Source organism: Phalacrocorax carbo, chromosome 9 (assembly GCF_963921805.1).
Source record: "Phalacrocorax carbo chromosome 9, bPhaCar2.1, whole genome shotgun sequence".
Taxonomy (NCBI): domain Eukaryota; kingdom Metazoa; phylum Chordata; class Aves; order Suliformes; family Phalacrocoracidae; genus Phalacrocorax; species Phalacrocorax carbo.
The window spans coordinates 13955424-14075502 of record NC_087521.1 but is presented as its reverse complement, the minus strand read 5'-3'; the positions used below and the strand labels follow the sequence as shown (position 1 = coordinate 14075502).

The following is a 120079-nucleotide window of genomic DNA, read 5'->3' as shown; positions in this document are numbered from 1 at the left end:
TCCCAAGCTACCACTGTCACATCAGGTTCCCTCAGCTCTTCCAGAAGGTGCTGCTGTGATTAGAGCTTGGGCAGTGTTCCTAGGGTGGGCACAGATCTGCCCTTGGCCAGGCCAGGTAGCAAGCAGAAACTCCTCAGCCACATGTACATGACAGCTCCAGCTTACGGGGCCCATGGGAGCTGCCAGGCATAGACTTGGTGGAGCCTCAAGTTCCCATATTGCATGGTGCAAGTGTCCTTCTCTGCCTTGTGCTGTGGTGAGATTTAACAAGCTCATTGCAAAGGCAGACGGTCAGGGATGGCCCATACTGTGAGGCTGGCAGTCACCTGAGTTTGATGGGGTTGCTAACAGCCAAGGCCCACTTGTTACTGCTATACAGCTTTCGTGCCTTACACATATGGCCTACAAAATGCTCTGAGAAGTGTTTCAGGCAAAACACCTCTTTTAGAGAGCTGGCAGGGGTGCCTGCCCATATCCTTTTGGACCCACCCTCCTCTTGGTAAACTTCTTGAGCTCTCTTTCTCTTGAGGTCCCCTACCCCCCCCTAAAAGCACCTCAACATCACCATCCTCAAGCCTGAATGCCCAAATCCGAGTATGATCCAGCTAATGCAACCAGTGATCTGATGCACATGTGTGAGGATACAACTGAAATGAGATTTCCCTACCTGGCTGCCCAGCATCTCTGGATCTCTGGACAAGGCAGCCCGGTTCTCCCAGGGCCGGTCAGGTCGCACATCTCCCCGTCTCCAGCAAGCGAGAGGCACCTGCACGCGGCAGTCCACGCTCCCAGCCCGCCCGCCTCTCCCCCATCCCCACCACGGCCACCTGCGCGCCCGGCCGCGGCTGAGCTCAGGCGCCTCCGGAGGCCCAGGCCCCGCTGCAGCCCCGCACAGGCGGTGGGGCCCGGGCAGAGCCCGCAACCAGCCCAGCTGGGCCTGTCCCAGCCGGAGAAAGAAACCTGATGCCTGAGCACACACTTCCCTCTTCCGGGCGTGCCCGGTACAGCAGCCGCTCGGGCCTGCGGCATCTTCACTGGAGCTGTGATTTTCCCGTGAGCGCTGACATTTCCCGCAGTTGCCTGTCACACGCGTCAGGCACGGAGGTCTCTCCCCTGCGCTCGGGGGCAAGCACAGAGCCAGCCTTGCCGCCCGCTTTGGCTGATGCTGATCAACACGCACACTGTGAGCAGCCTGAGTGGGAAAGGCAACTCGAGCGCTCAGTACGCGTCCTGCCTGCGGCATCACGCTGTCTGTCTGCGGGAAGCCGGCGTATCCATCCCTGGTCCTGGGGCAGACTTCCCCTATGGCAGGGCACAGCCTCTAACACCTTTCCTTTCCTCAAGTTAAACATGGTTTTTACTTACCTTGATTTTCAAGGGAAAGTTTTTAACTACCTAGTTATGGGTACTTTCTGTTCAATTTCTCCCTCACCCCACTGCACTGTATGGCAAAGACTATCTGTGCTCTATCCAAATAATAATATCATTGCCAAAAGGAGAGGTGGCAGCCTTCTGTTTTCCTGTACTGACTTTTCTCCCTGGACTGAACTTCAGATAGCTGGTTCTTCCTGTGCTCTCATCACCCTTAATACCAGATTTGTCATTCAAGAGCAATTTACTGCACAGAAGGGGTAGTTTCCCCTTACATCTAATCTATGGGCACCTTCCCCCAGCCACCAAGTCACTTCAGTTCACCGACCTGAAGGAAAACTAGTCAATTTTCCATGGGATAATTTTCTGTTGGATCAGAGAGTTGAAGTGACCCATTCTGCAGGTAGAAAGCTGAGCATCAAAAAAAAAAAAGCTCCTTTAGCCACGTGTGCTGGTTTCGGCTGGGATACAGCTAATTTTCTTCATTGTAGCTAGTATGGGGCTGTGTTTTGGATTTGTGCTAAAAAAACTGTTGATAATACAGGGATATTTAGTTACTGCTGAGCAGGGCTTACGCAGAGTCAAGGACTTTTCTGCCTCTCACCCCACCCCACCAGGGAGGAGGCTGGGGGTGCACAAGAGGCCAGGAGGCGACACAGCCGGGACAGCTGACCCCAACCAACCAAAGGGATATCCCAGACCATATGGCATCATGCTCACTATATAAAGCTGGGGGAGGAAGGGGGAATGTGGGGGGATGTTCAGGGTGATGGTGTTTGGTCTTCCCAAGTAACTGTTATGCTTGATGGAGCCCTGCTTTCCTGGAGATGGCTGAACACCTGCCTGCCCATGGGAAGTAGTGACTGAATTCCTTGTTTTGCTTTGCTTGTGCACGTGGCTTTCGCTGTACCTGTTAAATCATCTTTGCCTCAACCCATGAGTTTTCTCACTTTTACCCTTCCGATTCTCTCCTGATCCCATTGTGGTGGGAGTCAGCAAGCGGCTGCGTGGTGCTTGGTTGCCATGTCTTTTGCCAATTTGTCTATCTCCCTTCATCTAGTTTTTCTAAAAATGAGAGGCAGGAGAATGAGAACCTGAAAAACTGTGCTTGGTACCTAAAAGGGGACAAACTGCTCCTTCCTTCCTTCTCCAAGCTAAGGTTTGGTCACTGCTCGGGTGCTAGAATACTGTCCTCACCTTCTCTCTTCTCTATGGTATGCTGCCTTCTCATGTGCCACCTTTGTAATAGCATCAGTAAGGGATGAAACAAAAACTATCAACAAAGACAGATATTCAAGGGAACACTGGTTTTAGTTCTCTTCTTCACACAGGACCAGGTGAACAAGGAGGAATCTGTCCAGCCTCTTGCAGTACCAACAACGTTGTCAGAAGCAGCAGCAGCACAAGCAGTTTTGGTCCTCCTTGAAGTTAGCCCTAGCAGCCTGATTGCACTCTGCCAGGCTCAGTACCCTTTCCCAGAGTTTCTCTGCAGCTGTTGATAAAGTGTGACCACATCTGCTCTGAGCCTGTTTGCCAGGAGGAAGGAAGGTTTTGGGTCACTTCCACAGTGCCAAAGTCATAGGCCCAGATCCTCAAAAGTATTTAAGCACCTAAAAACAAGTAAGGAATTAAAATATCATGGGGCTCTGGGTCCTAATGAGGATGCAGTTATATTGGTATTCAGTGTTTTTGCTGATAGAGCTGATAGTGCTTGGAAAAGTTCTGCTCAAAAAAGAGTCCTGTTCTGCTGACATAAGCTGCCTGCACACAAGGAGGGCTTCACTGGTACAACTCTGCTGCTACAGCGATATCACACGCATTTACATGTAAATTAGAGCTTTGTTTGTACCGCACAGATGCAGCCTTTCACTTCATCCTGGATGGGGAGGGGAGAGGGAGGGTAATGGTCTCACTACTCTCATTTTATGAACTAAGAAAGCAAGGCACAAGCAAAATGAACTCATTGGCTCAATATCATCCAACATGGGTGGCAGAAAAGGCAGAGACCCTGGTCATAAGTTACAGTAACAGGACTTTCTTCACTGCTAGAGACAGGAAGACAAATGAGTGAGTCATTAAATAGAAGCCCTATCATGTCAACTATGCAAAGTAAAATCCCTGATGTGTTTGAGATGGAAGGGCTAGTAATGAATGCACTAGGGGACCCTGAACCTAGGGCTTTCAGGCCTGGTTAGATGCAGGAAGGACTGTCAGAAAGTAACTGAACCTCAGACCTAAAGGAAGTTTCTACTACGCTGCTTCACCACTCACCAACCTGAGTGGCAATAGGCATAACTGACAACGTATGTCCATGGAGGGCATACATGAAAGCTGAGGCAGTATGGGTGATTAACAACCTATCACAGGAACCAAATCCGAGATCAGAAGCTACTGAGATTGCATGGCTTCCAACCACTGTTGCCTGAGTAAATATGCACTGAATGCACTTCCGTTCTGCCAATACTCCTGTATCTTGACCACATACTCTGCCAGGCCATATTTCCATTTACAAAAGGCAACATAAGCCGAGAATGACAAAATAACTGATCCCATCTCAGCCATTGATCCCAAACCTGCCTCTCCTGCTCTACTAAACCACATATCCGACACAAATACAAGGTGAATTGCATGGTAGGACCAAACACATGGGTTTTGCTAAGAAAGTTTTAACCCTTATCAGCTTCTCTCAGTGGCAAGTACAAGGATTCCTGAAGCTACAGCCTTTGTTGGTCCCACAGTGCCAGTAAGTGACATGAGAAGACACGTCACCACACAGTTCCACTGTGAAGGCATAAAGAAAGATTCAAAACTACAGCTCCTGAAAAAGCAGGTGTTGCCATGGGTTGGGTGAAAGTAGGTGGGTGCTACTGCTGGCCTTAAGTTAGCTGTAAGATACAGTCTAGCTCCATTGCAGAGAAACAGCTATCTCCATTCCAAAACACTACCCAAGTTGTTGCCCAAAGGAGAGGCAAACATCCAGAAATTTGAACTGGGGGGAGGAATGGGGATGGACAGGGACAAGACTTTCTGAGTACTGTTTTGCACAGGAGTCCTGGGGACAGGGGACATGAGGAAAGCAGATAAAGCATAGAGAAGAAGGCTCCAAACAAAGCTCGGATAATCTTGGTAGTCAGCCCTGACTGAAATCTAGAGAAAAATAGCCCTTTGTTACTGGCTGGAAGAAGGCTGGAGCCATGAGCAAGGAAATAGTGTCCTGATGCTTGATTCTCTCACTTAAACACACTTTAAAAAAAAATTGTAAATACAGTCATCTACTTCCCTCCTAACTGAAGGATTAAACTTTTGGTTAGGTGTATATACCAAAAGGCATAACAACTGCAGGGGCTTAAGTCAGTCTGTCACAAAACCCATCTGTCACACTGCATTCCCTCCCGTGCCCTGTTCTGCTGGCCAACACCACAATCCTACACACATCATCCCACCCCCTCTTACATCTCTGTTTCCTTGTGGCTCACCAAGACCCATATTAATACACATCTTTCAGACCCTGGTATATACTCTCAGGCCTTTTGCACCTCCGATCACAAACCTCCTGTCCTGACTCCCTTCCTATTTCACCACAGAAACATTATGCAAGCCTGGCTGGTTTCTCCAGGCAAATATACTGAACAGCAAACAGTTCAGCATGTTTATAAATTCTGGTCCAAATCAGTGCCCAGAGGTAGTTTCAGTCAAGGCTTCATTGGAAAAAAGAGGGGGAAATAGTCTGAACAGAGTCTTTTTAGCATTGTATAGTTTTAGAGTTTAAGTTATTTCCAGAATAATATTATTCTCTGAGCCAGTGAAACAGCAGCTCTGGTGAGCCTAGAACTGCAGGGTTCACAGCAGAAAGCGTTACAGACAGGGAGGGTCTCTCTGGGGCAGAAACACAATTCCGAAGAAGGGAAATGAAGTTGGTGAAGGGTCTAGAGAACAAGTCTTATGAGGAGCAGCTGAGGGCGCTGGGGTTGTTTAGTCTGGAGAAGAGGAGGCTGAGGGGAGACCTTATCGCTCTCTACAGCTATCTGAAAGGAGGTTGTAGCAAGGCGGGGGTTCGTCTCTTCTCCCTAGTAACAACTGATAAGACGAGAGGAAATGGCCTCAAGCTGCGCCAGGGGAAGTTTAGGTTGGATATTGGAAAAAACTTATTCCCCAAAAGGGTTGTCAAGCCTTGGAACAGGCTGCCCAGGGAAGTGGTTGAGTCTCCATCCCTGGAGGTATTTAAAAGAAGGGTAGACGTGGTGCTTGAGGATATGGTTTAGTGGTGGACTTGGCAGTGATAGGTTAGTGATTGGACACGATGATCTTAAGGGTGTTTTCCAACCTTAACGATTCTATGATTCTAAAATTCTCAGCTCAGCTAAATTTAAACCATCCAACTCCATTGTTTAGAAAGACATGCCTGCCTCCTCCTCTTGCATCCACCAGAAGGAAGCAAGCTGTGGGCATTCGTGGTTTACCTACTTATCAAGATATGCTGAGGACAAATGATGATCGTTCCTACACCAGGCTAGCCAACCTTCCAAGCATCTCTCCCTCCTATGAGCTATGCCAAGGTCTCTCCAGCTTTCCATGAAGTTTAGCTAGGGGCTTGACAAATTCTCCTGGGGCACCCTCTTAGCTACCTGCTCTTTTCAAGGGCTATGTGGTCCCCAAAGATCTTCTGCTAATTCTTCTCCTGTGCCTCAGGCAGGCATTCTGCCATTCAGACCCAAGCTAAAAAAACAGGTTCTCTGCTCCCCTGGAGTCATTTCCTAGCACAGTTCCTGCAGTTTCAGTGCTAAGTTGCTGTAACTGTGAGAGAAAAACAGGAAGCAGAAACAATACCCACCTCACAGCACTGCATTGCTCTGCCCAAACTGCAGCCTTTTCAATTACACCTTTGGCACTCATTTTGAGCTTACTTTGCCTGGAGACTGAAGATGAAGAAGAGGAAAAGCACCTGAAGAATGTAGACTGTGCCCTCTCAGAGCAGCCTGCCTGCTATTAACTGCCTTGAATGCAATGGCTGGGCCGCTACTTATTCTGTCTCTGCATTGCAAGTACAAAAGTCAAAGGCTTAGGTTTATTTCTGACTACAGCCGCCTTGAGACTTTCCATCAAGACTCCCTGCATAGCTGGCATCATTCACACACCCACTTTTTTCTCAGTTATCAGCTATCTCCTTTCTCAATGGAAATTCTTCCCCTCAGTCACATCTCAGTGATGAGTTCTGATTCTCTCTTATAAGTGCAGAAAGCCCTTGTTCTCTGTTTAGGATGCTGGAGTGGAAAATTTCTTCTCCACGCTTCTCCGTCCCAGTGGTTATCCAATTGTTCCTTCCTGAGTTTGCCCTTCTGCTGTCTCCAAACTTCACAACTCTACTCTGTGATCCCCAAACCTACAGATAGTTAGAAACAGTACCCACTGACTCCTGCCGGTGATGTCAGCGCTCTGGTGATACGAGCCTGCTGCACAGCAACCCCTGCCCATCTGACTTGTTATTTATTGTCCACTCTTCCTTTGACTCATTAAATTTTTTGATACAGACCTTTGCTTCATTCAGTTGGCTGAGTAAGGCTGTTTGCTCTGCCAGCTCACAGGAATAGTATCCCTGAGACGTAAAAGGAAACTTAAAACTGGAATTTGCTGTTCTGAGTTTATTTGGCTCCTCTGTTTTGCAACTGCATAGTTGAGAGGCACAAGCTGCAGCCACCTGTGTGCACAGGTGTCTCGTGTGTCACAGAGCTATATCAGCGCTGCCCGCAGGCGTGACTCCAGGAGCTCTGCCCTGGGATTGCACCCCCGTGCTGGGACTTGTCTCCATTGATATTGTGGACTTTTGTCACTGCAGCTCCAGCGTGAGCGTGGCCTTCCCTGCACTGTGCCAGAAGGGGCCAGATGCCTCTTAAGCCCCACGCTAAGGGCAGGGTGGGTCCTGGCAACACGATGAGGTCGCACGTGCAGGGGAGCACTGCAGCTGCTGTGTGGGGCTGCCCAGTCCTGTACAACTTAACTGGTGGGTCCCTCAGTGTTTTTTCTTCCTGTGTTTCCTAAGCCAAAACTGGAAGTACTGCATTGTAATGGTTCGTGCTAGCTGGGTTTAAGGACAGCTGAAGTAACCAGTCTGCAGGTACCTACATGTGGAAGGGGTTTGGGCTCTAATTGAACAGATAACATGGCAGTGAGGTCCAGTGCCTGGCAGGTGAAGCAGTTTATCCTCTCTAGAAGTAAGGCATCAGGAGATGAAACTCCTCCATATGCAGGTGGGCAGGGAGTGGAGGGTGCTGCCCCACACATACCCTGTGAGTGTGGGCTGGTGGACCATCTGCACCCCATGGCACAAAACAGTCAGAATAATTCAATGTGTTCTGTTCAAAGGGAGAGAAGAGGGGAAGAAAATGCCAACAGCGAAAAATTCTACAAAAAAAGTTGTACAGCATGTGGTCCCCTAGTACACTTCTCTCTCACTTGCTCACTCCTTCTCTGTTTTCAGTATACCTGTTAATTTCCTCATAGATCACTTAAACTCTGCAAAAGCCCTCCCCTCATTATCCAGAAAAAGCTCAGCAGCAAGAGGGGTTGCTGTACCTCTCCCCCACCAGCACCCCTAACTACACCTACACTGGAACAAGTCCGCTCACACAAGCACCCAAATGCTGAACAGGGGTGTTTGCTGCTTCAATCACTAGGTCCTTCCTAGCAGCACCTGTCTCCCCCGTGCTCCCGTCCCACAACACGAGAGAGGGGACACGGCCCATCCCATCTTAGCTGATGGCTCTGTCTCACCACATACCGAAACCAGGTGAAGAAAGGATGTTTCTCAGGCAAGTCCATACCTGCTTTAGTGCCAGTCAGGATATGGGAGCGGCCACAGACAATAAGAAAAGGAACAAGGTCTCACGCCCAGCCCATGCTTGTTACCCTGAGCCTGTGTTTGTACCCCTATGTTATAAAAAGCCTTCTTGTCCAAAGGTGACCAAGAGACATGAAGCATACTGGACGCATGCTGCTGCCTACAGACAGGCTGAAACAGGGCTTGAAGCTCTCCCAGATCTTCTCAAGGGAAGAAAAATGACTCTTTCACAGCTTTGTTAGGAAATACATGTTCATATAAAATTTGCTATGACATCCATGACTCCAAGATGTGACTATAATACAGCAAAGTAACTATGAACAGTAGCAACTCAGGAAGAAAAGGATGAGACCATTACCTCAAATCAATCTGCTTAAACCTGTTAACTGAGATTTGTCTGATGGTTTTTTAAGTTACATTCTAAGAAACACCCCAGCCCTTCCCTCTCAATCACACTGGAGAAATCAAAGGTCATATTCTCTCACCTCTTCAGTATGTGATTAAACATGTTAGGCTGTTTCCTTTCTACCAATTTAGCCCTCCTGCAGCTCTGAAACCTCTGGATGCCTTCCCCTTCCCTCACCAAGATGTATACAAGTTGTATAATAGCACACAAATAGAGATGCTTCATGGTTTGCAGAGCACCTTTCCTCTGGTGTCTGTGTGACATTAGGTAACTCAAACTTTACTAAGGTTGGCAACACCCACCCCTGAACTAAACACAGCATTTTGTTTACCTGGTTTTTGAATGAAGTACATATTTCCAAACCCTGTCAGAAAACACCCATGTTCATTGCCAAATATATCATTGTTTTTAAACACAGCCGCAGGCAGAGTTAATTGACCGGCAACCTAAGCCATTGGGGATTCTAGCTCAGCAAGGCAGCCAAGCACACACCTATCTTTAAACACAAATTTAAATCCTATTGGCTTAAGAGGTGCCTAGAGCTTGTCTGCAGGGTTTCCTATCAGGTCCTTTGTTACCCAGGTGGACTTGAGCCAAGGCACACCTCTCCCAGGCCGATCCTAGTCAGGAAAGGGCATCATAGTAATTAAGTCTGACCTCCTAAAGAGCAGTTCAGAGACTGTCACCCAGGAGTTCTGCAGTCAGACCGGCGATGGGTTATGTTATCTGTCACACAGCCCCTCACGCCCCCGCCCGAGGCCTGCACGTCCCGGGCAACCCCCGGGGCTTGGAGGAACCGCTCCGCTCCTCAACCCTCTCCGTTCGGAGCGACGAGGGCAGGCGAGGGGCCTCCGGCTGCCTGCCTCACCCCTCCCCTCTCCCCGCTCCAGCGGTCGGGGCGCCCCGAGGAAGCGGCCGGTGACAGGAGCAGCCACAGCCCTCGGGGCGGTTCCCCCTTCGCCTCAGGGAGCGCGGCTGCCGGTGCATCCCGGCCCTCCCGAAGAGCTAGGAGGGGACGGGCGGGGCGGGACTGGGGCGGGGCCGCCCCACCCTCCGCGACCTCACACCGTCCCCCACGAGCCCGCCCTGGTGCCCGCCCATTGGCTGCAGCCTCTGCCACCGCCCTACCTTCCCCTCCTGTCATTGGGCTTCTCTCATGCCCCTCTCTCCATCTCGCGCTGTGATTGGCTAGCTCAAGCATCTTTGCTCCCGGTTCCATCTCTGCCGAGTGATTCGACAAGTTCGCCTTCCGGCTCCACCTCCTTCCGAACCTTCTGCTTTGCGATTGGGCAAGACCCCTCCCTCCCCTCCCTCCCCTCCCGTCCGATTGGCGTGCGGGGCTCTCATTGGGCCCCGCCCCCTGGGCCCCTGCTCCGCTAGCCTCGCACGCGCGCTGATGCGTCATTGCGGAGCCCGTCCCCGGTCGTGACGCCTCTGCCGGCGATTGGAGGAAGCGGCCGGTGGCGCTTCCGGTGCGGCGCGGCCGGGCGGGGGCGGTGGAGCGGAGCGGCGCGGAGCGGGGCTGGCGGGATGGAGCGGCCCGAGCGGGCTGCGGCGGCGCTGGGTGCGCAGCCCCGCGCCAACGGCTGCAGCGGCGCCGCTCACGGCGCCCTCCGCAACGGCTACGTGCGCGGCCTGCCCGCGCCCGACACCCAGGTGTGCGCCCGCACGGGCGGGGCGGGGTGGGGCCGAGCGGGACCGAGCGGGGCCGGGGTGGTGGTGGTCGCCCCTTCCGCCTCGGGGACTCCGCTGGTGGGCAGGGCTTGTGGGGCCTCTCCCGACGCTCCGCTCTGGGTGAGCGGCACTTCGGGGCGCTGCCGCCTTCCTCCGGGGGAGCCGGATACGAGGCTCGAGGGAGCCTGACGTGCGGTTGTTGGGGACCGCGGCAAAACTTGTCCGACGGCGGGGCTCGGGGGGGTGGTGGTGTGTGTGTCCGTGTCCCCCGGCCCTCGCCTGGGGAGCGCAGCGCCCCGACGGCCTGCGCCCGTGGGTCTTCCTTGGCCAGGCCGGTAACTTTACGTGTAACTGGCGTCATTGCTATACCTTGACTGCGAGGCTTTTGGTAGCAGCAGAGCCTTAAACTTAAACCTCCCGGTAACGTAATAGGTCTGTGCTTTTGAAAAAAAAAGATTTTAGCAGTTCTTGACTGCTGTCTTGTTGTTGCAGATGCGATGCACGGGGCTATGGGTGCAGGTGGCCTTGACGAGGGGCGTCCCTCTACCGAAGAGTAAAAGGTCGATACAGCGCTTCCCATCTAGCTGTATCAACGCCCTGCAATGCGAGCGTGTATTTGTACTTTCAGACTTCCAGTTGTTTCTCTGCAAAACACTAAACTGTGTTATAGTGTAAGGTACTTAATTGTTCTCATGAAGACAATCCCAGCGGCGTGGAATAGGTCATGTTTCTTTGGATGCCTAAAGCTGCTTGAGAAGAGCCTTCCTCCGCTGTCATCCCTCCTGTTGCTTCTTGTTTTCACACCTGTGCTGCCCCTTCTGTTTTTCCATTGTAGGCTTGGGCAGTCATTCTGTGAACCAGATTTAGAACTGATGCAGGATAAAATTAAACTTTATTTTATTTCTCCAAGGTAACTCTAACCCAGGACACTTAATGTATTTCTTTCACTGGATGGACAGTCATAGATTTGCCCTGGCTCTTGGGAGGTGATAACATAGTACTGGGAGTGAACAAATGGAAGAGGAGGGTACAGTATTGCTTAGTTTAGCAGCAGTGTCAGCTTGTACTTGTTTCGGGAGCTATGGCACTGGTGGTCCTGTCTTGCAAACACCAAGCGCTGCCAACTGTAAAACTGTAGGTGTAAATCTTTGTGCTAAGACCAAGCGTGGTGGTGGTGAGTGCTCTTCAGTGAGTGGTTTTTTTTCCGCCGTCTGTGCTTTTTAAAGAAGGTCTGAATACAGTTTTGTTCTTCTGCTTCAGATGAACAGAAAAGTGGGGTAAGGAAGCTTTTTCCTCAAGGATTTTGTTCAGCTGTGTCTGGGAAACATGGGAGATGCATGGGAATGTAAAAGCCATCAATGTCAAACTGAGGAAGCTAAAAAAACTTGCCGTTTTATGTGACATTCTGTTCAGTTAGTAGCTTGTGTGTGATACTATGCTCAAATACATCTTGGAAGCCTGAGGTGTTTGAGATAATTATTTGTAAAGGGGGGGAAGGCTTATTGGAGAAGTAGTCATGAGAAATCTTTGCGAAAAGCCAAAGTGTAGAGGCATTGTCAGAGGATGTACGAAGAGTATGAGAAAGTTTTTATCTTTTTGGCAGCTGCTTGCCATAATTCATAATTAGGAGTCTTGAATTTTTTTCTCCATAATTTTATGTGGTCCAGAGTGCTAACTTTCAAAATGAGGGTCTAAATGTTAGAAGCTGACTGGAATAAGTGACTGTTTAGAGGTACTAGCCATGTACAGCTTTCTCAAATAGCATCAGTGATGGAGTGTAGAGCTGCCAAAGATAGAGTCACTAATGTCTCACAGATTTGGCTACTTGGTTGGCCTTTTGGCTTTTGTATTTTGATTGTAGGGCCTTTACACAGAAGGGAAACATGTTAATGCTTACTGTGTGTTGAATATATTTCTGTGTAGGTATATACCTATAGTAAGTACATGACCACATACAACACTTGCAAATCTGAAGTGATCTGTGGAAACAGAGTAACCAGGTACCAAAAAGGAGGCAGCCTACATGTGACAGTGCAATTCCTACTTAGCAGAAAAAAAAAAAAAGAAAAATAAGGATGAGGGAGAAAAAGGATGCTTTTGCAAGAAAGCCTATGACAGGTTCCTTGAGAGAAGTAAGAGGCAAGAAGAGATTTAGATAAAATCAATACATTGATGAGATGAGGGGGGTGAAGGAAAGCCATTGGTATAAAAAAGTGTTGCAGTCATTGGCAATTTATCTGGAAAGCCTGGAGACTGTGAGAGGAGAGCTTAGAGACAGGGTAGTACATCACTGTGCCCTCCTGGAGCACGTGATAGTGCCAGAAAGGTTTACTCATTTTTAACGATGTGAAAAAAGGACTGCCCCTACCAAGGACATCTCTGCTGTGGTTACCTGAGTAAGTTTTGGGGTTTTTTTGTTTGGTTGGTTTTGTTGGGTTTTCTTTTTTTACCCTAAAAAAAAAAAAAGGTTTAGATTCAAGGGTATTATCCTGATGACACAGATTTCAGGCTTTCCTTACAACTCCCTCTACAGAGAGAGACTGGTATTAAACATCGTGTAGGCTCTTTACTGTTATTCCAGCATGAGCAGAAGAGTGTGAAATTGTTCACCTTAATTTTTAAATAGGTTGTATTACTTTGTCTCCTGCTGGGATCTGAACTGCTAATCCTTTCCCTTGGTAAGAGGAGAGGGAAACTTGCTAAGACTATGCAGTAACTGACTTTGGCTACCTTGGAGGTTAATAAAATATTATCAGTGGCTAGGAAAGTAATCATTTGAAGTTAGGGTTTCAGCATATTAAAAAAACATTCTGTTGAAGTACTAAGATAAATAACAGCTCTTTTGCTTTCCTGGGAAGTCCTGTGTTCAAATTACTTTGATTCTGCTACCAGTTAATCTGTTTAGAGATTCAAGTTCAGTGAATGCAACGATCTCGCTATAAGCACCTTAATTAAAAGAGGTTGAAGAACCATCTAGCACTTAAAAACTGTGGGATATGGCAGAAAAGTAACTAACTTATTTCTGATTGTGTACAGTTAAGGGAGTGCATGGTTAGGAAGAATAGTAATCTATGGATGGGTTCAAAACTGATTTAATGCTTCAGTGTAATATTGCACTGTGTAAGATGAAAGCCTGACATCTCAAAGGGTATTGTCATGACGTGAGGAGGAAATGAACACAGCCAGGGGAAAGAAAGCAAATATAAATAAAGGATCAGTGAAGTTACCTCTTCAAGTTGTGCATGATTCTGCTTTTCATGTCCTTCTGGTCTGTTGGAGAGAGTGTTAAGTAAGTTCAGTAGAAAAATGGTATTCAGGATCTGTCAAGACACTTGTGGGAGTAATAAAGAGTGCAAGGAAAATTGCTTTTTCTTTCTGCAATGCAATTTTAAAACTGGAATGTATTTCTCCATTGGATTGTTTTGCTCTGAAGCAAATGGCTAATGGTTTTCTAATACTGCATATGAAAAAAATTTCCTTGCTTAAATATGTCCCAATCTCCCTATTTTAATGGGACACAGTGCTCTCATTTTCCATGATAACTTATTGGAATCTACCTACTATTGTGAACAGATTTTTAGTAACGTGTTTTTTGGGCTCCTTAATCATGCTTCTTACTTTAAGAATGGTTCTGTTATGCTTGTAGAAGTTGAAGAAGAAATAATCTCAAACTAGAAAAATAATTGGAATATAAGTTTTAGATACAAAGTTCTTAATTTCTGTTGTGCAGGGTATTGCCAAGTCAGTTGGATAGGAGCTGGAATGATATAAACAAATTTAATTTCCTTGATGTTTCTAGAAGGTCTTCAAATGCCGTATTATAGCAATCTCCAGATAGCTTATCGCATACCTGCTTTCGTAAACAAGGTCTCATACTACTTCCGCAGAAAGACGAGGAATAATTTGGTTGAAGAGAGTGGAAAGACTGGGGTATTGGCATTCCTTTAAAACTGTCACAAGTCCTGAATTCTTACAGCTGTTAAAATTAGCAGCGTAGGTATTTTTTTGTCTGAAAGCTTTGGTGGTGTACATGCTAAAAACAGCTTGTGCAGTCCTGTGATTTGTGTGGGTTTTTTTTTAGAGAGAGCAGTCGTACTTCTTGTAGGCTCATCTCCTGAGATGCTTCAGGATGCAGGGGAGCAATAGATTAATCTTGATTTTTATAGATGCTTGTGCTGCAATTCAGGTTAGTGTAACCTCTTTGGGAGAGCACACTTACAAAGATGAGTGAAATGAATATGGAAAGATTTTCTTGTTACAGTGAGTTAGTGGTAGCAGCAATGTGAATAAGCCCTTGTTTCAGATGAAGTTTAGGATAAGATGAAGACATTAAAAAACTGCCCTGTCCACTGGTATAAAAAGGAATATGGGTACAGAACTGTGGGGGTTTTTCACATCTGTGTGCAAATTTAAAATGCAAATACTTCTGATAAAATGAAAATAAAAAATTGATCCTATAGAACTAAATCGCATTAACTTATTCACAAAGAATTGACTATTCCCTCTTACTCAGCGTTTGTGAGACTGTATCTTGTGTACTGTGTCTGGTTTTGAGCTCCCCAGGAAGATGGTGACATAGCCATGTGAATCTGTGAACCCAGTGGAGGGCCCCAAGAAGCAGAAGAGGCTGGAGCACATGGGGTATGAGGAAAGGCTGAGCGCGCTGGATTTGCTCAACCTTAGGAGGAGAAGGCTTAACTGGCTGGCTGGAGAATAGAGAGAAGATAGAGCCAGACTCTTGGAAGTTTGTGGCAGTAGGATGAGATGCAACAGATGTAATTTGGAAGACTGGGAAATTTTGGTTACATATAAGGAAAATATTTTTTCCGTGAGAGTGGTAAAATACTGAAAGAGGTTGTGAAACCTCCATCCTTGGAGGTGTTCAAGACTAGATTGGACGTGGCCCTTGGCAACCTGCTGTAATTAGCCCTGCTTTGAGCCAGGAGTTGGACAGGATGACCACTGAAGGTTCCTTCCAACCTTGGTTATTCCATGGTTACAGAGATAAACTAATGGATTGCAGGAGGGTTTGCCCAGGTTTAGATGTTAGCGTTTAATCCTTGAACCCCTGTAAAGATGTTCGCCTTAGGGCTTGTAGCATGTACTCCGAGGCTTACACCAGACCTGAGGAAAAAAATTACTTTCTGCCTCTTGCTTGGCTTTTTGATTCACTGCATTTATTGTGTCAGTTAACATAAAATTGAAGTGAGTAGAAAATTGGCTGATCTAGGAAGGACTCTAGTCTCCTTCAGATATTTTAATTGACAAAACTCTATTTCTGAAAAAGTGTACCTGTGCATGAGGATACTTTCCTAATACCACATTCAATTATAAAAGACCATAAGCCTTTGTGGAAGGAATAGCTACACAACATTTTACTTGGCTAAATGAATATTTGAGGCCATCATATTAGATTAGTAGAGGTAGTGCCAGTGTTGTACTTCTTGAGAACTTGTGTGTCTGTACTGGTATGAAAACAAACACCCACGGTAGCTGTTGATGTGACTGGCTTCTCTTAGATTTGACTATGTGCTACTGAGAACTCAGTTGGGCTGACGAGTTAAAATCTTTGAACTATATTGGGACTGCCACTTCAAATTTAGCTGGTGATAAGCTTTAAATGCTATAATAAATTGTTATAAATGTATGCAAGTTCAGTTTTTGTTATTGTAACTACTTAAGTGATATGTCATGTTGTATTTTCCTGTCTTAATCATACAGCAGAAACGTTGTTCTCCTAAATGTCATCCTTTCAATTTTTTGGAAAAAAAAGCTTTATCGTAATTATCTACTGAATTTGGTTTCTCTAGGAGGAACATAAAAAATTGGCTCAGGATCAGTAAGGTTTCAATTTTTTTTTTTTGCCTTCATTAAGAAATCACACCTAGAAAAAGAATGCTTTTTAACTGAAAAGCATAGTCTGGAAGCATACTTACTGTTGAGAAAGGAGTTGAAAAGTTTAGGAAATAGTGGGATTTAATGTTTGTAAAAATAAGTGAGAGCGAATTCTAAAGTATGTTAGGAACGCTTTCAGAGGTATCTGAGAGCCCAGAGATTGACTTGTTAGTGAACCACTGCAGACTTGTGCTGTCTTTGGAAATCTCTACTGTAAGACACAGTTAGTGATTAAGCTTGCAGTTAAGGAATTCTCTGTCAAAATGCTGTATACTTAAACTCTACTGAACATACTAGATAAAGGAACATATTAGGTTTAATTTAAGGTAAACTGTCAGAAAAAAGTATATTCTTGTAGGAATCAAATTGTCAGCCATACGTAGCGAGCAAAAAATTTCAAACTTAATCATTCATTTGCTAAAGGGGGAAAAAAACCCAACCCAAACAACACTTAAACTTTATGAAGATTTATACTGTTTTTGTGGATGTGGCGAGTGCATCTTAACAAAGGAATGCCAAATTTTTTGGGAGTAACTTCTTGCAAATCAAAATGTTTGATAATACCTGCCAACAGGAACAAATATTTAATTAGCAATACACTCGAGTGTTAGTCTGTTTTGTAAAACAAGTTTCTGTCCTCTGTTTTTCTGTTGTTTTTTTTGGGTATGGTTTTGGTTAGTTGGGTTTTTTTTTTGAAAGCTTAAAATGTGATTCAAATCAGTTCATTCTAATTTTAATAGTAAATACTTAGTCTTTTTACCCATGCAACAGTCTGAGATTTGAAGTTCAAGAACAAGCAGTGCAATGAAAAGGCTGAAGGTGACAATAAAATTACCACAGAATACCCTAACGGCTTAGAGCAGCTGCCACTGTGGAGTTCACACTTATTGCTGTAGTTTCTGTACTGCTGATTCCCTTGATCCTTTATGATAAATGTGACCGCCTTTGAGAGCGGAGGCACATCCTAGAGCATTTTATTCCCTATAGTTGGCAGGAATCTTTGACAAAAAAAGCAAGCAACTAATGGAAGCTTCCTTCCATGTTATTTTTATTAATTATTATTTATAGGTTTATTATTATTTATATGTCAATATATAACTATTATTAGCTGCAAAGCTGCTAGTAAAATTTCTGCAGTATGTGCGGTGTGTGGCAACAGGAAGCTACTAAATTTTAATTAGAATTTAGTGAAGTTGTGTTCCAGCATAAATAATTCTTTTAAGGGGCCTACGTAAAGTCTGCCAGGTTCATCTGACTTTGTTCTTCCTGGCCGTGTGAAATGAAACAGCCTCTGTTAAAGAGTGTTAGGGGTTTCCTGGGGTAGCAGCATAACCAGTTATCACATAACTTCTCTCTTATTTTGTGCTCTGTGTGTTGCACTTGTAGCATCTTCTCTCCTTAAAGTGTATGCCTGTGTGCTGGTTTTGGCTGGGAGAGGGTTAGTTTTCTTTCTAGTGTCTGGTATAGTGCTGTGTTTTGGATTTAGGATGAGAATAATGTCAATAACACAGGGTTGTTTTAGTTACTGCTGAGCAGGGCTTACGCAGAGTCAAGGCCTTTTCTGCCTCTCACCCCACCCCACCAGCGAGGAGGCTGGGGGTGCACAAGAAGCTGGGAGGGGACACAGCGGGGACAGCTGACCCCAACCGACCAGAGGGATATTCTATACCGTGTGACACCATCCATGCTCAGTATATAAACTAGGGGAAAAGCTGGCTGGGCATCAGTCAGTGGGTGGTGAGCAATTGCACTGTCAGTCACTTGTTTTGTATATTCCCTTATCATTATAATTTTCCCTTTCTTTTCTGTCCTATTAAATTGTCTCTATCTCAACCCACAAGTTTTCCCTTTTTTTTTTTCAATTCTTTCCCCCTTCCCACTGTGGGGCAGTGAGTGAACGGCTGTGTGGTGTTCAGATGCCTGCTGGGTTAAACCACAACAGCCTGCCATGCAAGGTATGTACCCAGATCCCTGCGATAAATCCTGTGCGTTGTCCGCAAATGTTCCCATGTTTAAGCATGGCTTTTGTCTTGTCACAAAACTTCTCCTTCTCTAATGCTTTTGATAGTTGTGCGTTACCCTTCAGTCTGAGAGCGCTTGGCTTCTTGCGCGCTCCTTTGCATCTACTAATTTCTACCATGCTGGTTTTGTTTAGGATGAGTTCTTATCCAAGTTGTCTGCTGACACAGGTATAGCAAATATACTGAAAATCCTTTTTCCTATTGGTTTTGAGAAATAAGTTTTTAATGAAAGTCAGGTTCAGAATAATGCCAGTCTCATATGTGACCTTTTGGATGGTGGCAGTGAAAGCATAATTAACGCTAAAATCTGCATCTGTTTGCTGGTTTCATTTTGGCTTCATTGTAGATCCATGGCAGGGTGAGGTACGATGGTCCTTCTCTGAAGATCCTACTGTCCAAATTTAGAAAATGGAAAATGGTTAAAGGAACTAGTAAAAGCAAGTCTACTGCTAACTGCTGTTTATGAATTGTAGTTTTTCTAATGCTCTGATAAAGGAGTTGTGATCACATCTAGTAGGACAGTGGAGGTTGTAATCAACAAAGCATGCAATTGGATACATTCTACTGTGAATTTATGCGCAGTGGGGTGCTACTTTTATGTAGATGACACTAGCGGGATGACCTGTAATCATGCTAAGGTAACTGCAAAAGTGGTATTATGTGAGATGTTTTCCATATATGTCATTAAAGAATTTTAATAACTTGGGCTAGGCAGAAATATCTTTTCTGTCTGTGGGCCTGAAGTCTTGTTCTCATGGTACCTGACCTTAAGGCACTGCAAGATCTTGATGCTATCTATAGGCCAACATAGTGTTTAAAGCATAACTTTGTGCAATGGTTGGGTAGGAGCATCAGGGTAGCTGTGCTTGTGCTGCACGTGCGTACATCCACAATTCCGTCCTCTGCCTGTACTAGGCATGCTATCACGCTAGTTACAATGCTTCTAATTTGCAGGATGAACTAAATCTGAAGTCAGTTTTGTAACGTAACATGTTGTGAATTGGAACCATTTGTTACCAGGTTGGGGAGATGATCATAATCAGACTCTGTGATGTTTTCTTCTTAGACCAATACTGTCCTTTCTAGCTGTAGCTGTATGGTGTTGCTGCTCAGTAACCATTAATAGTACTGTTTGATGTCATTTGTTTCCCCAAGAGCTTGGCCCAACAAAGGCATTACCTGTGGCTGATTCAGGATGCCATCTCTTTGCTGCCTTCTGTAACCAGCTGGGTGGTGCTCTCTGATTTTTCTCCTGCAGTTGAGTTTCTTAATGTGATGGTGCTCTTCTGTGTACGTGCGGTCTAGGCAGTACAGGAAAGAGGGATGTGGGCAAGTATACACCTGCTTTTTTGAACCACATACTTAGGTGAACCCTGACTTTTCTTTGTAGTCTCCATTTAGATATGCAGCATGTTCTAATTCAAAGGTCATGGCTCACTTTCATAGAATCATAGAATAGTTTGGGTTGAAAGGGACCTTTAAAGGTCCTACCCCCCTGCAGTGAGTAGGGACATCTTCAACTACATGAGGCTGCTCAGAGCCCTGTCCAGCCTAACCTTGAATGGGGTGTCTACCACGGCTCTGGCCAACCTGTGCCAGTGTTTCACCACCCTCACAGTAAAAATTTCTTCCTTATATCTGGTCTAAATCTACCTTCATTTAGTTTAAAACCATTACCCCTTGTCCTATCGCTACAGGCCCTACTAGAAATTCAGTCCCCATCTTTCTTACAAGCCCCCTTTAATTACTGAAAGGCTGCAATAAGATCTCCCTGGAGCCTTCTCTTCTCCAGGCTGAACTGCTCCAACTCTCTCAGCCTGTCCTCATAGGAGAGGTGCTCCAGCCCTCGGATCATTTTTGTGGCCCTGCTCTGGACCTGCTCCAACAGGTCCATGTCTTTCCTGTACTGAGGACCCCAGAGCTGGATGCAGCACTGCAGGTGGGGTCTCATGAGAGTGGAGGGGCAGAATCACCTCCCTTGACTTGCTGCCCACGCTTCTTTTGATGCAGCCCAGGATACGGTTGGCCTCCTGGGCTGCGAGCACACATTGTTGTCTCATGTCCAGCTTTCAATCCACCAGTACCCCCAAGTCCTTCTCCACAGGGCTGCTCTCAACCCCTTCATCCCCCAGCCTGTATTGATACTGGGGGTTGCCCTGACCCAGGTGCAGGACCTTGCGCTTGGCCTTGTTGAACCTTACGAGGTTCACACAGGTCCCCTTCTCAAGCCTGTCCAGGTCCTTCTGGATGGCATCTTTGTTATCGTAAGACTTGTTGAAACTATAAAAGTCTTAATCTTGCATGCTTGCGTGCCCCCCTCCGCCCCCCCCCCCCCCCCAAAAAAAAAAAAAAAAGAGGAAATTAATCACTAAACTGTAGCCACCTTCTGTCTTGGTCTCTGGAACTGAATGTGCTGCTCTTTGGCAGCAGTGCTCTTTTGCAGCAGGCTTGGAGGTCGCAGCATGTAAGCCTTCATTTGAAGGCTAATGTGCAGAGTCATAAGGCATTCTTGGAAAAATGAATAGCCTTGTATCCAAAATGTGGCTACGAATGTCTCCTTTGTAGGCAATTCTAGACTGTATTTATAGTCATTGTATGCTTCCTGAAAAGTCTGTAATTGCATTCGGAGTACTTCTTTAATGTTTAATTCAGATAGGATAACATGGAAGCTTCTCAGTTTACATGGTAGCTGACATGAGAGTGTAAGGATGTATAAGCATATTGGTAGAAGAACACTGGGAGGTGAAATTGATTGGAATATATGTTGAATCAATACAGGTATTCCCAAAAGGGCATTTCTCACTGAAATGTTGGTTTTGACCTTGTGGAATAACTTGTTTAGTTTTAGCATTTGTCACAAGCAGAGGCATGTCTAAAGAGCTGGAAAAAATTGTTATGCTTTTATTCTGATTAAAATTTTGTATAGCTTTGGGTTTGTTGGTGTGGTTTGGTTTGGGTTTGGGGTTTTTTTTAGTAGCTATTTTTTCGGATTAGGTAACTTCAAATCCATGACCTTAGGATATAGCCTTTCATCTCTGCCAGATGACCTTCTAGTTACCTAGGAAGGGCATTAAAATCTTTGATGTGATCTGTGTTTATTAGATGCTAGGTAATTTGCAAAGTAGCCTTTACCAGTTTTCTGTCGCTTATCCAGAAATCAGCTACTAGTAGGCAGCCACAGGTAGCAGGTCTGTCATGTGCCTGCTCCTGAATACCTGCTATTCACAGCCTGGTCTGTCAGCATGAGGACTCCCGAGGGAAGTGGTTGATTCAGCCACGTTGGATACCTTTGAGTTGTCTGGATGGGGTGCTGGGCCATCTTGTCTAGACCGTGCTCTTCCTAGAAAGGTTGGACTAGATGATCCCTGAGGTCCCTTCCAACCTGCGATTCTGTGAAAATTCAACTTTAATTCATCAAGCTTTGAAATTGTAGTAATTGGAGCTTTGGTGCATGATCTTTCTCAGATCTGAATGCAATAAAATTCTATGGTTTTATTAACTGGAGCTATAGTGATACAGTTAAGCAATCTTGAGAGTAATAAAGAAGAGAAAGCTTTCATGGTTTTTGCTCTGCAGCGTTGGCTCACCAAGTCTGTTGATTGTCATGGTGCTGCTGCCCCTCCTCTCTCCTCAACAGCTGCTGGTTCTTGTTTGCTGAGATCTATTGAATGAGTTTGTGGAGCGGTGCTATAGAGACTATTAAGGTCTAATAAAACCTTCTGCAGACCATTGTATTTCCAACCTGGATCAGTTAAGTGTTGGAGGGACGCTGTGCTGAAAATCAGATTAGCCTTAGTTGTGCAAGTCAGAGGGTGATGGAGATGGCTCAAAGTGGGATTGAGTGGGGCAGGGTCAGCTTCTTTGACTGGCACCGTTCTGAAGAAAACAGTGTATGAACCTGTGGCCTGCATTAAAGCTTTAAATTGCTGAGCTTTAAATCTGAGCTGCAATGTGGTAAGCAAATGTTCCTGCACCTGTTCCAAAGCATGCTAATTTTCTATCTTAAACCACCACTGCATGCAGTATGTTTTTAAAACTACTTCAGTGCTGCTGCTGAACGAGAAGTTCCTGTGTCTTTGCTGGTTTGTTTCTGCACTTGCACCTGTCCTAAAGTCCCCACAACTATGGTGACCAAATCAAGGATGTGCTCTGGTTAAAACTTTGTTCTGGATGTCTGTGTTGGCAAAAGGGAAGAGGTAGAATTGATTATCAGGAGGAAGGTGCTGGTGCGGTTTATATAAACTCAGTGGCTGCATAGCTATAGCATAATTTTATCCTAAGAGCAGACCCTTGCTTCTGAAAAATTATTTTCAAGATATTAATGCCAGGCTTGAAATACAGACTTGCTCCAGCACCTGCAATGGTCAGGTGTTACTTTCCAAATAATGCGGTGTCTGGTGAGGCCAGCAAGTATGTGTCTTTAGTGGTTCATCAGCTGTTACAAAGGTTAGTACAACTAACTAATCGGCTTCCTTTCCCATATGATAGTATGAGTGCCAGAGGGGAATAGCTGGTTTTATCCTGTCTGCTGGTTCCCACCCCCATCAATTGTTTTCTGTTGTCCTTTTTTGATGTATTTAGGATTGAACTCTTTCCTAGGTGTTGATGTTTCTTTGATTAGAATATTTTTTAAAATAAATTTCTTATTATATCTGGCTAGAAGTTGCAATTTGAGTACAGTCCAGGGAAATTTGAGCAACACCCTAGATACATCATTGTCCTAGCCCTCTTTTCAGTGTGGTGTTGCTATTAATACAGGCATTTATGGAAACATGTTATCTTAGTTTCCTTCTTGTCTTCTAGTTGCTCCTGTACACATCTGGCAACATCCTTCATAATATATTTGGATACCAGAGAGCTGCAGAATTGTATGCCAATCTTAGTCTGTTTAGATTACTTTATAGGTTGTAGCTTCCCTAAGCCTAGAAGTACTGGCAAAAATAAATCTGTTCTGCAAGGAGTAAGACTTGTCATCTTTGATGCTACAGATGGGGATTTATGTCTTGGAGGGTGTTCTTTCACATGAAGCTATTCTATTATAGGGTAGCTATTCTGTAACTTTTCGCAATACAGATAGCGATTTGCATCTAATGGCTGGTTTTCTTGTTTTGATACATTGACTTTTGAGATCTGATCTTTAACTTAATTCTTTGAACAAGTAGTCTAGTTAAAACCATGATGTTTTTCTCCCCAGTGTTATGTTGAGTGAGCACTTGATTTGCAGCTGTGAAGTTTTTCTGTAATGGTCACAAATATGTATTCCAGTAATTGTACTTGAGATGGACATGCACATGTATTATCCAACTAGTCAAGCTGTTATCTTCAGGAGATGGTATGTAAGCAGTAAAATGACTTTTAGTACGGATTTTATGCAGAAGGCCTTGCTTTGTTCCATGTGCTGACATATATGCAATGTTGAGACTGTGTATACAATGGCTTTTTTGTCTGTGGTGTCATGTCCACCTCATGGATGAGTACAGTGTTTACGTCAGCATCTTTAGGCTAATGGCTATGGAGACACATAAATTATGCTTGTTTTGTTACAGTAATGTAGGCTTCCAAAGTTGAGTCTATTTTGATATTTTCCAGTTACTTCTTCGGTTCTCATAATCCTGAGAATACATTGTTGAGGTTAATAAAACTCTTTGTTTCTGTTTTTTTTTATTTTCCCCCTGTAGTGAGCCTGGAAAGCCTCAGTGCTCTGTTATTTGTGCCTGACTAGTTCTTGGTGAAGGAGGAAGGCCGTTTTTTCATTTTGGTTGGCCTGGACATAAGCAATGCTCTCTATGCAGCTTTGCAAGCTGACGCACTTCAATGAGAAGTTAGATTAAACTGTGCTACATTGGTAACTGTGACTTTGGTTATATCAACAGCTTAGCAGCATTGAATGTGGAGACTGACAGTATGTATCAGTAATGGTTGACCATAGTTGGAAGTATTTTGAGCTGGGCAGGGGGGATGTAGATCTTATAGCTGATAGGAGGGCCAGGGACTACTCTAAAATGCCTGTCTGTCATTTCTTGGATGAATATCTCACAACTGCCTCTCTTTAAATTTTTACTGTAGATAAATCATATTGTGCACAATGGAGGATTATACAAAAGGCCTTTCAATGAAGCTTTTGAAGAAACACCAATGCTGGTTGCTGTGCTGACCTACGTAGGCTATGGTGTTCTCACTCTCTTCGGATATCTGCGAGATTTCATGCGGCAGTGGAAGATTGAGAAGTGTCAAAATGCAACAGAAAGAGAAGAACAAAAGGTAACCACTGGGAAGTAATGGTCAGTGAGAAATGATGTGGCTGAGGCTATAGCTTGAGTATTTCTTTAGGGAGTGTGTTGTTCAAAGTTTTCTGCTGTATTCCTTGTCTTCTGAATGCCCCATATATTATGCTAGTACTGCTGTGATGTTAAACAAAAAAATGTTTCTTAGTTGGCTTTTTTTGGTGGAGCAGTTCCCTCATTTGGTTCACTGCAAAGCTGCATCAACAGTTATATCAATGTGATGATAGATGCCCCAGCTGCAGAAACAAGGGTCTGGGGGAGACAGACTGCATATGCTAGCATCAGCAGCTACAGAAATGCTTATCAAAGGATCTGGTTTGAGTTTGACAGCAGTGGGAGGCTTTCTGATGCTGCTCTGGTGGCTGTGTTTTGATTTGGAAGCATACTATTAATTCTCTTTAGCCTAAATAGTTGCAAAGAAAAGCTTGTGGATGAGAAGAAGAGTACAAGCTGGATGACACTAAATTCATCTGGAGTCCAGAAGAGTAGCAGGTTAGCTGGTGGGTAATCTGAGGTACTGACTCCTGACTCACTGGTAGCGATTAAAAGAATTAATTCATAATAAGACCTATTCACAAAAGCTTCTGTTACCAGGTGAAAACTCTTGCCTGCTTCAGCAATTAGTCTGGAATAGATAATCCTAATTTTAAGTAGTTGTAAAATATTTTCAGGCCTGTGTTCTCCATAGGAATTACTGTTAAGAAGGCTACTGTTAAAACTTCCAGTTCGCAAGCTATTTCCTGCTAACTCTTAGTGTGAGCCCTCTTAGCAGTGTGAATACCAGTGAGCTTTGCTCCAGAGGTGGAGTGAATTGGCTTATTCTTGCTGATCAGGGTTCTGTTTTTTCTCAACTGCTTTGGCGAACCAGTCTGGCTTGTAAAACTTTAAGGGAGTTTGTTTTCCAGTTCCTGGTTTCTGGTTCTCTGTGCAGCCACACAAGCAGTTGGCTAGCAGAAAACAGAGGGGGAGGGAAGGACATCTCACTAATGCAAACAAATCATTAAAAGGGTGGAAGGGGGAAGAAAAAAAAAAAGGAAGGCTTCTTCAGAAGCTTTTTTTGGAGGCAGTACTGGAGTAGAATAAAGTGCGTGTCATCTTACGGTAAGTTAGCGAAGATGCAGTAAACTAACCAATGCCTAAAATTACTTCAGCGGTAGAATTAAGCTGATTCATAGCAAGGCACTTAATTCCAAAATAGAAACATTTTCATAGGAATTTAATGAGTAATAGATATTTCATGTTGGTTAAACGTGCAGAAGTTTGAATTTATGCTATTTCCAAAACTGTCTTCTGCAATCTGGAAGTAAAAATCTTGGATCCCTTTTAACAGTTATAATATCCAAATAAGGGTTGCTGGCTAAATCTCAACTTGAAACTTGATATGTTCATGAATGTTACTTGAGCTGCTCTGGTTTATGTCACCTGAGAAGATGACACCCTTGTATTTTTCTGTGTATAAACTAGAAGTTGATACAGAAGAGAACAGTCAAACAGTTGCAGAGATCTACCAAGACATTAGAATAAAGGTTTAAATATTGGTCTGTACCCATGGTACTTGAGGGTTAGGAAAGGGTAACTGAAGTGTTGATGCAGTTATTCTATACTGTAGTTGTTATATTTCTGTTGCACAGTTTTTGTGAACTGCTTGTTCTGTTACCACTATGTAAGATGCAAGACTGCTTACAGTAGTCCTTTCCTGTGACAGCAGTCATGATTGTTACATGAGAGTGTGCCAAAGGAGGACCTCAGGCACTAGGTCTAATTTCACAGAATCACAGGTTGGAAGGGACCTCAGGGATCATCTAGTCCAACTTTTCCAGGAAGAGCAGAGTCTAGACAAGATGGCCCAGCACCCTGTCCAGACGACTCTTAAAGGTGTCCAGCGTGGCTGAGTCAACCACTTCCCTGGAGAGATTATTCCAGTGATGATTGTCCTCACTGTGAAAAAATTCCCTCTCATGTCCAATCAGAATGTCCCCAAGAGCAACTCGTGTCCATTCCCCCTTGTCCTCTCCATGTGACTCCTTGTAAAAAGGGAGTCTCAATACATTATTGATATTAGGCTCTTGGTAAAGATTGTCACAGAAGATGCTGAAGCCCAGAGTTTGCTAGCAACTGATTATTGTAGTTCTGAAAGAAATTTAGCCTTGACGTTTTTTATTAATTAACTTAGCATTGCGTCTTAACGTGAAAGACATTTGCTTAACAAGTATACCTCCCAGACAGACGAATTGAAAACCTTTGAGTTTTGTGTTGGTCATGGCTTGCAGGGAAGAGATGCACATATTCTGTTTTTGGTTTGGACATGGGATGTCTGTGGATGGAGCTAGTAAGAAGTGCCAGTGAATATTGCATAAGAATGAAAAATAGGAAATCCTGTTTAAAACAGTTTTGGTATTGAAGACATCTCAGCCTAGTGTACTTCCCCAAATCACATCTCTAGTGCTTAGGCTGGAATAGCTGTTTCCAATATCAGGCAAATAGAAGAGTGATCATGTGAGGTCTAGAACATACAGTACTTACCCTCACACTTTGCTGCTTTAAGCTTTGTTTGCCTGCAGATGAATTGATGAGAACATGTTGCAACATATCTAGTGTGGGAGCCAGGTTTTATTTTGGTGTGGTGGTGGGGGTTACTTGATGACTTGTTTTGAAACAGCTTCTCATGATTTTCAGGTATTTGAATCTTTCAAGCTGCTGGCTGACAAAGCCCAATCACCTTTTGGTAAGGAAATGCAGATACTAGTGCACAGAAAAGGCTCAAAACTCATGGTTTTGTGTTTGGTTTTTTTTTTTTTTAGTTAATACATACAAACGAGAGGAGCTCTGTGGTTACCTTGTGGTAGTCTCTGGCAGATTTGTGACCTCTCTGTGGAAAGTAACACTTCTATTATTTAAATTCTAAAGAGCCAACTAGACAAATATGATTTTCTTAAGTATCATGTGAAAGGCGTAGCTTTAGCTTTTTGAAAGAGTTCATAATTGCTTAGGTGAAAAGCTCAAAGCAAAGGCAGTGGGAGTAGCTGTGTAGTTGAACAGTGTGTGATGACCCACTTTGTGAGCAAACCAAAATTACATGGTGCAAGGAAGTATTTCATAAAGGGCTGAATGAACTTGTCCTGAAAGTCGTGGAGTTGAAGTACGTGGATTTTCTGTCACGTGTTTCTGAAGGTGATCACAGTTAAAGTAAACTAAGTCCAAAATGTAGTGTTAAAAACAAACACACAAAAAAAGCTGTCTTCAGGTTTTATGCATTTATTTCGGTAGAGCAAATCCTTCCCTAAATCGTTACTTAATGCCGTAATCCTAGTCTGTGCAGCAGAACTAGAAACTGAAAGCGATCAAACTAATTTAAAGAGCAGGCTGTCTCTGATGGTGGGTAGATTTCTTGGAATTTATTAGAGCCTTGCATTGAAATTAATGGTTCCAGGAAAACTTTTCACTCATTATTGGAACACAAAAGGGTGAAGAGGGACAGGCTTTGATAGTACTGATTTCCAGGAAGTAGTCTGATGGGTTTTGGCTTTGTTTAAAATATATCCAGCTGGGTTTTTCCTGGAAACCAGTGTTGTGTAGCACATCCTCTCTGAAGCATTATCAGTCTTGGATGTGGGTAAGCGGCACGATTAACAAGTCTCAATTACCCTGGAATCCGTTTATGCATACCCAATTTAATGTAACATGTGGTCATACAATATAGTTAAATCTGCAAAATGCTTGTAGGATTTTATAGGCAGGATGAAAATCACTTTTACGCTTCCCCCAGTCTGATTTGCCTGTTGATTTGTATGCGGGAGCAACCGTGCAAATGGGGCCGGTAAATCTCTACCATACCTCTTCATGCTCAGGAGCTTGCCCCTGGTATCTGGGGTTTTCAAACATTGTTCACAAGAATCCAGCTGTAGGTGTATCTCAGGGTCAGTAAACTGGAGTCTTTTGCTCAATGTTGTCTTAGCATCTGTGTAGCTCATCAGAGGCCTCCTGATGGTGTAAAGGCTACCCACAGTTATTGCTCCACTTTTTCTTGACTCATGTAGCTGTGAGATGGAACTAGTCTTTCTGCTTCCTTTTAGAAGCCTGAAATTAGTTGCAATTGTCTACTTGATTTCCATTCAGAGTCAGTGTTATATTATCAGGGAACACATTATGTGAATTGCAGATAAGCCTGCTGCTGGTGCTCATGGCACCATTTGTTAGCTTAGGTGAACACTGTGAAAACTTAGCTCTAAAAGCAGCATAATCACTGCATTTGCATGTCACTGTGCCCCAAGCTAATGGTTACAAAGGTCTCATTATGACCTTCACTTGTTGTAGTATTAATTTACAGTATGATGAAATCTTGGATTCCCAAATCACCTATGCTAAGGTGCAGCACCCTAAGGGAGAATTTTATTCTTTCCTTGTTTCACTCTTCCTTGAAATTGCTGTGCCTTTCAGGCTTCTGGGAGATCACTGATACTTAGTTTTCTTCATCAGGCATCACCTTACTAATAGCGGATGTGTTCTAGGCTTAAATCAACAGGAATGGAGCTGTTTAGGATTTCTTATCTCCATGTTCCTATGAATTCAAATGAAAGAATATGCTGCTTTTGCTCCCTCCTTTGGAAGCAGTATGACCTTTGCAGTTGTTTGACTGTGCTTACTCTAGAATATTTTCTAGAACTCACACCTAGAATACTTTTCCTCCAAATGAAGCTGTTCCATCTCAGGCTGATACGGCTAGAAAGAGCATTGGATCTGAAATAGGGTGAGAACTTGATGGAAAATAACAATAAGCTTTGAAGGCCATTTAAAGGTGACAGTGATTGCTTCCAGCAGTAGGACACTGTTGCAGCACACCACTGTGGCTCCATGTGCCAAAAATTTGAAATAGTATGTATTGATAGATTTTTGGTCCCCCTCCCTCCCCAAATGTTTTTCCTTGGTTCAGAGATCAAAAATTATTAATTTCCATGAGGAATTCAAGTGGTATTTTTGGTGTACTGTCCTCTCTACTCTTCATCTCAAATGTCACACTGTAGGAAGATGGGGGCAGGAAGGAGCAAACAAGCAAAAAAGAAAACAACCAACCCACCCCTAAACCAACCTGGCAAACATCTGGTCCTGTACGCCAGCTCCAACAGAGAGCTCTCAAACTCCAAAAGTCAGTATCGGTTTATAAAGGTACGATATCCCTACCTTTCCTCTTTTTTGTGTTCAGAACCATAGGTCATGAGAACCTTTTGGTAGCATTAAGATTAGTGAGGAAATAGACAATCCAGTTTTGATTTATGCCAAAATAACACTTCCTGTCTGTCCTATTCCAAGTAACTTTCTCATAAGAGCTAGCTGAGGGTGATTTATTGTGGCAAGGGAGGACGTATAACAAAGGGGCTGGCATTAAGCTGATGCCTCACTTAGAGCCCTTTGCTCTAATCTTACAGCTTGGTACCCCCAAAACTTTAGGCTAGTGTGCCATGTTAGACCTTAATTCCCTTACCCATAATTTGTTCCTTGAATTCGTGTTGCCTTCTAAGACGCCTTTGTTTCCTTATCATAATCCATTAGGTTCAGAGAACTTCTCTACTTCACAGTTAAATCACTTTAAACGTAGTTACACTGTTGGCTTGTAAGATCATATTTGCATTATCTATCTTGGTGGTGTCAACCTGCTGTGCGTGATTGTCTCTATCTGACCAGTTGAGCTTGTTACTCTTCCTGCTTTGTCAGCTTGGGTTTCAAAATAAAACATGCTCTATCTGATCAGTCATCTGAGGTGAGATTGGACTGTATCAGCCCATGCATACCTGCTTCAGTTGGTTATAATGACTCATTTCCAGCTTCCGCTCCTAGCCAAGAACCTTGGCTAAAATCCCAATTGTTTCCTGGGTCACATAGTTATTGTGCTTGAATAACTATGGCAAAGCTGAATTCTCCTGCAAAGATGGTTAAAGGGAGTTGAAAATGCTTAAAAGGATCTCAGTAGATTATAATTAGCCATAGCAAGTACAAATGCCTCAAGTATTGATCTTCTAACGTGCCAGAGTTTCTTTTTGATCGTCTTGCTTCCCCCACCCTTCTCTAAATGGTGTAGCAGAGGGTTTCAGACACTTGTAATTATTTTGATTTTGTCATGAATCAGAATGATCTTAGTGTTTTGCTACAAGTACTCTCATGCATATCACCACTTGTAACAGACTATAGTATCTATGTAACTTTTCATATATGAAGTTCTTGAATGCATTTGTCAATATCAAGATTTTTTTTCCATTGCAAAAAAAGAAAAAGTGACCAGTTAGTGATTCAGCCTTGAAACCCACTTTCTGCCTCGAACAACATGAGACACTGAAGTCAAGGAAGAATAGAGCTGTGTAGTTACCACAGAAAAGTAATGCTTTTCTAGGGGATTACAGCTTGTAATAGCTGACTTACTATCCCTGTTAATCTTTCTTGGCAAACCCTTCAGAGAAGACCTGGTACATGTGAAATAATATAAAACCATACTTAAGTAGGGAAACATAGAAGAAATAATTGCCCTTCCATGCATTTTAGGTCATAGAAATCTTGTTCTAGCTGTCTGTCTTTGCTGAGAAAGGACACCCTTGTGATTCTCTGGAGAAGTGATCACTGGCTAAATTGGGTTTATTTTTCTGTAGTTGGAATGATGAAAATTAACATCTTTGGGCCTTTTTGATATGTCATTATGCACAGGCAGATCAGAAGGGGGCTTAGGTGCAACTGTGTCTGCTTAGAAGTTGGCACTTTTGGGCTCCACCTCTTCTGTGCAGCTGCTGGTAGGAGGATGCAAAGGGATGGACCTACATGGTTGCTTTATTCCAAACTGAAAGGACAAAGTTGTTGCATCATTAAAATAGGAAGGTAAAGAATGAAGTACTCTTCCTGCAGTTGAACATTGTTAAATAAAAGCTTGCCAGTGCCCATTTGTTTGAGTGTTTATTAAAAAGCTGGTATAAATGCTTCCAGTTTTGCTTCAGTGGTACAAATGTCAGGCACTGTAATATTTGGTCAGACAGATACTCTGTCTTGCTTATCCTGTCACCAAAAATAGAAGACCCCTCACCATGTTTGCATTTCTCCTGTGAAAAACAGGAAGAATGCTGTGCTGGCTCCTACGTTTGTCATAAGATCTACTTCTTCCTTTTGTAGATTATTAAAAAGACACTTTTTTCTTTTTTTTCCCCCAACAGTAGCAAATTAATTGGTCATTCTTATCACTACTGAATGTCAAACTTCCTTTTAATTGCATAGTAATAAGGAAATCTCATGACTTTGGAGCATTTTACGTAAGCCAGAAAAAAATGTTTTTGAGTGCTCAGATATCCTTGCTGTCACAGGTAGTTTGACGTTCTGTGTGTTATCCATTCAAGACAGTCACTTTTCCTGAAAAACGTTGGAAGGGAAGCTAGAACTCAGGAAATGCTTCTGCAAAGAAATCCTATGGGACTTAAGTGCCAATAAGCCATGCAGAAGAGAAGTGCCATAATGTAGCTTACTAGCTTGGATTCAGAACAAAAAATTGTGGAAGGTTCTAACAGTAACCTCTATAATAATGCTAGTGCAACTATATTAAATGTATTTCTTACCTACAGAAATATGGCAGAGTACCTCAGTTTTTGAATTCTTTGTGTATTCAGTAGAGCAATGCATGCTGTTTGATGCCAAAAAGCGATTGCATGTTCCCTTGCTCTGCTTAACACTGAAGGTTGAATGCAAATCTCTTGCAAAGATTATATGCCCATGCATTTCACAGAGGGTTGCAGCATGTTTTCAGAGAGGTGCTCTTCTCAACTACCCAGCAAGAGCTCAAAAGAGAGCCAAGGCATTTCAAATTCTGTTTGAGCTCAGAGAACAAGACCTCATTGTGTCATTAAGAGCTCCCAATTCAGTTTCTGTGTTGGTTTCAGCACTCCTAATCTTATACATTAGAATTTTTTGAGGCTTTAACTTGAAGCATGACCTAATGTTGTGATTGGTTTTTTCCTAGTTGTGGTTGATGACTTTTAATTTCTATGAGCTACTTAAATTATATTAAAATAAGCACCTACTGTTGAGGAAATCTTGGGGGTATGGTAGATTTGCAGGTTGAAAAAGTTTGGAAATCACATCTAGCAGATGGATTTTGCGCTAGCAGATTAATCTCTTTAGTTTTGTTGTTGTCTTGCCTTCAAATAATTTTGCATGGGCACAGATTTCCAGGATTAAAAACACTTTGGCTGGATTTGGTTTCAGGGCTTGTGATGAAGAACGAACCTTTTCTTGAGTTTTCTTCATTTATAAATTACATTCCAATGACAGAAACAACTTATTCCTAGTTTGCAGTAATACATATTTTCCTTTTACTTTGAGTGGTTTTGATGTGTTTCAGGACTTTGTCCCATTGTACCAGGACTTCGAAAATTTCTACAACAGAAACCTCTACATGCGCATTCGGGACAGCTGGAACCGTCCAATCTGCAGTGTGCCAGGGGCCAAAGTGGACATGATGGAGAGAGTTTCCCATGACTATAACTGGACGTTCACGTGAGTCAGTGTTGGAAAAAAGGCTTCCAACAACTATCTTTAAGTAGAGGGTCTATAAAAGCAAGTTGCAGACTCTGAGGTTAAAGGATCAGTGAATCATGTTTGTTTTGATATTTCCAGCAGCTTGAATCAATGAATTTTACTCTTTTGAAACACATCTGACCACTACGTGATTATTTGTGTATAATCTTTTGGCTACTTACTAAGGCTCCTGACTGTGTTAAGATTTGGTGAGCATATGCCTATAATAAAATTAATACTTCTGTGTGTGACCAGAACCTGGAGTAGACACTTTAGATTGCACTGCTACTTGTGACTTTGTGTTGATGTAGAATCAGTCCTGACACTTGAAGTAAACGTTGCTGCCTGAAACTGAATTTAACGCAATTGTTTTGAGTCAGAACTGAAGTAGTCCGTAGAAACAAAATCAGAAATGCAAGGACAAGGATTTTTACAAGTTGGAAACAACATATCACAAGTTTGATATGAAGAGGTTTGCAGCGCAGTACTTGGTAAAACTAGTCATGTCTCTCCTTGGCTCTCAAGGGCAAAATAATTAAAGCTTTTTTTCCTCTAAACTTCTTCCTTAATGTCCTTGTCACGTATTGTTAGCACTGCAGTGCCAGATGTGTTTCCTTTCTGTGGTTAGAGGATATCCTGCTGGATATCCTGCCAAGTTAATTGATTTAGAGATCTTATTTTGTAACTGAAAAGAAAGTTGTATGTTTCGGGGACGGAGGGCGGACATGTCAGAGAAACAAATGGCTTGAGAAGCCTCAAGCAATTTTAGATACAATAGCAAATTAATCTTTTAATGTAAACTCTTCTGGGAACTAGTTTGAGACTGTAAGATAGGGAAAGCATCTTTTTCACTGATTGTTTCAGTTTGAGGGGCAGTACTGAAATAATTTAATGGTTGGTTCTATTGATTTTTAACATTTCAGCGTATATTCTGGGAAACTGAAATAAGAATCTTCTGGTGTAGTTAATTTTATTAGTTGTGGGTGTCCTAACTTGTGGGGTCTTTAAAACACAGGTACACGGGGAGAGTGATAAAGGACATTATTAATATGGGTTCCTACAACTACCTTGGATTTGCACAGAAGGCTGGAACTTGCCAAGAAGCAGCAGCTAAAGTTCTGTCCCAGTATGGAGCTGGGGTGTGCAGCACTCGACAGGAGATGGGTAAGTTAGAGCTTAAGACAGGACGTTCCCTGAACGTATGTTTCAAAGTCTGTAATCTGATCTCAGGTCTTTGAAACATTACTTGTTCCAGCTTTTGAACTTTAGACTAGTCAATAAAGAAGTTCTTACTTTAATGAAGAAAAATTGACTTGCTGGGTTTAGTTTACATGGCACAGCAGTTGGCTTGTCTATATTTTCATATATATGTTCTTTTTTTCAGTGTGCCCTTATGGGCCTTTAAATAAAGAGCAGCCTGGCTGGTGGAAATTCTTCTCACAGAATATAGCAAGAGTGAAAGCTTCTCCCCGCTCTGAATTTCTGATTTGTTTTATGTGCAGGAAACTTGGACAAGCATGAGGAGCTGGAAAAGCTAGTTGCCAGGTTCCTAGGTGTGGAATCTGCAATGGCATATGGAATGGGGTTTGCAACCAACTCTATGAACATTCCTGCTTTAGTTGGCAAGGTATGGCTTAAGTCACTGGCAAAAGCTCATCTAACAAAGATTCTTCTGGTTGGGTTTTCTAAAAGCTACTTGTTTGGTTTTGTTTTTCTTCAGTGGCAACTCCTGCAGATACTCTCTATGGAAACTATAGGTCACAATAGGCATCTCTAACCTATACAAAAGTCTTTTTGGGAAACAGCATCCATGGGACCAGTAGCAGGCCAGAAATTGCCCTCTTTCTGAGAGAGCCTAGCATGTTAAGGCTTGCTTCCTCAAGCTAAGTGAAGTATGAAGTGGTGGCTGATTAACAGGCTGATTGGCTGAAGGTATTTGGATGCTCTTGAGACACTAAGAAGTGACTGTGTCAGTGAGACACACTGATAAGCTGAATTGCATTTTATGTTGGTACATACAAAATTTATTATCTTTGAGCAACAGCTGACAAATCCTTCCTTTGAAGGAGCAAAATCCAAGCAGAAAAGTAATTTGAGAGAAACATGATCAAATGTAAAGACTGATGATATCTACCTTCTGTCCCATAAAACAGTATACAGTGCAGCCTGAGTGTCCTGCATCTCAAATGATGCTTTTTAGTTATTGGAAGATGAAATGGAAGAGAGCTCTTTGTTTGCATCTTCTGATGCAAAATATATGTTCTTTTAGCTCCTGTTTAAAGTGCAAGGTCTGGAACTGTTTCCTTTTTTTTTTTTTAAATGATTCACCTAATAATACTAGCCTATTGGAACTCTTAGTTGCTGTGTAGTGAACTATTTTCCCTTTATTCCATATATTTATTTTTCCACTTCCTGAGATCACTTTGTAAGTTCTTCAGCTTGTGATATCTACAGATTATAAAACTGCTGCTTTGTTCTTCCTGGTAACTTTTCCTCCTGGTGAATCTCCTCTTGACCAGCCATAGTGTCTTCCTGCATGCTGTTTTATTTGGAACAATGAAGCAGCACTGTCTACATGATGCTGCTGTTCTTTTGGTCTGTTAAGTTTTAAATATCGGATGCTTTCCATACTGAAAGGCATTTTTGAGTCCGATGCCAGAGAGCAATTCAGTGCTTCAAATCTAGTTTTTCTGGAGACAAATACCTCTGCAGTGCTATGATTTTGAACAACATGTTACTACTGACATATCTTTTGCTTGCATTTTTCTGCTCTTTGTCTTCCCACATCTCCCTGATTTTTGTCTTCAACAGAAAATGATTCATTTCTGTGAGACCTCTTAGGTTTAGAACACACATGGTCAGATACATTTAAGTAGACTTCTGTCGAAGTCAGTACAAACTGCCCATTACTGCAAAGTTACTCAATCTTTTTTTCCTGTGTATGTGGATCCCACTGTGTATCTTTCATACCTTATGAGAATACCATTGAGACACCTTACTCAGTTCCTTAGTTTTCACATTTGAACTTTAACAGTTTTTACAACCATTTAGAGAATCTGAATAGTAAATTCCAAGGCATGTAATGTACCTGTTTTCGTGCACATAACTTGCCCATTTACTAAACCAACTCTTTTCGTAAATCGATATGGTAGTCTGTACTGTATTAGTAATGAGCGTAGCTTTTGTGCACTTTAAATGAAGTCGTAAGAAGCTTCTGCCTCGTAACACTAGAAGTGACCTTATACTCAGGTGAACACTCCAAACAGAAAATGCTATCTTCTGAAGAAAAGAGTTCCTGTCAAAAGAACCATTTTGCAGTTCAGAATGTTCACTAAATGCTTTTTTTGGCTGCTTGAAGCTGCTTCTCACTGCACTTTTGATTTCTTCATTCGAATTAAGAACTCACATAAATCCTGAATCCTGGCACCACCCAGTACACAACTGGCTGCGTGTGCACAGCCCGTTTGGCAATGCCTTGATAGAGTCCTCAGTAAATCCCAGAGACTCCCATGCCTGATTGGGCGCTCTCTTTTTTTTTTTTTAACTACTGTTTGTGTCCCTGCATGTCCTACGTACATTTTCAGGTGCAAAGGTGCTTGGAACATGACTTTTTGGAGGTTTGGCGAATATAATCAGTAATGGCATCTGCATTTGGCCAGAAGGAGTTTCTTTGACAGTCACTGATATGATTTGGAGCTAATCACTATTTACATCATATCTGGGCCCCTATATTGCAACTTAGCTTAAAACACAAACCACTGCAATAAATTTACTCACATGTATGTAATACTGGACCACCTGTTCTGTTTCTGCTCTGTGGACCCTTAAGCACTTGGTTTATATTGCTACTGAATCCTCTTTTAATTGCAACAAATATGACTTGACTATCCTAGGATCCAGCTCTACCCCATAATATCATCAGCATTGGTCAGTAAAAGGAGTTCAAAAGCTTCATCAACATTACCAGGTTGGTCTTTTTTCACTATGCCTTGTTAACAGCAGCTTCCACTAAGCAGATGCTGAAAACAGGTGTAGTTGGTTTACACTGGAAATTGTGTTTTAGCACTGGTGAAGCACCACTAAAAACAGGTCTTTCTGCACCTGGCAGTCTTCAGCAGGAGAGTCCCACTGACAGCCAAGTTGTTGGCTCTCTAGTACAGTCACTGGCAAATATGCTGTGTCTAGACCACAGATAATGTGACATTTGAGGATTACATAGTCAGAAGTTGGTAGACTATTTGAGGCTAAGCGAGTCTCAAACTTGCCTGCTTTGGACTAAGCGTCATTAATGCATTTACTGTAACTAGCTAATAACAGCATTCTGTACTGCCTTTAGCAAAGAGCTTTTCATCATAGCTCTGGACTGACAGAGGGTAGATAATGGGCTTAGAGCAATAGTGCTTGAAGGATCTTTTTTTGGTTTTTAAGAAAACAATTTCCGTGTACAGTTATTTTGTGAAATTAAGTGCTCAGGGCTAAATGATGCAATTCATGTATACAGCACTTTGTGGTAAAATATGGCATTCGCTCCAGTTTCCGTGTCTGCCTTGTAGGACACATTGATAAGTCTGATTGTCACTGGCATATGTTTTTCTTGATACTAGTAGTGTGATCTTCGCTTAATGTTAGTCTTCGGGATGCTCTCCCAAATGTAAGTTTGCTGATAAATTCGACTGAAGTCTTATCATCGTAGTAGCAGCACTCAGTTTTACGTATGATTGTCAGTGATTGCTGTATTATACCAGCAACTTCTTTGATCGGTTGCCTTCTCTAGTGTTATCTGCCATTTCCTCTTCAGTGTTAAAGTATTTTGTCCAATTGAATGTCCTCTTCTGTTACAGGGAGTGAAAAGTGGCTGCTTATCAATTTGTTAAATCTTCTTTCTGTACCAAAAGCTCGTACTTGTTTTTATGGAGAAGCTTCTTCTAGACTATTAATCTCTTCTTCCTCTTTTTTGGTCTGTTACTTTTCTGACTTCTTATCATCAAAGAATTGTATTAGTAGTGGATTATTATATTCAATTTTTGATAACAGTAGTGTTTAACAGCAGTGCCCTCTGACATAGCATTCATATTCCTTGTCTGGTATAGTAGTTCCAAAGAGCAAACACTAGTTGGACATTTCTGTGGTTTTTTTTAATGCCAAAATATCTGAAATATGCAGTATGAATCCTTGTAAGAGCAGTTAGAACACTTGAGATATAGTGCAGTTTCTGGGGAAAACCAGTCTTGAGCTTCCCCAGGATGTAGAATATTTCTAGGTACTTTGCAAGTCTAGTGCAGAATTTCCTTTATTGCAGAGAAAATACTCCTATTGTCCATGACACCTCCTTGTGTAACTGTAGGCAATGCTTTTCCCAGTCCCTTCTAGTAACTCTCATTGCAGAAATGTTCTTGACTCTTCCCTCTGCCACTTGTTAATAGAGAAATATAGAATGAGCTTGTGTTTAGTGCCAGATCTTCAGCATCTTGGCAGGCTTTCTGGATTTTTAACTTAATAAAGTCAATTCTAGAGTTGCAGCAGATTTGCATGGTAATTGGAGTGGGCCAAGGTTATTCAGAAATATTATTGCTTTCCTACAAACTAATCTCCCAGTATGCATTCCTGTAGTCCACAGCGGTAACTCTGTGACTGAATGTTCAGCATAGCAGCTATTGACCTGTAATCATTGCTACTCTTAAAACAGGTGTCTATCCTCTTTTGATATTTGTCCAAGGGTCTATCTTCCCTTTTTTAAAAAAGCAAACAAATTCTATGTAATGTTTAATGCTTCAGGAAACTTCTCAATTTCACTCGGCCATTTTTGTTTTCCACTTCCTGTCTCTCGTATGTTACCTCTGTCTACAAAGTACTTAATAGATCTATTCATTAAAGAAAATTAGTCCCTTTGGTACCACTGAGCACACATCAGTTTAGTCAGTGGTTGCTTCCTAATGTAAGAAATAGTGGAACTTTGATAAGGTCTTTAATCTAGGACTTTGGCCTGTTTCTTAGCACCACTGTAGACTTGCTAAGCAAACTGCAGCAAGCTGCTCTGCTCTCTTTTACCTGGCTGCATAGGAGAATGAGAGCTAATCATTAACATGAGATATTCAGGCACATTCAGCTGCAGGACTTCTGGGAGAAGTGAAGCTTAAGTAATTCTTTCAGTTAACAGCGGTTGCGTATTTTTTTTATTTGCCATACTAAAGCTGCAGATCGTTTCTTAGCAAGTCTTGCCTGGACTGGCTGCTTTTATGTTGGAAATACTTTTTTTGGTTTTTTTTCCCTTAAATGACCTCTAAGGGGTTCAGAGCTGAAAGGTATAATACGTTTGGCTGTGAAACATAACCTTTTAAATATCTTCCTCTTTCCCCTTCTAATTCAGGGGTGCCTGATTTTGAGCGATGAACTGAATCATGCATCACTAGTGCTTGGAGCAAGACTGTCAGGAGCAACTATTCGAATCTTTAAGCACAACAGTAAGTATCAGATGGTGGACTCTGCCTTTCTGCAGATGCTATAGATAAGATGCAATCTCTTCTGTCTTCTAATAGTTGGAAATCTAATTTCATGCAAGGAAATCAACTGCTGGTTACCTGAAAGGTCAGAAGACTACTGAGAATTTAATCATCCTGAACTGGATGGTTTTTTTGATACGCTCAGTCTCAATTAATAACATTTTTATCCTGAAGCTGTTCTGGCTTACATTTTCTGCATGTGAAGAGGAACATTCTGCCCTTTAGCAAGTCGAGGGGCACCAGTGTTTTAACATGGCTTCCTGTTACGTGGATAGCTCAGCAAGATTAGACTACTCTAACAGCCCCTGTGACATAGTAATGCAATCTTGTAGTGGTCTAGGTTACAATTTGGGTGGTAAGAAAGTTTAATTTTAGGACCAGATGCCAACATGATCCTACAGTAACAAAATCTTACAAATGCAGATGTCCTAGCTAAGCTAGACAGATATGCATTGGTACAATGTAGTACAAAAGGAATTTTTGGGATGTGAAGCATAGATTAATTTCACTAAGTTACATGCTTTAAGTATTTGTTCCAAAATATACAGAATTTTCACTTTGCTACTTTCAGCTTCCTCCAAAAGAGGTATTTAGAATAACTTTCAGATTAAAAATACTTAGGGTTTCCTTTTCTCTTATTCTCAGTGAAAGAGGTACCTGGTTGTCCTTGATGGGTAAAGCCACTACCTTCATTCTTCAGCTGCTTCTAATACTCTTTATAGTATCGATCTCCGAGATCATGATGACTCTTGAGCTCTTTGAAGTGTGTGGTGGTGACAACAAAGCTGGGGTGGCTGCAACTATTTTAATTTCTGTGTCCTACTTGATAGTGGATCCTTTGCTGTGATTATTGCTTCTTTTGTGTCCCAGTTCCTCCCTTAATTCTTCATAAATCTTGATTGCTGGGCAAGCTCAGAAAAGCTTTGCATTCAACTTCTGCATTTGTATAGACATACTTCTAAACATTGCATCCAGTTCCAGACAGACATTGTTCTGTGTATGAGGAGAAGGACTTAGAAGCTCTGGTGTGATGAGGAAGAATAGGTGATCTGTGGGAATGGGGTACTCAACTAGCAATGGTGAGATTGGGGGGATATTCTAGAAACCTCATAGTTGATGGGGATCTGTGAAAGAGAATGGAGTGGCAGATTAGAATCAGAAGGCAGAATACAAGCAATGATCTTGGCCTGCCAAGATGATGTTCAATTCATAGTTATGTATGTGGTCTCAGCCCTACTCTTGTTATACTCTGTGCTGCCTTAGTTAACGTCATTTTCCTGAGATGTTAATGGCTTTATTCATATTCCGAAATGATGGGGGGGGGGGGGGGGGGGGAAGAAAAATCCCCCTTAATATCCTTGTTCAGTGTTTTCCCTTTTTTTTTCCCTACCTCATTCTGCAGTTTGTCCTTTTTGTCACGGTCAGACCTAGTTCCTGGTCTTCCCCTCTTTCTTGAGAGAATTGAGCAGAGGTTGATATTTCATTGTTCTCCCTAACTGCACTAAAGTAGTCGTCTTTTCCTTGAGAGATTTGTTGGAGGCAGGGACTCCACTGCTGACTTCATCTTTGTACTTTTCTGAACATTAGCTGTCTTTTAACAATCTAACTGACCTATTTTGCTTTATGATTTCTAATCTAGTTCTAGTTCACAAGCTCCTTTCACTGCTACAACTGCCCTAGTCTACCAATCCTTTTCTCATGATTGTTTGCGCTTTTTCATGCCCTTGTCTTTATAATTGTCTCTTGCGCAGCACGTTACCTTTTATGGTTTTATTCTCATCTCCACTCCTTTCCTTGGTTGGGGTTTTTTTTTGTGGTGGTTTGGTGGTTTGTTTTGGTTTTTTAAATTTTTTTTTTCAGGACTGATTTCATATGTATTTGCTTGCATTAGTCAGGTCTTCTAGGATCATGGCAAGTGTTCGTAGCCAAAGCTAGTAAGGCTTCAGTATACATTGCTGCTAAGAACTTCATCTGTCTAGTTTCTGGTATGCTGAGCACTGTCCTCTTTCCTACACTGATGGTTCTTTTTTCTTCCTTTTCTATTTTCTGGTTTAGTAGCTTCCTGTTCCACACCTCCAGTCCCTTCAATTATAAACAAAGTAATAAAAAAGTACGCTTGCTCTGCTTCTGGTCCTGCATTTTGGTCTGTCTTCTACTTACCTTTAGTTGATGATCCTTGAGCATGCCTGCTCTTTTTTGAGTTATTTCTATCCACAAGGATGTGCTTACAACCTAACTTGCTTGCTCTTTTCTGCACAATGACATACCTTCCCTTTTTTTCCCCTTTTTTGTTTTTCCTTCCTTCCTTGTTTGCTGTTTGTGCCTAATGCTCTAACTTGTGTTTTTTAGCTTGGGATGATGAAATTCTTCCTAGAAGTTCACACAGTCACCCATTCCCTTTAATTTCATCTGTGGGGCCCACAGCTAGATGAAGCCCATGCTTATAGACTTATGTATGGTCTGTCCTCCACACTGGAGCAATTTGTGCATTTCTGGAGTATTGCTGTCTTTAGTCATGTTAAAGCTCAAGCTAGTAGCTGTTTTGGTACCATTTAACAGTAATTTCTGGTGCAGATATGCAAAGCCTGGAGAAGCTGCTCAAAGATGCTATTGTGCATGGGCAACCTCGTACACGGAGGCCCTGGAAAAAAATTCTTATCTTGGTGGAAGGAATATACAGGTACAAACTATTCTTTATATTCCTAAGACCCTCCACATGAGATCTAGCTGCTTAGTATTTGGGTTCTTTTGCCAAATCCAACTATCAATATAGTCACTTCATAGTTATTTCATTAATCTCATCTGCGAATGAAATTGAGCTATATATGTCTCACATCCTGGATTTCCTGTTGCTAGTACTGTAGCTGCCCTGTTGCTATCACAGTGCTTCCCACGTCCTGATTAGATTGTAGATATTAATTAATCTAAACTGATTATTTACATCAGAGCTGAGGTCTTAAATCGCTTGTCCATTCCATTCTTTCTGTGCTCACTAGATGATGCTAGTGTGAATGGAATTGTGAAAATTGAATGTTTTTGCCAAGAGTGAGTAGGGGCATGTAGTAGGCTTAGCTGTGTTTAGGTATTTAAATCATAGTGACTTTCAGCACAACATGGGGCATTTGGAGTGCTACTAATGAGAGTCTAGACAGTTTTTAAACTTAAGAAAACAGGTAAGTAGATGTCAGATCAGAATACTGACATTAGGGTGGAAGTAAAAATGAGAATTAATTTATAAAATTGTCACTGAACACATTCCTTTGCCTTAACTTCCTGATGCTTCCTGTTGTTTAGTCCATATGTCAGCATCTCAGAGATGCTAAACAGGCCCAGAGATCTGGGCTCCAGGTGCAAGGAGTTATCGTCCAAGTCTCTGCAGAACACAATGTGTCTAGCAAATTTTGTGTGCTCATAACTACTGATAGAGTGAAGAAAAGAAAGGTTAGTGACTTTAGGCTTTGTAAGGAGGCCCCAACCATTATATCAACTTACACTGAATTTCTGTTTTTCAACAGTATGGAGGGATCCATAGTCCGGTTGCCTGAAGTGATTGCCCTTAAGAAGAAGTACAAGTCTTATCTGTACCTTGATGAGGCTCATAGTATAGGTGCCCTGGGTCCCAGTGGCCGGGGTGTAGTGGACTATTTTGGGCTCAGTCCTGAAGATGTGGATGTTATGATGGGAACATTCACAAAAAGCTTTGGAGCTGCTGGAGGATACATTGGGGGCAAGAAGGTAAAAAGCTGGGAATCTCATGGCTGTTTCAGGCTGGTGGTGGAGTCCTTCATGAGCATTTTAAAGTTGATCTGTTTCTCAAGTACCCTTATAGTCCGTTTGTTTCATAATTTTACATACTGTCTAGTACAGTGAAAGTCTGTGCAATGCAGAAGAGCCTAGTCTAGTAAAATGCCTCATAATTGTATAGTTCTCACATGGTCAGTGATGATGTCAGTTTGCAGAATGCACAGTAGTGGTGTAATATCTATTTAGGAACTGCTAGGAGCCAGGAAGCAGGGATTTTTAAAATGTTGCTTTTAATGAGACTTGCAGGAAAAATGCTAAAACCTTAAGGTTTTTGGCCTGTTTGGAGGAAAATCCCTTCCCAGGTTAGTTTGGTAGAATTGATTCAACTCTAATAGTGTGCTTTCTAAAAGATACTTCTTGCCTTCTTTGGGTGCGTTTTAGTGGTTTTTTTTTTTGCTTGGTTTGGGTTTTTTTTTGTTTGCTTGTTTTTTGTGGTGTGGGTTTTGGGTTTGTTTTTTGGCTACTGACTCTTCTGTTGGAAAGTACTGCTAGAAAGTGCTGCCCTTGCCAAACACCTTCTTTTGGGAGGGATGGTGTAGACAATTGCATGTGTCCCCTTCCTCATATCCTCAAATATATCTCTCAGATCAGGCTTCTAAGCTTTCTTTGAGAGTAAAATTCTGCCATTTTCCTACCAGGACAATAATTTTTTAGATACTAACACTGACAATTACTTCAGCCCAAGTGGAGCTTGGCTCCACCCAAATGGAGATGGAACTTGCAGATCCTCCTCTTTGGGAATTTACTACAGTTCGATTAAAATTACTGTGACATCTTCCCCAGAAGAAAGCACTGTATTAATCTTTTTCCAAAGGTAGTAGTAGGCTAGTGGGATTAACTCCCTTGGCATAAGGTGGTTATGGTTTAGCCCCAGTCAGCAACCACGCAGCCGCTTGCTCACTCCCACCACAGTGGGATCAGGAGAGAATTGGAAGGGTAAAAGTGAGAAAGCTCGTGGGTTGAAATAAAGACAGTTTAAAAGGGAAAGCAAAAGCTGTGCACACAAACAAAGCAAAACAAGGAATTCAGTCACTACTTCCCATGCGCAGGCAGGTGCTCAGCCATTTCCAGGAAAGCAGGGCTCCATCAAGCATAACAGTTCCTTGGGAAGACCAAACACCATCACTCCGAAAGTCCCCCCTTCCTCCTTCTTGCCCCAGCTTTATATGCTGAGCATGATGTCACATGGTCTGGGATATCCCTTTGGTCAGTTGGGGTCAGCTGTCCTGGCTGTGTCCCCTCCCAGCTTCTTGTGCCCCTGGCAGAGCATGGGGAGCTGAAAAAGTCCTTGACTAGTGTAAGCACTACTTAGCAACAGCTAAAACACCTCCACATTATCACCACTGTTTTCAGCACACATCCAAAACACAGCCCCATACTAGCTACTATGAAGAAAATTAACTCTATCCCAGCTGAAACCAGGACAGGTGAAGCAGCTAAGAGTCTTTCACAGCTGTGTTTTAGCTACCGTTTGAAGGATTGCTTCAGAGGCAAGAGGCCTTAAGTCTTCTTACCTAGTTTATTTCAAAGTCACTTTACAACTTCCTCTCACTTAACACTGACTCCAGGCAGACAGCAGCATAAGATTGAAAACTTCCACATATTTCTATAATATGTTCCCAGCTTGTGCTATCTACAGGGCTATCATTATTAATTTTATAGTACCAGAAGACAGAATCTGTCCTGACACTTGTACTGGTCTTTACAATATTTTGCTGGAGTGGTCTGGATATTATAGAGTTGTTTTATTACAGTTAACAACAAGCAGCCTGGATCTACAGTGTGTTGTCCTTTGTTCCTATATAACCTGGTTTTGCCCTCTAACAAATGTAGCAAGTGTGTTTAACTGGGAAATGCAGGAGGGGAAGGCTGAGGTTCTTATGCTCTTAAATTGCACCTGCTTCTTTATTTATATTGTGCTGATGAATGGGAGAAAATATTTTGTGACCTGTTACCCTATTTGTTGACTTTTGTAGGGAAACAATTGTATTGAGCATGATACATAAGCACTTACGGATCCTGCTCCCCGCTATTTAATTTGGTTTATACTCCCACTGTTATAATAAATGCTTTTGAAACACAGCCGGCACACAGCCTGAGTAATGCAAACACCTTGTTGCAGTCTAGTACTGGTGGTGTTAGCTAAACAAGCCTGTCATAGGCATTTGTCTTTGATCAACACACATTCTTGCCCTGCGACATAATTACGGGTTTCATGTCCCTGCTGTTTGCTTTTCAACTGTTTATTACTTGTACTGTAAAATCAATCCTTGAGATACCTGTTCTCTTCCAGGACATTCTGGAGGAGGTTTCTTGTGGTGGGCTGTTTTATTGTATGATTAAGACACGACAATGAAGCATTTCTTTGAGTGCTGGGAAGGTGATGTCTGATGCCTCTTGTGTTTTGCTAGGAACTGATTGATTACCTCAGGACATACTCTCACAGTGCCGTGTATGCAACATCACTGTCACCTCCTGTTGTGGAGCAAATCATCACCTCCATGAAGTGCATTATGGGTGAAGATGGTACAGCTGTTGGTGAGTCTTTCTAACAGTAAGCTTGTGGAAGGGGGAAGCCAAACAGATAATTCATTCAGTGGACACATTCATAATTATCTGTTAGTACACGTAGACTTGGAGTTTCTGGAGCAATAAACCAATTTACTATCCTACTTGGCAGATCAGCCTAATAACAGCATAAGGAATTTCCAGCTAGAGGTAAGTCATCTTAATCTTGTCTAAGACACAGTATTGTCTTGTATTGATTTTTGTTCTGTGTCTGGCTTTTCTAGTCTCCTCCTTTCATTGTCTATCCTTTGTTATTTGACCTACCCTTTAGATTGTTTTCAGAGTATTTTGCTATGTATTTTTTAGTCTTGTGTGCTGGTTACTGCAGGGGCAATGCTTTTGATTTTCATCTCTAGTATAATTTGATGTTTGCACCTCAGTTACAGTAAATATGGGAATGTTTCTGAAATCCCTTTTGGGGAGCTACAGGCAGTTTTCAAGATCAGTAGACTTAATGCATCAGGAGAAGAACCTCAGCATATTCATATTTATCTTAGTTTTCCTTTTTCATTATGGAAGTAAGAAAGGGGAAATTGTAGTAGTCTCAATGCATTCAAAGTCAAAACACAAATTTTTGTCTCACTTGCCTGGTAAGTAGCAACTTCCTTCAGTTATAGCATGAAGTAAATAGCTTGCACTTTTGATGCTTAAGCTGCCTCGAAACTGAAATCGTACAGCACTTTGCATGTAGGATGCTTGTCCCTCTTCACAGGTAATTAAAAAGTTGTGAGTAGCTTACACTGGATGCCAGCATAGTTTGCTGAGGATCTGTCAGTGGCATTCAGTTCAGAGGCTCTTAGAATTCAAACTGCAGAATATATTCAGTTATGGGAGTTTCAGGCATCTGGCCACAAGGTGGTGGTGTACACTGAAGAACCGTATTTACTTTTGAACACGGGTCATCTGACCTACTAACCTGACAGTGAAAAAGCTCGCTGGAAACATGGCTTAAGGATTTTTCTGTTATAACAGGTTTCATTTGGTTTGCTTACATTTTCTGAGATCAGATTTAAGTGCCAGCAGTTGGTGTTGGTCGTTGCTCAATAGAGAAGTCATCGTTGAGGCAGGTACAGCTGGGCAGTGGCCTGTATCTGTGCTAGCATTGAGTGCTTCCAAGTGGTCCATGTGAGATACCTCTACTAGCCAAGAGTTGTTCCCAGTGCTGCTCTCAAGAACAGATATTAATCAAGCTTCAAGCTATGTGAAACCTTGTGCAAAAGGGCTGGGTCTTGCTGTCCTCTTAAAAATGACTGAGCTCTTTAGCTGGTGATTTGCCAACAGTCTGTGGTCTGCTCAGGCGTTGCTTGTTTTGGGTTTCTTCCAGTATCTGTTTTGCTTAATGAAGTGGGAAGCGAAGAACATGTAACTGATTTCTGTTTGCAGTATTCAAACTCGGGCATTTCTGCTCCTTTCTGAGGCTACATTGTGATATTCGTTCAAGCCAGGAGAATGGAAGCAACTTCCATTCCAGACTGTTCTCCTGCCATTATGCCAGCAATATCCATCAGAGCTGAAAGGTGAACCAGATCAGGAGCCAATTTGACAAAAAAACAAACTCAAAAGGCTTTTTTAATTGTCATGTTGCTTAAAATGCATATCAGGCTATATTCTGCTAATTTGGTGCTAAGGGGTACCAGAACTCCTAGCCACTCTTTCTGTTGAGAAAAGAAGTGGGTTTGGTGCTTGAAAGCCATGTCATTTCAAAAAAGCCTCTGTACATTCAATTTCTGTATGAACTGTAGCGCTTTTCGGAAGTGCTGGATGTAACAGCTGGATAGCCAAAGTCCTGTCCACTCATACTCAGAAAGGATTTCTTGGCTACAGGCTTCGTGAAAGTGTTACTGGCTTCCTAAGCATCTAAGTCAGCGTTCCGTTAGGATAAGCACCTCGTAGGATGATCCCTGCATGAAAGTGCTTCTCTGTTCATTTTCTGCACAGTGCCGTTTCCCAGTCGTGCATTTTTTAATTGCCCTAAGGCTATAGAGATAATATTAATTTGTAGGCATTTTCTGTGGATGAAGTTGGCAAAAGTTCAATTGGGTGACTTGAGCAGCTGCTTAGTGATAGCATGACATAGTTTTTTTCCTTGTTTAAGGGCTTTGGCTGAAAAAACTTCTGTTTGGATTCTGTGGAATTCCGGGTGGGGTTCTGGAGGACCTCTGCCTGCAGTTGGTTTGACTATGGGTAAATGTGGAGTAGAGTGCTGCTGGTAGGAGTTGTTCACTGGAAGACAAGTAGAGAAATAGTGTTAAACGGAGTCACTGGTAAGCACCTCTGAGTTGACTGTATTACAAATATTTAACTGCTTTTAAATTAGTGAAGCTGAACCTAAGGGTTGAAAGAAGACTGAGATAGGGTAATGGTTTTACAAGGGCACAGGAGTTGGAGCTGGAGTTGGAACAGTAGATGGCTAGCTCCCAACCCCATTTTTTGGGCCACAGCTAAATCTTTTACCAGCTTCAAGAATGCTTTCTCGAAAAGAGCCTTTGCAGCTTTTTTTGTCTGCCTGGTTCTGTTCACCACACACTCTTCGTAAAAGCTGCTGTCCTCCATGACATCAAACCTTTGTGGAAATTGTGATGTCAGATTGAGACGGTGTGTAGCTGAGGAATAAATAATAGGAAGCAATTAGTTTTTGAGGACAAAAGGGGTTTTTTGTGTATTTTGCAAGGAGTTAATTCCTCTTTACTTCAGGTTATTTCTAAATCTAATGAAACACCTGGAGGCTCTAAACTTACAATATAAGGCGTTGTAGTTACTAAAACTCTACATAACTTAAAAAAAGTAAATATCTCCTTTCAGATCCTTCCAGCAAGCTGCTGGTGACTAAATAGGATGTTAGTGGGAGGCAGCACAGACAAAATACAGATGCTATGAAAAGCTGAATGGCTGCTTATAGAGAACATAAGATGGATGGCATGCAAATGTGCTGCCTGAGTTGGGACAGTAGTTTCCTGTGTCTTGTTTTCAAACTTATCTGTTAATTCTCTGTACTGTTTATGCATGTAAATGACTAGTCAGACTCAATCTCTCCGAAGACAGTTAAGGGATTATAATTATATATGAATATATTACTTGCTCCTTCATGCAGACTGTAAAAAAACCACTCTAACAGTCAAAGCGACAGCAGAACCATGTTATGGATTCTTGGTAGTGGTGCTTCCAGTACAGCTTCTGAAACTCCTCTGCGTTATTAGCTCAATGCTGTATATCTGTCCTACTTTACTTTGCATTACTTGTCTTGCATGTAATTGGCTAGAAGACTATCATGCAGTCTTAAACAAAACATACCTAATTTGTGATCACTTCAAGAATTTCTTCAATAGAACAGTCGTCTTCAAGAGTGGTGAACATCTTGAGCACATAGAATATCTTCAGGGAACTCCAGTGACAATGCATATGGGTATCTTGCATATCAACACATTTGGCTTTGATATCTGGTAGAGCAAGGTGAGTAGGAGAGATGGGTAAGGCTTCTTTCCACAAAAGCAGTTTTTTGGAGCTGGTTTTCCAGTTCAAAGTCACTATGGTTGAAATTGTTAACGAGCAGGTGTTGCAGATGATTGTCAGCAGTTCAGTGGATGCTGATTTTTCTGTTCAGCCACAGAGAGGAATGAAGTTCAGGGTGTTTTGTAGATAAAGGGGCTTTTTAAAACAATAATAATAAAAAGACATAATAAGCAGACGTTTTGGGGTCATAGTATACACAAAGATGACAAATTGATTCATGGAATGGAGTTCTGGAAACTTGTAGCGTAGAGCCGTTGGATTCTTGCTGTTCATATGATGTTTAGGTTATTAAAGTTGACTGTAGGGAAAGTGAGAGCTTGGTGCTTGTCCTGGTAAATGAGGCATTGTTGGGATTTATGGTATTAAGTATTTAACCTGTGTCGGGGAATTTTTCAGCATCAGTGGGTAAGTTTGACTTGAAAGTTGGATTTTTTTACCATTACAATCTCACTAGGACTGGGAATCCAGTCGGCTCCTCTCTCCTTTTACGTAAAAGCCAGTGATATATCCTGTGCAACTGGAGTTCTGTTAGCACTGTTGGTGTTCAGGACCCAGCCTGTTTTTTGCCCTGATAACATTGCTAGGGGCAAGTGGAAGAAAATCATAAAACCCAACTGAGATGTGGGCAAATCAAAACATGCAAGGTGAAACCATCCTAGGAACTGGTTAACCTCCTTCAGAGATGAATCTTAGTTTGTTCTCTTGTGTATTAAAAACTGAAGGTGAGCCTTAAATCCAGGAGTGTTTTAAGTTTGAACTAAAGCTGGCAGTGTTATGGCTTGTAAAAAGAGGTGAACTACTTCCTCCCATGGATGTTAACTCACTAATAGTAATTATGCATGTCAATGTTTATTACAAGTCAATGTCTTCTATATCAGTTTCAGGAGACAAATATCCCACATCCAATCATATGCATACGTAGCATGTATAGAATAAGTTGTGGATAGACTTTGCCCAAGATGGCACTTAAATTTTGAATGAACATTGTCTTGAGCACTGTATAGAAACAAGGATTATTATCCTACATAGCTCTAATGTTGCAAGCAGTGGAGGTAGCAGTTGCATAGGCCGTCCCAGCTGCTGGGCTATCAGGAGCGAATAACCTTTAAAGGCTAGTCAGTTAGCTGCATGTAGTTTGATTGGTAGTTGTCTCCTCTGAGCCAGCAGCATAGTTGATTGTATCTAGTCAGAGGAAACTTGGAAAAAAAAAAAAGATTTCTAGTCTTGCCATTGCTGTGTGCAATAAATTTGAGTTAAATTAGAAAAGGTAGTTAAACCAATTATAGACAAAAGGAAAAGGAAAGAGTGTACAGCTGTGTTGTCAGAGAACTGAGCCTAACAGAGCTGTTGAGAAGACAGGACGATTGCTATACTGTTAACAGGCACAGGGAGAAGCACGCTGGAAATAAAACTAAGCCTGGTCTGCTGAACTTCTAGGGGAGAAAAGACAAAAATAAGTATTTTAACCTCCAGGTGGTTAATCAGACCCTCAAGCGAAGATGTGACCTCAGTAGTTTAATCAGCTGCCTAATCAGTAGGTTTCTTCAAGTTGGACACTTTGTAAAATTCCCCTTTTCTTTCCAAAGACAAACCAGAAGTATATGCAAGCATAAAGTGTAAGCATTAAAGAAGGAGTAGCCCATGTTACATCACTTAGAATTGAATTTTAAGTAGCTTACAGTATATTGATAAAAGAGGTTTGTACCTTGCCATTGTTAGCAGTAGATCCACAAATGGAAGCAGTGGCTGCTGTTGCGTTTAAAAGGGGAGATAAATACTCCTTGTGCAGGCTGAGGTTGAAAACATTCAATTAGCATTAAAATCGGTTCATTTGAATTTCTTCCAATAATGCACTTGTTAATGAGGTGTTAAATTGTCACCTTGGGAACCCAGGGAACAGTCAAAACTGATTTGAGCGAAGTGAAAACTTTTTTTGTTGCTGCCCTTGAGAATCTCAAGCTGAGCTGGGAAACTGTTGGAAAAACAAATACTCTGGGGGTCATAAAGAGAGTTTCCTGCTTCTCTCCAGGGGACTAACAGTTTTAAACATCACTCTCTGTATTTGTGCTTCCAGCTGAGGATCTTTTAAATCCAGCTTGTTGCAGCACCCCTATCTCCCTCCCACAGAGCATGGCAAGCCTCCAGAAAAATTGGTTTAACCTGGGCTGGGTAAGAGAACTCTTTCAGCCTTTGGTGCTTTGAAGAGTGTTTACAGACATCAGCAGAGCTGTACCCTTTGTGTTGCACATTGGAATGTGAGAATTCTTCAGTGCCTGTTTTTCTGGACTTTAATCAACATTGTGGTGTTTGTGCAAGAGCTCATAAACCTTTATAACTGTACATCTGCTTTGTTCTCATAACATTCTGGTCTTGTTATTTCTGTTCAGGTGTGGACTGTCATCCTGTATCTTCATAGCCTAAACACTGATCTGTCATAGCAGAAATACAACTAGGAATGTGGCTTTGTTGAAGTAATTTCGTTTTTCTGCATTTTTTACGTTACGTTTGATTTAAAGTATGTGGATCACTTTTTACCCTCAGTAGCACATGAGATGCCACATTTCTACAGAATGCTGAAATGCTGCTCACTGGGTAGCAGCTCACTAGCATATATTGTTAGCAATAGTATGATTAAAATGCTTGTAAGTCAGTATGGATGTTAAGGTAAAGCATTTGAACAGGAGTAATCACAGATGAGGTGATGTGCACTCTGTCTTTGGGTTAGTGTGAAATAGAGTTCATGGTTCCTGGTGTGATACATTATTTACTAGAGCAGAGTTTTTCTGAAAACACCCGAATGACCCATATAAGCACACCACTTCCTATGGTCAGCACTGGCAACAGCAGCAATTTTCTACATAGAAAAATTAATGCTAGTATTACAATACTGTCTGTAGTGTACAGACGTGGCAACATTTCGAGTCGTAGAATGGTTTGGCTTGGAAGGCACCTTTAAAGGTCATCTAGTCCAACCCCCATGCAGTGAGCAGGGACATCTTTGATTCTAGCTTCTTTGGAAACAAGTGACAGTCTGCAACTGAAGCCCTTTCTGTGGACTGTCTGCAGGTGTATTAGGCTATGCGGGACTCACAGACCAGTTGAACTACTGTCCTTGCGTACTTTAGTGGGTTCTGATGTAAAATGTGGTTGGCACCAGGTCAACTCATGCCATTTCACATCAGTGCAATTGATCTAACACAAATTCCCAAATGTGGACAATCTTGACAATCTACAGTGTTTACTTCAGTCCTACTACTGTGCATATGTTTGCTAATGTCCCAGACTAATAAACTTCCTTAAATAGTATGGGTTTAATCTTTGAAGGAAGAAGCTATCTGAAAAACCTGTGTGCCAATTAACATGTTTGGAGAGCATATGGCCAGCAGAGAGATTTAGGATAACTTTAAATGAGATTGTGCATATTCTGTTGTAGTCTAGCTTCAACAGTGGGGTTTAGCTCAAGACAAATTGGCTTGTCAGGAACAGGATAAATCAACCTGTAGAGCTTCTTGCTGCCATGGGTAAGCTTCTGTTAATGCTCGGGTTACTGCCTAATTGTTGCATAGTGGAAAAGTTGTGGTTACAAGGTTGTGTCTGGGGGGAAAAATGTATTACAGAGTGTGCATGCTTCTCAAGTTCATGTTGGCTAGCAGCTCCTAAGATTTCTTAACTTTCTGTGGGCACTGGGACTTCGCGCACACACAGACACGCATACGCCAGTAAAATACTCCTGATGCTTCTTAAGACTTTCAAACTTGCTTTCCTTCTAGTCAGGTTAATATTGTATTGTATAACTGTGTTGCCAGACTCGGGCCTTAAATGGGCAGTGGAGAACTCATTTGCCCTGCACCTAGCACCTCCAGAACCAAGTACTCTGTGCAAACAAGATATGGTACTCGTACAGAATAACTAACAGTATCAAGAGCTGGAAGCAGAATGCTTAATACCACCATTCGTTACTGAAAATAGCTTGCCTTTTCTAGGATTGTTGCTATATTCCTGACAAGTAACTTTTTGTTCAGGACCTGGCACTGCAGAGACAATTCTGGGTTTTATATGCGCTGCTTTGATCTTTCCAGGATCCTTGGAAAATAGAGCTGTGCAGGAAAAACAAGTCTATAAAAGTCACAGCAGAGGCAAGGCCCTCCAGGGTTTGGGCCTTTTCAGGCACAAAGCCTACTCTTCCACCTCACTGCAGTTCCAGGTGGCATGCTACCAGGAGCTGCTTGCCAAATACAACTTTCTAACATGGGAAAGCTCGACACCCTTCCTGTTGAAATTACTGCAGAGTTTTAGGGTAAATCTGAGAGCACACTGGAGAAGGATAAGTATGGCAGCCATAACAGATGTGCAGGCAGATGTGGGCAGCTCTGATAAGGTGGCAATTTTACAGGCTACAGCTTTTATCATGAGATGAACTTCCATAGCTATAAGCATCTTTGATGCCAAAGGAGAAACTAGAGACGTACAGGCCCTCTTCACAAAAAGATGTATGAAGACTGCATTCTGGGAAAGATTCAGGTGCTACTTTCTCAGTGACTTCATACGTTAACTTCCAATTTAAAAAAGCAAGCAAATAAAAATAAACCAACTCCTCCAGAGTGGAAATTCTTAATTTTAGGACACATTAGTAAAGAGCACATACACACTTGCAGCATTCTGTTTCTCCCATTGCTCCCTGTGTTAGGTTGGTGAAATCTCTACCAATATTAGGAGGTATATCAAAGTCATGTTGAGGGGGAAGAAAGACCTTTGGAAACTACTGTGCTCCATTCCATGAAGTCCATTTAGTACCACTGAGGAGAAGTAGGTATTTGGGACTATTCTGTTCACTCTCTGTATCTCTTAAGAGATCTTCCTACCAAGGGATTGTTAGTAGAAGGTAGTCCATCACCAGGTGGTTTTTTCCTGGATTTTCAGAGTAAATGCTAACATAAAGATGAAATACTTCTCGTAGTACCTTACAGTATCAGTTACTGGTCAAAGCTTACCTCTGTGCAGGATCTCGTTATTATCTCAAGCTTGTGGAGCCTGTTTCATGGTGCTCCTGGCATCGTTTCTTTATGAAGCTGATTTCTGTTCAGTCTGGCCAGAAGCTGGTACTCCAGTGTTTATGGCTGTCATCTTCCAAAAAAGTTTGCCAGAGAGTAGAATAGTCAAACACATCCCACCCCTCAGCCTTGCTCACTATCCAAGTAAGAGAACGGAAGCCCTAGCTCTATTTGTCTCTTTTTAGACTAAACTGATTACTGGATATTTATAGCCAAAGGCAGACACTTACAGCTGGCTGCTATATCTTTTACTGAATATCAAGCCTTTCTGTGCTAGAATTTGAGTGTTGGTCTAACTGATTCAGGAACAATGCTGTGAGAAATTTTTAAGATTTTGACATGGAGTGTGACCAATCAACTGACTTTTGCTGAATACTGTTTCTTGCACTTACACACTTCCCATCTGATTTCATAGTTAAGAGCCGCACTTCAGTGGCTGATGCCGCTGTAGCGAATGAGGGAGAAGGCTGTTGCTACTCCTCTGTAGTTAATATGTGCTGTTTCTTATGGCTACCTCATTGATTGGGATTTCCGTGACGTACAAATCACTGTATTTGGCTGAACTTGCTTTGAGTTTCAGAAGAATAGATTAACATCTCTGGATGTTGTATAACCTCATGTTTCTGTACTGGTTTCATGTGAAATTTGAAAAACAATGCAGTCAACAAGAAAAAAAAAATATCTAATTTTTATGACCAGCTAACGAGGCATCCACAAGGAGGCTAGTATCTCAAAGACCAGTTAGCAGAGTTACTGAATAACTGCTCTGAAGTTGCATACTTGAATATCTTGTCCAGTCTATTAACTGCAGCACATGCTCCTGAGATGTGCCTAATGGCAGGATAAATATAGTGACAGACTAAATGTTAATACTGTTGATAAAAAATAACATTTCCATAAAACTGCACAAACTATATTCTACTAAGAGTATTTTCCTGAAGACTAGTCTTGTATTTGAAAATTTAAATGGGAAAATTTGCTTTGTTTGTTTTCTGGACACAGCAGAGCTTAGTTCTTCTTCTCCAGGTTTGATTTTGTGAGGTGTTCCTGGAGTTGTCAAAGGTAGCTCTTGCACAGCTAAAAATATGTTGGATCCTCTCTGGTTTATGAAGACTTCCCCTCTGGTGCATGTGTAGCTAGAGATGTTTCCACAGAGAATTGTTATGAAGGAGGTTTTTTTTTAAGTAAAACTGCATTCAGGATTGTTTGTCTCTTGCTGTTAAATCTCAGTAAAGAAAACAGTCCTTGGTGGCTGCTTGGTACAGGGAATGCTTACTATGCACCTTTGCTCCTACACTGTTACACAAAATAAAAAGTCTGAGTAATTACTTTGTTCATTTTGTAATGTCGCTGCATCTTGTTTTTCATTTTCTCAAATATTACAAAGCCTTAACTCAACAGAGGCACCTGAGATGCCCCTGGTATCAGCAGTGGTCATACTGCTTACAGAGGGGGGGAAAAAAAAAGGTATGTTTGGAAGATGGGAAGTACTGAAATTATTTGCAAAAGGAACAGTTAGTTCCTGGGTTGAATTTGTAACTGGATAGATAGATGAGCCACTTCAGTTACCTGTGTAAGTCTTTCCTAGTATAAAGTTGTAATCATCTTCTAGAAGCTTTGCGCAGGTGTGCCTGGAATAGCAAAGTTAATGTGTTTGAATGGTGGCCAGCTCTTTCAGATGAAGCAACATTTGCAGTTCCTGTCCTGCAGGTCTTGAAAAGGTCAGTTGATGAACAACTGATTTCTGTCCCAGCATCAACAGAGGCACTGTGAGGAGTGGGTCTAAGAGGGAAAGCAGATAGATCAGCGGCTGCTGAGAGGTAGGAGATAGAGGGGGGGGAAAAGGATAGATAAAAAATACTTTTTCATATGTAAATCAACATACATAGGAAACTGCAAATCTTGCAAATCACAATCAGTCTTACTTCCACTTAAATATAAATTTTCCAGTGCATTTCTAGACAAATTTCAGACTATAACTGTGGGTAATTGGAAAAACCCACCAAAAAAAACCAAGCTGCAAATAGACTAGCATTTTTAAAGTCTAGAAATTGGTTTTGAATGCCTTTGTGATGAATTCACTTCAACGTAATCCTTAAGCACTCGTTATTAGTTATCCTTGCCTTAGTTATGACTTTTTAAATGTAACAGGTTTTGTGTAATTCAGGCATGGAAAACTGGTTAAAGATGATAAATAATGCACCTGTAGTGGTACTATAAGTTTAGGTATGCACATTCCCTATGGAAAATCATACTTGTACCTTTCCTAACTTGGACTGAAATAGTATTTGTTTTCACAGTCCTGAGGTTATTGGAACATCTGGAGTTAACTTTCAGTGATTTTTAAATTCAAACCAAGGAGTGGGGTTTTTCCAGAGTACTGCATCTAGTATGAAAAATACATTAATTTAAATATAGGTGAAAGTTGCACCTGTCAGTTTAAAAAAAAAACAACACGCAAAACACAAACAAAAAAACCCCAAACCAAACTTAGAAACTAGTTATTTTACTGCTGATCTGTTAACACAGGGTGTTCAGTGACACAGACTTTTCATCCTTCCTAACCATGATCTTTTGCTATAGCCCGCTATAGCCCCTATGCACCCATTTTTATTGGGTTTTAATCCTTTTAATTTTTATAATACTTCACACTTGTACCTGCTTCCCTCACCACGTTTTGAGAGAAAGTAGCCCAGTTTGGAGGATGGGAAGGTGACATGGCCATTTTTTTTTTTTTGTTATGGGATTTTCTCCATCAGGAAGAAGGTAGTAGCTTGTAGCCTGTTGATTGTGGAGATTGGGCCCTAATACCTTGGTTGAGCCTGTGGATTTTGGTATGTAGTTGACTTAGAAATTTTAGTACCAAGGGAAACCTTTGGAAGGTGTTACGTAGATGGAAAGATATTCTCCTAAAAGTGTTGGTCTTCAGGATGAATCCTTTTGACAATTTGTCATGAAGTGAAGCATTTGCATAACAGTGTCTTCATGGAAGCTCTGTAGATACTTGGTAAAAGGGGAATTAGATTGTGTTCTGGGAAGTGTGTGTGTAGGATCCAGGGGTTTTGATAGTTCTGTTATAATGGTATTTATTGGAGTGGTGGGAGAAGCTACTGCTGCTCAGGCACAATCTTAGATCCATGTGGTGGTGGTGTACATAAGTTTGCTTAAGTTTTGGTTTTGATGTATTTAGCTGAAGGGTTGGTTTGAAGGCTCGTATGGGGGACTTTGGGAAGATTTTTCATAGTGAGTTTTTTTTCTAATACAGGTTGTAAATGTCCAGTGACTTCCCTTCAGATTTGAGGGTAGTCTAATATGTGGCCATGAGGACTGTACAATCCATACATGTTTGGTTTTTTTCTACAGTGGTAATGTCTTATGGAGTGTTTAAGGTGCCCTTTTCTTTAAAGTGTTGTCTGTCTAGATCAAACCTATTAAACCTGAGCATTGTGCTTTTTCTCAGAAAAGTTGGTGTGCACTACAGCTTTTTTGTATTCCAGGAAAAGAAATGTGGCTTACTACACTATTTCTAATGGTCTATATATGTAGAGAACATCTGTCATACAGTGTAGGGTGAACTCCAGCCTACAACAGCAGCATGGCAGAACTTGTGCTAATGATATATAACAGTAGACTAGATGCTATTTGTTATTTGTTATCTCTTTTGAGGTGGACAGCTTCAGAAGAGATTTTCTGCTACCACTGTAAATGAACTTTGGAGATGGAAGGAGTTCTTACAATGCTGGCACTTTTGGTCTCATGCTTAAGCTAAAGCTGAATTCATATTGTGTACTGACCATATTCTTCCTTTTTGGCTATAGCTGCCTTAAAACGTGGAAGCAGGCTGATTGCTGTTCTTATGGCAGTTATTCAGCTGGAGGTGACAATCTGTCTGGTTCTGTAAGGTGTTTTATCTGTGTGATATTTTACAATTAGCAAAGGCAGTTAGTAATGCTAGCTGAAACTAGGTGACTACTAAGTTACTTATAACACTTCCTGCTTGAAACATATGAAGAGGCCATATCCTTAATCATCTTTTGCTACAAAGGCAAAGAGCATTTCTCTGCCCTCTGGTATTGCTGTTTAAAATCCCAAGGAACAGTTAGCTTTGATACTGGCTTCCACTGTAGAAAAACAGTCTGCACAAAACAGATGGAAAACATAGTTCACACTCTTTGTTGCTATGTTGTAAAGCTACTGAACTGTCTCCATGGAAGTAGATTATAAACATCCTTTATATAATATGCTTTGTCAAAGCTTGCACATTCCTTAGCTTGTAAAGAAATGTTATGTTTGTATGTGTTCCTGATGTTTTTTCTCTCTGCGGCTTCAATCTGCCATAAAGGCCTGCCAACCTATTTGTGTTGTACAAAGGTTTGAGTCTGTTTTCTTCTGTCTCTTCTTCACTGGTTTTGTCTTATTCTTGAGATTTTAAGAGCAAAGATGTGCTTTTTTAAGTTCTAATGTCCAAGGTCTAATAAAAAGAAGACAAAATCTTTTAAAAATGCTTGCTTTCCTCTAAAATTCCATTAACTTGGCAAGATAAGTTTCATTGAAACTGTATAAAGTTTTTTTTCATGTTTTTGACAACTTCATGGCGGAAGCACCATAACTAGTTCAGAAAAATAGTCTGACCAGCATGCATTTCTTTTCCCTTTCTTCTCAGCAAGGCACAAGAATAGTTGTCAAACAGGATATGTGCAGCTGTCTCTGCAATGACTATGAATGCTGTTATTATGACTGCACATTTGTGATAATAGACAATTTGTATGAGATAATGTATAAGTAGTGTTAATACCAATCCCACAAATCCTCCAAGTAATTATTATGCAGAGTTAGCCAATACATACACCGAGGCAACACAAACTTAATTACTTTGTTCTGGAGGGATCACCCTAATCTTATTCTCTAAAATTATTGGCTTATTTGAACCAATGCTTTTTACATTCAACCTCGAAATAAAGATGACTGTAAATCATAGTTGTTAGGATGCAGTGAATTCCAGCAATGTGAAAGCAGTGTAACCAGATACAGTGAACAAGGTATAAACAAACATTAACAGCTAAACATAAAATCTAAACAGTCATTAAAAAGTACTGCTCTTGTGAATTATTTTTCAGAAATTGCTTTCTGCATTCCTGGGAGGGGAGGGGGAGAATTACTTGTTGCAGGCAATACTGCTGTTCCTCAGCAGATCCTTCAGCTGGTGTCAGAGTGAAGTTGAGCTGGTAGTGTGCTTTTGTTCTCACTTTCTCTTACAGGGCAGTTGCTTGGTCCTGCCTGTATAGCCATCCTATTTAGCTGTGATACTCTAGAGAGAACTTCAGTTGCTTTCAGCAGAAATTCAATCTCTGGAGAAGTTCTGTTTGGAAGAACACTGTGGTGGTTTCTGGGGTTGGAGTTAGGGTGCCCTTCTGGATCTCTGCATGAGCCTAGTCTCTCCCTGTAGCATTGTTATACAGGGCTTGGAACATACCAGAAGAGATAAGTGTAATGCGACCATGAAACGGAGTTGTTGTTCCTATGCAGTCCTTTGCATATGAAATATTTTTTTCAGTCTTACGGATTTTTAGATACACAGACACCTGCTCTCACTTTCTCACTCTTTTAATGGTAAAATAGAGTTCATGGATTATTTTTTTTTTATCAGCTCTATCACACGAAGCATTATCTTGAATTCTACTTTAAGTGGAAATCACTTGTGTGTTTGACAGCCATTCACAGGAGGCAATGTTTTGGTTTGGTTTGTTTTTTGGGGGAGTATTCTGGTTTTGGAGTGGGTTTTCTTTGGTTGGGTTTTGGTTTGGTTTTTGGGTGTTTGGGGTTTTTTTGTTGTTGGTGGTGGGTTTTGTGTGTGTGTGTGTGTGTGTGTGTGTGTGTGTTGTTTTATTTTGTTGGTTCTTTTTTTGCCTTGGACAAGATCCATTCTTCACCAAAGACAAAATCCTCCTACTTCTGTCTAGGTGGATTTCCTATGAAGAGTCACACTGAACATAAGTGGAGAGCATAGGATCTTTTATTCTCCATTGTGCAAACTTACAAGTAGAGACAATTGTTATTTGTGGAGTATCTGGCTTGGATCTGGTATACCATTGTAATTAATATGGGGAAAAAAAATTTAAGTGTCTTACCAGTTAAATATAATTCTAGTAGTCATTAAGGAATCGGATGGTACCAGCAACCAGCAGTCTCAGAGTTTCCTGAGTCGTAAAAATGCAGATTTCTGTAATACACAGTGCATTTTGAGTATGCAGAGAAATGGCAAGAGACTGTATTATGCTTTCCCATCTCTTGAAACTGAGCTCTCAGAATAAATTATAAATTGTTGACATTATATTTGAAGATATAGGTCTCTTTTACATGGTTAACTCAAATAGATTATTTATGCAATATGGATCTATGGTAATTTCTGTATCTTTAAAATCAGGGAGCTGCTGACAATAAACGATGTGAGCAATTAATTTCAGTTTGTATGCTGTCTTATGTAAGATAAAAGCCTGTGTAAATGTGAATGGGAATTGTGGTTAGCTTTCTAAATAGAAGAGCTGTATAGGTTTTGGGATTGGTGGGGTTTTTTTGTTTGGGTTGTTTTTATTTTTTTCCCCAATACTGGTTTATTAGTAATTCAGACTTCTGCAAACCAATAGTTGCCTCATGACAGTTTTTATACATTAGGCTTAAATAAAACACTGAGATGCAAAGTCTGTGTCACAGAAGTCCTTGAACATTGTAACCACAAGTGTTTTGGCAGCCCAGGTGTTTCCAGATTTTAAAAGAAGAATCAGTCCAGCAGAACTTTTTGCAGAGGCAGGCCTAAGGGGATCTATGTCTTGCTGAATAATCCTTCCCTCTTCTCTACATACTCTTTGTGCAGACTTCAAAGACTGCTTGAGGTCAGCAAATAATTTCCTCTAATTATCACACAGGGAGTCTGAGATGCTAATGGCACCGTATCCCTGTTGTGTGTCACTTTCTTATCTATACAGAGGGAAAGGGCAGCTTTTAAAGTCAGAGGGGGGAAAAGCACTGTAGCTCAAGTGTTAAACCTTGTGAAGGTTACCGCTACAAACACAGTGGTTCTTAAGATCTCTTTTAAAGGCTGACTGATGTAAACGTGCATTTTGCTCAGTTGCTTACAGCCGGATTAGGCCATTGGTATCCAGTTAGATGTGAACTCCTGAGGATTGTATGGTGCCTTACAGAACAAGGAGGTAGTCCAGTGAAGAAGCTCTAGGTTCAGAGGGCCAGTAGTCTCTTGAGCAACCTGAGAGCAAATGTGTGGGAGGGGGCACTGTTATGGGCAGTGCATCAACTGATGGACCGCACATAAGGACACAAAAATGCACACACTTCAGTGACAAATATGTGGCATGTCTCAAATGCCAGACTTGCATAGGAATTATCCTGGTATTAAGACAGCTGAAATGTTTCCATATTAAATTACAAATAATCCTGTCTTTTGGATGTACCAGAGTTGCATGTTGTTCCTATTGTGGAGCAATATTTTAAATGAGAGAGATTTGAAAGAATACATTGAGTATTTCCAAGGATGAGTTATTGGCTGAATTTTTATCACAATGCTGAAAATAACCTGGTATTTTTAAAAATGCTAGTTAGTGTAGCCATGATGATGTGTGTCAGTGGAGCTTTTAAAAATCTGTATTCCCCAGAACTGTAGTGAAGTTCACTCTACAAAGCTCAGTGAAATTGACTGTTGGTGCCTTGTGTGGTTTTTGTAGGTTGTTTGGTCATCCCCCCTGCCCTTGTTTCACTTAATTACATCTTAATGCAGATACCAATCCATCTGTGTGGCAGGAGGGACTAAGACGTTTCAATTAATAGGTTAATTCAGTTGCTGGCTTTAGAAAATTCAGATTAATTAAGAAATCTAAGAGGCAAGCTGGAAGGAAGAGTCATAGTAAAACCTACAGCAAGACTGTTCAGACATGTTTGTCGTTTGAGTTGTATTACATGATTTATGTGGTGCTAATTAGAAACTGATATCACTTTGTCAGTCACTGACTGGAGAAGGAGGTTGATCAGGACTAAAGTTCTGAACATCCTACAGTCTGGTTCTGCCCTGGTGTAACTGCTGACATAATTAGCAGCTGATCATCTGCTGTGGTGTAGCCTATGTGCTTTGGCTTTATTTTTCAAAGTACCATGCATCAGTTAATATTGGTAGTTCTGAATGTATTTTCTTCATGTGAGGACAAATGGCTTCAGTTGCCTTTAGCTTGATTGAATGGATTGACTGGTTTCTGACAATGCAATATGTATTTTATTTTCACTGCTTTGTCAATAAAGTAGCTTTAATAGCAGTGGTAACACTAATGCTTTATAGCTAGTGGGGATCTCAACAAAGATGATTTTGTAGTATACTCTGTAATACAGCAGAGTTGGAGAACGATATTGTACAAAATAAAAATGGTAGAAATGGTTCATTATCAAGGTGAGACTAATTGGCATATGTTGGAAAACAAAAACAGCCTCTACCTTGTAAAGGACATTGAATTTTCTCTTGTGTGAACCTTTGCATACTCAGTGTGAGTTGCCACACACTTGTGTCTGTGGGCTTTGGAAAAGCCTGCAAAATCTCTGTTGAAGGCTACTGCATAGGTGCAAGAAATACTCAAACTCTGAGAAGACTTTTAAGTGTTAGTAAAAATAGATCTGTATCTCTGTCTCTAGGGAAGCTTGTTACTTGCTGTCTCCATTGTGTTATGTCCCCACTGCATGTACTCAAGAAAGAACAACAAAGAGATTTTTCCGGTGTTGTTTATGAAGTTATGGTGGGGATAGACCGTGATATCCTAGAGGCAAGAGCCACCTGTGCTCGTTCATACAGGGGAGACAATTTATTTTTCCCTATGAAGCTTTTTGTTCATGCACATAACTCTGCTGCTTACAAGGACCAAAACAGCTTTGCTTTATCTTTATCCTTATGCTTTTTTTATTAGTTGTGGTCTTCTGGGTGTTAAGCCATCAGCTACTGACTGCAGCTCCTGAAGGTGATAAGCAGGAATGTACATTGGTTGAGATTTGTGCAAAATTTTAAATGCTCTTCAATTGTTGTGGGTTTTTTTCCTCTTCTATAATGCTTTGCCCAAATATCCTTTTTTTTTTTTCCCCCCCCCGAAGGCTCTAAATCACATGTAAAATATAATAGAATCTGAGTCTCATCCTTTAGTCAACTGCTGCATGAAGAAAAGAATGCGCTGAATTGATTTTAGTTAGAGGGTCAATCAAGAGTAAACTGGGCTAAGCCATCTTTTTAGTAATGTTTGTTACTATCCTGGAACTCAAGCTACATGAACATTTCCATTCTGTTCTGTTAATGTAATTGCTGGAAATGGTTACACTTGGGCTTGCTGCTCACCTTTAATTTCCCAGGCTTGATAGTTATTCTGGCTTTTCAAGACGAACAAAATGTTCTGCTGTTGTGAAAAGAGGATGTGTTTCTTAACTACTTCGTTAAATATGTACTGTTGAAAGAAGGGGAAGCTGAAAGTCAAAATTTGACTTGGAAGTAGGCTCAGAAAATGCTTTGAGTGTTCAAATAATTACCGCTTTTCATTTGGCAGAGTTTGAAGCTCTAGGGAAAATTTAGTATGTAGTGAAATTCATCCAATCTCTTCTATTGCCTAAAGTGAAGGTACCATTTGGTTGTACTGTAACTTGTTTAATTACACTGCAAGGTCCAGTTGTCTGAATTACCCCAGTACAATTGGGATGTGTTTCCAGATGTCAGAGGAATGGCAGCCTAGTGGTGTTTTGGTCTGGAAGAGACGACTTTCAGTTATTTCGCTAACCTTTGATTCTCTGTGCTTCACAGCCCTTACCTATACCTATTAGTCTTCCTCACAGAATAAATGTTGTTACTCCTGTTCTTGAGATGCAGAAATGCAGAGCCAGAAGAGGTGCACACCAGAGCAGTGAAGATCTACCATAGTTTACTTAAAATACTTAGGACATAAGTGGCATTTTAATGCAATACAGCTACTTTCCCTGTAAAACTTGTGATGGAAAAAGTCTATTCAAAACGCTTTTAAAGAAGATTCAAAATGCGCTGGTTTTGTTGTTTTGGTTTGGTGGGGTTGGTTTTGTTTGTTTGTTTGGTTTTTGGTTGGTTTTGTTTTTTTAACTGTATATCATCAATGTCTTCTCTGAGAGACTTGTGCTATGTTTTTAACAAATGGTCTCCTTCACTTCTGTGAGTGTAATGAATCCTGGAGCTGCACAGTGGGAGTCTGACAGACTGGAAGTTGCATTAAACAGCTTTGGGTTTTTATTGAAAACATTGTCTTTGGTTCAAAAGGAAGGTAATTATTCTGCCCTGGAATGATAGCAGCCCCTCCTTTATTGACAGCACACCATCTGATTGTGATAAATTACATGGCCCTGGCAAGGCTGCGGCTTTTTGGCAGCAATGGGTGACTTGGAGGCTTCGTGTCCAGATTGGTAGAAAATAAGAAATATATATTGTTTATGGAAATGGCATACTTCACTGTCATTGGTCACAAAGCTTTTGCTTCTTTTTCTGTTAGATGTACCTCTAAAGGAAAATGTCAGAAAGCAAGATAGCGCATGGGATTTTTCAGGATATAATTCTTGCTGCAAGTTCAATTCCGCTAATCTCTTGAGGGAGGGCTTGAAAAAGTGACGACAGAAATCTTGAGTATTTCAGGTGTAATTGGCACCATTTATTGTACTTTACTGCCCAGGGACTGTTACTGTAGTTCTCACCTAGCAGTAAGAACAGTGCAGATTATTAAAGGGTTTTTCTCAAGAAGTGGTTGTACGTAAAACTTGCTGGTTGCTGTAGCTTAAGGGAGGCAGGTTTCTCTTTGAAAACTTACCAAGCAGTCAGTTTGCATCTATAAGTAGAAGTTCAGAGTGGTGTTAAGTAGTCTGCTAGCTAATTGGTCCTCCTCACAACTACTTTTCTTGCTGTCCCTGCCAAAGCATTATTACTTCTTCTAACCTGCCTAATTATATGATACATTCAGGCTCAGTTCTGTGCTCTGACAAGAAAAAAGAAATATCTGAGCCAATGATGATTGTTTAAACAGAAATGTCCGCAAGAGTCTTGGAGGGGAGAGGCAGCTTTGGTTCTCATAATATCTAAATTATAACTCCACTCTAAGACAAGTTTAAATGCTTGTGAGTAGAACATACTGAATGTGACTTACAGTAGTGTCTGATTTGTGAGCATTTTGGCTGGTTTCCACTTCCAGGTTCTCTTTTATTTTGGAACATGATTCTAAATTCTCTTGCCACACATCACTGCTTTTGCTTTAGAAATTTCCTCAGTTTGTTGTGTTTATTTGCTTTAAAAAATAATCACAGCAACACCACATGGAAGCTTAGTCTTGCCAAGTTCTTTTGATACCTTTTGTGAATGCAAATCGCTGCAAAGGGAAGTGTCATCAACTAACTGCAAAGCATTTTAGTTTTTCTTACTTGGGCAGAGGTAGCAGTAATACCACTCATTACTAGTTCTTGCTTTCCCACCACATCTATTTTTGGAGCTGGAGTCCTTGCAGTTATATTTGCACAGTGTGGCATGAATAACATTTATCTTAGGTTTAGATGTAAAGAGAAAACACTTTGAACCTGGCTTTGCTATGCGTGTTATTTCTGTGGCTAAGCAGTTTGGACATTCATGTGGGGATTGGCCACAGGTTAAAATAACTCCGAAGCCATGTTGAGTTGTTACTAAAATTCAGTCAAGCATTTAATGTATAATGAGCAAAGTGCCCTGGCAAGTTTGACTCTCTCTTTGCCTGCCAGGGTACATACGAAGCGGATGTGTATTATTCTGGGGTTTGGCAGCTTGGGCCTTCACCTTTTGCGGGCAAAATACCTCAGCAGCTTCAAGCTATTTAGGCTCAATGCCTCCTATCTACTATGTGCAGTATGTTGATAAGCAAAAGTTACAAGGTGCTCATTAGTATTAGTCTCTCAAACTGATAGACTTGAAATTTCATCTCTGTTGTGGGAGGCAGCTAAAAGTACAAGGTAGAACTGAATTAACGTGGGTAATTTTAGCTGGTTTCTGTGTCTAGTAAATGATAACTTTTTGATAAATTTAGGATTTATCACAGAGGGAAGGAGTTTTATGAAAACTGAAACTTTTCAGTTTTCAGTGAGGGTGGTAAAACATTGGAACAGGCTGCCCACAGAGATTGTAGGGCGTCTGTCTGTGGAGACAGTTGAAACTCAACTGGACACAGTTCTGGGCAACCAGCTCTAGCTGACGCTGCTTGAACAGGCAGATTGGACTGGCTGGTTGGTTTCAAGACATCTCTTCCAACCGAAAGGATTTTGTGAAAAGTGAAAGCACTACCTCCCACAGTAGTAATACCCCATTTTCAGAATTTTGGGACACTTCATATTTTTACACAGAGAATAATAAACCTGTAGAGCTTCTTTTACATTCCACAATTTTTTTCCAGTGCTGTTGGACCATAGTGAGGGTGCAGAGTGGATGTTTCCAGAGTCGTCATCCATGCAAGATGCATCCTAGAATGACTTAATTGAATTGACACTTCTTAATGATACTGATTCCTGCTGCTTCATCGCTGATTTATATCTGTTTTCTTGTGCATATTTTCAACCTGTGGTCAGGGAAGCTGACTTATCCTCTCATGAGATTCCTTCTAGCAGTCTTTGACAAGCCAATGCAACATGGCAGTAGCCATCCCACCAGACCTGGGCTGGCAAGGATGATTCTGGCGCCTCGTTTCTTGGACAGACCATAGATCTATTAGGTACTCCCAGATCTGATTGTGCAGAACTCAGGAGCTGTTCATAGAAGCATTGGGAACCTCTGTCTGGAGTTGAATGATGCGCATGTCTAGAACACCTCTGTTACACTTACAAAGGATGTGCTAATTGGTAAGTAGGCAAGATTCAAGGGGGCACTCTTATCTTGCCAAGTAGGCTGTTTTGTACGTGTACAAGCTCTTACATGTCCCTAGCTCAGCAGTTCTGGAGTAACTGTTCAGTTACTGTCTTTCAAATCTACCCATTGGCTAGATAGGTTTCTAGCATCTGCCTTGGCCACTTGGGTCTTTGAGATGCCAACCTCTACATTCAGTCACCCTGTAGCCCTGAACTACCAAAGCAGTCCAATAAAGGTGTTTCCCCTAGTAAAAAGGCTTCTTTAAGCCAAGTTCCAGTTTTCATTTCTACTATACTTATATTCCTCATCAGGCAACAGTTAGTTTTTCCTCCCTTCTATAAGGATTACTTTTCTGGTGGTCTTCCTGCAGAGGAGTGACTGACAGCTTTTGGTAGTAGTTTCTTTCTTCCTGATGATGTTTGACTTTCACCCAAGTCAGGATATTACCTTCTTGCATTTTTGGTCTAAGCTTTGTACTTCAGGGCTGAAACTTTACTGCCACTATGGAGAGCAATCAAGTCTTGACCAAGACTTCAATTTATTAGTGGCTGCAGTCCTTCCACAGATTATTGGGATTGGTTACAGAAGATTTTTCTGTAGTAGCGGCAGCATACTCCGCTAAAATATTCTAACATTGTCTGAGCGAACTTAAAAATGTCTTTCAGACACCTACGTGTCATGTTTCAGTCACAGCTTCATCAAAATCTCTGCCACTGGTACAGTGTCTAGTAGAGATGCTACATTTGATAAAGCAGCTCTTCATTCACGTATGTTTTAAAGACTTGGACCCACTGTTGGCTTATTTTAATGACAAGGGAGTGCTTGGAGTCTTCTATCCTGTGGATTTATAGATGTACCCTTCTTAAGGAATGTAAATACTTGATGTGTTATTCTCATGCATAGTAACCTTCCTCTGAGTCCTTAGCAGGTTACCAGATTCTGTACCTGAGAGACTGTAAAGGACACATGTAAGGCTGTACATTAGCCTTGTTTCAGTCACACTGGGGAAGGTGCAGGTTGCTGTACAATTGTGCCAACTACAAAGGTGGAAAGTATAAAAGTTGATTACTGATGATGTATGCGCACCCAGATGATTAAATGTACATGTGGACAAAATAAATAAGAATTTAATAATTAAGAAGTAATTTTCCTTCTTGCAACCTTAACAAGTTTCGCCATGCAAAACTTTTTCAGCCGCTCTTGCTCTGGACTGAATGTTGGTGTATTAGATACTTCCCACTGCTGCCTCCATTGATAAGAGCTGTAGGGTAGTTTGGATATGCTTTTAACCACCAAGATATCTAGTTCAACTATATGCACAAATGAGTGAGTGGTTGTGGTAGGCAGCCCTTGAGTTCTGAATTGCCTTGCTGGTATGTATGTGAATCCTGCCCTGCCATGTGGTAGCTCAGTAAAAATTTGTAGCTGGAGGTATGCCAGTGTGCTACCTTTATACCCCCAGAGCTCTGCTGTTAGCCATTGCTGCTTTGTGTTAGCTGTTCATTTGCACAAAAATGGCACTGAGCCTAGGCAAAATGGTAACATTTGTAGTCTCACTTTAATGACTAAGAATTAATGATTTCTAAGTTTCAGCATTTATAAACATCTCTAATGGAATTTACTCACTTTATGTATTTACAGCTATTAATAAATGTTTGGTTTATGCTGGTTTTAGGAGATAACATTGGCTAGATTTGAGGCAAAATGGTCTGTTAACCCATCTTTTCTTCTGTGGCTGTGGTGTCAGTATCATTGTACTGGTTTAGTCTCTATCTCTTTAAAGCTTGAGTTTTGAGGATCTGTAAAAGGAATTTTGCTCTAGAAAAGCTGTATCCTGTAGTTCGATAAACATTGGCTCAGTTTAAATCAGTTGGTTTTAATACTGTTTTCGCTAACTCCTTAACGTTTATTCATGCTAGTCTCCTTTACACATGTATCTTATTTCAAAGTCTCTCTGCTCACATAATGAAGCCTGCTGTTTGAGGCAAAAGATGACTAATCAGTTATAATACTGTCATGGCTGTGCACCGGTAAGTGGCCATTTTAGTTTAATTTATTGCCATGTCATTTTGTAACATCTTTGTGTCACCATATTGCAGAAAACCTTTGATAAGGTTTTCTTTGATGAGCTAAGACTGTTGTGCTCACCACTGTACAGAGATCATGCCTGCTCTAGAGATTTATAGTTTAAATGATACACAGATCAGGGAAGTATGACGGAATGAGACCTACCCTGTTAATACAAATACTATTTTATCGGCTACAACAGGGTTGGACAATACTACCACTGTGATGTTTGGAGTGCATGTGCAGCCTGATGAGTGAAGTTCTTTTATGGTCACCAATGTAGAGTTTCTATTAATAGAATCATAAACTCTGGAATGTGTGTTATTTTGAACAATTAGTGAGATCTGGGAAAGTGTCATCATCGCAGCCTTTCAATACTTAAAGGGGGCCTAAAAGACGGGAACAAATTTTTTGGTAGAGCCTGTTGCAGTAGAGCAAGGGGTAAAGGTTTTAAACTAAAAGAGGGTAGATTTAAACTAGGTATATGGAAGAAATTTTTACTGTGAGGGTGGTGAAGCAGTGGCCCAGGTGCCCAGAGAGGTGGTAGATGCCCCATCCCTGGAAACATTCAAGGTCAGGTTGGGCAGGGTGCTGAGCAGCCTGATCTAGTTGAAGATGTCCCTGCTCGCTGCAGGGGGGTTGGACTAGATGACCTCTAAAGGTCCCTTCCAACCCAAAGCATTCTATGATTACACACTTGACCAAAGTTCTTCTAAAACCTCTTTAAGTAAGTATATTTTAAATGGTAGTTCTTTAACAGGTCATATCTTTGCAGTCACATAAGAGACACGATCTCTTCTTGGTGAGAGCTGCACCTCTTTATGATGAAGCTCCTGGTGCAAGCAGGCTGTCTTGGAGTTCTCTAAATGCAGCTGGTAGTTGCAAACAAAATCAGAAAGTGCAAATATAAAAATACTCCTCTGGGCTTTGGAATATGTCAAAGGCTTCAGTCTCACCAGTATATATAAACTGAGTGAATACACAATACATGCACCCAGCTGGTTTTTGGCATGCCTTTAGACGCCACTGGAACGGTTTAGCTTGATAGCAAATGCAATGACAGGTACTTAGTATTAGCATAAATTTTGTTTCTCCAAGAGCTTTCAATGCCAAGAACATCACCCATAATTTTTCTTTTCTCCTTTTTCCATTTCTGAATCTCCTTGGCTTTACCATTGCCAATTTTTTAAATAAAATTTAACTGTTTTCCTCTCTCCTTTAAAGCACTGAGCATTTTTACCATCACCTCTGCAGTGGCTCCATGCTCAGTACCCATGTAATCCAGGCAAATCCCCTGCATACAGTCTTGTTAAAAAGCTATAGGCATGGAGTTAACTCTGAATGGTCGTGAGCCAAGCCCTTCACTGCTTCTCCTAAAATAAATTGTTGCTAATGCTGCTGCCATATGGCCAACGAACACGAGCTCTCAGCGGTCTTTAGATTTCCTTGTTCATGCTTTCAAGGGCGCTGGCTCTTAAACCGGGCTTCTCCTCCCATGTTATTTGTAGTTTATCTCCCAAGCGGTGAACCTGGGAAGCACGCAAGTGTGTCAGAAGAACAAATAACTTGACTCAGTTGTCCAGTTAGCGGTTCCTTAGCGTCTCCTGGATGAATTAAGCCTGGCTGTACCGTGATGCGGTCGGTGTGGGGGTTTTGCGGGCGGAGCGCGTCCTGGCAGCAGGTGGCGGCTGCACGGAGGGAGCTTTGCGGCTGCCCTCGGGTACCGCAGAGGGGGCTGCCGGCTCCCTCTGTGCAGCAGTGGCCCCTAGTGGAAGATGCGCGGTCCTTTTGGTGACCCCAGACGCTAGACATAAAGCCTGAAAACTCTTCCCGTAATGACTCTTCTCATTTCCGAGCTTGTTTTAAACCTGGATCTCCCCAGCAGTGCTGTGGAAAAACCCAGTGAGTTGCTTTTCTCTTCTGACTGTTTGCTAAATACTAGAGCTTGAGCTATTATCCAGTAATATAATAGCCCTGAGTTAAGGAATTATTCTAATTACTTTTTTTAAGTTTCTCATTGTTTTGTCAAGTTCCCTTGGCATTTGCCTGAGCGAGCTGGTACTTTATAATGTAAAACTGGGGGAATATAGTATTCTGACCCATACATTTTAATATGTCTCTGTACAATCTCACGTTACATTGTATAATTCTATATAATATTTTTCTGAAGACCTGTAATGAAAATCTGCAGACGGCATCGGAAGGGAAGCATGTAAAATTCTTACTGTAAATATTGGCAGCAGTAAAGTGCTCACACATGCAAACTTAGACGAAGCAGATGGGTACATGTGGAGCCACCTTGTCCTTGGAACTTAAACAATGAGATAGGAAAAGTATTTTGAAAGACAGGAAATCTGTATGTAATGTATAATAAAATTTTCCTTACTAGCTTTTATAGTATGATCTCTCAGAATAAACCAGTGAAAACCTTGCTTTAAACCTCTCATTGTTGAGCTGTTGTAAATCACTTTTTTTTGAGGTTGCTGTAGGAGGTGACCTTTCCATTAGTGTGTAGGTGAGTGCTGCCTGTGGCTGGGTTGCACAAGTGAATCGATCTTGATTCCCCTCCCCCCTTCTGCCTTGGGGTGTGAGTTCATGTTATGAGTCTTCTTTCTGACAGGTGATGTTATAAGCCTCTTAAAATCAGCTCTATCAGATACTACCATCCCAGGTCCTTAAACATCTATTACAGCATTTTTAAGAACATCGTACTCTCCCTGTCTCTCTTAGTGCAACTTTTCCTTAAAAGGTGAAAGTGTTGGCATTTAGTCAATGTTGAACTGGAATTTTGTTCAGTGTTCCAGTGGTTTCTAGTTTAAAATCTCACTCTACTTTCTCTAGTTCTCAGTTTACTTACTATATCCCTTAAATAGGTACTACTTTGTTTCAAATCTGACCCTTGCTTCCAGTCAGATATTCTTAAGTCATGCTTGTCCTTTCTGCCACTTGGTAAATCTAAAAACATTTTGCCTTTTTTTTTTTTCCCACTGTGCAGATATTGTTGAAGCCATGTTTGACTTGTGCTTCTCAGAAGTCTTAAAGAGGGAATTGTCTATATTTTATATGAAAAAACATGTTCATGGCAGTAAGAGTAGTAGTGCTTTTATGCCTTCTCAGAAAAGGAATTGGCTGTTGTGGCTTTTTAATGATGAGGTATTTACAAGTATAGTGTCCAGAAAAATCTTGACTTATTATGTTAACATTGCAAAAGATCTTCATAAGCCCTCAGGAGGCAACTTAGCTTCTGAAAGCTTAGTGGAGAATCTGTTAAATCAGCAGAAGAATATTGAATTCCTGCTTGAGATTTGAAAAATGCTTGTTTCCAAAACAGTATGCTGAATTATGTCTTCCATTGAAACAGCCAACCAAAAGACAGAAACATAGGAATAATAAACAGAATGGAAGTATAAGCCTTTACAAAAACAAGGGGGTTTTAATGTGGAAAAATTTACAAGCTTGAATATATTATAGCATCACTCTGACTTGGAGAAACAAATTTCTAGAGAATGATATATGTAACCAAGTTATCATCACCAGTTCACTTTGATTTAAACACTTAAATGTCTGAAAGTACAGGCCTTTTGAAATAGAAATTATCATTCATTTTCTTCTGTTTGGCCCATTGATAGCAAGGTATATGGAGAAAAAGCTCTATCCATGCTAATGAAATAATGCTTTATCTTCACCGTCATTGATGCTGGTGCTCTCAGAAAAGCAACCACGAAATGTTGCAGCCTAGTACATATCCCTTCCACACAGGGTGTATTTAGCCACCTTATCTTCTGTTTGGGGAGCAGGCCAAGTGGCATAATTTTGTTCTCTGGGCCTTCATAATGGATTGTGATTTCTTTCTCTTTTTTTTCTGTTTTCAGTGATGGTTGACTTTGCATACATGTCTGGTAAAAATCTTAGTAAGCTTGTGTGGTGAAGGATTTCCATAAAATTGGATTGTAGGTTGGTTGTGTGATTTGGGGAATGACACAATGTTCTGGATGTCCCAAACATACCCTTTCCGCAAGCTGTTTTTGTTCCACACAAGAATATGGAGGCTCAGTTGTTACTTAAGTAACTAGCAACAGTCAGTAAACATTACTGCTCAGGTTATAAAATGCCTGTCAGCATTGTTTCATGAAAAAGTAGGTTGAGATCTGCTGCTTCAATGCCCTTTCACACATAGGCGTGCACGTATACATGCACACAGAGCTATCATAATCTGCATGAGCACTTAGTTGACCGAGTACCCTCTTTTAGTTAGCTTGATTTTTCTTTTTATTTTTTCTTTGAAGACAGACCAAAAAATTAACTTGTTTATTCATGGGAAAGCATTTGTACAAGGGAGGGAAAAGGTTTATTGGATTCCCTAGATTGTGGCTGTCAGGAGAGGAAAGGATAAGAAACCTACCCAGGTAAGCAGTCCTACAAAACCGATAGCCCTCCTAGCAAAGTATGCCAGCTGAGGTCAAGCTAACTTCAGTAAAGCTGTGGTATTTGTCAGGGTAAATGTATTGCCAGATAAATCCCTTCCTTGACCGGAATAAGCTATACCAAGAGAAGTGACTGCCACAAATTAGGGATGTCGCATAGGTCAGTAGGTGATAAAATGCTTCTCACCTCTAACACCTCTGCATTGGCAAGAGTTTGTAAGATGGGACAAGCTTGAAAAACAATGCGAAACAAATCTCCATGAGTAAATGTTTTAATTTTGTTGATCACACAATGAAAACTGGAACTGAGGGTGTTCCATTATGTTACAGCATGAGACACTGATTAATTGGGGCAATAAAAAGGTATCACAAGCAGCATGATTCTGCATGTACTGAATAGCAGTCTATTCACATTAAGAGTTTTCTTTTATTCTAAATTTTTCATTTAATCACTAAAACCAAAGATGTTAGCCTTCAACTGGTATGCAAGATAAAGGCATGAAATTGCTCAGTTTAGCCTCGTCCATGCTGGCAACAATGACAACAGAAGGTTAAATTAAGACTGCAAGATTAAAACTCTAATGTGTCGAACAGCTACAAGATTAGTTAATGAAAGAATATGTAGCTTCATAGCTTCATCATAGCTATCTAATGTGAACTGGTATTTGTTGACCAACAAGAACTGTATTGCAGCTTGTGCATATAGTTAACAGTTTTGATGCTCAGGAACCATTTTTAAGGATGTGTCCTACTATGTTGCTTTGAAGTCTTTAAGAATTAAAAATGTCAACATATAGCTTCCTTTGTATTGTGTCAAGTATCTTTGCTTTAGATCCAGGTGACACTGATCCCTAGTGTGACAAGCAGATAAAATCCTGCTTGGTTTTTTGCCCCTGTGGAGTTCAGTGTCAGTCAGTAGTCTGTTTGTCTATAATGCAACATGCCTTTTATTTCTCAAGAAGCCTTGCTGATGAAGTGTTGCATTGTTTAAGAAGGACAGATTTGTGATTGCTCTCCAATTACTGCCTAGGGATCACAAGAGGGAGGAAAAACAAATGCATCCTGGTTGAACTAAATTTTCTTTTGAGTCCAATACCATCTCTGATAGCTTATTCATCAGCCTTAATAGATGACAGGAACATTACAAATATTAGATCTTTGTGGCAGAGTAACTTCGACAAATTCTACGGCTTCTTTGTTCTTTGTAGAGACGATTTTTTTTTAACAAGGAATAGAGAAGTTACACAGATCTCGGCTCTAAGAAGTGTCTGGTTTTCTGTTTTGGTTTGTTTTTTTTTTTCCTCCCAAAGACTACGTTCATCCTGACCTTGCAAAAATTTTTAGTTGCTGAGGAATTGCTGTGTATTTATTAAATTGCCTTTTGCAATAAGGGTTGTCTGAGAATCCTTGCAGTATTTGGACTGGTAGTTTAAGCATGAGCTTCTAAGACGTAAAGAGCAGTGAGGCTAAATACAGGTGAGTTTCTCTCTTTATATGCTTCAATGATAAACCCATTGCAAGAGGATTTTCAATTTGATGTGGTGGAATGTGCAGTCCCCTTTTTATCCTGCAGATAAATATGGTAAGTATCAACTTAATTTCTGCTTCGAGAAGGAATTTGTTTAAATATCTCCTAGATAATGTTTGCACTATAACTTCTGTCTTTCTGAGCATTATGACCTCTGAAGCAGAGGCCTTCACAAATGTTGCCGTGTCATCCTGTTAGCCTGTGGGAATCTGTCCTGGCAGAGATACTAATTTACTTTCCACTAGGGTTGTGGGGAATATACACCTCATGTGCTTTTAGATTCATAATTGAGCGTTTTCTCTAGGGTGTTGGAATATTTTTTTCAAGGAGATGCTACCTGCATTTTTTTTAAAGAGCATTAGTTACCTTATATATTTGTAAGACTTGATATGCCGTACAGTAAAATGTCAGAAAAAAGAAATACTCTCCCTCAGCCCAAATCTAGAAACACCATCTTTTGAAGCTTGTTTAGAAGTGGGCAAAAGTTTGCTGTTCATACTGGAAGGTACGTGCTAAGTATTGGAAGAATGGTAAAACTACTAGTCAGTCAGCTGTTACTTACTGTATTGGTTCAGCTGGTGGTACGGAACCCTTCTGCTGCAGAAACTGTAGAGCCTGACTTGTCTGTTCTGTTAAGTCTAGAGTTAAGTTGCTTAAGGTTTATAAATGCAAAAGTATATCTGATATTCTTGGTCATGTGGAGTAGATAACAACCATGTTATGGGCAATGCCTTAGAGCAAAGGCTTGAGAGGAGCTCTGAGTGACTTCCTCAGCACAGCTGCTGCTGATCTGGGAGTTCACAGTTGGTTATTAGCACCTGGGGTAGGATTGCTGCAACTCTGTACCATGTATTTGGCGTAGTAAAACAAATGTTGGTGTGAAAATTAGCAATGCCAATTTAAACTGACTGCCTGTTATCTGTAACTAGTGTAAGGTTATGTCAAGTAAAGCATGTTCTTCTCAGACTGCCAGCTATAAATTTTCAGCCCATGTTAGCTATCCAAGCAGAGGCAATTGTTGCATTTCTTGTCTCTGTTCTTTTTTCTATCTGAGTCCACACAGCTACAGCTTGAATTGAGGGTGGTAAAGGGAGAGCGTTTCTCCCCTTTAGGTGCCATGTGACCTTTACTTCTGATACAACAACATGTTCTTTAGGAATACATGTGGGCCTAAGTGATGCCCAGGCTGCTACAAGCAAGGAAGTGTTTTACTGAATTACAAGAGCAATCTTGTTATGACTGCAGTAAACTTGCAAAAGGGTATAAAAGCAAAGGAGAAGTTATTAGTTAATCCTTTAATTCCAGTGTAGGTCTGTCAATAACTAGTTTAAGCCATTTACAGGACCCATAAGGGACTTCAGATCAGTTACTCTGATAAGGGGTTCTAGTTTACTAGCCTTTTGAAGAACTCAGTTCCAGTAATCCTCCTTTTCTTCCCCTTTCCCTCCCTCCCTGAAGGTCATCACATTCCAGTTTCCTAGATGAAAGGATGTTACCAGAATCATTGCACAACTCCTATGTGAGAACAATTGGCAGGGCGGTGTCTGAGCCAGCCTTTTTTCATGGTCTTAAAAATGAAGCTGCATACTGCCAAGAAAGCCAGCTGCTGGAGGATTGCTGCAGTCCTGGCAGTCTTTCTAGGCCTACAGTTGAGCAGATGTGGACAGAGCTCTGAGCTTCAGCAGATATCTGGGCTGGGAAGGGATTTTGAGGTTCTGTCTGAATGCTCAAGCACTGAGTGGGTACAGGTGGGAATAGCAGTGGTACCTAGTCACTGCTGTCTCCAGGCACTGCTTGGTTTGTCTTTGCAGTCCCAGAAAACATGGTAAAACTGTAGTAGCAGTTAACAGCCTGCTACACTAGTGTATACCAGTGGGGCTGAACCAGCAAATGTTAACAGAGCTGAACACTGGGCGTGTGCTTGTTGCATAATATTGCGAACCCTATTCAATTAGCATGTGGCATCACTCTTCAAATGCAGGATTTTATAGTGGAATAGGAGACTAAATATGTTGAAGTGCAGCGGAAAGTAGTTGCACAGGATGCAGGGAGAAAGGAAAGTGAAGGACGAGGAACCTGTACCCAGTTCTTGTTTGATTCCTGGTGCTTTGCTTCACCACAACTACAGTTCTCTTCAGAGGGTGGTAATGACACATGGTGGGTAGTGAGAAGACACCACTGAATACGTTTACAAGTTCTTGGTAGTATTGTTGTAGCCATGGTGACAAGTTTTTAGAGAGGTAATAATTTCATTAAACTGACTTCTGGTTCTGCAGTGAAGTAAAAGCTGACGGGCTTTTGAGACCTGTAAACCTGAAGAAAGCAAGTGTCTTCCAGATCTGTCAGTAGTTGTAGTAGGTGATTATGTCTCTGTAGAGAACCGAAAGACTTATGCATGCAACTTGTTTACATCTCAAAGCACTCTTCAATCTGTAAGGACAGATCTGGCATCATAAACTTTTTATGAGAAAGAGCTTAAGGAAGACTGTGAAGCAGTTGCCAACTGTAAATTAAGGTTGCTCTTTAATCTTCAGCCTGGAATGTGTAAAGGTGCTGAAGTTCCTTCTGTTTGAAGCACTGTAAACTCTGCGCTTCATGGGAGCATAGAGAGAACTATGTATGGGAGAAGCTGCAGTCCTGGTTGTGGGAGAGGGACCAATCACAGCAGTTGTGTCCAGCTGTGTACGTGACCTGTCTACTCTCACAGGGGTGAAATCTCGTGTATTTTGATGAGATTGTACATCACTGACTTGAAATGTTGTCAGAAGTTGTGCATTTCTGTATGGGAGATGTGGATGCAGTTTTCTCAGAAGGTACCCTTGTAGCTTTTTTCTGCATTTGTGTTTTTATTGATTGTCTCAATGTTAGAAATGCAAGTAGTGGCTTTTGGCCCACTATCTGTAGTATCTTACAGGAGACCTGTTTCTTTTTGTGTTGTTGTTTTTTTATTTTTTTTCAACTTCTCTTTGCAGTCTGAGGTATTCAAAATACCCAAATAATTGATCTGAAAACATAAGAGAAGGCCAGGTCTCCACTACAGGATGTGATCTGAACCAATTAAAAAAAAATAAGTTTCATAAGCACAAGATGTCTTTGTGTTTACCGATATCTAACTGCTTTTTGGGGAAGAGGAATTAAGCTTCTACAGAAACTCTGGGGGAGAAAAGATTAAGAAATAATGCTGTTAATGGAGGAGAAGATATGTCTTAAATGGCAGGGAATGTTTTTAGAAATACCAGCTTCTACCCACTAATGATAGGCCAAATTTTGCAAACTTAACAGGTTTCATGGGTTTTTTTTCTCATGCTTTGCCTTTGATGGGATTTTGCCTTTGATTGCATGGTTGTGGGTGGAATGTCTGATGCTCTTGGCTATAAAAACTGTATAGGTTCTTAAAATTACATTTGTTCTGGCCTGGAGCAGAGCTATGTGGGTGTTGGATGCCTCTCTGAGACCTGGCGTTCCTTTTGGTTAATCACCTTATGTTATCTACAACTTTAAAGGAACATGATTAATATCTAGTAGCCAGCCTCACTGTATGACATAGATATGCCCTGCTGTAGAGTTAATGCTTCAGTTTTTGAATCACCCACCTGGTGAGGGCAGTGTTTGGATAATCAATTATCTACAAATATACTCTGTGGACCAGAGACAAGTAGTTATAAGTGTTACTTATTATAGTCTCATCAATGGCATGGTGCTTAATCTCTTAAGCACATTAGAGTATTAGCTGATCAGAAATGCATTATCATCTGTTTAGATGAGATGATGTGGATCTTTTTCTGGGCAACACAGAAACACGGTACACTGCGTTAGGCTAGAATATAATTAACTGATAAATAAGTCATCCGATGCATATCTGAACAGCTGGAATATTTAAATTATACTAGCTGTCTCATGTCCTGTGCAATAATTTTAACAAATGTCAAAAGAAATCTGTACAGAATTAGCTGAATACATGATAAATTGGCTGCTGTTGCTTATGCAAAGTGAGCTGGATTATCAGAAGTAATCAGTTTAATTTAAACCCAGCTCATTTTAACTGAAAAAGGTTAGGGAGCAGCCACATGATCAGTTCAGCAAGCAGATGTAAGGACAGTAGTAATTTTCATTAATACAGACAAGCAGGATAAAACACAGTGAACAGCCCCAGCTCTTTCAGTAGGCTGCCATTAATTACTCAAGGTGCAAGCAAACTATTTCAACATGCAGTTACTGGTGAATCTTGAGCAAATTTTGAATCTTGTTTAAAAGCAGGCAACTGCCTTGTTTTGCCAGGTACCTCTTGATTAAAAGCCTGATATGGAAAACGTAGGGAGTGCTTGGACTTGATGGTTGTGCCTGTCTTGGTCCATTCAGCTACAGCCTTGTTAGAAAATGAGCGATTAATCCTGATTACATGGGGGAGAAGGAACCACAAATTCTAGTTTGCATTTCATTTTAATACTTCCATAAGCAGAAGTGGTACATGTATATTTTGTACTTTAGCTAGAGATGTTTTGTTGCAGTTACGCACATGACTTAATGACTGTCGTATTCACAGTCTTATCTTAATTTGTTTTCTAGGCAAAGCACGTGTGCAGCAGCTAGCAGAGAACACGAGATATTTCAGGAGACGACTGAAAGAGATGGGCTTTATCATCTATGGAAATGAAGATTCCCCTGTCGTGCCTCTGATGCTGTACATGCCAGCAAAAATTGGGTAAGTTTAACAGGATAACTTCTCACCCGTCTTCTTTAAAGTTAGGATGGTACAAGAATATTAAGACTTTTCTAAATATAAGAAAAGACTGGTTTGATTTTTGATTTTTGCTTTTATGATCATTACTGAGTCTAATAAAACATGGGAACTTCCTATAAGCCATCTTGAGAACACTGAGGATTATGGCTTGGGGCAGCAAGAAAGCACTTCAGGGAAGCAGTTTTACCACTATGTGCCATGTTTTAAACATCGTGGTTTTTTAAATTTTTTACATGTAAGGTGTATGTTTGTGTTGAAGAGAAGCTGAAGGTGAATGGAAATGAACATTAATGAACATTAAAAGTCACTGAAGGAATCTTTCAACCAGCTCCTTGATCAGAAGCAGCCAACATTTCCACATATGAACTCTGAAAATTGAAAAAAAGGAAAAGCAGTGGGGTGGGACTCAATGGGACACAACAACCTGTATTTGATGAATCCCAAGTTTGAGGTCTGGATTTAATAGCTCAGATACTGTTATTGTGAATACTAATATAACTGTAACACCTAGCTTTATAAATGCTTATGGACTTGTGGGCTACTGTGTGGATAATTAAGGCTAAAATTCTGCAAGCAGGATATAATGTAAGTATTAAAAAAAATTTGCAACATAAAAGCCTTATTTCAAGGACAACTGGGCTTTGATCGCTGCTTTTCAGTGTCCATGTGTAATGCAGTGCTGAACCAACACCTTCAAATTTGGAAAGTATGGCTTCATTTTAAGTCGTACAAAACATCTCTAGTGTTCTTGTAGCTCAGGCTTCAGTCTAGCTAAGCACTGTGGTTCTGTGAGGGAACAAACATCATCTAGCACTCTGCATGAAGCTAGACACAGTCTTCCTCCACCCTTCTCAGTATAACTAAATTTAAAAGGCCTGTAACCTTTATGGGTGCTGTAGAGTCTGCACTATCCAGCACACAGAAGCATACTGTTTTTACTGCCCAGCTGCTCTACCAGTCAGTACAATCTTTTCCCTGGAAATCTTCATGGAAATGTTTATTAGCTGAGCAGCTGAGCCAGTAACTTACTTAAAAATGAGCAAGAACACAGAGCTCTGCTGAGTGCTGGCCCTTAGGATTTACATCAGGTCTACTTCTTCCTTTCTTTGTCTCTTGTAGTCTGTTTGTAAAATAGTTTGAGAGTACTAAATGGATATGAAATTAAGTGTATCAGGATGCACCTGTTTATAAGGAAAAGAGTTGTAGCAGAAGTAAAAGGAAGAAAAATTATTAAAAGAGTAAAAGGATGTTATTTCTATCCTTATAAGCCTCTTAAGTTCATTGCTACTTCTCAAGACAAGGTCAGTTCAAAAAAGATTAACCATTTCCTGTGGCTTGAAGAATCACCCACAATTGCAGTGCCATTACAGAAAGATTCTAGATCTTCATGCCTCTCATCGCATAGGTAACAGCTGCTAATTTCTTTAATCCCCATAAGAGTATGTTTTGTTGAAGATTTTATGAGGTTGTATAACAGTTGTATGAGGTTTTGCACCTTCTTTGAAAATATTTGGTATGAGATTAGATGATCTCAATTTGCTGTGGCAATTCAGTGGTTCCCATGATAGGCACTTAAAAAGTGGTACATTCTGTGACATCATAATGTACTTTAAATTAAACTGGTGAAAACAAACCATCTTGAAACTGCAGCAGCATCTGCTCTAGGAGATTGCAGCATGGGGAATTCCTTGTATAGTCAAACTCCTGAGCCAAAATCCCTGTTTCCTATCAGAAGGATTTCCAAGCTTAGGTTACAAATCCATTTAGAAACAGCCTGCTAAAAGACCAGCCTCTGCCACATAGAGTCTTTCAGCTTTGTTACAACCTAATACAGTCAAACCTTTTGAGTAGGGGACCACCTTGGGACTGATTTTAAAAAAGGCTTTTGTGAACAGGTCCTCTACCTCTAAAAGAAAGCACTGGAAGCTCCAAACTGGTCTTGTAGGCTTACTTCAACAAAGGCCTGTATGGGTTAACATACTGAGACCTTCATGCTGCTGCTGCTTTGCCTCCACTGGTATCATTCTGACGATCTTTCTTGTTCTCTCTGGCAGTGCATTTGGGCGTGAGATGCTGAAGCGGAACATTGGTGTTGTGGTTGTGGGCTTCCCTGCCACCCCCATCATTGAGTCCAGAGCCAGATTCTGTTTGTCTGCAGCTCATACCAGAGAGATGCTTGATACAGTAAGTGTCTCGTCTTCCTTTTGCTCATGCCTTCTATAAACAGGTACAATTGTCTAATCTTTGTATGGTTCAATGTTTAGTACACAAGCTAGTTGAACCTAATGTTCAAAGCCTTGTGTAGTAGAGCTGGCAATGACTCCATCTCTCTTTCCTTGCTTCAACAATGCAGAATGGCTGCCTACAGTAAATCTCAGGGACTTTCTTTTCCTATTTTAAATGATGCAAGAGAGTGTCTCACACCTTCAAGACAATGCTTTTTCCCCTCTTAAGATGTTCTACCTTCCACTGAATCTTTTAGAAGGAAAAAATTCTGCTTCTTCTGACCCTAGATGCAGAAGGTAAGAAAAAAAAAAAGCCTGAGAACCTCCAAAACATCTATATTCTTCTCAAAAGCAAGTGCAAACCTCAGCACATGATTACCAGTGAGAATTTTTATTCCAAAGATTACTATTTCAGTTCTTGTTCACAGCTTCAGAGCTCTGTATCTTAAATGACCCTGTCCTAAATGAGTCTGTGCCACGTGCAATGCCTTACTGGCTCCTGCCTGCACTAAGTGTGTTCCAGCATCTGAGGTCCCCTCTAAGGAGGCCTGCATCACAGTCAGGAGATGCTGCCTTAAAAATTAAGGATGGTATTTACGCTCTGACTAATATAGTTGAAAGGGCATTGTATGAATAAGCCTGACTATCCTTATTATGTTTTGGTGCAGTAACTACATTCATTTTTGAGTCTTCTGAATAATCTTCTTTGATGGACATGTGCATCAGCTGTGAAAATTCTCCATTGTATTTTTTTCCCCACTCTGCTATTCTGTGACTCAGAACCTAAGCTAGATTGACTTATGACCTTGGACCTCAGGAGAGTAGACTGCGCTGTTCAGACAGCTGCTTGAAAGAATCCCATAGGATACGGTCCTGAAGAGAGGAGGTGTCCAGGACAGCTGGATGATTCCCTACCCCTCCTCCCACCCCAAAGAATGGACCATCCTGATTTACAGGAGAGAAAATGTAGTGAGAAGCCTGCACAGATGAACAAACCAAAAAAATAAAAAAAGGAAGCATATAAGAGGTGCCCGCAGGGACAGGTGACCCAGGGGGAGTAGAGGCACAGTCCTGAGCATGCAGGGATGGGGTCAGGAAAGCCAAGAGCCCACCTGGAGCTGAGTCTGTCAAAGGACATGAAATGCAGCAGGCAGGGCTTTTGTGGGGATATTAGTAGCAAAAGGAAATTTAAACAAACTGGACATCACAAGTCCATGGGACCTGATGGGATGTACCCACAAGTGTTGAGGGAGCTGGCTGTCACTGCAAGGCCACTCTTGATTACCATCTTTGGAAGGTCATGACGGGGAAGTTCCTGCGTATTGGAAGAAAGCAGATGTCACCACTGACTTTAAGAAAGGCAAGAAGTATGATCTGAGGAACTGCAGGTTGAGCAGCCTCACCTTGATCCTTGGGAAGATGATGGAGAAAAAAAATCCTTTAAACTATTTTCAACATTTTGTGGACAAGAAGGTGAGGGGGAGTAGTCATCATGGAGTTAATGAAGGGGAAATAATGCCCAATGTCCAGATACGATCAGGTGGTAACACTTCAATACATGAAGATCAAATAGGATATATAAACAGATATTTACTAACGACTTGTCAAAAAAAAAAAAAAAGATTCAAACTTTTTACACTTCACTCCCACAGAACTTTCAAATCAACAGCTGAAAATGGCTCTTTTTTATTTCAGTTTTGTTAGGAAAAATAGTAAGGCAGTGGTGTGTGCTGCTTGGTAATGTATATTTGCTGTCATTCTGTATCAGTTAAACAATCTGCCGCGTGTCTGTGGTGCTGTACTTGCTGCTTCCAAGTTGTTTCTGCCTTGTAAGACTTGAAAGATCCTGCTCTGAGACTCCAACAGCAGACTGCTTAAGGTGTTCCTTCCCAGCTACCTGACCTGCTATTCTTCCCATAATTATCCCAATTCAGTTGTTTCTGTTCCAAATAAGAATTCTGAAATGGTATGTTTGGAGAAGGCCCTCTCCTTCCCTTCCTTTGCCCTGTATAAAATGAATGGTATCACAGACTTGGCTCAGAGCATGGTAATAGAACTGAGTGCATTGACACAAATGAGGGAGCAGTAACTTCTGGCCAGGTGGACATGGCGGGATGAATGGGAAGAAGGTGGAAGAAAGGAAAAGAAAGAAAACCGAAGTCTCTGAAGTCATATTGCTGCACACTGAGCTACAAGTGAAACCATGCAGACTCGGTGTGCTGGCATTACCTGAGCAATCTTGCTGTTGGTCTTCTCTCTTAGTAAGTAGCTGGAGTCTTTACCATAACAAGCTGCTTTTGCAGGGCCTATATAAGTACTATACTTGCTCTCTTCCAAAACCAGTCTGTAACTTTCATTACTCTGCTTAAAAAAGCTCTTTTCCTGTCAGTTCTCTTACAAGTCTGTCTGCTTTCCAGAAAATGTTTCAAGTTTTGTACATTTAACTCTAAAGATTCATTTCTAGAGTACCTCTGTAGGTGCTAAATGCTCTAAATCGAGGAAATGCTTATTTAAAATATTAGGGCTTGTCTGCCTAAGAAAATTAATCCAGGACAAAATGAGGTGTGAATTTTGAAGTGAATGAAGAAATCCTGATTTAGTTCAGGACGTGGAGGCTTTGTTCCAAGTTAGTGTAATCTATTTTAAGGTTCAAAACAGCTGTATGCTCCGAACCCAGAACATTGGCAAGAGGAGTTAATAAGGAGCAAGTCTTTCTGTCAGTGACTTTGTGTTGTGTTTTCTTGTGATGCAGTGAAAGGAGATTGATTTCAGGCAGCTCGTCATTAAGACAGCCCTCAGATCTGATCCCTCTGCTGAACTGTGACAACAATATCCAGGAGGAAAAAGAATTGAAATGAATAGACTTGGAGAGAGCTGGCAGAGAGCTGCTTCAAGTCAGTGACAGAGAGGAGAACTTGGTAGCCCATCTGTGTGTGCATGGATGCTAACTAGGGCTGTTATGGCATTTTTTTCTAAACAAAATTTATCCAGGTTTGGAGCACAGCAAAGAGAAGCTTGTCTTGTAAATGCTGATATTTGTAATGTTTCCTTGTTCTTATTAAATAAACCCACATGATGGGGAACAGTTCTCAGTTACAATTTTAACCGTTTTATGTAAATAAAACTTCCTTGCCTGAAAATATTTGGCTCAGGATCAGAGTGAAGTCCCTCATAACCTGCATCCCTGTGGGCTGGTGCTTTCTTTTCAGTGATGAAAAATATATTACACTCTCCTGAAGTCAAAGTTCACCAATGCCATTTCCTTTGTAGTCTTTGCTGGTCACGTGGTCTTTTTTGTTTTAAATTAATAAAATCCTAAATCTGCATTCAAGAATAACAGTTAACAGACTCTTTCAACAGAAATTCAACCTTAAATTGTTTCCATGTGGGATCTTTACTTAAAGATCTGGCAAACTATGCCCATGCTTTTGTTTTGTTTTGTTTTTACCAAGGTCCAACTTCTGGGTTTGTCATTCCCCCAGATTTTAGAGTGGAGAGGTTCTTGCTGCCAGATATAACAAGCATGAGGGGCCATTGTTTAAAGAAACAAAAGCTTGAGCTATATGTCCGTGGCATGTAGGGATATTAATCTGTCTGCCAACTATTCTCAAGATTTGACCCAGCATTCTCAACATTTGACCCAGAATACGTTAAAATTGGAGTATTAATATTTAAGTTAGTGGTATTTTGAAGGAATGCTGAATGCATCTGTCTGAATAAATTTACAATTCAAGGGAGTGTAGAATGTCAACCTTTGAGTTCAAAAATCACATTGGACTTCGAAGTTATCTTCTAAACTCACTATATAAGATAATTAGCATCATGCACTGTTGCAGAGTTGTCTGTAGCAACTGCTTTATTTTGTACCTTGCCCCAGGAGTGTTCTGTAGAGAAATTAATTGAAGTTTAGGGCTTGGCTTTTGACAAACCTTATTGTGAACCGGTGTCTTATCAGCGATTGCAACATAAAGAAAGTATGATTAACTGAGCCGGGGCTTTCCTCACTTCTTACGCTAGCAGATGTTTGATCTCTGGTAAACTTCATAACATTTGCATTCAGGTCAAAACGGTGAAAGGTTTTGTTAGCTCACTAGCAGTGTTCTGGGCCATCAGTTGTCTGAGTGTTGCCTTTGTGGCAACCTGAGGCAGTGGGACTCACTTTCTAGGGAGAAAATGCTTGGGATCCTACCCAGAATAACTTTTTTTTTTTAATTCCTTGGATTGCTTGGCAAATATCTCCCGTGCAGTGTTGTTTACGATACAGAACTTGCATCCCTGTTTGTATATGGACAATGCAAATTAACCAAATATAGATACAACAAATGCATCAAAAGAACTTGTTAGCACAATATTGCAGTTTACCTTTTGCTATCTTGCAATTTAAAAAAATACAGTAGTTCAGAGATGGTATACTAACACACACATTTTCATATTGAATGGTACATAAAGAGGAGTCAAACCTCCACATACGTTGTTAGTATTGCTGGATATTATGATCCTGCCCTGGAAGTGGAGTAGTCAGGTGGGTGCAGAGGCACTCTCAGTTAAGTGACCAGTACAGCTCACTTGGACTCAAGACTTCTGAATGCTAAAATCAAAACCTCTAGCACAGTAAAATCTCACTTAAGTAAAATGGCTGTCAGAGTAGTCTGCAGGCATGCAGAAAGGAAGATGTGCTAATAACATGCTTGCATGTCTCCTCTGCTGATGTACTGTGGTCTCTTTCTCAGGCTTTAAAAGAAATCAATGAAGTTGGGGACCTTTTGCAACTGAAATATTCCCGTCACCGTTTGGTACCTCTCTTGGACCGGCCATTTGATGAGACAACATATGAAGAAACAGAAGACTGAATTCCCTCCATGTGCCTTGGTGGGAGGGACACACCCCGTGGGACACTCCGTGGCATGCAGGCCACAGCATCCATGAACAACATTCTTATGACTGCTTAGCATAAAAGACATTTCCTCACAATACTGAAGTGGCCACGTCAGCTCTAAATGGCATTTTGTAAATAGGGAAAGGAGGAAGGAAAAAAAAAAGCTTTCATTCCTGTGTCTTCAGGGTCTGGCCCTAGAGGTGCTTGGCTTTATTTTTTCTTGTTGCGTTTTTTATTTATTTGCTCAATGAGTTCACAGCAACCCAAGTTGGCTGTGGCTGATCAGCCAGACTTTGTATGCACCATTAGCCTCCAAAATGCTAGCTGAGATGTTGTAAGCATGTGTGACGCTGGCATGGCAGCACTTCCAGTGTCACTGCTAGGTGACTGACCTTCCCAGTAAGGAGTGAGCTGACTTGTCTGTTTTTGGAGATGTCCTAGAGAAACTGTTAACTTTGACATATTTAACAAGATGGATAATCAACCAAAGTTTTTCTTTTTTTTTTCTTTTCCAGTTACTTGTGTTTAAAACTTGAATTTAGCCTTTTTAAAATAAATGTGTTGTTGACATGTCACTGACAGGACCATTGTTCCCAAACATTATTTAGTTTTGTAAGCCACAGGCAGAAGGACTTCTGGGACTCTAGCCTCTTTTCCTTCCCAGTATGGATACCAGATTATCTCCTGGTTTTGACACCAATTGTCCTCTTGATATAGGGTAAGTGATGGAAAGGGGTTTTGTTAGTTGTTTTTTTTCTTAAAATGGGCTGTGTTTTGTCTTCCTTCTGACATACTTCTGTTTTAAAACAAAAAAAAAGGTGGTTTTAATGTGTGTTGCTTTTTCATCTTCAGGTTGATTTCTCTTGCTTTAGAATTATCATAAAACTATGAACAAGTCACTGCTAAGTTCTAGAAGGGTGCTCTTGGGATTAAGTAAACATAGCAAGCCTTATGCTTCTTGTTGAGACCCTCAATAAGCAGGCATACACAGTGGATGACTACAGGAGAACCACTTATTTCATGCAGATCTCTGAAAGGCTGCTACCCTTTGCCACGCGAATTCACTGTTTCTTGCCATATATCAGGTGTTCTTTGTTGGCCTTCTTGCGCAAGGCTTTTATGCAAAGAGTATAGACAGCTTGGATCTTGTATCGTACGTTACATTTCAGCTAGCCAACAAAGTCTCATTTGGCAGCTGCGTGCCTGTGTAGGCCTTCCCTGAAGAGAGAATGTCCTCACAATTGCATTTAGTTTGAGATCTTTATTCTTTTGCAGTTCTGTTACTGTGAGATCAAACTAACGTCTACTGAGCCAGTTGCTCTTTGGAATCTTTATTTGCGAGTTCCACACCGTCTTACTCTGATCAAAGTTTAAAATAGGCACCTTTGCTCTAGCACACCTTAGAGGTGGTCTGCTACTTAGTCATTGCATCTTGAAATCTTTCAGTGAAGAGAATGGATCATTAAAGTACCAAAAATTTTATAACATGAGTCAGTTGCAGTATAGTTTGTATTTTATACCTTCGACATGTAGGGTTTCTGCAAAGATAGTAAAGCTCTAACATCATGTCAGTTGGGTTGGGCCAGCTCTTCAATTTGCATTAGCATGATGCTTTTTTGCAGATACTGGAGTTTTTTTAAACAGATTCTTCATCGTAATGCTAAAGCAGATTGCGGCTCAAAGCTATTTGCCTGGTGCTGCAAAAAAATTAATAATTTTTTTTTTTTAAGTTCTTTTATGTTCACTCTGCAACTACCAGGGAAGGAACGCTTTGGTCACTAGAACCAAGCAGTTCTGCAAATACATCTGGTGATTTAAAGCAGAATTGGCTTCTGGTTTGTAGAATATCTATCTTCATGTGTTTATAGATCTTGTTCCATTTTAATGTAATGGAATTTCAAAACACTTAGTTTTTTAACATTGTACTTCAGAAATGTAATTAGATGAGAAGAACTAAAATTGGCTGTTTCAAAATAGGTCCAGATACCTGTTTCTGTCTTAGTCCACTAATGCTGATTTGCTCACCTTCTGGAGCAAAGCGTGTGCACAGTCCAAGTCTGTAACCTGTATGTGCAACTTCAGTAGCTATGGAGTGGTCTCATTTGTTTAGCCACAGAGTGAGTAAACTGCAATTACATGAGGTTACTTTCTTGCCTGTGTTCTGCCCAGGACTAGCTCTAACATTCCAGCAGATGACCTGCTTTCTGACTTCAAGAAGCTTTACCTCAAAGGATATCTGCTTCCCTTCCCTTCTGGATTGTAGTAGGGAACAAGAGGAGGTTAGTGCAGGAAGCCCTGACTCCAGCCCTGATCCTGTTGACTTGATCGTGGAACAGTTTAAGATCAGACAAAACCGACCAACTTGAAGGCGTAGGTGTGGGTCAGTATGGAGCTGTTTTGAGCATTCCCAGACATACAGCGCACTTGTCTGCTGTGATGTATTAAGTTATGAGTGGGTTATCGTGGATTCTACAAGTCTCAAGTCTTAATCTTGTCTCTGGGATTCAGTTTTAGGGCAGTTTGTCTGTGGAAGGGAGAAAAACATCTGGATAGATCTCTAATTCAGCTAACTCCTGTATAACACTTCTGAAATTATCAGTGTTTAAAAATTACTGGTCCTCATTGGGATTCCAGTTGTACTTGTTGAGGAAATTGTGTTCGTGCTAAACTTCTGCCATTTGGTATCTTTCTTCTGTGTCACACTGTTTGCATATGACTTTGAATTCTGAGTTGCAAAGACATTTCAGAAATCATTCAGGCAGTTAGTAGCATTTGTAAACTGCTTGGTTACATTTCAGCCCTGCCATATCCTTGCTGGGAAGCAAATTGCCCCCCACCCCTCCTTTGCCCTCTGGAGGCCTTTTATTCAAGGGATCTTCTATTGCCAAAGTCTGGTACCTGTTGAAACTGCTTCTGAAAAAGTAAGAAGTACGATTTCTAAGGTCCAAGATTTTGCACTTTTAAGTCAGTAATTCACTGAGTATGAAAGCCAGGAAAATCTTTTCACATCTACTAAAAAAACTCCACTCCCACAACTGAAGGAGCAGACCACTACTGGTTTGTAGTAGACAAACCTATAGCATGTGTGCTGTCACGGTATGTGTAGGATGGATTGCTGCTTTGATATTTATGTATTGACCAGAAATCTGTCTCCTTTTTGTCCTGGCAGTAGAAGTGAATGAAAGAACCAATCTTAAGAGACCACAAAGGAAGAAAAGCTGCTTAAGAAATAGACTTCAGTCCCTGCCAACTTTTCTGAGACATTCTAATTGAAAATGACTCCTGGTATTTCTTAAGAGATGCAAAATTCAAAAGAAAATGAAGGCTGCTTTTTGAAAAAAGGATTTTGCCCTGTATTGTACATTGGCTAAACTTACTCATAAATATACAACAGTTACCTTCCCAGTACCTTTGAAGAACTTAGCAAGATTTTGCCTCTGCTGAGCAGAGTGAAGGGCTTAGAACCATTATGGTTTTCAAGGCTGATGGCCATATTCTTTTACTCTTAAGAAAATGGAGAAGCTCCTATTACCGAGCATCAGCGAAGAGAGATCTGCTTCTTGTTAGAAACTGGACTTCCCAAGCAGACCTTTGTCTTAAGGAGCCTGATTCATAATTTTTCTGTAGTTCTTTGGCAGAGAAGAAACCAAGGGGGTTTTGTGTCAAAATATTCAGGGCTTGCGTTTTGGTTTTTTTTTTTACATAAGACACAACTTTTGTATAGTATCTGTGTATATGGTATATTTAACTCTTTGTTTAGTTTCTATATTTTTTTTTTTTTCATTCTAAGTAGCATCCTTAAAGAGCTGTTCTGGTTCTTGGCTTACTGGTGTAGCACACTTCTGCTTTAGGCAAAGACTCAGGAGTGAATTGACCGAACATCTTACTGTGATGAAGTCATTCAGTGAAGGAATTGCATCATCCATCCTCCTCTTGCTGTTTTCTCTGAGTGCAGAAGTGGTACTCACTGTCAGAGCTGCACCTTCACACAGAGCAGGAAAGGGAAGTGTGCCTGTGAAATCAGTGACCCAGGCCTGTGTTGTGTGGATGAAGGACCAATACAGCAGAGGTGGAAAAAAGGGGCAGTCAATCATCATCGCTTCTTCTCAGCTGTACAGGGACCTTTCATGTGTACGTGAACAAGCATCCCTAAGACAGGAATGCAACTTTCAGTGCCCAAAGGGGCACTCTTCTAAAATGTTTCCACACCAAGTAAATGCTTCCTCTCCTGTGCAAATTTCAATTTCTTTACCTCTGAAAAGTATTTGGCTTACAGATATTTGCTCATCCAGAAGCCATGTTATCCATTCTGGCATATCATAGGAAAGGTTGGAGGAAAGCTGTGCACCTGAGCTCTCCATTTCATCTAAGAGAACACCTTGCAGCACTGGATCTGGAGCACTGTGCATGAGCTCCCTTGCTGCATTACAGAGAAGAAAACTTGTGGAGATGTATCCCAATATACAATGCTCAGTCAAAATTTGTACAGTTTATACGTATAGTTTATATATATTATTTTTATATATAGTTTATACTCAGCCTGTGAAAGTGTCAAGCATGCTGGGATCTGTGTGGGTGATATGTTCTGCACAAAGATCTGGGGTATCTGCAGTCTGTTCTGCTTTAACACTAGTGAGCTGTCAGGGAATGCCTAGTATTGACCCCTCAGCTGGTGCATTGCTGGCTTCAGCACTGGGCCTGGCACCCAAGTGGCATTGGACCACTGTTTGGGGAAAAGTGCCAGTCATTCAACCTGTGTAACTTGAACATGATTTTAAAAGAAAGGCGGGGGGGGAAACCCACACCAAAAAAAAATACCAACCTCATCAACTCAGATGCCATTGTGATGGCTTGTATTCCTGTTAACATCCCCAGCCTTGCAGTTGTTCCCCTGTTCAAGGATTTGGATGTGAAGCTAGAGCACAACCATGAAGTGTTAGTGTGAAGTGGTGTGCTTTATCTTTCACTAAAAAGAGAAGCGTTTGGTGCAGACATTGGAGCTGTTGTGTTTACATCCCCAAAAGGGGCTGGGTGAAGGAGATGACGACTGTGGTGTGTGTTGAAGGCCTTAAACTGTGACTCTTGGTATGAAGAATTGCAATTAAAACTGACCTTGAAGAATGCAGTGGATTTTAACCCATGGAATAATACTCTGTGCTTTTAGTTAAGCAATATGTACTGCTATTTTCTTGGGAGGTAGGGAGAGGTTCAATTCGTGTTTGACGCTGGCTAGCAGCTGTTTAAGGAGCAGAAGATGTGTCTGTATGCGAAGGCCAAAAATAGTGCAGTTCTCTGCACCAGTGTTCCTATGCAGCAAGCACTGGTAACTTATTCCTGGGCTACCGAAAGCGGGAGAATTATAGAGAGGGGCAGGGACTTCAGAAGCAGTGGCAGCTAGCAAATTAATTTCCTTAACAGTAGGTGAACCAGTCTCACTTTAATATGCCAAGGGTTGGTGCCGTTCCAGAAATACCCATGGCGAAGTGAAACATGCACCAAAGCGTCTGACTGCTGTAAAGCAGTGGGGTTTTTTAATTTTTTTTGCGCCAAATCTCATCCTGTTCAGACAGTATTGTTGCTACCCCCTAACGGTGTATTAAGCTAAATGCATCTCCAGCCTTCCAATGTTACTAACTTCAGACCAGTTTGAGAGAGATCAGAGGAACATTGGAGCCTGAGGCTTTAGGCTAGCAGCCCCAAAGCCAATGGTGGCCCACATTTCCACAAGCCCTGGGCAGAATTACCAAGTCACAGCACTTCATCTTAAATTGCACTGTATTCTTATGCCTCTGTGTTGCTATAATGTACATATATATTGGATTTTTTTGTAGATAAGACATTTTAGATAAAATTTTTAAATGGGCTCCCCCCAAAATATTTTATGCCAGATGTCTAATTTTTTTTACACTTGGGATTACCATGAAGTTGGATGCTCTGTGGGCAGGAAAAAGATAAATGGATGGTACATTGGCTTTAAAAAGGTAACAATGCATGTTTTAAAAACAAAACAAAATGAAAACACTGGAGAAAAACTGCTTGGGAAAAAAATCCATTCAAATATATTCTATGTTCTGCATAATAAAGACTTTAAAAAATGCTACATTGTGATTTTTTTTTTTTCTTTCTTAATGCTAATGAGGCTTTTCCGCTGTTAGGGAGACCAAACCTTTTTTTCCCCTTCCTTCCCAATACTTCTACCACCCCCCTAAAAAAAAAAACCAAACAAACAACAACAACAAAAAAACACCACACAAGTCCTATACTGGAATGGCTGGGTAAAACCATGGCCTGTTTGAGAGCTCAGATAGGTCAGTGTCCCCCTCTAGCCTTGGACTTGAGTGCCAGGAAACCGTGCTTGTGAGATGGATGCTTAGCCGTTCCTTATGGGTCTCGGGTCCATCGTACAGCAACAGCCCTGATGCACAGTCTAGAGAAGCTTATTCTGTTGTGGAGAGCCAGATCTGCAGAGGTTACGGCTGTTCCTGACGTGCGGCGCTCCTGCGCGCACCCGCCTAGCTCTGTGCTAGCCATGTAAAGCTGGCTCTGCTCAGAAGCCAGGCTGCTGCTCTTGGGTGCTGTTCGAGTCAGCTGTCGTGCTGCTAATGAGATGTTTGAAAGGTCTTCTTGATCCATCTCGCCTGGGATTCATGACCTCACATCTGTCTTGCAGTCTGAGCCTTGTTTTGAATATTTCCTTCCATTCATCTCAGCCCTAAGATGGCATAAAGGAGATGTTGGTATTTGAAAAGGAGTTGCAGGTCCTGTTTTCATCTGTGGGTGCACAAATGGCCCCAGGTGATTTGCACAGTTGTGCTACGGCTGCTGTAGAAATGTTGGACTTAGTTTTTCCCTGCTAGGTGTCCCTTTCTGGGGTCTGTGCCAGCACTGCCACTTTTCATCAGTGGGCTGCAAAACCTTCTTTCAGTGTCTTTCCTGAATAATTTCCTTCAGGGGCTGATGAATGGCTGTGGAGATCCTGGAAAAGATGCTCTCTAGGCCCCAAGTAAACAGCCACACCGTATTTCCAGCGGGCTTTGGGAACTAGAAAAGATGCTGCTGGCGCAGAAGAGAGCAGATCAGAGAATAAAGCCTTATTTTGAGTGATGCAAACTCCCTCCCACAGCTGGGGAACAGCCAGAGCTTTCACCGGGGAGCACAGAGGCCTGTTTCTGCCTGGCGGGGGTGGCCCCGTCCCCGCTCGGACGAGGGGAGGGGGCGGCCTTTGCAGGCGGGATCCGGCGCCGCGCAGGAAAGCCTTTCTCCCCGGGGGCGAGGAGGGACGCTCCGAGCGCCCGGTGCGGCTGGGCGGTCTCCCCGCGCCCCGGCTCCCCCCTCCCCATCCCGGGCGCCTCCGTCCTCCCGCCTCATGCGGCCGGGCCGGGGCCGCCGGAGCCCGGGGCCGCCCCGCCTCGCCTCGGCGGGAGGGCGCTGCCCCGGCGCTGCGGCGGGGCTCCCCCGAGGGGGAGCGCCCGGTGTCGCGGCGCTTGTGCGAGGCCGGCGCCGCCGAGGCGAGCCGCCGCCGCCCGGGAGCGGGACAAAGGGCCGCGGGCCGGCCCGGGGCGGCACCGCCGCAGGGGCAGCACCCCGCGGGCACCGCCGGGCGGGGGGCGGCGGCCGCCCGGGCCATGCAGCTGCCGGCGGGGGGAGGAGCGGCCGGCGGCGCCCCAGAGGGGGCAGCGCTCGGGGGGAGCGGGGGGGGGGGTCTGGCAGCGCCGGCGGCCCCCGAGCGGGCCGTGCCCTGGGCCGGCTGCCGCCCCGCTCGCCCGGGAGGGGCTTGGCCGCGCCTCATGCGAGGGGGAGCCTCTCCGCGGCGAGCGGCCGCCCGCCCTCCGGTGCCCGGCGCTGCCTGCGGTGCCGGGACAGCACCGGGAGTGACTCGGCGGGGGGAGGAGAAGAGGAGGAAAAGAAATCAGATTGCCGAAGGGATTAGGAAGGGGGGTGGGGAGGCGAAGACCTCTTCCCCCCCCCCCCTCCCGCCCCCCTACACACGCTTGTGAAGCTTTTCAGAGTTATCCTTCAGCATCAGTGGCACCGGCGGGCGAGCCCGGGGGAGCAGCGACACCGAAACGTGCTCGGCACACTGCAAGAGAGATCAGAGGGAGCGGCCCGGGCCGGCCGACCCTGCCCCGGCCCCGGCCCCTGCCCCTGCCCGCGGGGGACTGCACTTCCCGTCTGCGATATTTCATATATATTTTTTTTTTTTTAAATCCCTATTTCTTGTGCTTTCTCGAAGAAGGACGGGTTTTGTAGTATTGCGGGCGGGCGTGCTGCCGGGCCGCCTGCCCTGGCCGTGCGAGGTGGGGCGAGCGGGGGAGAGAGATGCCTCTGATGAGAGGGAAAGTCGTGCTCATCCTCGGCTTCGTCTTTCTGACTTTCCTGGCTGCGGTGAGAGGGCTGCCCGTGAGGAAGCAGCGCACCAACAGCCCAAAGGAGAGGGGCTCCAAGCTGGCAGAGGTAAGGCAGCCTTTGGGGAAGGATGGAGAGCCGGGAGGGAGCTGGGGCGACCTCCCCTCAACCTCCTCAGCCTCTGCCGTGCCCGCGAAGGCTGCGGAGGGCAGCCAGCCGGCCAGCGGGACTCTCGGAGGCGGCTGTGCATCCCCGAAGGGAGCCGCATCCCACACGCGTCCCCGCGGCCAGGCTGCCCCGAGTGGGAAAGCAGCAGCGGGAAGAAGCAGGGTTCCGTGCCTCCCCTCTTCTGAGCTCTTTCTTCACTCGCCGAGGGGCAGAGCCCTTTCCCGGTCTCCGGGATTTTCGGGTAGCCCCAAGTCCTTGCATTGCACAGAGCCTGCAGCGAAGGGGCTGGTTTAGGTGCTTTGAGATCGGGGCGAACGTGCCGCGACCCAGTGCCCGGGAAGATCCGTTGCCTCCAGGGGGCAACATCCCTCGGAGGAGAGAGGAGTCCGGCCACAACCCGACCTGGGTAAAATTAGCAAGGTTGGTGGCTTGCCAGGAACTCCAAAACTCCGCTACTACAAAAATAAGACGTGACGGATTTCAGCCACCATCTCTCCTTCCCGCTGGGACGACCCCGGGGCAGATTCCGGCGTGCTCGTGCTCCGTTCTCATCCCGCCGGCCTGCGCCCGGTCCAGCGCTCCCCGGGCCGGCGGGCTGCGGGCCGGGGCTGCACCTCTCGCTCCTCCGAGAGCCGCATCCTGGCTAGTGCTGGGTTCGGAGAGCCTGTGTTGGACGGGAAACTTCAGCAAGCAGTGAGAGACTGGTCAGACTGGGAACCAGCTGGTGGGACCCGTTGGGGATGACAGGAAGGGAACGTGTAAGAAAGAAACTATCAGGAGGGCAAGGAGGAGGGTTTGAATGAGAAAGATGGTTAAACTGAACGGTTAAAACAAGCTGTTTCCATCTTGAAACTGTTCTCTGGAGAAAAAGTAGTTCAGGCAGCTGTGTTTAAAAAACACCCTTTTGAAGAATGCTACTTCTGAAAGTGGGTGAAAGGAGTAAGTGGGAAAAGTGGTAGGAGGCTGAGCAGGACAGGGTAAGAGCAGCGCGGCTCTTGTTGGCAATACGCAGCAGTATGGGAAGCAGCAGGTTTGATCTGCAGAGTCAGTCAGACTGGCAGAGGAGGTGCTGAGAGATGGGAACATACCTTACTGCTAGTTATTGCCAAAACACAGTGCTGAACTGTGGAGGAGTCATGCCGGCATCTCCTGTCGGATGCACTGAACTCCATTCCGGCATGAAATCCAGGGAACAAGTGTGAAGAAGGAATCTGTCACAGGGCAAGCCTGGCCAGCGGGCAAGAGAGGGAATGGGCTGTGCCCGGCCAAGAACCACCAGTTGAGCCTGGTAATGGTTTTGACAGGAGTGTGGAATGAGCATATGCAAACAGGGCTGCTGGGGATGTTATGTGCTCTAGCGCTGGTAATACTGTGTCGGTGCTGTACTTCGCTTGTGAAACTTCAAGCACAGTCGTAGATGCCAGTTCACTTGCCAGGCGAATGCCAGGTAGAGTGTGCTTGGGCTCTGGCTGCAGAGGGAATAAGGATTTATGCTGAAATCCAGGAAAGTATTGCAGCCCTGTGGCAGGGGGCATACGATAGGGACAAACTGCATCTTGGGAAGCTGTGCAGGTCCCTGCAAGAGTGCGATCGCTGACGTCTAAAACACATTAGGAAGCGGGACAAGCTGCTGCCAGTCCCAGTTTGTGAATGGCTTTGAATGGGGAGCGTTGTGTGGCCAGCCAAAGATCACATACGGCACTTACACAGCACAGCCTCTGTCCTCGGGACCTTTGCTTCTTGCAGAAATTCAAACATACAAGAAGTTTATAGGCGAAGGTTTGAGCATGGAGGTCAGGAGCAAGGAGGAAGGTGAAGAATGGATTCCTCTGGGTGTCTGTTGGTGCTCCTGTGCACAGCCTGCATCTCTCAGGGTACTGGCTGCACAGTTCTCACAGCAGGGAGAAAGCTGTAGGTATTGGCATGTGTCTTCTAGCTGCGTTTTGGGAGGAAATCCTCCACTTCTGGTGCATGCGGGGGAGAATTTGGAGTACTCCTGCCTGGCTGTTTGAACTAAAGTGGAGAGCACAAGCGCAGCAGTATGGTGGTTAAAAAAAAATCCAGAGTGATTTTGGGTCATATGCACAGATGGTTCCTGTTGCAGCGCTGATAGGTCCTGTCTCTATGGCAGCAGGGCAGCCACAGCTGGAGTATTGGTTACACTATGGGTAATGCCCTACAGATGTGGGTAGAATGAAGGGGGCCGGGAGGAGAAAAATAGAAATGACAGAGCAAGGCAGATAGACAATCAAAATCATTAAACAGTTACATAACTTGGACTTACTTTAACATCTTTATTTAAAGCAACCATTTTTCCTCGGTTTAGAATTGAATGGGAATTTTTATAATCTGTGCTGAGCCTCAGAGTTGCACTTCTATGCTAAAATGATTTAGAAATATTAAAACCATTAAGGCTTTCAGTAAATTTTTGAGTTAGAAAGTCTTCTAATTGCAGGTAGGATGGAGGGAACACATGCTTTATCTTTGGGTGATAGCCTTATTGGTATGTCCCAAAGCCCTGTACCTCAGTCAGGATCTGCTACTTCCAGCCATTACCGAAGGAGCAAGCACTTGCATATACATTTTGTCACCGGGGATACCGTGCAGAAAAGCTTTGCCTGAGTTACGCTGAACCCAGCGACAGATGTAGCAAGAATATTGTCTGTTTCTTCAGTCTCTTTGATTGGAAGTTGAAAAGGCAGAATACTTTCTGTCCAAACTGTGACTTAAATCTAATGAGAGAAGACACCTGCTCATTTGGAGGCTTTTTGGCAATGCCTGGGTAGGCAGGTGGGCCCCACAGCAGCAGGCAGGTGTACGGCAGGGCTTTCAGAAGCACTTTTGCAGGTTGGATGCATCGTACCCTGATGTGGGCAGAAATGTGGCAGGTCCAAGCTCTGACCCACACCAGCAGCTCTTCAAATTTGGGTAACTGAATACTTGGAAAACCTTGTGGGACAGCTCATCACATTGCTTAATGCTCTGTTTATGAAGTCAGGGGGTTTAAATGCATAATATGTTTTGATAAACTCACTGGATTTCAAAGTACTGGGTTTGAGTATTGTTAATAGATGTTTGGATTCTTTCTGGCGGAGACCAGTCGGTTTCAGTGCTCTTCTAGTAAATAGAAAACAGCTAATGTTCTAACACGCTAGAAAAGTAAACGTTGGAAGTGATTAGATCTGTGTGAACCGGCACAACCACTTCAGTAACTGCATACAGATAATAGCACCAGCAGTAACTGTGATGGGGGTGTTGGTAGTGAGCGTCCTGGTGGTGATGGGGTGCAGCAGAGCAAGCCAGCAGTGTTTTATGGAGGGTCCAAGCCACCAGCCCAGCTCTGGTGGGCTTGGTGGGTGCTTCTTTGCAGGAGAGAACCGCTCTGAGAGGAGGCCAAGAGCAACAGCAGCGAGCTCCCTGAGGCACCCGGGGGTGTTACTGCAGGGCTGGGACGGGGACAGGGTGAGAATCCAAGCTGGAACTTGCTGTTGGACTTCCCCTGGTCTGAGGCTACAAGCAAAGCAAACCTGGTGTCTGTGATAAGGGATAACGGAGGGCAACTAAAAAAATACCAAGTGTAGCATAAGGGCTGTAGTTGACTGCAAATCAGTGGGTTTGTACAGCACCTGGTATCACTGGCTCCTGTCCCCTGAGAAATAAGGAAATTAATAACAGTGTGTATTATTTACTGGTTACATCAGGCAGTGATGAAGGTCTACGCGAAGATGTTTTGCTTGCTGATTAAAGATCATTGGTAGCCGTTGATTTAAATTGACCTGCCCTGTGCATAGGGAGTCTGAGTGCAGAGGTGTGCTTAAGAATTAAACATACAGCAGTGACGTGATGCCTGGCTGGAGATGCCAGCAAGTGGAGAGTAAAGGAGCTCCAAGGTGATGTGATGTGGCTGTACTAGACAAAAAGTGTTAAAGGGAAATATCAGCTGGGCTTGAGTGAAGTTTATCAGGAGACGACTCCAGTCGGGCTATCCCTGTCATTTGGGAGCCCTAGCGTAGCCTAGACACACTGCCTGGGGAGGCAACTGCGGTGATGGGCTGGCAGGAGCCCAGGGGTGGCTCCTGCCTGTGCAGGCACTGAGGTCTGCAGGAGCCTCCCTTGTGCCTCCCCACAGCTCTCGGTCCCTTTTGACTTCCCCTGGGCTGTCTGGCCGAGAAGAGGATCTTGCTTTCCCCAGAGCCATGTTGCCCTGCTGTGGATCTCCAACTTGTGTTGTCACCCATGTCTGCCCTGCGTGGGGGCACCTTGCCACGCTGCCACCCTGTCGGGAGGGCTCAGCTGGGGTGCAGGTGGGCGACTGGGTCGGTGCAGGCTGCCTGCACAGCCAGATGCCCAGGGCCACTGCGGGCTGTGTCAGTAGCAGAGTCATTTTGCCTGCGGATGTGCTTTTTACCTTTTCATTTCTTCAGCAATTAAGCGTTCTTGTCCCTGGCTTTGTCCTTGGTGGAGGTCGGATTTGTGGGTACAAAACGTGCAGTGAAGCATCCTTCCGCTCTGAAAGGGGCTCTTTGTGCGCAGGGAGGTACTTCGCCCTTTGTAGCAAATTTCCTTTTGAGAAGTGCCAAATTATCTTAGTCAACCAGTTGAAAACCCTCCCGCCCTGGGGCTGAGGCAGGAGCAGAAACAAAGGGGGAGCCGGGTGTAGGGAAGCTGCCCAACAAGGGGGCTTCTTCCCTTTTCACTGCACAAATAGGTCTGCTGTTCCCATTGTCACAGTCAAAGGGGTTCCTGTAAAAGGCACATGTAAGGGGAAGAGATTAGGCATAAATCGCTCCACAGGGCATTGCCCAGCCCTCTCTCTGGGTTCCTAAAAGTGTCTGGCTCTTGCAGACCTTCTCTTAAAGACAGGCAGGCTGGGGGACTCATCATGCCTCCAACCCTGGCCCCTCCAAGCCCACCAAGGTAATGGAGGAAGTGTGCTGGGATTAATTCCAGCTTTCCTCTTGTCAGTGTGCTATGGGTAGGAAATGCAAGCCAGGAATCCTTTGTCTTCCATAGTATGAATAAATATTCTTCCACTCAGAGCTGTAATGAGATATACTTCATCTCAGTACTTATGAGATGAAGACACCAAAAAGATGGTGACCTACCTGCCTCTGAGACCCAGGTGGCTCATGACATGAAGGGCACTGATGCCTCCTGGGCTGCAGGTTGGTTTGGGCTCCGGGGGAAGGATACAGCTTCAAAGGGAACAAAAAGTAAATTGCTGTCTTCTGCTGGTCCCTGGCGCTGCTGGACGGGCATGAGGTGGGAACCTGGCTGCAGACAGCCAGGAAGTGCCTGTGCAGGCAGGAAGACATGGTGAGGCATGAATTTATCTTGGATTAGGAGCTGTTGGTTGGCCTGGTCTGTCAGGGCCTTATCTAGCGCATGGGACTGGGGGTGTGAGGCAGGGCTGGGAACACATCCCCAGCCAAAGGAGCCCCCATCACGTAGCGTGCAGTGGAAGGCTGGCACATGGCATGGGTATGGTACCCTTCAGGTAGCCAGCTTCTATCCCAGCCCTGGCAGCCTGAGTCTGGGGGCAAGCAAGCCAGACCTGTCTCTTTCCTGGCAGCTGAGCCCCAAGGTTCTCGCTGGGCAAGGGGATAGTACTTGCGGGATGGCTGGGAGGTGCTGCAGGAGGTGCCCCAACAGCAGAGGGTTGACACCTCTTCACCTCCGTGGGATCTCCCCTCTTACCCACTGCTTCAGTGCTCCCTTCTGCTGCCCTCCCTGCCCTTCCCTTCCCCTGCAGCTGCACCCACAGGAGCTAGAATCCCGGGGAGGCCAGCTGTGCTGTGCCATGCAGCACCTCCAGTGAGACAAGGTGTTGTACAGATGTCTACATGCCCACTGTTCCCTCCCCCTCCTTCCCCTCCGGGTACACTGTGGTTGTATTACATGGTTAAGCTGGCTGCTCCTTAAAAATCAACCATCTGCCTTAGAGGAGCGTCTAGTTCTCCCCTGGGAAGCATCCACAGGATGGCCCCCATCATGCCTCCAGTGGAGGAGATGCAGGGCTGCCCAGAGGTAGGTGCTGTGGACGTCTCAGAGTCAGCTTGGCTTCCCCCACACCTGGGATTACAGCTCGGCTATTGCGTGTCTGTGCCCACCCTGGGGATGGGTCCTGGGTTTACAGCTGAGGTCCCGCTGGGAAGTGACCAGCCAAAGGGAAGAGAAGGGGTCAACTGGGGGTTAAGATGCTGGGGAAGTGGGGCTCCCCATTTAGATGTGCCCTAGCTTTCCTATGACTTTTGACTTGCTTCTGCAGCCCTGCAAGCTTCAGGCTCCCATCTGGTGGGGAAAAAAAAAGTAATTATTTTTTGGTGAGGCACTTAGAAGTAGCAGAGACTGTCCTGGAAAGGCTTATGAACAAGTGAGTTATGAACGACACAAACTGGGGTTGGAGAGGAAGGTTTCCCTACCCCAAGATGCTTTCTCTGCTCCATGCTGATGTGCAGGAGTCATTAAATCCTGCCACTGAGCTGGGGAGGGGAGGGGAGCCAAACTCGGCCCTGAGCTGGGAAGCTGCAGCCAAGCAACTGGGGCAGGGGCTGCTGGCTGTGAGTCACCCCAGTTTTGCCCCTTCAGGAAGCCGAGATGCAGCATCTCTGCCTGGATCCCTTCCCAGGCAGGGCATGGAGATGCTCCAAATCCAGCTCAGGTGCCCATTTCGACTGTTGTTGAAGGGATCCTTGATGGATTTACATCTCTCTGGTTAGCTGCCTTCCCTGCCCTGCTGCCTGCATGGCAGGGGTAGCTTGTGCACCCTGCATGGGACGTGGGGAGTGGGTGCCCCTTGTGTCACCTCCTGCCCTATGTCCCCCCAAGCTGCAACCTCTTCTAGCAAGCTGGGGTGGCAAGGGGAGGCTGGCATTGGTCTGGTCGCTCTGCTTTCTGCACTTGCTTTGCTATATTTGGGGTTTTTTCTCCTTTTGCAGTTTTGCCTGGGCTGCAGCAGAGAAGGAAGCAGCAGCTGGAGTACTCAGAGGGTTACGGTGTGCAGGCTAACAAATGTGGATCATTAGCTGGAACAAGTTAATGGTTACTGAAGCACATGGGGTTTGGAGCTGGAACAAGTTAACAGCGACTCAGTCCGATGCATTAAGAGCTTATGCGTATTACAGCTCAACTATGTTAACAGAAAACATATGCCCTAGCAGGAGCATTTACTAGAGAGCACCAGAGGGTATGGATGTGTGTCTGTTCACCTCTCCAGGAGACCTCTCTGTGCAGTCCCTGCTGGGGCCCTGCTCCTGTACCTGCTGCTGTGCTGTATCTGAGCAGCTCCCAGGTGGCCTGGCTGCAGCAGACGTCTCAGGGCTACCTTCCTGCTCAAGTAGAGGTGCCTTGCCTGGGCCTCTTGCGGCAGGCACCACCTGCCAAGGGTTGGCCCTCGGACCTGTGCACTTGGGCAGAGTCTCCAGTGCAAGGACAGTCCCGGGTGCTGTGCTGGGACATGTCAGTGGTGCTAACCAGGTGCCCCAGCATCTCCGCTGCAAGGCCTTTGTGGTTCATCTGTGTGGGAGGCAGAGCAGTCCCTCCTGGGGGGCAGGTCAGGGGAAGAAACTGACCTGTGATGGACCTTCCCCCAAGTACAACATGGGAGACCTGCATCTGTTCCTGGCCTTGCTGCAGGCTGCCTGAGAGACCTGGGGCAGGTCGTTTTCTTTGTCTGCAAAATGGGGGTTTAAAGTATTTGCCTCAGTGTTAAAAAGCGAGAATATATTTATGGTAGAGAAGCACCTGCATGCAACACTGGGGAGGGCAACAGCCAGGCGTGGCAAGAGGTGAGAAGCCACTGGGCTCCTGCTTGTCATTCTGGTGTCACAAGTGACCTGGGGAGTTGACTGAGGATGCCATGGGCAAGTTACTCCTCAGTGTGCCTGCAGGAGAGCTGGCAGTGGTGAGAGCGGCCAGGCCGTGCGAACAGGGATGCACGGTGAGGAGCACTGACAGCAGCCTGGCCAACCGCCCCATTTTCAGTATTGCACAAAGTCAACTAGGCTGTGTTCTTGCTCCTTGCTCTGCTGTGTGCTGCTGCTTCGCTGTGCTGTGGTTTCTCCTCCAGGGCTGGCTCTGTCTCAGTGGCAACCGAGTCACCGACCTTGGAAGGAGTTTTGAGATTACAGTTGTCACAGTTGAGACATGAAAATAAATGTGAGACATGAAAATAAATGAGACATGAGGAAGCTTTTGATGCTGCCTTCTGCAGCTCCCTACTCAAGACAGATGGGATGAAGCTAATTAGAAAAGAGAGTGATTCCATATGATCTGAAGTATTTTGATAACTGTGAGAAAATTATAATCATGAGGGTGTAATAATTATCTGCACAGCCCACAGTTTGCTCCTGGCTCCTGCTGGTCTGTCATAAACAAGATCTGCCTACGCAAGCGTGATAACTGACTACCTTGTCTGTTCCATGAACACTTGCAGAGCTCTCCCAAAACCTAAAGGCAGATGCTTATGTCTTTATCTAAAAAAAGAACAAAACCAAAACCAGCGCAAAAGTGCAAGTTGATCCTGAGGTGAACCAGTGAGCAGAGCAGCTGGGAGATCATGGTCATGCACTTTACTTGTGCCACAGACCCTTTGCGGGCAGGACTGTAAACCCAGACAGAAGGAGGAGGCAGCTGGAGGTGTCTGCTGCCTTAAATTACCTCTGGCAGATCTTCTAGAGCTCACCTGCCAAAACCCTGAGTGATGGTTCCTGCTAAACCACCTGCCTATAAGTCTAAAGGTGTTGTCTGATCGTTGGGATTGTGGCTTGGGAGGTCTTACGGACAGTAACAGAGACTGGGTGGCATCTTCGCATTCCCTGTTTTCTCATAGGTACCCACCCGGCTCCTGACACCTCTAGAAGCACCCTGTGCTTTGGCACAGTTCTGGGAAATCCATTAAGCAGGTGATGAGCTGATGGGTAGCAGAGGTCACTTGGCTGATGTGTGTCCAGTGGATTTCCCATCTGGCTGAAAGACTGTGTCAGTGCATGGGTTATGTGCTGGTGGATGGGTTATGAGCTGGGAGGATCAAACTACAGCCCTTGGGAGGCTAACAGGTCTCAGCCAGCTGGGCTAAAAAAGCCCTTTCTTTGAGCAGCGTCTGTGGCGGGGTCATCAAGGAGAGAGCATGCCCAGCACTATGGGAGGGAGGCAGCATGGCACGCTGCATTTGTTCCTGTTGATTACCCTGCTGTTCAACCTTCCTTTATTTTAAAGAGACTTAACAGTGTTACTTGTTAGCACTGGAAAAAAACTCCCCTTTCTCCCACTCCCAGCAGTGAAAACTGCCCTGAGCCTTTCTGCAAACTACAGCCCCAGAGCTGCCCCAAGACATGCTGGGCTTGTTTCTGAAGCAACCAAGCTCTGTCCCTCTGCTTCCATAGCTTTATACTCTGGAGTTGTTCCTTCCTGGTTTCAGTCCAAAGAGAAATTGTTTTTGAAAGCTTTCTCAATATCTTTGCAGCTCATTTAGGTGAATATGGAAGGAAAAGTTTTATTGAAAAAAAAAAAAAAGAAAGAAAAAGTAATAAAGAAAAAAATGTTTTGATTTCCATTTTGTGTTTGGCTAATCCGTAAATGGGCAAGTTTGCAACAAACTGCAGGACAGATTTTAAAATAGTGTTGGAGAGAGCTTGGGAGAAAGAGTAGGAAGATATTTGTGTAGACTCAGCTCTGTTCAGGAAAAGATCAATAGTTCTTCTCTTGGGTTCTTGTTTCAGTACAGCACGGTAAACTGTTCAAAGGAAGCCTAACACAAGCAGTAATGATTAAGCAACGTAACCCCTCATTCCTTATAATTATAGCCCAGTGCAATAGCAGCTTTTAGCAAATACGTCATTTTCTTCACTGCAACGTTAACAAGCCCAAAGCACAGCCCGAATGTTGCCTCTGATCTGACTCCCGTGTGCACAGGTCTCTCTGGTTCAAGCTGAACAAGTTTATGCACTTGCTGATTGGCTCGGGATAGGTGTGCATGGAAGCTGCATCCTCTGAGCTTGTCCTATGCTGCAGACTCATTTGCTCTGCACCTCTGATGCCCAGGCTCCAGCAGTGCACATCTCCCCGGGGAGCTATCTCAAGTGTGTTTGTCTTTGGTTTAACCTCATGATGAAGAGCAGCTCTGCTCAGCAACATATGTAGCTACAAAGAGCACCGCCGGTGGGTTTACTGGCCGCTTGCAGTGCCTACGGAGATGCTGAGGAGCACATTGGAGGGACAAGTACCAATGGTTGTGGTGGCAGCATAGTGGCGTCCCTAGTGGCCGAAGGGCAGGACAGCCCAGGGACTAGTCTGTTGGTGTTCTCAGCTTTTAAACTGTAGGATCTGAGAAGCCATGCCTCTAATAATTTTTATATAAGAGCTGCAGCATGTGAACATCAGTCATTTGCTGTCTTAACCCAGGTTTAGTTTGGAGTCTTAGAGAAGTTTATAGCAAAATCTCAGATTTTAAGACCGGAAGAAATCATTAGATCCTTGAATTTCTTGCCTAGCACACATGCGGCACATATGTGTTGAGCCCAGTGACATGGGTTTGACTGTTTCCACAAGAGGTACTGACACTTTCCCTGTTAGCTTGTTCCTGTGGTTGGTCACCTACGGCGTTAAAAGCATGATCCTTATTCCTCAGTTGCATTTGTCTGGCTTTGACTTGGGCACATTCGTTCCTATTATGAGTTTCTGTTCTGGATTAGAGAGTCTCTGGTACCTAATGGATTATTGCCTTAAAGAACTGGGAAATCAAGTCATTGCTTTCTCTTTTTGACATAACAAATTGAGTTGTACGAGTCTTTCACTGGAAAGGTCTTTCCATCCCTTGAAATGGTTTTGTGGCTGCTCTCTTTGCCATCTTCAGATTTCTGAGCAATTTTAATAGAGGTCTGTGGACTAGAAATGGGAAAATATCAGCCTTCAGTCTCTAGAGAAGTGATGTGTGGCCTTTCCCCACACCTTTTCCATATAGTCTGTCACCTGTGTTATGTTCAAATCAGGCACGACATGGGGGTGAATTGCCGGTAAGTTCCTTCTTCCTAACACCTTCGCTGAGCTTGTGCCCCAGGGTGTTCAGGTGGTCAGTCCTACATGCAGGAGAGCCCGGACTATGTGGGAAGGGCTCCTGGGCTGGTAGGGAGGCAAGTGTGGTCCTGCTTACAGCCTTCAGTGTAAACATGGTCTTCACAAATGGAAAGTGCATGTTCTTTCCCAAGTGGTGCCCCAGACTTTCTCTCATGTTCCTGTCCTGGAAACCCTTATTCCCAGCCAGGCAGGATATCCCAAGTGTATGCAGAAGGAGCTGTGGCAATTCCCTCTTCAGCTTTTTCCTTTGCTTGGTACTGGCTGGTTGCAGGAGAAGGCTGGAGCTCGGCTGCAAGATATTGATGGCTTCCCAGCACTGCACTCTCTGCTTCTGCGGTGTGGTGGCAACTGACCTTCCCTGGCGGTAGGAGGACGGAGCTGCTGATGACCGGCTCTGAAGACAGTTTGCAGCCTTTTTTCTGCACTCCGTGGAGAGTGCGGGAGTAGAGTGGTCACTCTGGACAGGCCAGCTCTTCTCTTCCCTTAGCTGATGTGCTGCAGTGGCTTAGCTCCAGGCTTGATGGCTTTATCCAACTGTTCCCTAGGCAGGGCAGAGGAGAGCGTGGGTGTCATGGGGCAGGAGTGTGACCCTCAAGGGCAGCTGCCTGTGTGGCTGGTAGGAGCCCCTTGCTGACAGGGAGAAGACACATCTGCCCATCAGGATCATGGTGCCATGGATGCTCTGACCCGGAGGGAGCACTGGGCCTCATAGGACCTTGCTAAAATCCATGGCTTGACCAGCTGCGGCAGGGCACTGAGCAGGACCTTGCTCAGGAGGGATGTCTTCTGATGCAGGGACAAATTTTAACCCAGAAAAGCCTCAGAGCAATGCAGACGTTAGCACAAGGGAAGGGTTGGACGGTATGACCGTCGCTGAAGGACTCTGGGCCATCCAGGGCAGACACCCTGGTCTTTGTGCAGAGGTCTTTGTGCCTCTGGAGTATTTGGGAGCCAAGGGATTCGCCCTGCAACACTCTTGCAGCCAGTTCCCCTGGGGCAGTTTTACATTTTCCCTGTGGCAACAATACTCTGAATTTCTTGAGCTTGTTTGGGCGTAAAATCTGAATTAGGCACTGCGTGTAAGTTTGGAGACTTGGAGTCTGTTCCTGGCTCACTTGCTCTGATGTTCTTGGGTGAGCTTGGATCTTGTTGCTAGAAGAGACCTCACTTTCCACGTGTATTAAATTTGGGTTGTCTGTGAAACAAGCTTACCCAGCCCTGATAAGCTCATTGCAAATTAGGCAGCAGTGCCAGCCTTGCAGGGCTGTTGGCAGCCCCTTGTGCAGGGGCTGCGTAGGGTACGTGAAGCTGGCAGCAAACCCAGTGCCGGCGGGTGGTGTCGTGCAGCCAGCATCGGGACACAGCCAGGTTTGCCTGCACAGCCCCTCTTGCTGTTTCTGCTCAGCCTGGGCTCCTCCTTGCTCCCTGCCAGAGAGTCCTTTGGCACAAGAGGAAACCTGGCGAGGAGCTGAGGCACTGGGAGGCAGGCTGGGGCAGAGCTGAGCATCCTTCCCATGGGTCCTTCCAAAACCACTGAGGTTTTGGATGGGAGCAGAGGGAGCTGGGAAGTGAAGGTGCAGGCAGAAGGGTCTGTCTGTTTCCATGTTTGCTGCCAGCAGTGCCACAGGAGCCCTCCTGGCCAGGGAGAGGGGTGATCCCCCAACGCTCTCGCCAGGCAGTACAGGCTCCGTCCTCCCCACAGCCTTCTCTTCTGTGGGCCCATCTGGTGAAGTCTGTCACCGGCCCTTCCCCGCGTCCAGCCTGCTCTGGGCAGCAGCCAAGGGACCAGCAGCGTCCCTGCTGCTTGTTTCCCTCCCCCAGGGACAGGGGGGTCGCGGGCTTTGATGTGCAGGCACAGGGCTGGGGACAGGCTGTGTGTGCTCATGAGAGCCTGGCCAGGCTCCAGCTGCCTTTGAAGTGCTCCAGTGATCAGGATGAAAGGGAGGGGAGTCCTTCCCTAAACCATCTGGCTCTAATTGCAGGTAGAAATGCCTCTCTGCATCCCCCCATGGGGAGGGGGTATGCCGCTCTCTTAGTTAATCCCGCGGCTCTTGGCTGGGCTGGCATGAAGGGCGAGAGCATGGGAACAAAAGGGGGTTTCAGCTGGGCAGCCAGAAATAGGCAGCCGCTGGTGAAGATGCTGGGGGTTTGGGCACCTCTGCTCCCAGCCTTGAGCTGTGGGGCCCCACAGACCTTCCCAGGGACGGCCTGTGCCACGGGGTGGGGGCTTTGCCAGTTGTTCCCATCTCCGGTTTCTCGGGCGCACTGGAGCCTGCTGGCTCTTTGACTCGCGCTTTTTCATGCCCGTGCGGGAACAAGGAACGTGGGAACTCGGCACGAGCCTGGCCGTTTGGCAGGGTTCGCTGGCCACCTCCCCGTGCCCCAGCAAGGCACCCTGCCCGCTCCCTCTGCACCTCCTGGGCAGGGCGGGCCACAAAGCACCACGTGCCACTGCAGCAGCAGTTGGAGCCATTGGCAGCACTGGCAAGTAAGTTTTGTTGTCCTGTTCGGCTGGGTATCTTCACTTTCCCAAGGAGATAAAGGCAGGAGGGTTATATCTACAAGCAGTTTCTTTCTTTCTTTGTGGTAGACTTTGGGCAGCAACTGAAATCTCAGTTAAACCTGTGTTTCTTGAAGTCATCTGCCTTAATACCGGCACCACAGAACAATTTATTTAGGTGAGGTTTTCCCCCTTGTCATAAAGTCCTTGTTATAAACTTTTTGTGTAAATATATATGATTTTAAAATGTGACCTCTAGTAACTCTGTGACCAGAAGCAGCCCTTGCTGTTACCCATCTTCAGGGACGAAGCAATGGCCAAAAATGGAGAGTAGGAAGCAGAAAGCCAGGCAAGATGGGCAATGGGACAGCAGAGAGGTGCAGAGAGGGTAGTCACAGGGATGGGAAGCACCAGCCTGAGCAGACCTGTAGGTTGTTCAGGTGCAGTGGGGCTGAGCCCTGGCACAGCACAGGCCACTGGGTATTAACTTGATTAATTAACATGTTAATTGCTGCCCTGATGCTGCAATAAGATGGGGTGGAGGAATTGTTAGGTGCAGAAGACCAGACCCCCTCTTTGCTGGGCAGCGTTTTGCTCCCTGCACAGCCACCCTTGGGAGATGTCCTCACCGCCTCTTCCCTCTCCAGGTCTCCGCATCATCCGACCCGCGTTCAGTGGGGGACGAGGAGCTACCGCTGTCAGGCAAGGCGCGGGGGCTGAGGCGGAGCGGGCAGGCTGGCCCACGGCGGCACAGGCGCCGCGGGGTGGCTCAGCAGGCTCAGCAGGCTGCCAGGAGCCCGGCAGTGCCCCAGCCCAGCAGCGCTGGCCGGGAGGAGAACCTGCCCTTCATGCTGGACCTGCAGAGCTTACCAGGGCTAGCCAACGTAGACCTGAGCGCACAGAACCCCAATATCCAGGTGGGGAGTGGGTCTGGGTGGGCCACGGGGGAATGCAGGCAAGCACTGCCTGTGTTCCTCAGCCTCATTTGGTTCCCTAAGAAGAAAGATCTCGTGAGCAGGGTCCATGTGGCCACTGCTGTCTGTCCTCTTGGTAACTACCAGATGCAAATAGCTGGCACAGCCAAGCTCCTTGCCAGAGGAATTTGCTCATAGCCTTTTCCCTGCCCCACCCCCAGCCCCTCTCCATAGAGCAAGAGCAGATGCTCCTATGGGGTTGACCTCTCAATTTCTGAAGGTGGTTTTGGTCCCTATGGGTGACAACCAGCCCCCCTGCACCTCCCACTCTGCCCCTACCTAGCCCCTGTGGATGATGCAAGACCTCTTGCACTCATTTCATGGTCTTACAGCCCAAAGCATCTCTGGCCTCTCAGGCTGGGAACCGGTGCATGGGCTGGTAGGTCCATCCCAGGGATGTGCCCTGGCTCACTTCCCTGTCTCGTGTCTGGCCTCCAGGTGACCATCGAAGTGGTGGATGATCCTCAGGCTGAGATGGAGATGGACTTGTTGAAGGAGACAAGCAATGACTGGTCTCTGATGTCCTCTGAGTGGCTGTCCCACAAGGACCTCTTCTGGCCCCTCTTCTGGGAATACACTGACCCTGCTGAGGAGGAGGAAGAGGAGGAGGAAGAAGAAGAAGAGGAGGAGGAGGAGGAAGAGGATGACAACCTGGACGGAGAGGACAGGGAGGAGGAAGAGGAAGAGGAGGAGGAAGATTACACAGCAGAGTATGAGGAGGAGGAGTCCATACTCAGTGGAGTGGGAGGTGACTGGGACCAGCAGTGGCCCGGGCAGAAGAACTGGATCTTTAAAGAAAAATATAATTACGGTGAGTCCTCTTGGGTGTGCATAGCTGCCCTGCAGGCCAGCATGGCCCTCCCCTGCCCTGCCTGACCCGCAGCCCTGTCTCACTGCAGTGGGAGCAGCCCCGCACAGGGGATCATGGCATGCTGGTGCTCAGCTCCTACTTAAAAAATAAGCAAGTGTGCTGAGGAGCAAGGCCAGAACCCAGCTGGGGCTGCCAGAGGTCAGAAATGCCAGCATCCCAGCAGGAACTGCCTTTGCATGTAATCACTGGATCATGGACTCCAGCAAAGGTGCGCTCAAATGAGTAATACAGTGTAAATGTTTAATGGCAAGTGCTGCTGCCATCAACTCAAGTCCCTGCCGTGACACCAGTGACAGAATCCTTTGCCACAGGCCTGGGCATCCCCCAGGAGAGGAGCTGCAGAGGGCTAGACGGCAGGTGCAGGTGGGTGGACAGGCCAGGGCACCACAGCAGCTCCCTCCTGCAGCTTCCTGGCCATGAGCCCAAAACCAGTCAACCTTTGCTAACACGTGATGCTTCAGTATCATGGCCAGTGCATTCGGGAGGTTTGGTGAGGATGGGGATAGGCAGCAATGCCTGTCTGCGTTGGTAAACCATGAGCAAAGCTGTGCCTTTGGGGGCTGCTTCCCTGGAGTTGCCAATGAGGGCAGGGTTGGCCCTTGGCATCAAATGGCCAGGCACCTCCATGTCCCCCAGGCAGTACTGGCCCTGTGTCTCTGTAAAGGACATTGCAGGGACAGGGCTGAGGGAGGTCCTGGGTGGCTGCTGGCTCCCTGGTTTTGCTGAGGTCTGCCACTCTCTGCCTCTCCCCTGCTGTGTACAGACTATGAAGACGAGGAGGAGTGGAGCCCGTGGTCCCCTTGCAGCATCACCTGTGGCAGTGGCAACCAGAAGAGGACCCGGTCCTGTGGCTATGCCTGCACAGCGACGGAGTCAAGGACCTGTGACCTGCCACGCTGCCCTGGTGAGCCCTTGGCCGTACCAGTGCTTGGGCACCCTGATGTGGGCTGGTCCCGCACCACTGTGGGCTGGGCATTGTTCATGCTTCATGAACTAGTTACATTTATTGTGGTCTGGGCTAATGACTGCAGGGGTTTGTTTCCATGAAAAAGCTCTGCTGGGCCTTCATGGCTCCCCGGGCAGTTACATGATGCCCAGGGGTGGTAAAGCTGGTGTCCAGCTTGATGTGAAACTGCTTGCACCTTTCTCATACTGGGAGCTTGAAATCCTCTCCTGAGGCATATTAAGACCCAGCTCCATCCACTGGGATTTGCTTAACCCACAGCCTTGGGCGGGTCTGTCCTGCATGTCTGGCTGCTGGCCCTCCCTTCCAGGCACAGGGCCATGTCACCAAAGCAGTGGTGGGAGAGGGGGTGGAAGATGGATGGTGACTGGTGCTCTTACAGAGGGGAAAAAGACCACCTGGTTCTTTTTTTTTTTTTTTTTTTTTTTCCCCTCTCAAGGAGCAGAGGGGGAAATGGTCTTCCCCACAGAGGAGACACCTTTCAAAAGTGACAACACCACGGAGCTGTTCAACTCAGGTTAGCCTCTGCCTCTGCCTTGCACTGGGGGCTTTGGTACCAGACCCCATGGTGGGTGTAGCTGGCTGGTGGGGAGGGCTCTGCCAAGGGCTCCTGCATCTGGTGTCCAGACCTAAGTCACCCAAAACACTGCCACGTGCAGGCTTCAGCAGTCGTGGTGGGAAACCTAGATCCTACCACAGCCCTGGTACAATGCGGTCCTGCCCTACAGTGCAGTGGCTGAAGCCAGCCTGCTGCATGCCCTATCCCATGGGGGAATGCTGCCAGCCTGGCCTCTGTAGCAATGGGTGCCCTGGGCAGAGCCTGTGCAAGGGGCAGCTTTGCCCCAGCATGAAACCCCTTCCCTCTGTCACTGCCTTGGGGATGGAGCCTGGCTCCAGCTCACCCCAGGAGCCTAGCTGCTCCTGCCTGGTGGCTGTGGGCTCCACTGGTGGTGCTGGCAAGGCTGCGAGCAAATGGCAGCTGGGTAAAGCAGTGTGCGGGCTGCACGTGCCCTCACCCTTTCGGTGCCCTCCCTCCCAGAGGTGGACAGCTGTGAGAAGTGGCTGAACTGCAAGAGTGACTTCCTCACAAAGTACCTGAGCAAGGTGCTGACAGACCTGCCCAGCTGCCCCTGCTCCTACCCACTGGAGGCTGTCTACAGTGCCGTCAACCTGCGGGATGAGCAGCAGGGCAAGAGCTTCCGATGGCGGGACGCCAGTGGCCCTAAGGAGCGCCTGGACATCTACAAGCCAACGGCACGCTTCTGCCTGCGTTCCATGCTCTCCCTTGACAGCACCACCCTGGCTGCCCAGCATTGCTGCTATGACGAGCACACCCATCTCATCACCCGTGGCAAGGGGGCTGGTGTCCCCAACCTCATCAGCACAGAATTCTCCCCAGAGCTGCACTACAAGGTGGACATGCTGCCCTGGATCCTCTGCAAAGGTGACTGGAGCCGCTACCACGCCGTCCGGCCCCCCAACAACGGGAGGCGGTGTGCAGACAACCCCACTGAGGAGGAGTACCTCTCCCAGCTGCAGGAGGCCAAGGAGTACTAGCCACAGCCATGCTCAGAGGAGCCACGGCCACAGCCAGCTCCCACCCTGGCTCAGCCTGGCAAAGCCCCAGCCCTGCTCATGGGCTCCTTGCTGGTGCTGTGCAGAGCAGGCAGGATGCACCATCCATCTCATCCCCTCAGAGGGGTGCCTCGGCCCCTCCCTTGGATTTCCGAGGGTGCTGGAGGTTATTGCGGTGTGATCCCTGCCATGCCACCCGCAGCAGTCCTGCACCCCAGGGTGCCTGGGCTGGTACACAGGGAGCCACGGGGGATGGGAGGTGTAAAGGGAATGGGGGGTTACTCCCGTCTGCTTTTTATTCTCTACAATCTGTCAATACAGCCTTGAAGCTGGGCATCTGCAGGGTGAAATGGCCTCAGCTCCTGCGGGCTTCATGCTGTATCTGAGGAGCTGGCCTGCTGCAGGCAGAGCTGCTTGCTCTTGCCTGCACACCTGCCCTGGCACACGCTCGTCTACTTCTGAAACTGGGGGTGGGTCCTCCTAGGGAGTGGCAGGGCTGTCCCAGCCATGTGTACAGAGCCGGGCCTCCCCTCTCCATGGGTTTGTGCTTGCATGGTTGGGAAGGAGCAGGGGGAGGCTTAGCAGGATTTTATGGATCCGGGGGTGTGTGGGACAGGAAGAGTCTGGCTGCCTCGGCTCCTTTGGCAAGACTGCCTTGCCACTGCAATTTTGGCCCAAAAGGGAACACTGGGTGCTAAAGCCAGACACAGGTGGGCCTCAGAGGTCAGCACGGGGGGAAAACCACCTGTGTGCATTTCAGCCCCTCTGCCTCGATGCTTGGGGGAGCGGGGTGGCAGCAGCCGCCTGCCTCCATGCCTCGGCTCCCTGGCAGCCCACCAGTGGGTTTCAGTGCTTGGGAGCACCCGTGACATGGCCCAGCAGAAAGTCCTGCATTTCCCACCCACAGCTCTCCCGGGGGCAGGAGGCAGCTCAGCACCACTCGTGCCATTGCTGGAGAGGGGGAAAAAGCACCAAGCCAAGTTCTCCATGGAGATGGGAACAAGTTAGGCACTGCTGGGAGCACCCAGCATTGCCCCTCTCTGGTCTGCTGCTGGCCGTGAGCCTGGCTCTATGCTGTGTCTGCCCAGGTCCCCAGCGAGAGGCAGCCCAGAGAAAGCAAGTCATGGGCAGACCCTGTGCTCCTCCGGCTCGCTGCCTGGCCAGGTGAGCAATTGTAGCTCCAAAGGAGGAAGACACACGTGTGCTAATAATGGCCATACCTGGTGCCTGCAGATCATGGATCATGATGCTCTCTGTTGGTGCTTTGGTCTTGCCTGGGTTTTATTCAGCTTTTCATGGGTCAATGGCAGTTTCTCCCAGCATATTTTGGGAGCTCCCAAGTTTCCCACAGAGAAACTAGGCTGAGTACTTTTATCCCTGCACATTCAGTTGCTGAACCTGGCAGAAACTGTTCATAGCTATACTTAGCAAATTTTATGCATCAGAGGAAATAAAAGAGCAAATCAAGCACATGTAAAGAAGAATGGAGTAATTTCTAGACTAGAGGTTTTACCCAAGGCTGTTGGCTACTCCATGTTTTTTCTGCAGGATGCTGTTGGACAAAAAAATAGCTGTCTGGGTGCAAAGGTACTTGCTGACTGTCCTTGCATAGGTCTGTCCTTGCAGGAGCTTTCTCCAGGGCCAGTGAATATCCATGATCTGGTAGCTCTTTGGCTGCAAACAGCCTTTCTTGAAGGAGACTGAATAGCTCAGCCAATTTGTTTGTTAGACTGGCTGCTCTCTGAGGAAGTGCTCCTCTAATAAGAACTGTTACCCAGGATTTGCACCTCCTCTTTATACTAAGTATGTCAACTAGTCTAACCCCCAGAAATGAAACTATAATTTCTCTAACAAATGGAGTTCCCATCCATGGGCAAGCAGAAAAGTTACTTAGGTTGAGCGCCCCCCACCCCAAAAGCTGGTTGGAAGCTGAGTGTCTGTTCTGCCTTGCTGCCGCTATGGTTTGGACCGTACAGGCATGAACTGGAGCATGAGAAACAAGAAGCATTGTAATTCCTCACACAAGCACCTTAGGCACCGAGAGGCTTTGTGGGGCCCTATGAGAAAAGTAGGCATTAAGCAAGTGTTTATTTTTATATCCCATCAAAGATTCTGTCCAGCCCACTGCTATTTAAGTGATGAATCTCTAAGCTTCCACTCCTTAAGCTTATTGTTTTCTATATATAATATATATAAAATGTCTTTTATTCCTACAAAATTTCATAGAGAAGATTTCATTATTCTGATGCTGCAATAAAGCACTTTATATAAAGTATGCGTTGCTGATGTCATTCAGTTGGGACTGAAGCATATGTTGCTATTTGGTTTGGTTGAGAAGGACGACACTATGTTGAATGCTACATGCCTTGGGTCCCCAGCCCCAGCTGTACTACAAAGACCATGGTAGCTTTGCTTCCTTCCTTTAGCATTTGCATTTGATGGTATCTGGCTGTAAGAGCCTCAGCTAACCAAGATTATCCAGAGCCCACTGCCCAGCCATGGGATATGCTAAGTTCTGGTCACAGGGAAGGAAGCCTTCTATAAGACAAACATCAGGGTCAGTCCTGAGAAGCAAATGCATTGCCTGTGCCCTAGCCCTGCCCCCAGGTTTTATTCCATGCTCAGCCTGGCCAGAGCTGGCTGCCAGCTGACCTCCTACCAGCACACTGCTTTAAGCAGGTGTTGAGTATGGGAGTGGGTAAAAAACCCAGCAGCATCCCAGCTGGCAAACTGGTTTGGCAAACCACCTCCAGAGCCGACAGCTAATGATAGCAGGGGGATTTGCAGAGCTTTCCAGGGATCACACTTTTTGTTGCTGTTAATTTGCTGCATAAATTGTGACCACTTCCAAGCCCTTGCTATTTCCAGCTGTTTTCCCTCGTTCTCTCTTGCTCTTTTTGCTTTGTGCTGGCTGCACATCTGTCAAGGGTTATCGGCTACTCTAGCACGGGGCTCTGCTCTGCAGCTGCCTGGCACCATTGCTGGCCCTTGCCTGGGGGAAGCAGGCGGCTCCTCTCAGTGAAGGATGCTCTGAGCTTCCCCGGGTCTTCTGCAACATTAAAAACATTGTTGCATGGAGGCCAAGCCATGGGGAAACAGCTGAACTCTGCAGGAAAAGCAGCACAGAAAAAAAATTCACTGTTTTCCTGGAGGGGCAGTCAGCAGTTATTACTGTGTATATAACATGCCCAACATGTCTTTATCCACACTCTGCAACAAGGTCTTTGCTGTGCTGGATGCTGAGCCTGTTGCTGAAATTCCTGGGCTATAGAAATCCCACAGCCAGAGGATAGAAGCAGGAAGAATTGCTGTCCTACTTCTACAGGTGCTCAAGACCTGGAGATGTCACCTGAAACCATGGAATGAGTCTGTGGCAGAGCCTCAAGCTGCTTTGAACACAAGACTTCTTGACCAGTTGAGTTGTCTTAGTTTGCCTGCCTGGACTGGAGCATCGTGCGGCTCAGCTGTACCAGTTCCCTGGCATCTGACTTGCAGCTGAGTTAGTTTGTACCCAGAAGGAGCTGGGCCCAGATTTTGCTAGGCACAACAGTCAGCACATGCTTGTCCCTGCTGACCTCCCCTCTTAGCCCCAGACAAGTCAGGAGCAAGCTGTGAAGACCTTTTGACTGAATGACACTGTGAAGGCACGGGTGCGTGGTCAGCTGCCTGGGGGCAGGTGGCATGAGTGCCCATCTCTTAGGGTTCATCCTGTCTCTTAGGTATGAATGCGAGAGTTCATAGAAACATGTTTATAGCAGCCAAGATCCCATTAGCTGTCTGCTTTTTTTTCAGGGCTTGTGCTCCAAGAATCTGCTTCATGGAAAGCACACAAAAAGGCCAGCTGGCCCCAGAAGGAGCCACTTTGGGAGGAGAAGACACAGGATGATAGTGCCAGGAGAGTTTGGCCAAAGCCTGTAGAGCAAACCTGAATTGCAAGGCCTGGCCTTAGCCTAGGAAAGAGCAAACAATGTGGTTGTGATGGTCTGTGGACCTTGATTTAAAACTGAAGCTCTGGAGAAGAAAGAAAACAAACCTTTCAGGCACCCCTTTTCCTGGTCTGTAAAGGGAGCGACACTACTGTGTGGCCACATCAGCCCTCCAGGCTGGGTGTGCTGGTGGCAGAGTGTGACATGCAGCTGCCAGCTTCTCTGTAGAAGAGTTAAAAACCAAAAATAATGCTAGCTGCAGTTTTTTGGCAGTGGCCCTGCTGACAACAGCGTGACCGCAGGGTGAACAGGAGCTTGTGGCAAGACCTGGTCTCCTGGGCTTTGCCTTTACCCTAAGTGCAGAGAACAGCAGGTCCCCAGCACCCAACAGAGTCCATCCTCTGCACTGCTTTCACTGACGCCATGCAGAGGGATGCCAAGCATCACACTGGGGTAACCCTGCTTGGCGTGCCCGTGGGACAGGATTTACTCCCTCTGTGTCCACAGAGGATGGGCCCACACATTTGCAGTTGGGAAAAGAATGTCTCACCCTCCTTCCCTGCTGCACAGTGGCCAGCTGCGCCTCTGAAATGCCTGCAAGGAGCCCAGCTGGTGGGGCCTGGCCTCTGCTTTGTTCCAGGTCCTTGCATGCATGTCAGCTATTCTTCTCTCAGTGCATGGGAGCCTGGCAGTAGGGATCACAGCCCCATGCAACTTGACCATCACACACGGGCCAGGGGCAGAGCCCAACCACCAGCCAGCATCCCCTTCCATGCCAGCCCCAACCCTGGCCAGGCTTGTCTGTGCTGTGGGAGCTGAGCAGCAGCCGGCAGGGTGGGCATGAGGTTTCTGAAGAGCCAGGACAAAGCATCCACCCGTCCCATGTTCCCCAACCCCAAGGCATCACAACCTTCACACACAGGGATGTACCAGAGAAAATGCATTTAGACAGGGTCTCCAGAAACTACATAGCCCCACCATAGGGATGTGGCCAAATCATGCCTCACTGATGGGTCCCACTCTCTCCTGGGCTTCAAGGTTTCCAGTGATGGAGATGCCACAGTAATGCTCCGCTTTACTGTTTTTGCAGGGAGAAGTATTTTCCTAGCAGCCAGTCTAAATACTTCCTGCTTTATTTGAAGTCCACTGCGTCTTATCTACTGTGGTCACAGAGAGCATATGATTGCCTTATTTGTTCCTACCTCTCATGTACTTCAGAATTTTATCATTGTGCTCCCTATTTCCCTCCTTCTCCACCATCTTCTCTTCTCTAGACTAAACAAATGCAATCTTTTCAGGCTTTCCTTAGAAGCTGTACTTGTAGACCTCCAGTTGGCCTTGTTGCCCACCACTGGGCTCACTCCAAGTAATTAATATCTTTCTTGAAGTGTGGAGCCCAAAACTGAAGCCGTGGGGTCTTATCTGGGGCTTTCTTAATGCTATATGGAAAGATTTCTTCACAAGACCTACAAACCCCAGCCTGCCAGGCAGCTTTTGTTCTTTTCCATGATGTTTTAAATTTTTGTTTAGTTGAAAATTCACCATAACCTGCCCAGCTTAAACACCTTTTACAGATGTGCTGCCAACCTAGTTTCTTCCCCTCCTACACGTTACCAGTGATTTCTGCCTCAGTGTAAAACTCTGCAATTCAGTGAAGTCAAATATACTTTTTCTTTTTTCTCCTGGATAACTTTTCTACTTGGTCAAGATCATTTTCAATCCATGTTTTCGAAGCGTTTTACAGCACCAGTGGTGATGTAAATTATTTCAGACTTTTAAATTATCAATTCTATTATCTTCTATACTGAAATGTACTGGATTCATTACAGCCCTGTTAGACCTTCCCTTATTTACTAATAAAAATATCGTATAAAGCATTGCCTAAAGTCTTAATAAAGCCCAGATACTCTACCAAAGAAAGGCATTAGGTTGACTCAATATGAGTTGTGCTTTAAGTAGCCATGATACAGGTGTGCTGGTTGTTACTTTTTACCTGATTAGCTGGGTATTTACAGGTTATTGACTGCATTTTTCAGTATTTTTTCATTAATTGATGTTACAGACTGTTCCAATGCCCTTAGCCCTCACCTCTCTCTCTTCCTCCCTCTCCCCAGCCCCATTCCTCATCAAATTCTGAAAGATTGCTCCACTTTCCTAAGTAAGTCTTCTAGGATAAACTGCATCAGGCCCTGCCATGCTGGAAACACCCAACTACTTTCACTTTAGCTTTTTTTTTAAAAAAAATTCTATTTAAGTTCTTCCTGTTTTGCCATTGAAGTAGAGTTTGGCTGATGTTTCTGTCAGGGACTAGAAACTTGTCTCAACGTTGTTGGCAGGCAAGTTTCACTACTAAAGCCTGATCACTACAGTAGCTGAACGGAACAGTTTAATCACCAAGGTCAACCTGGCAGGAACGTGCACGCCGTTATCTCGGAGTACTCGTCCTCCGCACATACG

The 120079-nt window shown here is 44.0% G+C and overlaps 2 protein-coding genes across 6 annotated transcripts; both read left to right on the top strand.

Annotated features, from left to right (window-relative positions):
• Positions 1–10058: 10058 nt before the first annotated feature.
• Positions 10059–93325, top strand: SPTLC2 (serine palmitoyltransferase long chain base subunit 2). 4 transcript variants are annotated; one of them, XR_010374441.1, is made up of 13 exons: positions 10059–10268; positions 24269–24463; positions 32852–33006; positions 34043–34191; positions 34530–34654; positions 39395–39488; positions 42102–42207; positions 43043–43262; positions 45743–45869; positions 79950–80085; positions 82179–82308; positions 87080–87943; positions 90398–93325. XR_010374441.1 is itself a non-coding variant. In XM_064460486.1 (13 exons), exons 2-13 carry the CDS (start codon positions 24369–24371, stop codon positions 87197–87199), a joined length of 1599 nt encoding a protein of 532 aa, XP_064316556.1. In that variant the 5' UTR covers positions 10128–10268; positions 24269–24368; the 3' UTR covers positions 87200–93325. The 4 variants fall into 4 exon arrangements, 2 of the variants coding, with proteins under 2 accessions (XP_064316554.1, XP_064316556.1); XR_010374440.1 differs by having other exon boundaries at positions 90395–93325; XM_064460486.1 differs by adding an exon at positions 29508–29649 and having other exon boundaries at positions 10128–10268; positions 87080–93325.
• A 1067-nt stretch (positions 93326–94392) lies between these two features.
• Positions 94393–115971, top strand: ISM2 (isthmin 2). 2 transcript variants are annotated; one of them, XM_064460488.1, is made up of 6 exons: positions 94393–95679; positions 109960–110229; positions 110725–111097; positions 111921–112061; positions 112567–112638; positions 113161–115971. In XM_064460488.1, the coding sequence occupies exons 1-6, from the start codon at positions 95545–95547 to the stop codon at positions 113676–113678; spliced, it is 1509 nt and encodes a 502-aa protein (XP_064316558.1). In that variant the 5' UTR covers positions 94393–95544; the 3' UTR covers positions 113679–115971. The 2 variants fall into 2 exon arrangements, with proteins under 2 accessions (XP_064316558.1, XP_064316557.1); XM_064460487.1 differs by having other exon boundaries at positions 94396–95679; positions 112561–112638.
• The last annotated feature ends 4108 nt before the right edge of the window (positions 115972–120079 follow it).

Bases quoted from the DNA above. Each gene is read 5' to 3' on its own strand.
- SPTLC2 (XM_064460484.1), top strand. From the start codon at position 10,143: ATGGAGCGGCCCGAGCGGGCTGCGGCGGCGCTGGGTGCGCAGCCCCGC. The intron at 34,192-34,529 runs GTAAGTTAGAGC...TTTTATGTGCAG, and splicing joins CAGCACTCGACAGGAGATGG to GAAACTTGGACAAGCATGAG. The intron at 82,309-87,079 runs GTAAGTGTCTCG...TCTCTTTCTCAG, and splicing joins CCAGAGAGATGCTTGATACA to GCTTTAAAAGAAATCAATGA.
- ISM2 (XM_064460487.1), top strand. From the start codon at position 95,545: ATGCCTCTGATGAGAGGGAAAGTCGTGCTCATCCTCGGCTTCGTCTTT. The intron at 110,230-110,724 runs GTGGGGAGTGGG...TCTGGCCTCCAG, and splicing joins CACAGAACCCCAATATCCAG to GTGACCATCGAAGTGGTGGA. The intron at 112,062-112,560 runs GTGAGCCCTTGG...TCCCCTCTCAAG, and splicing joins TGACCTGCCACGCTGCCCTG to GAGCAGAGGGGGAAATGGTC.